At 42.7% G+C, this 144,179-nt stretch overlaps 2 protein-coding genes across 11 annotated transcripts in view; one reads left to right on the top strand and one right to left on the bottom strand.

Annotated features, from left to right (window-relative positions):
* Positions 1–21,720, top strand: part of dnah9 (dynein, axonemal, heavy chain 9) — a 175,913-nt gene extending 154,193 nt beyond the window's left edge. The window contains exons 72-78 of one of the 3 annotated variants that reach the window (XM_086196258.1): positions 1,912–2,019; positions 2,113–2,304; positions 6,585–6,755; positions 12,664–12,846; positions 18,854–19,107; positions 19,201–19,336; positions 21,344–21,720. In XM_086196258.1, coding sequence (XP_086052384.1) covers positions 1,912–2,019; positions 2,113–2,304; positions 6,585–6,755; positions 12,664–12,846; positions 18,854–19,107; positions 19,201–19,336; positions 21,344–21,571 — 1,272 coding nt within the window. In that variant the 3' untranslated portion in view covers positions 21,572–21,720. Of the gene's footprint in view, positions 1–1,827; positions 2,020–2,112; positions 2,305–6,584; positions 6,756–12,663; positions 12,847–18,853; positions 19,108–19,200; positions 19,337–21,343 lie in introns of those variants that run through there. The other 2 variants (XM_086196256.1, XR_015111651.1) reach the window with 2 other exon arrangements.
* A 16,984-nt stretch (positions 21,721–38,704) lies between these two features.
* Positions 38,705–121,817, bottom strand: shisa6b (shisa family member 6b). Of its 8 annotated transcripts, XM_086194952.1 has the most exons (11): positions 121,779–121,817; positions 120,578–121,465; positions 118,974–119,134; positions 105,879–105,980; positions 78,187–78,210; positions 66,204–66,242; positions 51,515–51,577; positions 50,398–50,418; positions 44,305–44,457; positions 40,794–40,897; positions 38,705–40,649 (listed from the first exon to the last, which is right to left on the bottom strand). In XM_086194952.1, exons 2-11 carry the CDS (start codon positions 121,102–121,104, stop codon positions 39,789–39,791), a joined length of 2,055 nt encoding a protein of 684 aa, XP_086051078.1. In that variant the 5' UTR covers positions 121,105–121,465; positions 121,779–121,817; the 3' UTR covers positions 38,705–39,788. The 8 variants fall into 8 exon arrangements, with proteins under 8 accessions (XP_086051078.1, XP_086051083.1, XP_086051079.1 ...); XM_086194957.1 differs by lacking the exon at positions 44,305–44,457; XM_086194953.1 differs by lacking the exon at positions 78,187–78,210.
* Between the last annotated feature and the right edge of the window lie 22,362 nt (positions 121,818–144,179).

Here is a 144,179-nt window from a genome sequence, read left to right as displayed (position 1 = left end):
ATCTGCGAAAATTGTTGTTTTAATAATTGACCTGATACGGTTAAGTATCAGATTGAAACACTGGCAGTCACAGTTTAGATGTTACACCTCTTGATTACAATTTGACTGCTGTCAGGGGATCAACACAAGCAGAACCTCTCTTAGCGAGATCACGTCACATGAGCTTGAAGTTAGGCGTTTGTGGCAGAGACACAGTTGCTTTAACCAATCAGCATCTTTTGAGGAGACCAGGTGTGGTACAGGTCAAGAAGGAATTGTGTTAATTGCATAGTGTTGACACCTCTATGCCATCGCTTCTACCAGATCTGGTCATAAAGAAGGGCACAGAATGCTACTGAAGGCTTTAATCAATAGCAAAAAATGTTTTCACTCTTCTACTGATTGGCTCCTTCCCAACCGTTTCTGTCACCAACATCTCAGATGGTTGTGTGAAACTCATCACCCGTCAGCCCTCAAAGTTTCAAGCTTTATTCATGCTAATATAATAATAGCAAGGCTAATACTGTTGTTATTACACATCTTTAACATTTTGCGTTTGGATTTTTGAAATGTATTTATTTATTTATTTGCAACATGACTTTCATGTTAATCAGTCCGACAATGGTGCGAGTCAATCACGCAACTAAAATGGAGGTGAATGGAACAAATGTTCTACTCACACTAGGCTCGTTATGGCAGTTGAGTTGTTCGTGTGAATCTTTTATTGTTTCGGTAGTGATTGATGGTAAGCCTTCATATTATGGCAACATTCATAAGTAGTTCATGACAACTTATGCAGTAAGTGCTGAATAAACATTACTTAAGCATAATAAAGCTTTTATTAATACTATTAGTGTCCCTAACCCCACCCGACCATCCCCTGTTTTTTTCCCATCCACTAAGCACATTAGTGAATTACCAATCATTGCTCTCAGTTAACTAACCTTTAACTAACCGTGATGAATGTACTCTGATTGTAGTGTTACCAGATGATGTAATGCATGTTAATGCAATTTTGGGTCTGACTTATGAAGGAGAAAGATTACATGCTGGTACAATTCTAGGTGTGGGTTTACTTTGATCTTGAAACTGATTGTTTTTAATCAGTCAAATTGTCATATAATTCCGAGTCACATGTTCTGTGATGCTAATCTGATACCTCTGTCAGTTCACGAGAGTGTTTGTCAGTGTGTGTTTATGCGTCTGCCTCTCTTGATTATCTGACTGCATGTTGTTTCTCTTGAGTCCACGGGTCATGAATAAGGAGGCTAGGCATCTCTTTCAGCTGCATTGAGCAGAGGAGTACAGTGCAGAATATTAACTGCAAAAGGGGGTGTGTGTGTGTGTGTGTGCGTGTATGTGTGTGTGTGTGTGTGTGCACTAGTCAGTCTGCTCTCTACTTGTGTGCAGGCATGTGCATCGTAGCTCCCCAGGGCACTGCAGCAGGGGAAGTGAAAGCCCTCACGGCCGCACTCACCATGACACATGCTGAAATAAAGAGAATTTAGCCCTCTTAGTTCCGTGGGGGTTATTGGCATGCTTATTTAACTGTCTCTCCCCCCTAGAGATTACAATGCCATTTATGTCCTGTTTTTTTATTATTTGCTTGTCTGGAATAATGAGCTCAGAAGACAGATGGAGTTTGGAAGTCCTTGACAAGTTGTGACAATTAAAAGGCGATCTCATCAATGGGCTTATTGCCATCTACTCAAGCCCAACTGCTGGGGACTTGACAAAATAAAACAGATCAGAAGGCTGCCTGCCACAACTTTTTGCACACCAAAATCACCCATTTAGTGCAGCTGTACAGTTCAAGTGTGTCTATTTTTGTTTTGTTTCGTTTTGCAGGACACGCTGGAAATGTGTGCTCGGCAGAATGAGTTTAAGAGTATTCTGTTTGCTCTATGCTACTTTCATGCTGTGGTGGCTGAGAGGAGGAAGTTTGGTCCTCAGGGCTGGAACCGATCATACCCCTTTAACACCGGAGACCTCACCATTTCTGTCAACGTCCTCTACAACTACCTGGAGGCTAATCCTGAGGTGAGTCTTTGTGCAAAGGATTGTAATCCTAATTGGAAATCTAAACACACAGCTGAACACGGCAACCACCTTCCCTACGTCTCCAATTCCCAGGTGCCATACGATGACCTGCGCTACCTGTTCGGTGAGATCATGTATGGGGGTCACATCACAGATGACTGGGACCGGCGTCTATGTGGGACCTACCTGGAGGAGTTCATCAAGCCTGAGATGATGGAAGGAGAGCTCTGTCTAGCACCTGGCTTCCCTCTGCCTGGAAACATGGACTATAACAGCTACCACCAGGTGCGCTCATCAAGGCTGTGACTCATATTGTTCCGTCCTCCGCCAGATTGCCTCCAGTGTTACCTGAAGTCATCCCAGCAACAAACACAATTACAGCAGTGGCTCTCCGGGGGTGCTGTCTCACACAGGTCCCCGGGGATCCAATATGGCCTCCAGCAAATTAATGTTGCTTGAATTGAATTGTTAATCAAAAGTTTCTCAATCGCCATTCCCCATGTATTATGTTCCACAATTCAGTGCTAAATCAATAACAATAACTCGTCCCATATGGGTCCCCAAGACATAACAGATTGTCGTTATCTAAATATTTCTCAGAAGTGGAATCCACTCTGCGGGTGGAGAGAGTTTGCCAGTCTAACTTGGAATGTTTGCAAACTGAACTGAAGAAGTCAGTTTACAGGGAACACTGACGTGAAAGTAAGTGAGCAGGGCTCGATGAGTCATGGGACAAAACAAAAGCTTGCAGAAAGATGCGCGGAGTTATAGACCTGTGCTTTCATCCATACACCAAATGTTCTTATTCCCATTTAGTGTGGGGAAGGTTTTCCCAGCATGCCGTAGGATAACCAGAAGGGACTACCCCAACAGAAAGTTAACAAAGATCATTCACCCAAAGAGACAGAAGTTAAAGCTACATTATTCAATAGCTTTATTTAAATGGGTGAAATGTAAACATCGAGCTCTTGAGCTGTTCCACGCAGGATTTTTTTGAATCATGGTGTCATGCAGTGAACTGAACTACCTCTCCAGTTTTGAGCAGATAAATTGTAATTAAGGATGTGTCATCAATAGAGCGCTGCAGGGATGACATGTTTTTGCAGATCAACCCGGACTGAGAATCCTCAGGAGTCTCGTTTGGCCACCTGTGATCAACTGCTTTTTATTTTCATGTATTTCATAGAGTAGAACAAGAAGTTAAAATGCCATCAGCTCTTGAGAACCACACACCATTTTTCAGGGAATTAAACCAAAACCCACTGACTTGGACACTGGACCCTCAGCAATGCTAACTTATTTTAGAACTCATTCCTGTACACGTCTACGGAGGGCATAAACAATCAGGGGTGTGAATTGTCCAGATTTTCGACCTGAAAATGATGCACTCGTGAATCATGCAAATCCGTTTTTGTTTTTTTGTTGTTTGTTTTGGGGGGGGGGGGGGGGGGTGCACAGCTGTGTGTATTAAGCAAACCAGTGGAAATCGACACGATGTTACAGACATACGAGCAGAACATGATCAATCGGGATATTGTGATACGTATTCAACCCCGAAAAAGATTGATCCATGGGCAGACCTCATAAAAATAAAGACAGAGATGATATCGGAGCTCCTATTTTTGTTTTGACAAGTATAAAACGTTCTAGTCTACCCCTTACATGACCTAGTAAAATCCAAAATAAAGCTAAAAAGATAGAAATATATGTAAAATCTGGGGTTAGCGCATGGTTTGGATGAGATTAAATATTGTCATGCAGCAATGAGATGTAGCCTACATCATCCGACGGGGGGGGGGGGGGGGGGGGTCATGTCATGGTAGGTGCACCGTATGTTTTCCTACTTTTTTGTTCTTTGCCGATCACACCTCTGAACAATTTTAATGAAAGTGTAGAATGACTCGCCCACTGACGACTTCTTAATTAACGCAAGGATAAATAATAATATTTCGTGGTTTTTGGAGAACCAACCTTTTTAGGTTGAAAACCTCTTTATTTGTCATGAGAATGATCAGCAGTGATGTTCAAAATAAGTTCCTGCCTCCTAGCACCAGACCACAGTCAGGTTTAGCAGTTGGGAGCCTGAAAGATTGTTCAGGAGAAGAGGAGCATTTCAACATGGTGAGTTCTACTCCTCAAGAGTAGAGTGGATTGTTACCAACTCTCTCCGTCTCTGTCTCCTCAACAAAGTTAAGTGAATAGAAATCCCCAGTGGGGTTAGAGGAGGAGAAAAGAAATCAATGTCTTGCCAAGCATAGGTTGTATACGAACATTTATGTCATATTTCATACATAATGTAGCTTTTTTATTATTTATAATCATTGGTTCTCTTGCCAGATTGGCTCAGAGCATGAAGAAAGTAGAACAGACGCTGAAGCTATCGCTGGAGATCAGGAGCTGGCACACTCTGTCTGAGAAGGCCAATTAGATAACATGGGCACTGAAAGGAAGTGGGCGTCGCTTCTGAGTGTCCCTGGCGTTATTGTGGCCAGAAACTTGACACACAATGTTGCTCCATGTCTGTTAGACGTGTAAATATTTTTTTTTTGCCAACATGTTGAATAGTGATCATTGGCCTGCTGCGTGATGCTTTACTATAAGCAGATACGTTGAACATTTATGACCAAGTGTTTGATGAATAATTCATAACTCACTGCAGCATGGATACACAGAGGTGAGCAGTCTACGTTATAGTGCGACAGTGCGTTATACTGTTTGAACCTGCTTAAAATTATAATTGCCTCACCTTTACGGTACGTCTCCGGCTTGGTAAAACATTTTATGCCCCTTTCCCACTTGCCTATGTGGCTTTTGATTGGGAAATCAGCTGTGGTGCTGAACAGCGTTGATATGATCACGAAACTCAGGTGGATCCTTCACGGTCAGTTTCCAACCTCTGACCCACATACGCCGAGGGGTCACATGGAAGCTACGAAGCTTGTTGCTTCCTTCCACGACTTTTTGTCATTCCAGCTACTAAATTAACCCATCATGCACTTGACAACAAAAGAGAGGCAACTCCTCACAATAAGAATGGGATTAAGTAGCTTTCAAGGGAGGATTTAAAATCCCGGAGGCATGTGGGAAAGGGGCATTAGAGACCTGTGTGTGTCTCTATTAGACTCGGGGGGATAGGTGTTAAATAGGAGGTGATAGCAAGTCAACGCTGGATAGAAGTGGACAACATCATCTGAGAACTGAAGACTGGTTCGAAGGGCATTACTGTGTCCAGTCATAAATCTGTCATAAGCATTGTGTTTTGGCATCCTTTCATATTTCGAAAGTTTCATGTAAACTTGCAACTTATGGTGGAAGTACATTGGCCAATTTTTTTCATTGATATCAACTGTTACAGATGTGGTGCAAAAGCTATTTTTTTCCCAATTGAGAATTGCTAAAATTGTAATAAAGTGTCCTCAAATGACTTCATTAACGCACCAAAACTTTGAGAATAATGATCGAAATATTCACACGGTGATTTCTTGTCAAAGACGTTTGACATTTGGTGAATTTTTTGTTTGGTCTTTGTAGACCACCGCTGTAACAGCTGCTTGAATTTGACTTTAAAAAGGTGCAGGACCCCAGTAAACCTTGAGGGGTCCTCAGAATGAACATCTGCAATACGTAATTTTCATCCCCTGTGTGTTGTGGCCACCATTAATAACGATGACATGTTGGTTTTGACAGCTCCAGGCGCCGTCAGGTTACTGCTTCACCTCAGTCGACCTCATCTCGCCTGTTGTGAGATGCAATGTATCATTTAACATAAATCCTGACTGACAGGCTGAAATCAGAGCTGAGACAGGTTGTTGTGTCAACTGCCTGAATGCGCTATAAAGACTCAGATAGCATGTATTTATTATTTATCTGTGAGGTCAGCCCCTGCCATGCAACCCTTTGGAGTTATCGTACAGTATGTTTAGGGGAAGGAGAGCAGCGAGAGAGAAACAGAAAAGGCTGGGAGTGACTCAGCAGTTTTGCTCGTCTTTTAACAAGACACAGGCAATCAGCGAAAGTTAGCCAGCTAGTACAAAGGAGATCAAAGAAGCTGACTACAAAGTGGTTCTCTATTAAAGGCCAATATATATTTCCCATCAAAAACTTTCATGTGGGTATTATGATTAGAAGAGATTTTTTTGTTTAATGTAAGTATCACACACACGCAAAAAAAGCCTCCTTCAGTCGAGCTTCCTCTTTCATTAACGTAAAAAAACCTACTGATATTCATTATAGACCAGCAGATGGAAGATGTCCTATTTCCTTCCCCTCGTTATGGTCATTAGCAGTCTGTCAACTGGTCCTGAATGTTTGAATCTCACCCAGAAATATCTCATCATTCTTATGTTTTCATTCCCCTCCTTTGTAAGCAGATAAACCTGAGTGAAAAAAGTACTTCTCTGTCAGGAAGTAGTTGGAGTCTCCTGTCTCATAGCTGTTCAATTAAGTATTCATCTCATTTAGGGTTGGTGATTGAATATAATCCAACTCTTCTGGGGGAACGGTACACGAATAAGGCCATGGGATGCATCAGTCACACACTCTGACATGGATGTATTGTACTCCAGTACATAGATGACACCCTACCGGCTGAATCCCCCTACCTGTATGGTCTTCATCCTAATGCTGAGATCGGCTTCCTCACGCAAAGCTCAGAGAAGCTTTTTCGCACCGTCCTAGAGATGCAGCCCAGGGACGGAGGAGTTGGCGAGGGTGGCGGGACGACACGAGAGGAGAAGGTAATTGATGGAAATGTATAATACTTGGATCTGAATTTTTCTTTTGAATCAGTGATTTGCAACCTGGGCGTTGGAAATCCACACCACCGTGTTTAGATGGTTGCCTGCTCCAACGCTCCTGATTCAAATGACTTGGTGATTATCAGACACTGCTGGATTCTTGTTAGTCTTGCAGGCGGTGAATATCCAAAAGCAGGGTTCAGAAACTGATTTGAATCATTCATACATCCCTTCACTGCCCATCCATACAATGATGCATGGAGTATTTGATTTAGACCTCATTACCAGAAGTATATGGATAACCAAAAGTATGAGGGCACACATATGTGATGCCATATCTCATCCTCAACAGAATACATCAATCAGCTGAGATGATAACATCTGGGAAGACAATGAGGTTTTGGAATTTTTCAAACTTTTTTGCTGTCACTCAGGCACCATTATAGTACCAGACATTCAACCTGAGCACAGCCCTGCTGGATGGGGCAGCCTCTGATCCAGGAGAACCAGTCTGAGTAACAGATCCGTGTGTCTGAGTGACAGATCCGTGTGTCTGAGTGACAGATCCGTGTGTCTGAGTGACAGATCCGTGTGTCTGAGTAACAGATCCAGTTGTCTGAGTAACAGATCCAGTTGTCTGAGTAACAGATCCATGTGTCTGAAGGCTCATCAAAGGTCCAAACACTGCACTGCACTTGATAATAACTCCAGGAGACTGGATTGGACAAGGCACTATAATTTGACATGAGAGTGAAATCACTAAAACCTCTTTGAGGCTCTTCATATGATATTTCTTTTCTTTTAATTCTGACATTTAAAGAAGCAGAAAAAAATCAGGAACCAAAGAATTTGCACATGTATTGATTTGACTAGCTGTTGCAGCTCAACAGTGAAAGCGCACAAAAGTGTATGCTAACACAGTTTATTGGCCACACTATTAATCTCCTTAAAGCTGCTCTTTATAAATGTGAGAACCAGCTAGCCCATAATATTGTACACTCCAAACCAATCCACCATTTTGCCACAGCGGCCATTTTCCTCTGATGTCACACTCAGATTGGGAAGCGAGAATAATGGACAATGTCATTCTGCTGCAATCTAGCAAATTGTTATACGTCAGTTGCTTCCTTGTTGACCATCTGAAAAAATAAGGACTACTTAAACTCTCGCGCATATTTGAAAATAAGACAACATATTATATAATCCATTTGCCACTGTACGTTCAGCCAACAGCTAGCATTTGTGTTCAACTTCCTTGCTTACATTGCAGATTGTTTTGTTGCTCAATAAAATAGAAAAGCAATATGTTAACATATATGGGACATATATTTCTCCTGTAATGTTCTTACAGCTAACCCCCAACACAAAAGAGTGTTACAATCACTGAGTATTTTATGTGGCTTTAACAGGCTAGCAAGACATGCTTGCTTCTGTGTACCAAAAACACGTTAGAGAGGTGACCTATCACACATATGTCATTCACAGAAATATGTATTGCAGTGAGTATGCCACAAAACATTAATTTACTACTTTCCTGTTGTATCATTTTTCCAAATTCCTTTTATTTATACAAGTTGCAGCTTAGAAGACAGTAGACAACATTAGCTTGAATTCTAGCTTCCCACCCTGAGAATAACGCCAAAGAAACATGGCTGCTGTGTGAATATGGTCTTTAGGCTTTTTTAGCAGGAGCCATTTTGAGATGAAACAGAAGGTAAACACAGGTGTTCCTAATCCCGTCAATTAAGGCTCTGTGCTAAACAGAGGAGTGGAGCAGTAGCATTGTTAAAGTCCTTCGTAACACCTGTGTTTACCTTCTATTTTGAGTGAAAAGAGCCCATAGAGAGAGGCAGAGAACCAAAGAGTGGGACAAATTGGCAGACATACTGACGTGATGAGTAATCTTTTCACAGGGTCTTTTCACAAGTGATGATAAGATGCAAACTCAGGTCGACAGAGGGAGCAGCAATAGTGTTCGTTGAGAGACACAACAAAGCCGTTAAGAAGTCGATTTATATTCCGAACCTCGCCTATCGTCTTAGGTTTGGGTTGCGATGTAAAAGATTCCTGATAAAAACAAATGAAAGGAGATTCATCTTTAGAATAGCTGAACCTAGCACTGAGTTAGGAAGAGCACCTCAGAAGTTCCACTGGAATATCTTTCCCTTGACTCACTAACTCTTGAAGTACAACGTGTAGGGTTGCCAACCGCCCCATATTTGACGCGCATGCGCCTCTTTTAGCTAATACAGGACGGTTGGCAAACTGAACAAAGTGGTATTACAGGAAGAGGCGGATTCAAACTTACTAATGGTTCCCTTAAACATGGCCACACATCACTTATGGTTTAGGCACATTCAGACATCAAATTTAGAGTCAATATAAACAAAGCCACTCATATCCTGGAGAATACATGAATCTGTTACCCCGTGCATGCCAGGAGGTATGCTGGGCATTCCAACCCTACTCAGGTGGCTTTTATATTTGAAAAGAGTATGCTGTTACAAAAGACAAGTCATTCTCGTGATTATATTTATGCAAATATTAAAAACACAAGTGCGCTGCAGTAAATGTAGAATGCCCTGTAAATATTCTATGTTCCATTAACAGCAACTCTGTGTTTTCTATACTTTATTTTAAACAGGTTTCTCCCAAATCCCCAATCTTAAATTCAGTTTTATGGGCGGTATTTTTAAAAAGAAAAGAAAATTCTGATTTTTTTTTTTTTTAAATTGCAATTTTTTTATGAACTGAGATTTCCTCCAGAATATAAGATCAGGTTCTGTGGGTTGAAACAATAACACAGCATTGGTGTGTTAGGGCTGAAGCGTCAGCACATCTACGGGGATAAAAGGGTAACATTTAAACTCAAGTTATGATGGAGGTTTGATATTCTGTCCTGCTGTCATATGGAGAGGATATCCTGGGTTAATATGTTTAACAAGACAACTGTCACACTAAACTCTTGGGAAGAGCACAAAATCCCAAATGCGTGATGACAACAGGTGACATTTTCCGTGGCTGCTGCACACCGAGTAAAAAAAAAATTGCAGAGCAACTGTTTGGGGTGTGACATCAGCCGGGGTGTTTTTCCTGGTACGGCATTTTCTGGTTTACTTCTCGCTTCAGCGCTGCTCTGATAGAAAGCTTAATTTGGTTTAAAAGCTCAAGCAAATATTCCGTCAGAGAGAGTGGGCGGCATTTTACACTCCCTAATGGAGCACGAGTCACTTGTTCAATATCATAAATAAGGGCTCCTTGTTTGTCTGGGTGTCGGCTTTGGTAAAAAAAGTCATTTATGCTTGCTGTTGCTCAAAACAAGCAGTCAAGCAGAATCTCTTACAGGATTCTTTCCCTCTTATTGCCACATACAACCAGATTTCTTCTTCAATAACAGCAAGACTTTTGTGGATGATGAAACGTGCTGGCTTCTATTGCATACTTGGGAGAATCTTGAGGGCTGATGTTAAACTCTTCAAGACTCAAAAAAAGCCGGATTGACGGAGTCCCAACTTTACAACCAGGAGGAAACCTTTACTTCAAGGAGCACACCGACTTTTTGGGAAATCCACTTCATTTATGAACATCTAGTGTTTTCATCTTGAACCATTTAGCATTCCAGTGCTTGGTTGCATGTTGTGGTGCCAAATGTTTTTCCCTTTAGTGGGCGTGACTTTTGGAGTGTGACGCAATGGCCTCTCTCATTATGTGTCATGTTCATACTAGAAACCTAGACACAGATGAACTGATATCAAGCACAGGTCTTACTCATTGTTCACAACATAAAAAACTCACAAGTTATGCGACACCTCGCCAACTCACAGTGGAGATGAACTTCTCGGTGTGGCGCTACAACACCCTTGAATGATACTGCGGAATCAATCAGGACCTCAGACAAATAGTTTCATGTTTTGTTGCCAGGACCATCAAACAATCCAGATATTTTGATGTCAGTGAACAGGTTTGACAGGTTATTGCGATCAAACTGTTTTCCCTGTTGCCAGTTGAAGCTAAGCTACTTTGCAAGTATTTTCCTGAATATCATAGTATTCATTCAGATATGATGGATTTGTTTTGGACTTCTTAATATTTTTATAATGTGAATTAAATGCAGCTCATCCAATCCACTCCCTTTGATTCAGATAGGACATTTTGATAACAAGAAGGAAACCAAAGTGCTGTACAACAAATTGAAATAGCAAAAAAAATCACTTCTCACACTGTTAACTACATAAATACACTTCCAAGACAAAAACAGTTACCAAACAGCGATGATTCAAAAAGTAGAAGATAGCGTGACAACTATCATTCTGGATTAAAACTACAGGAAGTGTCAAAATGTGATTGAAGTTTTTGATACTGTCAACAGCCTTGATTTGAACAAAAGATAAAAGTTTGACATTTAAGAAAATACAGCTTTCTTTCCAAGATATAGAACGTATTAGAGAATGTATACCAATCTAATGTCTCTCCATTAGGATCAAAACCAGTGCATACTTAATAAGTGGGGTCCAGTATAATGTTAATGAACGCAACATTAACACGGATCCTGTCGTATAATAGTGCTGGATGCCATGTCATCATGATCATGGCTTCATTATTTCCAGTAATTGTTATTGATGTATCAATTTATGTCAAAACATGCCTGCATGTATTAAAATGACAAATGTCTCAATGTGCTACCTTGATGGATGTTCTTTTATTCCACAAATTGTTGTGATTGGTTTGGTTTTTGCTGTCGTATCAATTTAGCATTGTATCAAGATATTTTTAGAAGCACTTTACTATCATATCATAAGTCATAATTAGCTCAAACCCCGCCCCCTTTCCCCCTTGTTACAACTTCTCTCCGAATCACAGGAAGAGAATTTGGACCACTGACTACAGAGGCAAGGTAGTTTGATTCATAATGCAAACACATTTATCCACAAGAGTTATGATGGCAGACATAGACATGTGTTGTGTTGCATGTCAGTCTAAAGGATTTTCTAAGAGTGGGCACATTTTTTTAGGGAGCTGGAAGGTTAACACGAATGAAAATGAGCAATGCCACCAACACAGATTCATTTTGGCATGCGGTTTGACATGAATTCGGTGTACCCCCCCCCCCCCCCCACCCGCCAGGTTGAAAGTTAGCTGAAACCTGAGAGTTTTCATGAAAATTTTATAAAACCAAAAATATAACTTGAAATATGTTTATATTCAAAAGAGTAAGGGTAATTGAACTGGTATCCTTGCTTTCTTGACCACTGCAGGCGTGTGTGTGTGTGTGTGTGTGTGTGTGTGTGTGTGTGTGTGTGTGTGTGTGTGTGTGTATTATGATGTGTGACCTTTCTGGCTCAGGAGGCTTGATATTCGTGACTCAACAGACGTCAGCCATGTGGAGCCTACCAATGAAGCCCACTTTGTATTCCATGTGCTCAGTCACTGCCAAACCCAGATCAGATATTTGAACCGAAAAATCCATAGATATGATGACCTCATATCCTTTGTTCGGCACATAATCCACTGATTGATCGCTAATGCTGGTTGCCTTGGGAAAATGTTGACACAGACATTAACTTTCATCACTTACCCACAAAAATATGATGTGAGCATTGATTTTCTCGAGGGATTAGACTGTTATTGAAAACAAAGAGCTGCCATTGCAAAATATTTTCATGAATATTTATGGCACTGTTTATTTCAAACTGCAACAGTTTCTCAGGCTGTCAGCATTGGCAGTACAGCGTTTATCTGACACACATGACCTCAATCTTTTGTGAGTCTTTTATTTCATAGAGTACTCCCTTGTACCTTCGATGGAAGTAGTTGAATTTTCCAAAAGAGGAAGGCTATGTAGATTAATCTTTGGAGAGAATAATAATGTTTACTGTCAACTCACTGTCATTGTTGTCCTCATTTGAAGGTGCGTGCAGTGCTGGAGGAGATCCTAGAACAACTCCCGGAGGAGTTCAACATGGCCGAGCTGCTGGAGAAGGCGGAGGAGAGGACTCCCTACCAGGTGGTGGCGCTGCAGGAATGCGAGCGCATGAACCTCCTCACGCAGGAAATCAGACGTTCCCTCCATGAGCTCAGCCTGGGACTCAAGGTCAGGCGGTGCAACGGTGATAATTATGTTCATCACTGGTGAAATACTCACAGTTGTTAGTGCCGTATTTGAACGTGGAGAGTGGTTGCTATCGCACAGAAAAGGTTCTTCAGCTGAATCTTTCCATGCTGGCATTGAAATGTTAAGATAAACAATTGTTAGATGTGGCAACCAAACATCTCTCTTGAGATCAGCAGCTTTTTGCTCATTTTAAAACATCTCATACTCGCACACATGCACTTCAGGCCTGCCCTGGCGATGGTTTTGTGTTTTCCGTCCATACAACCCATTTTATGTCAACATTTTTTCAAATCTGGCACAAAAGTCTACTGGGTTTCTCAGATGAGCTGAAAAGCTTTTGGTTGTGAAAGCTCACATGGTAGCAGTATCTATGGAACACCTTGTGGGAATTTTAAAGATCTTGCATTTAAATCCCCTGGAACACAAGAATGACCTTCAACCTTCATACGTCAAAGGTCAAGCACACATCAGGTGACTGTTTTTCTAGACTCATCGTATCCTGTATGCGGTACAGACTCAAGTTAACTTTTTCTTTTCTTTAAGTAAAGGCGATCACCAAGATCTTAACACTTCCTCCTTGAGTCCAAGTGAACATTCGTACCAGATTTGAGTTCATTCCGTAGAGGAGCTCCTAAGATATCGTGTTTGACAGGTGACAGTGACCTTGACCTTTGACTAGCGTCAACATTTTTAACTCCTTCAGTCTAAATGAAGGTTTGTGCCGTATTTGAAGAAATTTCCTCAAGGTTCTTCTAAGATATTCCCTCTACAGGAATGATTGACATATGGACAAACATGCTTACAGATGGCTGAAAGCAGCTGAAGCCTCTGATCCTCAGCTGTCAATAGTGCAGAGGCTTAAATTTATTTTAAAAAATATTATTATTATTATTGTTATTATTATTATAGCTTATTAACTGGTAAGGTTATAGGGGGTCCACAAGCAGATAGATGGATTATGGACTATGTTCATAGTTGCTTTGTTTAAGTCGAGACTTGAAAGATAGAAACCAGTTCAAGACATAATAACAGTTTAGGAGCAATCAGCTCCTGTTTTATTTAACCAATGCCTGTGGTTCCAGCGTTTTTAATAACTCCTAGCTATAGTCATTTGCATGCACTTGTTTGTACAAATACACACTGACAGAATTAGCTGAAATAGAACCTGCAGGTGACAGGGTGCACACGCAAAGAGGAGAGCAGGTGGGTGTGGAAAGCAGTCTTACTTCCTTTTTTGCTCCCCCAAAATGTTCACTTGACTTTCTGCTCTTTGTATCAGACTTGAGAAAACAAGAGTATGGTTGCTTGAGGCCATTTCTCACATCACCTAGATATCTTTAGAAATCATGTATTTTCCTTATTTCCAGATGTTGTGTTTTTTCCAGACCTGATTGGGCTGACCTAGAAGTGTGTCGCCGTTGTTAGAACATGCATGTGAGAGTGTGTTAACACCAGGGAGTCGCTTAGACAAGAGCTGGAATAACAGAGAGGACACATAGTGTGGAAAAAACATCATTAGAACCATCTGAAGGCAGCACAAGTAGCCAGCTCCAGCAGTTGGCGCTCCATTGAACATAAAAAAACAGTTCATTCATTCAAACACTGGTGACATCACTTGGCGTCTCAGCAGACAGAGACCGTATGGAGAAAGGAGCTTCACCAAAAGAGAGAGGCAGCGGTCCCCCAGATGTGTGTTCCGATGAGTTATCTGAGGAGACTGAGGCAGGATGCTCTGGGTTCTCAACGTTGTTAGTATCGACCATGTTTACTCACGCAGTCAGCTGCTCTGAAGTAGATGTATCAGTACAGGATCATATAGATGTCAATTTGTGGGAATACAACAATGCATGTGTCTTTCTGCTGCCAGCGTTGCCTTGGAAACAATGAGGTGCTCATTTGAATCATTTTTAAATCCTCTGTGTCCATTTTTTTACACCAAATTAAATGCCTTGAGGACGGTCCACACAGTCAGCTCTGTTTAGTGAAATGGAATGTTATTTTTTTATGTTTAATGATTCTCCCCATCGACATTATGCATTTGCACAAGGCCCCAGATGTGTGTGTGTGTGTGTGTGTGTGTGTGTGTGTGTGTGTGTGTGTGTGTGTGTGTGTGTGTGTGTGTCCCCAGCTTTGACTGGGGGATCTGGTGGCATTCCCAGGCTTGGAGATGGATGTAGTCTCTCCTGCGCCTGGGACCCGTCCCTTAGAAAGCCTCTAGGTGGCATCCTGACCAGATTCACAAACCACCTCAACTGACTCTTTTTGACGCAAAGGAGCAGCGGTTCTACTGTGAGTCCCTCACAGATGACCGCACTTCTCACCAAATCCCTAAGGGGGACACCAGCCACCCCTTTTGAAGAAACACATTTCAGGACCATGGGTGACAGTAGAGGCAAAGACTTACCATTAGATGAGAACTGCATTCAGGCTCAGCCCTGTCTTTGTAACAGGGGTGCTTGCCAAACTGGGGCCTCCACTAGAGACGCCCTACATTATTCACATTTTAGGAAAACTGTAGTTATCTTCCACTGGCCCTTGTAATGCATCTCCTTCATAGATAGTTTGACTGAAATGAGTCATTATAACTTTTATTCCCCCCCTCCCCAAAATCTCCGCACTGGCAACAACACCACATAAAAGTAGAAGAAAAAATGCTGGAAACTGAGTTTAACAGTGTCTGAAGTCTGTTTTTGCTCACATCTATTATTTTTACAGCGATGTACCCCATTACTTGAAGCCCTGGCCGTGTTTAATAATGAACATCCAACTTCGCATGGATATTATACATATAACAGAAAGTAAGGAAAGGTCTCCTGTGAGTGAACTGTTCCCTCAAATCAAACACAGAACCCTCAATTATCCGGTGTGCTGGCTCAGTTGCTGATGACACTGACGGTCTGCTGCTTTGGTATTCCTGCAAAACAGAAGCACTTCCTCTGTTATTAGCAGAAAACCCAGGCTAATGATTGACTGAAAGATCTGGCTTACCGAGCAGCAGGAAGGAATGAGACGTCTGCCCTCTGTGTGTCAAGCCTGACTGAGTCATGTGTTAACAACAAAATGAAAAGAGAAAAGGAGGGGGGGGTGTAAAAGCATTTGTCAGGAGTTATGAGGCTTCGATCTCCCAACACTACAAGCCTCAATAAATCGGCTCAGTGATTTAAAAGCCATGTAGATGCACCAGCAAATGGAATCATATTTTGTGGTTCATAGTGGAATAAATAGGAACTATCAGAATGGGAGTCGTGGTGACTTGGTGCAGTTGTTTGGTGCCATGGTGACGTGACAGATCAGGAGGATTTTGGCTGACAGTCGATACTCTGATGCAGACAGATTTACAGACACATACAGTATTTTTCCCGTAAACAATGGTTATGACTGTCACATATGTGTATCTAGCCATCAGCTCCTGCATCTATAGGTGAAGGACACCAGTCTTCATCTGTGCGCTGCCTCTTTTGTCCTCGGGGCCATTTCACAGCATATTTTCGGATCTGCTATGGCATCCTTGGATTCCTGGTTGTGTATGCATCTGTAGTTTCCAAAGGGCTTGTTACCTCGTAACACCTCATGCTGCTTGGATGTGTCACCTCCGATGTTGAGCTCAATAGATGAACAGGATGTGTCACACTGAACCCTGGGTTCCTTCCTGTCATGAAAATTCACAAATCCACAAAATGCAGATTGGATGCAAGACAAATTGTACAACCGATTTTTTACATAAATATGACTTCATTTCCTTTTAGTAAGACAAATACTGAAAAAAAAATCAACAAAATAAGCCCAAACTCAAATACATGCTTGTGGTTTACCGTTAAGACAATTATCACATGCAGCTCCTCTCAGCTTACCTGAGTGTTTCAGGTTTCTCACCTCATTTTGAACTGTTTTACTGTATTTGCTCACTGACGCAACTGTTGTAAATATTGTTTTCTGTTGCAGCAAGCAGGTTTTCAGAGAAAAGAAAACTACCTGCTAGACAAGAGGGAATAAAGTATATTTGGTGGTATCTTTCTGTGTGACGTCCAGAAACATCAAGAGGGGACGAGGGTTAATTGGATACTCTAAGTGACTGTAGGCGTGGCTGTGAGTGTGAATGGTTGTTCGTCTCTCTATGTTGGCCCTGCCATGGACTGGTGACCTGTCCAGGGTGAACCCCGCCTCTCGCCCGTAGCCGCTGGGATAGGCTCCACCCCCCACAACTCTTAACAGGAATAAGCAGTAGAAAATGGATGGATGGATGGATGGATGGAAATTTATTGAGAATTTTTAGAACCAGGTATTTTCCATTGTAAGACTTGTATCAACAAGCTGAATGGTAACACAACTCTTGTTGTTTGCCAACAACTTCAACCTATCATCTGAAGAAGCCATTATTGTATTTCCCCTTCCTGTGAGGGAGGTTCTATCATAGGGAAAGTGGACAGTCACTCTACATACAAGCTTCTCAACTGCAACATTAGCTTACGAGCTAAAGTCTTTCAAACACAGGTCCTAGCTAAGTTTGGACTCTCATACTTGGGAGATCAAACTGACAAGTTGAACCCAAGTATCTGAACTCCCATTAATGTGAAGTAGAAATACGCTGAACGAATAGTCAGACCACCTGTGTCGAGTAAACATTTGTTATGTGAGAGAATAATCTCCTGTCAGAGGTCCACTTAAGCAGCTATTTCAGATCAACAGTGCTGACCACACTGACAGTGAGGCAGTTTCAATAAATACAACTGTTACCTCGACTGTTGTACATTATTACAATAAAACAGGATCTAATATCATCCAGCAGACTTCAGCCTGGGATAATATTCACACAATATCTGTGTTGTTCTGGAGGAGATTTATGAAGTCTGAGGGAACAGATCTGATTCCAGCAGGGTTATCTCAGATCTGGTGGGACGCATCAGATTTATTACATAAAATCTACCTTAAAACATGTGGCTCGAAGTTTCGAAGACAAAGTTGGCACTAAAAGTCTTTTTGAATGATCGTCTTGCGTTTAACTTTTTATGGCTACAATGTAATTCATACTCAAGTTGAGGAAGATTTGTAAATACTGTACAGGGCTAAATGAAGATGGAGGCGACATTGTTACAGCAGCTTTGACATTGGCAGGACTTTTTTGGTGTAAAATGGTCTGGTGACAGCAGTGCTATTGGCTGAGGTCGCCTGTTCGCACACGGACAGACGCAAATGATAAGTGCACTGTAGTTTTATGTGTTTTCCTAGTCTTAACAGTTAAATTTACAACATATTCATACACTGTTAGTGACTTGCTAACACATTGGTACACTAATAGAGAAGACATCAGGTGCAGCTAGAGGGTTCAGGGCTTTTCTCAAGGACACACCTTAACACAGCCTCTGGAATCACACCAGGAACCTTTCCAGACATGTACAACATGAATTGTCGAACGGCAGCACTGTGGTGCACTGGTTAGCACTCTCACTTCACAGCTAGAAGGTTTCAGGTTTGAGCCCGGGGTTTGCCAGCGTGGGTTCTCTCCGGGTACCCGGGCTTCCGCCAAAATTAGATTACTCTGTGACTCTAAATTGACCGTAGGCATGGCTGTGAGTGTAAATGGTGGTCTGTCTCTATGTGTTGGCCCTGCGATGGACTGGTGACCCATCCAGGGTGAACCCCGCCTCTCGCCCGAACACAGCTGGGATAGGCTCCACCCCCAACCCCCCCACCCACGATAAGCGGTACAGAAAATGGATGGATGGAACTGCTGTACCTCCTAGAACACAGATTCACAGAGAACAATGGGCTAAGGATAAGTGCTGCATGTTGGCCATCTCCTCCAACGTGACATCATGCGTGACGCACGTCATGTTGGTGCGCTGATTTTGCAGTTTATCACCAGAACAGAAAAAAAAACAGAACATTTAAAAGAAGTGATTGTGCCGTGTGGTCATGACGTTAACCCTGATTCGAAAAGTGTTTACATCGTAGTACAGATACATGGTTCTCCTTGTCTTTCTTTCAGGGAGAGCTCACCATGACCACTGACATGGAGAACCTTCAGAATGCTGTATTTCTGGATCTGGTGCCAGACAGCTGGACCAAGCGAGCTTACCCATCCATGTCTGGCCTGGCCCTGTGGTTCACTGACTTGCTGGCCAGGATCAAGGAGCTAGAGGCCTGGTCAACAGACTTTGTCTTGCCCTCTGTAGTTTGGCTGGCAGGCTTCTTCAACCCCCAGTCCTTCCTCACAGCCATCATGCAGGCGATGGCTCGCAGGTACTGGACTGTGGGCTTGGTTTGCTCCAAATGTACTGTATGAGGAAATAATCTTGGTGTGGTGCAGTAAGTGAAGTGGTTAATTGATGGCAGGAACGAGTGGCCTCTGGACAGCATGAGTCTGCAGTGTGATGTGACCAAGAAGAATCGTGAAGACTTCAGCTCCCCCCCACGTGAGGGCGCCTACGTCCACGGGCTGTATATGGAGGGCGCACGCTGGGACACACAGGTAAATTGAAAGTTGTTCATTGATTTTGTTGGTCAGGGGTATAAATAAAGTTACTTTGAATCCCTCACACATGAACATAAGGTGAATTAACCTCGAAATGCACCTTTCAACTCACTCATGTAAGGCAACTTCGATATTCCTTCCTTAAGGGATTCCACACATTCCCTTTGTGGCTTAATTTTCTGCTTTGCATCCAGCTCTGCTCTCATGCATCACTCAGCTTCCCAGGACTTCATCTATCTGCATCCATCCAGCTCGTGTACCAGCACAGCGCCCAGCCTTCAAGGAGCATCCCTGTAGACTTGTTAATTGGTGAAAGTGCAGGGTTTGCACTTGAACACTTAGATCTCCCTAGTTGAGTGGTTCTTTTTTTTTCATTAAAGTTGGAGTCACAGGCAGGCAGTCAGATGGGCCGGGCAGCGCCCCCCCCCACACACACACACACACACACACACACACACACACACACACACGCACACGCACACACACTCACACACACACCAAAGCTCCAATCACCACTCTTCTTCTCCTCCTCCCAGCCTCTCCTCACACCCTCCCCTCAGTCCCAAGGCTGGTGGTGTTCTGGTGTCCGGGAGTAGCGGGGTGTGAATAGGAAACACAGCTGTGTGCAGCAGTAAAAGTCAAAGATTTATGATAAACCTGCTCATCTATATTTATGAAGCTCACCTCTTATTCAGAGGGGCTGGAGACATCAAAGACAGCCAGATACTGTATGTGATAAACACCTTGTGCTCAGAATAGATATGCTAGAAACTCAGATGTTGTGTGTTTATGGCAGACTCCACTTCATGATGATGAATGCTCCAGCTTTGTGTCACACTAATATATTGTTATCCTCTCAATATGCTGCTTGATTAGAAAATACTCATAGATATGTTGCCTAATTAACAGTCAAACTAATTCATCATGGATCACAACTGGACCACATGGCCTGAATTAAGTTAGCCATCATTAGCCACATGGACATGAAGTTATTGGTGTTTAAAGTTTTATAGAATTTTCAGATGCAATTAGGGCTTGTCCTCTGAGCTTTCCAAAGTCGTCAGGATTTACATTCATTCCTGAAAGTCACCGTGCACGCATGGAGAAACGTCTGTTTGTCAGGCGCGAAATGTTGGGGGATTAATTAATGAGACAGACCGCTCTGTTTCAGTGTGTTTAGAGAGTGTGTTTTCTAAGGCAGGGCAGCTTGACTTCCACCCAAAGACTTTCACCGCCCGTCAAGGGCAGAACAACACTGTGTTCTCTCAAAGTCCAGACTGAGATTAGTCAAACATTTTCAAAAAGAACTTTCTTAAATGCATGTACAAGTACCGGACGAGGAAGTTTTCACCGAGCCGAGCTCGCACTTATTTGTGACTTCATCAGCTGAGTGAAGTGTTTCTGTCTTTGGTTGACTTCCTCGTCATTAGGACTGGGATGACTTTGACTCAAATCAAAGTGTTTCTGAACACATGGCTGCATAAAGCAGAGATGGATTATACCGATGCACTTGACAGTGTGCAAATGGACCTTTTGTGGACACTTTTGCTATTAGCCATCAATTACCACTAACTTCAAGCTTAATATATGTGGCTGGCTCATAAGGATACTGAAATGACATCCGACTACACCAGTTGGAGGTCGCCAAATGAATGTGGAGTCGGTGTGCACACTTGCTAGGTTTTCTCTGGGCCCCTACCCTATTTGATCATTGATAATATGTATAGCCACGTCATCATTTCACCGCTGGTTGTCGAGGTGGTGTCCAGCAAAGGATGTGGGCTTCATTAACAATTGGCAGACTTTCTTTAGTTTAGGAGAGATGGCATCCATCCCACTTCGGATGGAGCCGCTCTCGTCTCTAGAAATGTGACATCCTTTATTTAATAAAGGACAAATCACTTTTACGAGCAAACATTACTTCCTAAAACCTGTGGAGAGAATGTTTATGGGGAATGGGATCATACAGGAACACTGACCCCTCCCACTTTCTTTCCCTGTCAGAGCGGCTTGATCGTGGACGCCCGCCTGAAAGAGCTCACGCCATCCATGCCAGTCATCTTCATTCGGGCCATCCCTGTGGACAAACAGGAGAACAAGAACATCTACCAGTGTCCTGTCTACAAGACCCGCCAGAGGGGACCCACCTACGTATGGACCTTCAATCTAAAGACCAAAGAGAAGCCCTCAAAGTGGACACTAGCTGGAGTTGCTTTGCTCCTGCAGATCTAGCTCCTTCCTGGAGGCTTTACTGGGAACACGCTGGTCATGGTAGTCATGGTGCCAACAGGGTCAAGGGTTACATCCGTTTGGTCTCGTGTCCACGTAGCTCTGTTGATGATATCGATGTCAGAAATGCAACACCTTTACACAGCAACTTCTCTCGTCTTAGTGAAGGCGCTTCATCTCACCGCTGTTCAGACAGGAAAAAACAACACAATGCAACGTGGACACAGGGCCTTATGAGACAGCTACTGCGCATGTTAGTGCCGAAAAACAAAATGAATAATTTTTTTTCTGTTTTAAAACGATAACTTGATTTCACGACTGATGTCTCATGTTCTTGCCATGAATAAACTTCAATATTTTAAGGAGCAGCCCATCTTGATCCGATGTGATCACCTAACATGTTCACAACAGTAGGTCCCAAAACCTGGATGGAGACACACAAGCTAAACTCAGTAGAACTGTGAACAAGGACAAGCAGGTAGGTTCACCTGAGTTCCTGCTGGTCTTGACCAACGCTGTCTTCTGACTGACGTCTCCATGTTTTATAGTAAATCTGCGTTTCTTGGCAGCTTTGCTGTTGTTTAACTGCTGTTAGCATAAAGCCGCTATTAGCGTGCAGCTAAATATACATGCTGACTCACTGTGGCCATAGAAGCTTCTTCCATAGTGGTTCGTTTTTAGAAAACCAGTCAATATGTATGTCACCAAGGAAGAAGATGTCTTTTTGTTTCGAGTTTCCACGATGCTCTTCAAATAAACGACATTAGAACTGGGTTGTGTGTGACAACCAGCACCCGCAGTTGCTTTCATGTCTTTGCCGTCGTATTTCCTTGGTACAGCTTCGATGTTGTCTTGAACAGAAATACCACTACATTAAACCTGTCTCTTCTATTTCATCTCATCAACCTTCTTCCTGATGTTGCATATATTTGATTAAACTAAAGCCAAACCTTTCCTTCACTAACAGCAGTCAAATTCAGCTATTTGTCAATAACTGAAAGGCAAAATACACTTTTTGGATGAAGTGTTGTTTTCTGTGCTCCTTTAATGTGTGAACCCCAAAGTTTAGTCTCCTCCCTGACTCCAGGACATGGCTCTCACACACTTTGTGTCGCTGACAGATGTGCCGTGGTGGGACTCTGATGTTGGATAGATTATGTCGGTGAATGGCAACAAAATAGAAATGCAAAGCTGAAGATCTTTCTGGTTATTTCTGCTTCAGCACACAAATTAGTACATAAACATTGTTTCTCTTGTTAATTCGTTCTGTACACTCTGGTTCATGTCGCAGCTTTCTCTCTCCCTTCTTGTTTGCTTCTCTTCTCAGCGTGTTTGCACATACCGTACTTTTCCTCTCCAGCTTTCTCTGCTCAGCCTGGCAACTGACAATGGAACACTGTTTTTAACATGAACCAACTTCGATGCACTTCGTCCTTCTACTGTCCTCTTCGGCACCCAGTCAGGTCTGCTGCATGAACACTGTAGACACTCTTAGCTTGGAATTTTGCATTTTTCTGGAGTTTGAAAGAACTAAAGAGACTCAAAAGGAAATTTTTGTTCTGCAAGTTTGTGCGAAATTTCCTGAGTTCTTGAAAATATCCTGCTTTATTCATCATAATACCAATAAATATCCATCCATCCCTCCATTTTCTACCTCTTATCCTGTTGAGGGTCATGGGGGTGGAGCCTATCCCAGCGGCCTTCAGGCGAGAGGCGGGTTCACCCTGGACAGGTCACCAGTCCATGGCAGGGCCAACACATAGAGACAGACAACCATTGGCTCTCACAGCCACACCTACGGTCAATTTAGAGTCTGGATTAACCTGGTCCCTCTTGATGTCTTTGGACTGTGGAGGAAGCTGGAGTACCAGAGAGAACCCACACAGGAACAGGGAGAACATGGAGACTCCTCACAGAAAGACCCCGTGCTGGAGCTGGGACTCGAACCCAGAACCTTCTTGCTGTGAGGCCACAGTGCTGACCACTGCACCACCGTGCTGTCATGATGAATATTTCAGAGTAAATACTTGAAGACATGTTTTGTGTTGAGGCCAGTGCTTAAAAAGTGTCTGCAATGAGAATCCTGGGAAATGTAGGGAACGTCATTCACCATGACTTTATAGTTACGTAGTGTAAAAGAAGCGGTCAGTGCCAATTAATTTTGCATCCTTCCTAAAGGCCAGCAGGGGGAGACACCATGGGTTGCAGGAAGAAATCCAAGCAGAAATCAATTCAAAAACTACCCCACTCTTACTTTTTTGTGTTTATGGTCTCAATCATCAGTTTCTTGTCCTCTTTATTACACGGTGATGATGATTTAGCAAGTTATGGTGCCATTCAGAGTCACACAATACAGCAGGATCTGACTTGGGGCCTGGGTACATTGTGATTAACACTGACTACAGCAGAAGTGGCCCCCTGCTTGTCTAGATAATATCACATCCGGTACGAATGAAACTGCCAACTGAAGGCATTCGAACCCGTCTGTGACTTCTTTAATATAATTTGGATGAAGTTGAACTGAATACCACAATGACCACAATGGCGCCGTTCAGCAGAAGTTACATCGTCTCATTTGGAGAAATCTTAGTTAAAAGAGACATAAAATCACATCTCATCTTTGCATGATGAGATCGTGTAGATTCTTTTTGTTTGGTCGGGTTATTTTCAAGGGTCAAGTCCAGTGACAAAAAAAAATCTTCATCCACAGACAAGAAGTCGTCCGCTTCACGAGTGCATCTGATCTAACCGTTGTATTGGAGATCGCAGCCTCTTTCCTCGACCCTCAGATCCCCGTTTTTCCGTTATGCGCTGATCCAGGAGAACCTCTGACACGACGTGATCGGTAGCGGCCTCATTCTTCCCAAGAAAGGCCAACAGCACAAGTTGGCAGTGTTAAACAAAGCAGCTTCTATTCAGCAAAGAAGGAGAACAGAGCTGGAAAGAACAGACAACTCTCTGAAGATCTAACCAAAGTCAGGGAAAGAGGAGAAAAGGGTGTTTTAAAATAAAGAAAGCTTCTCCCACCCGTCCTCTGCTTCTATTACAAATATATATATTATACTGCTATAGTTTCAAGTTTCCTAAACTGAGCAGCTCCATCAGTGTTTACCACAGTGCTTCCTTGAAGGTAACTGCACATCAGACTGGCACTTTCTTGAAGGGAGACAGTGAGCTGCCGGCTGAGGGTTTGAATGGCCTGTCGCCCTCCCTCGGACCAACACCATGACAGCGAGCTGCCAGACTGGCAGCCGGTTGTAAAAATGATTATAGGGCACCAAAACCCCTGTTTCTGATCTCACAGTGAAATGACTGAAGGACAGGAAACTGCAGAGATCAGAAGTGACTGACCTGCAATCACTTGATCGATGCGATCCCAAACATCTACATAATGATATGGAATAGTTCTGCCACGAATTCATGCTTCATCGTGTCTTTCTGCTAAACTACGAGCAAACTAAGTTTAGAATGTCAGTTTTCTGGAAGGAATTTGGTCCGTCATCATCTGCGACAGACGACTGCCACCAGCTCTCCTCGCGCCGTGTCCTCCTCTGTGAGTCCTCGGCGTGCCCTGTCGTCCGTTACTGCTGTCACCGGGACAGTTTGACTGATCAGCTGGTGTAAACAAAACTGTGTGAATGAATTCAGCATCAAACTTTGTTGCTGGGAGAAAAAAAAGTAGACATGAAATAGAGCAGAACACTTAGCTTGTTTGGAGAGGATGCAGCTTTAGTGGGTTGCTACCAATCTAAATCTGAAGTAGTATTTGTATCAGAAAAATGATTAACGAAGCAAACTAAAACATAAAGGCTCTGCTTTGCCCATTCTGAACCACGGGAGGCGCCACAAGCTTCTGAACACCTAAAGATAACACGGGCTTAGAACTTTAAACCCCACAAGATGACACAAGGGCAGAACTGACAACAAACATCAAAAAAGAAAGTAAGACCGCCAAAGGTTTTCGCTCCACAGGCTCGGTTCTGGGATGTCACAAAAACTGGTGTTTTGGGACCAAGTCACTGCCTAGATTCTGAAAACCTGACAGTCCTTGTTTTTCCAAGCGAGTTATGGGACATGAGCGACATGTGGAATGATAGCAGCAGGTAAAGCAAGTGGATGAGTGGCAATAAAAACACACGGACACTGTTTTCACCAGTGTGACGCAGGAACGTCTCTCGCTTCCTCTCTCTCTCCTTCTCGCTTCCTCTCTCTAGCGAAATTTAATCACGACACCGCTGACGGGGACTTTTACGGATGAAGCTACCTCCTCAGTCTCTAAAAAACGAATGTCTGAGGTAAGAAACAGTGGTGTCAGCGCAAGTTCTGGTATCATGACATCCCCTCATGGTTCTACTTGTGTTCATGCAGAAGTCAGAAGAAGCTAATCATGGCTTCTGGATCTTGATTTATTGATTTTTTTCAATATCTATTATCTGGAAATTTAATACCAGTCGCATTACTACTAATTAAAACAGGGATAATGAGAGACTTTGCGGACCAAAATAATTTGATAGCATGTGGAAGGCCGTGTGAAATTGTGGCCGAGGGCCAGAGTTTGAGAACCCTGTTCTAAATCCTAAAGCTGCTTCTTTTGCTGCAGACGTCTAGGAGCCGTAGCTTTTAGCCGGCGCTCAGTTATGTAGGGTATCTCAAGCATCTGTGTGTGTTTGTGGAGAAATGCTAATGTCTGCTGTCTTTCAGTCACGTTTTTGAGGAGGTGCTAGAACGGTCGGGGAATATCACAGCATAAATTGAAGTGAATTCACACATTTTATCTGGATCCAAATGTACAACACTACCTACACTAAGTACACAATGTCTCATAACACAATCACATCTGAATGAATCATGTGTACAGATTTTTTTTTTAATCTCATCTCAGAAAAGCTCCCTGAACTAAGATGTTTCATCCTTTATTGGATTTTCACTTATATATGCTACATCGTGGTTGATTGCAAATTTGAAATCATTCCCTCGTCTCCCAGTCGTCCTGCTTCTCTTCCAAGTCTTTAGATCAAACACGCTCTCCTCCACTTCCCTCCATCCCTCCTACAGTTGAGTTTGAGAAGAAAAAAAAACTCTCACATATATCCCTGGGCAACATGCGAAGTCGTTCTTTCTTTCTTTTTTCCTTTCTTCCTTTCTTTCTTGTTCAGGTTCCCCGGCGTCTCCTTTATCTGCTTATTGGAGAGCCTTAATAATGCGCTCAGAGACAGAGAGGCGTGAGGAGGAGGAGGAGCAGACCGGGCCAAGCAGGAGGAAGAAGGCAATGATGCAGGGTGATGCAATTTATGTAGGACTCCCAAATTACATCTTCAGGTGCTTTTATGATTAAGGTTCGTGTGTTTGTGTACGGCTGCCCAGTGCAACTGTGGCGTGGCATTGCACCGGCGAAATACTCCATGTGTACTGCCGTTACAACGAAAGCAGAACTCATGTGGTAGTCTTCTAAAGACGAGTGGTAGATTCATTTCTTTTTGTTGATTTCACGCGCACACACACACACACACACACACACACACACACACACGCACGCACACACACACACACACACACACACACACACGCACATACACACACACACACACACACACACACACGCACATACAAAAAGAATCCTGTATCCGTTCACATGACATTTCAGGAAGGCCTTAAGAGAATTTCTTCAAATTTGGCACAAACTTCCACCGGGACAAGAGGATGAACTTTAAAGATGTTGATGGAATGCAGTAACTCAGGACCCTCTCGTGGAAATTTGTTCAGATATTTGAAAAATGTGACTTCAGGAAAATTGAAGTTTCCTCTTTATATTGACGGTTCTTTTGAACCAACTTCAGGCATTAACAAGTCAGATTTCTTGTATCTGCTGAGACCTGCAGAGAGGCCATGCACACATGACCTACATCTGCAGGGATCTGGATCACGTCATCGGATCAATTTGTCTTTGCATTTACAGTACAGTGGTATTAAGGTCTCCCTTTTCCATCTTGACTCAGTCTACGTGATCAGGGCTAATAGAACAGCAGCGGCGGATCTTTGAACATCCTGCTGAGTGATGCAGCCGAGGGGGAAGTAGTATTTGAAGAGCTTGATTTGAGTTGGTGTTAAATAGTTGTTGACTAGAATAGAAGAGAAAATCCTCCCGGAGAGATGGTGATGAAACTGATTGAACATTAGCAACTCATTAGCAGAGCAAGACTCACATCCAATACTGTGTTACCATCTAAGTGAGCTGATTGTTTTGTTAGTATCAGTTGTAGTCATTTTAGACCTGTAGTGTGGGGAAAGAGCCAGCTGTGTATATTAGCCATAAGCTAATGGCAACCGTTGGAAAGAGCAAAGATTCTAGCGCATCGTTCGTAACAGTAGAGCCAGCGTGACCAGCTGACTCATCCAGTTGATCCCATTAGCTCGCGCTCATTCACAGAGGCATCGAGTAGGAAGTGTTAGTTTGTTTTTAGCTTTTGAAATAGAAGTGTTTGTAGACTGCTAGCTATACATCTGGAAGATGTGCATTGTTCTGATTGATGCTCCTGTTTGTTGCTGTCGGTGTCAGGTGGTAGCGGTCAGATGAAATTAGCTTCAAGCTAAATATACATGGCTGGCTCTTCCTGCATTCTTGATTGACAAAGACGCGATGCAGGAGGGATAAAGAGATCTAGAGATTTACTGATGAATGTCTGAAAGGTACAAAAACCTTTCCTGATCCATTATCACTGTCATGTTGTTCCCAGTTAGACCCTGGTCGCTATTATTGGACAGTTCCCCGGCGTGTGATTCTGAACAAAAGAGGACAAAAAGCAAAATGTGTTTTTTGTTTTAATGTATGTTTTGGAAAGTCTATCACCTTGCAAAGTCTTTGGGCCCTCAAGCCGGCGCAAGTGCCATTTTCACACCAAGCGCCCTCGCCCTTTAACCACAACATGAACTTGCACTCGACCTGCACAGGCAGGTGCTTAAGTACGTATGTTAATGAGGACCGGACTGGCGCAACCATGGTGCATTGCTGTTTTGGAAAACCACAAGGTCAAGAAGAGGCTGGTCTGTGGTCAGTGGTGTTATGGGTGAAGTGCTATTAAAGGGCTCATCAATCAGACAAGAAGATGCGCTGCACTGCAATGATGTTCTATTGATCCAAGAAACCATTGAAACACCGGCCCCCCGGCCTGCTTCACCTCCCATGACTTCAGTGGATTCCTGCTGCTCCCTTCTATAAACAGAAGACAAGCTTGGGCGCCTTCACCTGGCGCACCAGGAGGTCCGTTTCTTCAGATGAGAGGCGCCTGCACCTCCCCAGATGAAATGTATGTGCCACTCAAAAATGGCAACCCATCAAGTCCTGGATCAACTTGGCTGTAAAGATAATGACACATGACACACTGATCGATTTGTCTGGCTGAGCGTGATCCATGTAGCCACCTCTGCAGACCAGAAGTGATCCTGGTATGACATAAAACAGCAGATGAGTCACAGATGATGTCACAAATGGCGGTGCTCCGCAGCCCCCGTCCCGTGTCAGTGGGGTTACAACATGCGGTCATTCACATGTCACATTTGTGAGGTGAGGTGCTCTCAGCATGCTGGTGAATACACAATCCTGGTGTTGCGGGGGATGGAGGGCTACCGTTAATCATGTGCTGGTTGCTAGGTTACAGGTCAGTCCAGAGCTGCTCGTGAATGCTATAGGGATATCCTTCCGTGTAGAATATGTAGGCATGCAGAATTCAAATGTGACCATGCGGGAGGCAGTTCCCACCACATGATGTCTGATCCATCATATCATTCTTCACGTTTACAGAAACTTACAACATCCTCATGTGACAGGACGTCTAATCCCTCTGAAGCTTCTTTTTGCTGCAAAGTGGTCACATGTCTTGGTTGTTTTTGTACTACATTACCCCGGACTTGTCAGCCAGTGTGTTCAGCGCCTTCCCAAACTTCACACCACACTTTGTGCTGAGAAACGTGGCATCACGACGATGGTGGCGGCGACGACACCGAGCTAGCAGGCGTGTAAAGAGCTGATAAACAGCACAATGTTGTCTCAGCCTGTAGTTGCATCGAACCCATCCTCCTCTCTGCTCTGACCCGCCACACTCAGTCATGGCAGAATGGCTGGATTAGCCACTCTCAATCCTGGTACAATACGCTCAGCCTCTGGCTCCACGCATCCCGCCGCCGCCAGCAGACCAACTGCGAGAGGAGCGCTTTCTGGCGCTGGGGCTAATTAGCTTTGACAGAGCTGATGAGTTGCTAATTAAATGTTTATCTGAATCTGGCATCTGTCGTTAAACAAATGTCTGTTAGCTGCCGACAATCTGTGGATTATCAGGAATAACTGGGGATGGGTCCTGCAGGCGGGGAGATAAACTGGGGGAGGACGGTGATTCAGGTCCATTGGAAGCAGTCGGGCAGAAACTAGTCACAGCAAAAGCACTTAGCGTTAGCTGCTTACTGTGAGTCATAATGGCAGTGATTATCTCTGGCCACATTCACGCTGGTACTCAATCTGAAAGTTTTATGTCTGATTATTTTTATCTGGGAATTTACATTTTTAATCTATGATCTCATTCAAATTCACTAATCAAAGCCCGACTTTTATTTGATATAAGATAAAGGCTCAGTCCACCCAAATTTAATAAAAAGAAAAGATCCATTTAGGATTTGAGATGTTGGAGATGTCTGCTGCCACCACGACAGAGAAGGTGCTTGTAAAACTTTTCTGAAGCTGAAGAGAATCCACAGAACATGGTGGAGGAAGAAAAACTGCTCGCAGTGAGTTCTGTGGCTCAGATCAGGACCAGACCTGGCAACCTTAGTTCACATGCTTTCACTTCACTTTCCACTTGATCACTGATGAATAATTCACCGTATGATACGTTTACTATAAAAACTGATAACCACAAGTGAAAATGGCACTCAATAATTGAATCAAAATCTAAATAATTGATTTGTGTGTAGTGACATGTTTTCGTTTTCAGTTATTTATAGAAAAGCGTGTCGTTAAACTCTATCTGGAATAAAATGTATGGCGGTTCAATAAACTGAAGCAGCTGACAGCAAACGTAATCCAAGACGGAGGAGAAAATAGACTCGCCTCCATTAAACTCTGCTGCTCTCTTGTCCCGTCAGAACCCCTGTTGTCCAATGTCTTGATTAATTTCTAACAAGGCAAACTGGTATTTTAATTATTGAAGTCGTTTTTGGGAATATTAACTTGCTCTCATTTCATGCAGACGTGCCCTAAACACCACTTAGCTAACATTCACCTAAACGTCTGACTCCAAAATCTGTGTTCTTTCTGTTTCTTTTCTTGTTTGCACATTCTTGCCTGAATAAACTGGTCTGGCAGTAAATGAAGAGCGTCTGAATATGACTTGCTTCACCTAAAAAAAGGATTTTTGCCTTTCAAGTACTCACAAATACTTGTACTGAGCTCACAAGTGTTTTTGTTTTTTTTCTTTTTGGGACTCCTAGGCTACTTCTTTGTGTCTTCAGAATTCAGACAAAGCCAAAACGCGCCTGACAGCTAATTACAGCGAAACTGTCCGAGAGTGTCCGTTTATAGACTTAATCTGGGATAATGCACTTTAAAAAATAACAACAATCTGACTTCACCTTCAATAATCCTTTGATTTGAGCTGAAAACAAACCAACTCTTCCAGTTCAATGCACAAGTGTTGGTTTGTTTTCAGCTCAAATCACATTACTGAGCACACGTCCGGATAAAGAGTAGGAGGATTACATGGAATGAGTCACTTGAGACGACAGTTTGCTGTTGTTAACCATCAGTAGCCATTAGCTGGAAGCTAAATCTATGTAGCTGGCTCTTTCTGCGCTCTGGAGTCGCAGTGAAAAATCCAGCAGGGAGGGGGGGGGGGGGGGGGGGGGAAACAACCTTTGGGAGCTCAAAACCCATTTGTGAATACTTGAAAAGCAGAATATATTTTTTCCGGGGTGGAGTATTGCTTTTTAACCACACTCCAACACACACAGAATTCCCATCAACTTTCAGTGCTTTTCTGTGGCATCTGCATTGACTGGTTTCATCCAGTCATGAGCCGTGTCTCTCATTGGGGGTTGAGTGAGTCTACTGAATAGCAGGGGAAACACCTGGACGTCTGCTGATTGTTCAAGGACCACCTCGTCCACATCTACCTGGCGTGTATGATGAGCGATTGCTTCATGAAGGAGTCCTGATTCTCACTGGCCGTTTTGATTTGTCATTACAGAGTGAACTCTGGTGTCAGGAATAACACAGGTGAAGGCCGCGTTCCATTCAGCTGGCCAGAGTTCTGCTATGGTGTTTGCTGGCTCACGTGACAGTAAAAAGAAAGAGACCTGCGTTTACTCTGCTATCGTGTCTGTTACAGTCTATGTACAGTCAGCGTGACAGGCTGAGATGACATGCAGGGCTCATCACTCCACCTATGGCCCCGCCCCTCAAACAGGGACACCACCTGAGTCATCATGTAATGAACACGATGTTACGATTTCAGGTCACTCTGATGTTAGCGGCACGTAGTTCGACATCATGACTTTGATAGGTGAGTTTAGGAGGCGTATTTGGAAGCTGCTGATATATGGAAGATGAATTTGCGAGCAGAGTTTGGAGGATTCATTTTGACTTTGAAGTCTTTTAGCAATCTATATTTTACAGCATTTATATATATATATATATATATATATTTATATATATATGTATATATATATACATATATATATTATATATATATTATATATATATAATATATATAATATATATATATATATAGGGCTGCACGGTGGTGCAGTGGTCAGCACTGTCGCCTCACAGCAAGAAGGTTCCGGGTTCGAGTCCCGGCTCCATCACAGGGTCTTTCTGGGTGAGTCTTCATGTTCTCCCTGTTCCTGCTGGGTTCTCTCTGGTACTCCAGCTTCCTCCACAGTCCAAAGACATCAAGAGGGGACGAGGCTGATTGATACTCTAAATTGACCGTAGGTATGAATGTGAGTGTGAATGGTTGTCTGTCTCTATGTGTTGGTCCTGTGATGGACTGGCGACCTGTCCAGGGTGAACCCCGCCTCTCGCCCGTTGACGCTGGGATAGGCTCCACCCCCCCCCCGCAACCCTTACTACTGAGGACTAAGCAGAAGATGACGATGGACGATATATATTTATATATGTATATATATTCTTTCAGTCAGACCATCAGCGTCTGGTCGGTCGAATGTATCGCGTGTTTTAAAGTGCACATGTAATCGCAGGGGAACAATGACAACATTCACTTTAACACACACACCTCCACATCACTGACTTGTGAATATTTGGACGTATTGGCGATCTAACAGAGCGATCAAACTCACATTTGTGGAAAGCAATGTGGTGTCATGGTGAGGAGCTCATAGCTGACATGTCTATCAGCAGCAAGACGCTGATCCTCCAGCTTTTAGACTTGAGGGTGTGTGCAATGGAGACGACCTCATTTATTATATCCAGTTATTCACTGCAGTTTGACTCACTCATATAATTGAGGCTCCACATGCAGACATGAATTCAGATTCTGTGCCTCAGTTGTTGAAAGAACAACTCATAACTCGCTTTATTCATACAGAAGTAACACCCTTTCTAAGTGGCATTAAATAGTCACCCAAACTCTTTCAAGCATCAACAATGAATACCTGAGAAAGTTTCGATGGTTATCCTGACCCGTCTGGATTAAGTTCTATAATCTGTTTCACAATGTTCGGCTCTTCTTATGTCACCAATCCAAGAATGAACAACATTCACCTCAGTGAAAATAGGTTCACTGGGGGGCCGGGGGGGTGAGCCCAGTTCTATGATGGATTCTCTGGATCCCCTCAGCGGGTTCACCTCCCCGCCATCCCTGATCTTGCACCAGCACGCTTCATCAAAGTAAGGATTCCCTCCATGTCAGACTTTTCTTTGATTATCTCAACAATCCTTCCTGTCAAACTTGACGTGTGCATCGCTGGTGCCTCATTAATGTTGTCTGGAGGAGTTGTTCGGTTGATATTTTCGGCTGCCAAAAGTCTTTTTTTTTTTTTCACTGTTGGGTCACATTGTGATTGGGTAGATTTGGGATAGGGTCAGACGTCTGAGATGAAAGTCAGAATGACTGAGATGACAGTCAGGGTTCTGAAAAGCTTTAATGCTTCAGGACATCATCACACAACCCATGGCCCCTCACTAGATCAACAACCGTTAATCTGAATAACATCAAACTCTGTGTGTGTGTGTGTGTGTGTGTGTGTGTGTGTGTGTTTGTTGCTGTTGCCCAAGGAAGTGTGGTGCCCAGTTTGAAGTCTGAAGTCAACGGGGTCCGAGGGTCAAGGCGTCATGACATCACATTATGATTGGATGCGTTGATGTTGTGTGCCCATCTTTATTTTTCTGAGATTAGAAGGCTTTGATAAATCACGCAACTCAGGGCCCTGCTCCAAACTTGAAGGAGGCCTTTTTAATATATTTTCTTGTCATGTAGAGGGAAACATCCAGGGTGGATTTTCGCTGATCTACTGATGTGCCCTTGAACGTCACAGGAAAAGTTTCTGTGGATCAAAACACAGATTTCTCTCTGTTTTAGCTCCAGACAAGACAGCGTCTCTGACAGCAGGAGCACGGCTCAAGAACAGAGAGTGCCGACTAAATTTTTAACCAGCAAAAAAGAGCCCTCTGCCCTGGGATCATGTTTGCATTAAAAGCAGAGGAGGCAGGTAATGAAATACATTGTTGAAGAAACAAGAGTGATATGAGATGTGGAAAGACGGGTTGAAAGCTGCTGATTATTTTATGAAAAGCCTTGTTTCAGGCCGTTTCCTCTACTTCTTCCACACGCTTGAGTTGCAGTGCTTGTCCGTGGCTATCGCAGCCATCTTACCTCGTCTTCACGCCTCAGCAGCTCTCCCATCCATAGATTCTCTTTGATTGCAAATTCATATTTTCATTTAAATGCTGATGGCTTAGAGGATCAGAGTAAATTGGAAAAGCAAACTTATTCTGCCTTTTTTTTCTACCTCATGTTTTGGTGCATGAGTTTGGAGGGGTGTAATTGCTGGCGTTGTTGTTTGCTGTGAGAATTGTCATTTGCACCCTCAGATTTCCATGAATTTAAAGAAGGTCTGAAATTGCACTGACCAGCATTAAAGTCAACCATATTAATTCAGATGTCAAATTGAAGAAGTGCCCCGGCCAAAACATGGCGGCCATAGATCATGTTGGAACTGTCAGTTAAAGCTACGGGTCTGGCCGGGACACACACATCCCTCCATCCCCCTGTGTAAAATCAAATCTTTACACTTGGCAGATTGGAGTTGTAATTATACAAACTTTTTTTCTGAGGCAGAGAAGCAGAAATAATCTCATTGGTTGTGTTACACCTCAGTGGGTCGGGACAAAAAGGATGTTTCCACACCGCAAGCTTGTTAACTGGAGGTTACTAAGAAGAAATTGAATTAAAAGTCTGTCTTCGAGATGGTCGCCGCCTCTAGAAAGACGGCTCCTGTTTACATTAAGCAGGAAACACCTCCTTGTTCTATAAAGTCTGAAAGTTTTTTGACATCCTTTGGATCTTAGAGGCACGAAACACGATGTTTTTTGCTGCCCCAAAGACAAATACTCATCTAAGAAAAGAAGTACCGATGCAGCCTACTTACTAAGGTGAATGTAGAGAAGTACAAGCTCTTGAATGTGCTCAAGAGTGGAACATACACAAAGTACTTGGTCTACTCCTTGCCTGCACTCTGTAATTTTATGATTTTTTTATGACTTCATCTCTGGCAAATATTTTTATTGTAATTGTATTTTAAATTGATGATACACATATTCTCATTTCATGATTCTAGTCCAACATGGTTTTCACTTTCTTTTAACGTTTTTAATCTTCTTACTCTGTTGCGAGGCACTTTGAGATGCAATTTTTGAATGAAAGTTGCTCTACGACTAAAGTTCACCGTTATTATTATTTTCTACTACTTCTGCTGGTCTCGTGATTCACGATACTAGACGCCATTCCTCCGTGTCGCTAAGTCGCCTCCCTTCTACTTTTTGATGAGTGGATGTGGCGAGTCTTTTCTTCAACACTTTTAACGCTTGGTGAACGTCGTCGTCTTCTCCTTCCTCCTTTATACTTTTGGTAATTGGCGACCGACGTCTCCATGCATCACCGCCACCTACTGTGTGTTGGAGCGTGAACAAGTTATCTGCCCTCTTAAACAAATTTCTCTTATTACAACTTTGATGTCATTTTTGTCTGCCGTGCACAAAAGTAATAAGCCTGTAACAGTTTCAAACTTTCAGCAATAAAAGTTTTCTGACAAGTAGTCAAGTGAAAAGGTGATAGTACTTGGTAGTAGTAGAGTGTTCATATAGTAGTATTTACCAGCTCTGCCTGCCATCAGGCATCACCACCCACCTTTACCCTGGACTACGTGTCCTCATGTAGACCTGAGTGACCTTTTAGGAGCAACGTTGTAACGTAAACCTGCTTCTTCACTGAGCTGAAGTGTTGTGTGATCACGAGGGCAGATTTATGTCCAGCTGCATGATATCGACAACAACAACAACAACACAGTGAAAACAGGTGACATCAGCACCATGCACTGTTGTGTTCGCGTTCATATTATCCTATTTTGGAGCTGAAGTTGATCGTGTGGCCCCTCTGAGTTCTTGCGCCTCATAGAGTGTTCGTGCCAGGGGCCAATCCAGGGACAATGAACTGATGTGTGTCATTGCATCCTTCTCTAATCAACTGCCTTTACTCTAAAACTGAGATGGAAGCACTCGTGATTCATGGCAATGCTGGTTATCGTATGAATTTGACACAGGCTGAAAAAGACTGTTCTCTTCGTGCGTGCGTGTGTGCGTGTGTGTGTATACGTGTGTGCTATGAGTCAGATGAGCACTGCTGAGTCTCCTTTTGCCTGTCGGCTACGTCAGACAAGCTAATCAGGCTACAGATCAACTGGCTCTTCCTGCTCCACGTCAGCTTCTCCAACAGCTGTACCGAATCTATGGATTCAGCTGCCTTTGAGTCTTGTTAGGAGACCACGTCCAGAAGGTCATTATCTTCCATTATCATCGCGGATAAACTGCTGCTGGATTCTCAACTAGCTGCAAATCCAGTGAGGTTTGAGAGTGGACGCAGGTTAGAGCCACTACAGTGATACTGACGCGGGGAAAGTTTGGAGTTAATATTTGAAGGTGGGAGCTGAATATGAATCTGACTTGCAGAGTCCAGCGTGGGTCCGACTCATTCGTCTCCCTGCAGTTGGACGCTACTGGCTACATTCTTTAGAGTCTCTTTCACTGTATGTTGATGAACGTCTCATGAAAGACGCACATATGAAAGCGTGTGAAGTTACGCATGATTATCCGTGCGCGTCCAACAATAGGAGCCATCAGTGCACAGTAGCCAGCGTGTAGCTCACTTGCCTTAAGAGATATGCTAGCCACAGACGCTAACTCTCAGGGGTTGCACCCCCCTCCTGCACCACGGCCATGAGTTTGAGTCTGTGCTTGTCTACATAAGTTACATCTGTGCAAACCGGGTCAAACTATATGCTGGACATTCCTATCATTTTCGGTGGAAAATGTTGGCTTTTAAGAGAGTTGTTGCACAGGCATTAAAAACCACTCGAGCATGTCCTGATATTACGCTAAAAATGTCCAGTTTTTGACATCAGAAATACGGCTGCAAATGTTCCGACATTTTGTTAAAAAAACACCCGGCTGTGCTGGAAGACACACAGCAAAAATGACAGTGTATTTCTCTTCACAGGTAAAATATGAAGAGCGAGCAGCCTGATGAGAGGGAGCTAGAGCGAGGCCACTCTACCTCAAGACTCTGCTCCCAATTCCAACTGGTAATGGCCTTTTAATGGGCTAATAAAATCAGAAGAAAATGAGATTTAATATTTGGTGTCCAGCAGCAAAGAGAAGCATGACATTCTTTTAAAAGATTGATTAAGACCTTTGGCAGATTAAAGACATCAAAGTTGAAATTTGAATTTTTTTCAAAAAAAGTGGATTTTTTTTTGCGACATCAAAGTCTCCACTGTGTTGAGGGGGCTCGATCAGTGCGCAGCTGTTGCGCTTAAACAAATTGCACTTGTTTTTTTCCTCTTAAATAACTTTTAACCTGCAATTCACCGAACCAGGAAGCATAATAGAACTACACATTTGTATTTCCATAAACTGTCTCAGTTTACAGACCACTCAAACATGCACAGTGTCTCTTAAAAGGCATTGAGAAATACAATACCTGCATCCAGCTATTAGCATTGAATTGGTTGTCGTTAGGGTCTTGTGTACTATTAAGTACCTCATTTATTACCTCCTGTCTCGTTCACGGTGATTTAGTCCACATGGGGTTCCCAGCAGAACACTTGACTTCACATAATCTGCGCCTCCATTGTAAAAAATACAACAAATAATTCTGCTTCAAGATTACATCTCAGACTCATTATTTTGAGTCGCTCGGTACAGGCGCTGTCCCCTGAAATTCATCATCATGAGTCGGGAAACCACAGAGTAAAGTGAGATTCTTCAGGTCGGGCATCTCAGCAGCTTCCTTATTTGACTGGTGAATAATCTGTGTTTATCCCCCCCCCCCCCCCAGCATGGCAATCTGGGAGTATTCTCGTCCAAAAAGGAGAGGATGCTGATGCTGTTGTTCGACTGCTGTTGAGGTAAATATCTTTCAGGTGAGGATGTTGATGATTAAAACTTTCATCAGTGATCATCAACCCAGTTGAAGCCTGCAGTTTCCCCATGAGCCAGCAGTGAAACCGTTACCTCGATCGCCCTCCTGAAGCAATTATAACAAGTTCAATTAGGCAGTGTAATCTATCAGCTGCTAGCAAGACTGATGCGCTGGCCGAGTGTTCTTGTAGAAGCTCAGAGTACTTTGGGATGTGAGTTCGCAGCCACGTAGCGCGGCGCCTGGTCCATACTCAGGTTTGTGCTTTGCATGGCTTCACTATTCTTGCCCACAGACCATCATGGATGACAAGTACAGAACGTCAGGCGCGACACGCCTCATCCGTAATGTGGTGTGTTTTGTTTTTTTTACGTAAACAAAATAACACAGAAATTTCTCCAGGAACAATGTTGAATGTTTAGAAAAATATGGATGGTTTATTTGACCCTACTTGAACAAGCGTTATAATCCGTTTCCATGATGTTCAGCTCCTCTGATGTCAATGGAACACAGTCTACATCCAAGTATGAACAGTGGAATATCAACAACATTCATTCACTTCTCGTCCTACAAAGACACACACAGTATAGTATTTATTGATCCTGTCACATACTTGGTTAAGTGGGTTTCTATTCTGAACTCACAAAACAGTGATCATTTATAGTTGTTTTTTTTTTTAAGAATCTATTGAAAACAGACAGTCTAATATAAAGTCCATCCAGTTCAGACTTGTCCATGATACTGCTTCTAGAATAGCGTATTTACAATCATCTACGGAAGCGAAAAACAAACAAAAACAACAGAAAACAAACAAAAAAACAGAAGGAAAACCTGCCATTTGCTTTAATAACAAAACAAGCTAGCCATCACTATTCAAACTCAAAAACGAAACATAACCTTTTTTATTGATTGTGCTTTGTAACCCACAAAACCACTTCATTTGTAGAAATGGAACATCTGTCAGAGGCACCGGGTAGAAGTGCTAACAACATCCATTTCTCTCATTGAGATTCTCTAGAGCTACAGTTGGAGTAGGACAGGGCTTACAAACGGTTGCTTTTGATCCATTTATTTATATATTTATAAAGTTATAACAGGCTCATCCTAGTTCATCACCTGCGGTGGCGTTGTGTGGCACAACAGGAGGGATTCGGTCCTTGTGTTAAACCATGCAAAGCCCTTGAGATTCGCCAGAAAAGGTCACAGAATAGATTTGTTGGACAAATGGCGCCCAATAAAGGCTTCGAATGACACAATTAGTGTTTTCTCGCTAAAAGACACAGGGAATGAGGCCAGAGCCCGTGGATGAATGGAGACAGTAGAAACAGTAGGCAAGTAAGCTGGCCCAACCCCCGACCCTCTGGATGGAGTGAACAGTGTAGCTCGGTGTCCCGGTCTCTCACAGTAAGCTAGTGGATCTTCTTGGTCCTCAGTCAAAGAAAGTGATATCACACAGTCCTACTCTAACAGAAGGCAAGTGCACCCACCTACCTAGGTCAAGCGCCCCCTGGCACAGTTCATCACACCGTCACCTCTGTCTTGCTGCCTGTGCGGTAGTGCTGTGGCTGTTGCTGCTGCTGCTGGTGGTGCTGGGGGATGTAGTGGAGCTGCTCCACAGTGTGAGTCCGTCTGGCTGCAAATGCCTGCCTCTTAGATACAGTCTGGTTCATTGCTAAAGTGTTGGTGAGCGTGGCTCCTCCCACTCCCGGTGCCCCGGCGCTACCCCCTCCTCCTCCTCCTCCTCCTCCTCCTCCTCCGCCACTGTTGTTAGAGGCACTGGGATGGGAGTGCATTTTGGTCATCTTGTAGCGATCCATAAGAGGCGTGGTAGGTATGAACACGTCTGTGTGTGAGATGGCGCGCGACATTGATTTGTCGCTGCCGTAAAACCCGCCGGAGATGCTGCTGACCATGCCGCGTTTCAGTGACATCATCAGTTTGTCCGGCGAGAGCAGAGGATCTTGGGATAGAAGGCGGTCTTGTGAATAGAGGCGGTCTTGAGAGTAGTGGCGGTCTTTTGAGTAGAGGTGATCCTGCGAGAGTAGTCGGTCCTTGGAATACATGCGGTCCTTGGAGTACAGGCGGTCCTGGGATGTATGCGGGAGGAGACGCTCCTGGGATCGAAGACGTTCGGCCGACAGCAGCTGTTCGTCTGAGAGGATCCGGCCTCCATATGGGGACATGCCATTAGAGGACATGTTGTAGTCCTGCTGTGGGGTCCTCTGCGGGGACAAGACACGATCCTGGGACATGGCTCTCTGGACACGACGGGGCCTCTGCCTTTGCTGCGACTGCTGCTGTGAGGACTGCGACTGGGGCGGGGCCTGGGAGATGGAGGACGGCGGGGCCTGGCTCTGAAGCTGCTGCTGCTGCTCCCGGTGCTGTGCAGCAAAAGATGAATAAGTAGTATTTATTGATGAGAAGAGGAATAAAAGGCTCGGATACGAAGCTTCGGCTCACAGATGCACAAAAAGCAAAGACCTTGTTTCGCCGCGTACTCACTCACTGAGCATCTGTGTACCCACCTGGTCTTGACTCATTTTGAGAACATGTAAAGGAAGTGTGCCTCTTGCTGCCAGGTCGGGCAGGTGACGCTTACGAGTGTAGTAGTCGTCGACTTCTTTATCTGCTGCAGAGGAGACGGGAAAAAGCACAGAGGCAAGAGGTTCAGAGAGTAGAAACACACAGCTGCATGTTCGAATGCAAAGGGAGGATTCGGATCAAGTGGGATCGCATTTGCAGGCATTGGTGAGAAGACTGCGAGCATCTGTGCGCCACCTTTGCAAGCTTGTGGAGAGGAATAGAAAACAGAGGTAGAGAATAGCGGTCAGATTATATTACATGCAAGGCACATAATAGCCAAACGTCCAGATTCTACAGGAACCCGCAGCTGCAGGGGGGTGTGGGGGGGGGGGGGGGCAAACTTCTCAAAGGTCAAGAGAGAGAATAAAACATAGTCATATCGCACAGATTTGGAAGAGAGAACATACTGAATACACATGCCGGAATCATGTTATCACTGTTTCATATCCTTGAGTGGAGGTTTTGATGCGTAATCATGAGGGTCAACAATGAACCATGCATTTAGACCAGGGGTCTCCAACTCTCCCAATACCAGGGGGCTGCTGGCCTTCCAGTTTTGTCACAAGGGGGCGTCCTTCAAGTGCTACAACGAAAGGAGTCCACTTCAAATGTTCAATCGTTGTAGCTTTTGAAAGAGGTATATTTTTGTGTTGGTGAGCAGTAGAACCCGAACAGTTAGCCTAGAACGTCAACTGTGTTGCTTTATTCAGTTTATTTGGATTATTTGTTCTTATTCATCCTTCCAGAATGGAAATCTGCTTGCAGCTTCTCTGAGGATGCAGAGAAGACTGCTGCTGTTGCTGCACTACGCTAACCACTGTTGACGGGTGCCTTGAGCATCTTTAGCTGAAAATAGAGGGGTTGAGAAAGTTAGCGTGTGGCTGCGTTACCGAAATAAACTCTCAGATTTGCTAAATTTTTGTTAAACTGTTATGGCTGCGGATTATGAGTTGTTAGCTTGGAACTACCAACGAGCACCAAGAAATAACAATGAACACCGAAACACAACGTCGGTGTAATTTGATGTGTTGTTTGATGTGGAGGCTCTGGGAAGTTTCTTGCCGAGCCATGTCGGGCCCCCGGGCCAGGAGTTTAGACCCCTGATTTAGACGCTAATCAGAGAGGCAAAGAAGACAGAGTAGAAGTGAAAGTAGCACCGACTTCATGCTGCACAATACAAAACCATGCACAGAGACTTCACACAAACGCTGCCAGACATCTCGACAAAGAAGACGAAATGCAGCATCTATTATTCAAACATGGCAACATTTATAAACTCATTGTTACAAAGGAGCGACTTCTTTATTCTCTCTGAATGTTTCAGCATCACACTGTGTCAGAGGTGATGCCATTTATATGGTGGAAGTACATCCTGCAGAGCCTTATTGAGGATTCCTACATGACTCTGGAGTCAGAGCTTTTCAATAACGGCCGCAGCGCTGCTCATGCCACCTGTCAACATTACACCCAGCCAAACCCCCCCCAGCAGTGAGCCACGGCTGCTCGCTGTAAATCGATTCATTATGAGAGATAATAAAAACAACATGTTCCTTTCTTGAGCATAATAGTCTTCAAGATCGGGGCAGGGCTTGCAAACTCGTCAACCATATTACCATACAGTGAATAAATAATTTGTGATGTATACTGGGCTGGAGCGCGCTAAATGCTATTCTTCAGTTTGATGCCAATTTGCATTAATAAGCACGAGCATTCTTCTCTTTTATTATCCCGACAATGACAAGAAATTTATCTTCCCTCCAGCACAATCCAACATGATCTATCAGTGTGTAGTGTGTAGTTGAGCAACAAAGAGGAACTGGAGAGCCTTTTGGCTGTTTGCTGCAACAAATAATTTGCTTTGGAAGCAGAATGAAAGTTGGGGAGACTGGCGGACACTGCCTACGGATGTTTTTCCATTTTAACACTGTGGCTCTTGTGCTGTGGGGCCACTATCTTTGACTATTGAATTAGTTGGCTTTTACTGTGCATATTATATGAATTCTCACAAGCACCCTTCGAGCTCAGCGTGGGTAATGTCTTTGTCGTTTCGTACAACCGAGGACCGGGGAAACAGCCGTGCATCCTGCAACGCTGTTTTGTTTGAAACGGTGCCTGGCAGCTCCGAGTGTGGAGTGAGACCTGATGGGATGAGTTGTAGATCGCCATCCTTCACTTTGAGTGCGAGCCAGCAGTGAAGTGGGGCAGGCATGATGAAATAACACAAGCCTTAAGGAATATTTGCGTTCCACTTAGAGAATGTCATGAGATGAGACCTCATTACACAGCAGAAATCCAGTGCAGCGCCGCTAAATCAATACCAGGCTGGCCAAGAGAACGCCTGATGTACAGGGGAAAATCATGGCTTCAACCTTTAAATGGAGACAGGGGAAGTGGAGTCGCAGGCGCCGGAGCGATGGAGCCACTGAAGCAAATACATCCCCGTTATTCAGTTATGGTTTTGCTGCCCTTTGTCTTTTTAAAAGTAAACTGATCATCATTCAATCTTGGCATTCAAGTGATAGTTTTTAAGTAGTCGGTAAAACTTATTCTATTTATTTCCAGCATCAGACGATGAATGAACAAGTAACGGAAAAATCACTAAATCTGAGATGGTTCAGTCACAGTCTCAGAACTCCTGTCGGACTTGAGACATGACTGGATTTCACATACAAAATATGATCATCTATGAACCTAAAGGCTGAAAACTAGCACATGGTCTGCTAAACTACTGGACTACAAATTGAATCCAGCTTGCTTCTAGTCCAAGAGCCCTGTCCCTGGCCGACAGATTCCACATTCATACGCACAAAACTGTTGATAGACCAAGACATTAACAGAACTTCAAGTTAGCTGAAGTGAGCTTGTGCTGTCAGCAACGTTTGGACAGGATTTCTATTTCCCTCTGTTTGATACTTATATTTGATCACATTTTAGAAGCTTTGGTTTGTTCTGCAACTCCTTAACCCGTTAAAAATCACAGTACCACGACCAACCCAACACTTCCTGTGTACCTTTCAAATTTAAACCGCATTCTACTTAAATAAAGCCATTGTTCTTGCAATTGTACAAGAGGCCCTGTGAATATGGAGAATATCAATGCTCAGGTTCATATTACTGTTATATGTTGTAGCGGTTATTCAAAGGAAGGATATTTGTTATTCTTCTCTCCAAGTTCACTCCCCTGTTTTCATCACCTTTTCGGAAGACTCACAGTTTCTGGAGATAATTAAGCTGATTTCATGATTTCTGATTCTTATTCATCCACTGAGGTGTTTACTCAGTGGGCAGCTGCAAAAGTCTCCAGAAGCACTCTCAGTCGCGGGGAAATCATATTCCCAGCTCAGGCGCGTCAGAGCCAATCAGTGGGTCCCGTCAGGAAGCCAAACTCTTTTCATCATGCAGGGCGTGGGGGCAGGGAGCCTGCTCCCTTTAGTGCAGTGAACTTGGACCTACTGAGTTTCTTCAGGGACGAGAACCGGTTGAGGTCGGCTTTGACGGCCGCCTCGTAGGAGGGCGGCAGGTGCGACAGGCTCTGGAAGGAGCGAGAGAACGACAGGTCGTAGGGCTCCGTCTGCGAGGTCAGGATGCTGCTTATCCGATTGTTTTCTGGAGACACATACATACATATACAGACACAGAAAAGGGAAGAAAGAAGAAATGGACAGGCTTGCTTCTTGTTCCCTCTCCCCTCCCCACTCAAGGATGAGACCACAGGCAACCACCATAGAAGACCACCCGCTGAGGGCTGACAGTAGAGACAGAGCTGGGGGGGGGCAGCTGGAGTTTCACTCACACAGATATTTCTCAGAGGCAGAAGAACTCTGCAATAATCTTGAAATTAAAAACCCATGACTGCATTTGTGGAAATGGAACCATTTTTCTTCGACCATGGCATAGAGCTGGAACACCACCACCACCACCATTATGATGCTTTGCTTGTTTGCACAGAACCAAACAAAGCCAGTGGAGTAGCGCCCCAGCGTGGGATTTTAGATAGCCTTATGGTGTTCTGCAATCACAGGCGTGACACGAAACACAACAGTGTGTGTGTGTGTGTGTGTGTGTGTGTGTGTGTGTGTGTGTGTGTGTGTGTGTGTGTCTGATCTAAGTTGTTCTAGTCGGCCCTTATATCCACACACCTCGATTTGATGCTGTGACTCTCAGTGGTGGAACTTTCTCTCTCTGTGTTCCATCTCTGCACGTTTTTAAAGACAGGACAGCAGATGTAGTATTCCCACCCTCAACAGGCTGCGAAAAAGGAGCTGTGTCATAATTTGCGGGTGTAAATGACACACACAAGTTTTAGTTCAGCAAGAGTTCAATTTTGCACATCTGATCTTCAGCTTGTCACTTGCTCCAAACACTGGAGGTCCAAAGTTACACCAGTGACACGGCATAAATGAGAGTTGAACTGAGAGACTCAGACAGCTTGGATGTGACGTGACTCTGTCAGGATCGTTTCTGCTTGAAAACGCCAGAAACACCAGCTTGCAGAGAGTTGTGTTTCCACTTCATTGTCAAGCACATTTTAAGTGAACTTTAGAAATGTCGCAAGAAAGGAAAAGCAAATTACAGGCATTTCCATCAAATGATCTGAGTAAACGTGTACTTTCATCAGAAAATTAGATTGATAAGATTGCACCAGAGTTCAAGAAGACACCAGCAGCTGAAACAGACGGTCACATCAATCTACGTCAGTGCTTGTTCTGGAAACGGGGTTTCCAACTCCCGTTTGCTTCTTTTGAAAAAAATTTACAAAAAAAACAAAAACAAAACACCAATTAGCTGTAAAATCTTCAGTGACATTGAAGGAGTTTGTGTTTTATTTGACTGTTTCCGTGGACCTTTTCCAATGCATTACTTCACAATCAAAATGCCCAAATATGTGTACTCAATGTGCAAATATGAATGTGACAAATTGAGAAAAATGTCCAGTCATATTTTTGTACATTGATCATTAGTAACAACGACATGGCAGCATCAAATGAGTTGATAAGACTTAGGTTTAGAACTGGACATTTTATCAACCTGGAGACACTCGACCATCAGAAAACCAAAGCCAAAACTCATTATTCCTCTGTTTTAAGCAAAAAGATAAATTATAAAATGGGGCGGGGTGACAATAGCACTTCTTAAATCAGCCCTTTAAGTTGCACTAGGTTATCCTTTACTGTATTCAGGGAAGTTGTTTCAATCCAGAGTGTGTCTGCCTCTGAGAAACGGCTGCATGTGTAAAACTCCAGCTAGCTGGTGGCAGTGATGGGGGAGTAAAGGCGAGCGTTTGGTGCGGGACTGACTTGACATGTGACAGGCTTTGACGGGAGGAAACAGCGGTCCAAACAAGAAAAATGAGACAAGAGCAAACAACAGATGTGTGCTGGGGAGTGACCCTGGCCGTGACAGTGCCGTGATGTGTTCGGGGACAGGCCAGGGAGCGACGCCTGGACCGGCTGTCTTTGATGTGACCTGATATGATGCCAGGAAGACACACACGGGGGGTGCGGGACGAGTGTGTGTGACTGGACCAAAGCCTGCCTGTTATTCTCATCTTTGGCTTTATCTCCCCTCCTCACAAACGCACAAACATCTGCAGTCTGTCCCATTCACCGTCGTCCACGCTCTGTCAAACGTATCTTTCCTTCCACGCCGCCACCCACTTTCCTCTTTAATTCTTTCTTGTCCGTTCAGTATTCCCCCACTCCCATTTTCTGCCTCGCTCCTGCTCTATCTCACTCTCCCCTGTGAGCTGTGCGTCTGTCACGCAGTGCAGAGCAGCAGGCTTGGGTGCGGCTCCAGACCAGCCTCCAATGAACAGATAAAAATAGGGCTTTAGTAGCTGCTGCAGGATGGAGAGAAGGAAGGGAAGAAGAGGAGAGATGGCGATAAGAGATGCTAAGGAGGGTAAAAGGAGACTGAAATATGACAATGGTGGAAGGAATCTTGAGAGAGGGGGACAGAGGGATGGTGGCAATGTGTGTGTGAGTGTGTGGGGTGGGGGGTGGGGGTCCTGGAAACTGGAGGGGGTGTGAAGGATGTGAGTGGACTGCATCACTGAGGGAAGATTTGACTGGGACTGCTGTTCGCTATCTCCGTAGCAAACTGCTTCATCACTACGGACAGTACGAGCACTCAGACATGACTCAAACAGCCGTCGCTACTTTGGGCTCCTGCTTGGAATCCTGTTATTGTTAACAAATCCCAAAGAAACCCTAAAAATTGAAAAAGATCCTTATAAGTACACAACAGTGTTACACTTGGCTGCATGTCTTAACCTCTTTGTGTCCAGTCATTGTCACACAAAGTGTTGGATGCATCCATGTTGCTCTTTTTCAGACATTAAATATGGAACATTGCAGGCTTTTTCATCTGTTCTGGAACACTTTTACCTGGATAGTAATTTACACAGCTGTTAGGATCAGGAGAAAAAGAGCCAAGCAGCAGTGGTAATTTCTTTGTTGTAGCTGGATTAAATCTGATGTGTTCAGACCAGACGCTAATGCTGAGTACAAGGTACGATCACGGTGTGGATACTTTGCATTATTTTGAGTCATTTACTGCAGTCAGACCACATTTAATGCAAAATTACCCAGACACAGTTCCTGGATATGGATACCGCACCTCCAAAGTAGGTACGTCCTGGCCCCTGACATTTCAATGGTGGTGGATGACAGAAATAAACATCGGTATGTACAGGGAGCTAAAACTGTGCTCATCTCCATTTTCACGATGAATCTTACGAATAAACTTGCATGATTTAATGCAAGATGAAAATCGGTTCTGTGTTTGAACATGATTACAAACTGTTCAACAATCACCAACCACGAGGCTTTGCTAGGGGGAACATAAATTCACCATCTATCTCCATTATACTTTTTAATCTCATCGACAAGATTTGGTGCACGTTTCTTGAATTTGTAACAGAGGAGGTCAGCAAGTCCTTCAGCCTAACTTAAATCATTGGTCTGTTCCAAACCATAAGCATGTTTCTAAAATTAGCAACTCTGCAGTGAGAGATGTTGTGCCTTCCAAAGGTCAAAAATAGTTACGATGGATGTTTGCATTCATATTCTCATGCTTTTTATGAGAAATCTCATCATGGTGGATGCATAAAGATGAACACCGCTTGATAGCTTACAATAAAACAAGCTGAAGTTTGACTTTATTTATGACTTCAAACTTTTACGAATATTTTCTTATGAAATCGTCCTGGAAGAAGAGAGTGTAGCACGTTCTTCAGCAGATTATATCGACTTTCCTCTGGCAGTAACAGTGATGATGTTACTTGATTCAGCACAGCAGCTGAGTGAGAGAACTGCATTCACTGTTGCAAGGTGAAACGGCTGGAAAGCCGTGTTGATCTCACTGGCACTTGTAAGGTTGGTGGCAGGCTTGTCTGTTTTTCTCAGTGAGGCTCCCGAGTTATAGTACTGTCTAAAAGTGGTAGACAACATAAACGTTTTACGCAGCATTTGTCTAGAAAGATTTTGTCTTTCTTTGGAAAATAGTGAAATTCCAGTGACCTGCAATAATAGGCCATCTCAGCAGCCTAATGCATGATTCAACAGCAAACAGATGCTGAAGACAGACTGAGGCGCACAAACATGACAGCAGCTCTGGAGTGATGAGCCAAAAACTGAAATAATTGACTCTTTCAGTTTGGTTTGTTCTCTGGTGGAGGTCTAACAGAGGTGGGCTCTTCATTCTTGAGACCCTCTCTTCTCCACCATTAGGGAGGCGTTTGACCGTTCCGAATGAATTCTGCAGCAATGACAGCGACTACAGCCAGAGTCACAGGGCTAAGTTGAACAAAGGGAAGCGGTGTCCTCCAACAGATGGTTGGAGCAACACCGAACCCTGATCTTGGGATCATCCAGTCAGTCTGGATCACATGAAGAACTAACGCAGAGCCTGAATCCACAGAAGAACTGATGCTTGGAGCTGAAACACGTGTGCAGGGTACCAAGGAGAGCTGCCTGCTGCTTTAAAGGCAAAGGATGCCACACCAAATATTGATTTGATGGAGTTTTTCTCTTGTTTACTGCATTTTCAATGGGAAAAGTGATGAATAAAAACCTTCAGGCCATTCTTTTTTGGAAAGCTTCCTTATTTTACAGGATCTTTTGAGTCTGAAACATTTGCACAGCGCTGTAAGATGAGACAGCAACATACCCTGCTTCTGTATCAAATATGCATTAATACGCTGCTTAAAATAGTCCTCGACACATGCAGTCACACAAGGCTGACTAAATGAGCTTCTGAAATTGATCTTTATATTTAATTCGAAAGGCGTCCTCTGTCTGGACCTGACTGAACTTGAATCAGGTGGACACAGGCGGCTCGTGGATCGTTTGCTCTAGTCTGAACTGGTGGAGATTTTTTTTCTCTTTGGTTCAGTTTGTTTTCATCAAGATTAAAAATCCAAATGAACCAATAATGCATCATCACAAACCACATGAGAAGATTCACTCCTTCTATTGGTCAGATGTGTCTGGGGTGGGAGCCAGACAGTAGGCGCAAGGTCACCTCACACCTGCACATATCTGTCCCATCCATGTTCACGTGATGTTTCAGGAGATCCAATCTCCAAATGTCCACTGGGACTGGAGGATACACTGAAATGATTTTAGTGCTCTAAGGTCACAGTCACCTGACATAAATGCAATACGTCCAGATTTTCCACAAATGAAAACTGGGACTCATCCCTGAACTTAAAGATGTTAGTGGCCAAAGGTCAAGGCCGCGTCAGATGAAGACAATATCTCGAGAAGGACTTGAGGGAGTTTTTTCAAATATGCTACAGACCTCCACTGGAACACATGGACGACCTGAAAAAGACTATGACAGGTGGTCAAAGTCACTCTGCCAGTGATGCAGGATTTCTAGTTTGCACATCTCTTCTTTTTCTTCTATTCACTCTGCTCTTGCTCACATGACATCTGTCGGAGTTTCAGCCCTAAGAAACGGCCCCAAGACAGAAAACACACCAGAGCTTGTCTCAGCCTGGCAGGGGGGAATCAGATCATGGGGGTGTTTTGACGAACGCTGTGAAGAGGCACGTTTCATGATTCTGAGGCTCTGGGTCACACTTGGTGGCCTCTTGCATGCATGTAAGATGATGGCTGTATTAAAACCTCTGAAAGACAAACACTGCCAGCTGGAATTATTTATTTTACGAACAATTCCACCACGGAGTTGATGTTAAAAGATTTATACCCTCAGTCCCACCAGCGGGATGGAGTCTTTTCATGGGATTTGATAACAATAATAAAAATCCAGAAAATACCAGGCTTATTCTGAACCACATTGGGGTGTGTACTGCTGACTACATTATTCATATGGGTGTCTGGCTAACTGTACATCCTGCCCCCCATACTAGAATCTCCCAGATAGAATTAGTAGCAAGTGCTGTTTGAATCAGGTCTGGAACCACATCAGCTGTAAGAAGAAGACGGGGAAGGTGCGTGTGTTTGTATGTGTACACAGATGTGTGTTGGAATGTTATGAAGGTGTGTTGACATAAATTAAATGCATCTATGTAGAACTTACCACGTCTCAATGATCGGTGAGCTACCAGAACCAAACGAAACACAAATATTTCAGAAACATGTTGATGGTGAGAAAACAGCCTCCTCTCAGAAATAATCAGCTTTCACCTCCTGGGGCACATGATCGGCTCCTAAGTACCGTTCTGTTTCTTTCCATCACACACACACACTCACACACACACATACACACACACACACACACACACATACACACACCACTGGGGCTTTGTGGCCTTTATCTAGAAAATACAGTATGCTGAAATCCATCCAGATGACCTCTGATCAAAGTCTCAGCATTATTGTTGTAATGGATTTTTCATGTTTTTAATACATCTCCAAGGCATTTCTCCATAGGACAGATCCGAGTGTATGTGTGTGTGTGTGTGTGTGTGTGTGTCTATGTGTGTGTAAAATGGACCCCATGGTCAAATATGTCCATAAAGAAGAGACTTTTATGGCTGCAGCTTTGCAGCACAGCTGCGCACATAAGCTTTTTTCTTATTCTGCGATTAAAACAAACAGAATGTAAATCAAACATCAGAGCGACTTAATAAATACAGAAGTCTGTTCTGCTCAGCTCGTCTCTTTTTCTTTTATCGAGTTGTCTTTGTCCTCCACCTTGCATCCTTATGCAACTGCTACTCTCCATCTGCCAGCGTGCGACCGCGGGCAGCCTGCTCTCTCACAAGAACTGTCTGAACAAACAACTGAATGGCATCTGTAATAAAAACCTGCAGCAGTGCATGAGGTTACTCTGATAACTTTTGTTCTCAGATAACAGCAGGGAATGTTGCAGGTTTCACAACCGGAGGACAGGATGACCTCGCCGGAACATTAAGTTGAGTCTCAGCCAATTGTGTTCTCTTTAAAAATGACATGGACAGTGACTGCACCCCTGGTACTGCTCCAAGAAAACTATTCATGACCATGGGATGTGAAGCCTCTACAATTCAATCCTCAACAATAAACGCCTCATTTTCAGTTACAGAGGGATTCACGGTGGGGTGAATTGAAAGGAGGACCGTGTCGAGGGGTTTTTCACACTTCGGTGTCAAGCACCAGCTGCAGGCTTCATCTCAAACACTTGAATATTCCCCTCGCCAGCTAGTATGTCTTACCATTTTTAGGTGTGCGTGTGGGGCTACCTAGAGCCACATGGTTATAGTTGTGCTGATGGGTACCTGCAATGACAAAAGCAATGAAAGATCTGTTCAGTGTCCATGAAAATACTCTGTATCAGACCAAATACAGAGTGTCAGGGTGACAATTAAAGCAATTTTTCACCAGAAAGCCATCAAATTGCAAAGTTTGGAGATATTATCTTCTAATTCCCCAATATAAACTTGTGTAGAAACAAGTGAACATTTAAATTGACATTTATGGTGTAAGCAAGTCAGGAGGCCTCATTATCATTCTTCATTTGCTGGAAAATGTATTCAGTGGGTGAAATATTCCTTTAATTCTCTCAAATGATGGATATGGACATAAATAAGGATGAGAAGGACTGTGGGATGAGTGGATCAGTAGGTGGAGTCCGCTGCGACCTCAACGTTACCCCGCAAATCCCGTTTACATCAAACAGAATCCAGAAGACAGGACTGGAAACGTTATAAAATACAGGGCTGGCATACAATATTCAACATTTCCTGTCCCGGAACACGCAGGCTCTTAAGATCTTTGTTTCAGTTGGGAGTAAAAAACACAGAGACTCTGAATCTTTGCATCCGGATGAATTGAGATTAGGAAAAAAAGATGCAAATCAAACAAACAATACAATCAGGAGTGAAATACATAAACACATTTGAGAAAACTTCAGCAGAAGATAAAATTTACAGGCAAATACAGTGAGATCCTTGAAGCATGTAGAACAACCAAGGCTGTATGGAGGCAGAGCGACTCAAGGCCGTCTTTTATAAGCACATTAAGTCCACTGTAAATATGCACGTCACCCTGGTAATAGTGGTTTGAAAAAATCCGGTTGTTTTCTGATTCCTTGTAAATCGCAAAGTTATGCTCACTTTTCATTTTGTGATTGTTTTTGTGAAGGCATTTGATGGTGAAGGAGGTATATTACAGTACAAAGGCCCTTAGAGGGATTGACTATTATTTTGAGCTGTATCAGGTCACTTCATAACAGCATCTTATTTATCCTCCAACTCGGTGGCAGCATGGAGATGTAAATATTTTTGTACAGTAAAGGAGTGCATAATCACCCTGTTGAGTCTGTTTGTACACTCGGCATCCACGAGTGTTTTTAAAAGCTTTGGTCCAGTGAATCGTTATTTTTATTCCCTTTTAAAAAATAATGACACCATTCAGTTGATTCCATTTTATCGCGTTACCTTCCACGTTGCATATTTTACTTTACATTTTGATCATATGTCATATCTTATTATCTTATAAATTTGATTTTGGTTGTTGTTCTTCTTATTGTTTTCAAGAACACTGAGTTTGCACTTATTGTATGATATTTTCAATATAATGAAAACAGAAAGAAACTTGACTTGTTTGTGTCATATATATATATATATATATATGACGGAATGAAACTGCTTCATTTACTTGAGTTTTTCATCAGTTCACCTGTTTTCTTATGTCACAGTGCTTTGAGCTTTTTCTGACACCATAAATTTCACTTAGAAATTTACACACACACACACACATTAGTGGTGTGTGTGCAGTGGCTGGCCCCTTTCCTCCGGCTCTCTGTATGCATGATGACAGGCTCATCAGTAGGAACAGGCTGCTGTGTTGTCATCGGGGAAGCAGAGCCATTTTAATTTCAACTCAGAGAGTAAACAACAGTTGGACTAAATCATCTCTGTGTCCTACTGAGCAGTGGTGTTTGTGCTCGCCTCTCAGTGCTGCAGGCTCGGCTGGTCACTGCAGTGTGTGGAGGTGCTTTAGATGAAAGATGGGACCTTTATTGAGCCCATTGTACTGAGAAAGGTGATGAATGACAGCTATTCTCAGCTCTGTGTGTGTGTGTGTGTGTGTGTGTGTGTGTGTGTGTGCGTGTGTGCGTGTGCGTGTGTGTGTGTGTGTGTGTCAGTGCATGCAAGCGTGGGTTTGTATGTTTGAGTGTGAGGAGGAGCAGATAGATGGAGACCCTGTTGTAGAGTGTTGCAGTAGCGACACGTTCATTTGCTGTCTGCTGCTGTGCCTGTTTAAAAATGCATTAGAGCCAACTGCTGAAACATCCATTTACATCTGTCACTTGTGTGACAGAGGAGAGGGAGGCCCGACGCTCTCACATCACAGGTTTCAATATTTGCTCAGGGTATGGAGATAAATGGACGTGTCTTCTTTGTGTTCCGTCACACACGTGCTGCACAGTGACTCAGAACTAGAGGGGATTATTTGGGGGACGTATGGGACTGTGAATACATAAGCAGCATCATAATATAGATATGTCTGTTTAGTATCTGCAGCGTAGCAAGAGTGCTTTAACTCACAACCAGGATGCAGAGGCTTCTGTATGCGCCCCGCAACAAAGACGACGTACCACTGAAAGTGTTGCCTATATTTCCAAGATACAGAAACAACCACTGAAATGAATGAAATGTATATGAATTTGAACCCCGCCCAGACAGATGAACAAGCAGATGGCTCGTACATGTAACTTTGTGAATTAACAGACCCAGATTATGGTGAAGAAGTTTGCAGGATACGTTCATTGTCGGAGTAAGCAACAACCTGATGGATGTGGAGTTTTCTGATCTCTGTCACATTATTGAGCGTTTCTTCTCTTTCTTTTGTTCTTTGTTAAAAAAATGTAAAGTCTCTTAAGGTGTTATAATTTTGTCTGCGTATTTATTTGGTCTGTAGATATACGGACATTGGAGGCCTGTAAATCTCGAGGCATTCCTCTGGAAAAAAAAACCTCACAAATAACTCGTTCAAAATGTGTGTTTGTGAAGGGATTACAGCAGCTTGCAGGTAGAAACAACCTCACACTCAACAATGCCCTGCATGGGTTCTCCAGCGACACACACTCCAAGTGTGAAGTAGAATGGATGAATGGTTGTGGAGAAGCATACAAACACACAACAACACACTCCTTCAAGGCTTCATTTATGCTTGCGTGGCTCAGAAGGGAGAGTGGCTGCTTCGTAATGGGAGGGTTACTGGAAGGTGGAAGTGCCCTTGTGGAAGACACTGAACCCCTCACTACTCTTGATGAGCAGGTGGGCACCTTGCATGGCAGCCTTCACCCTCAGCGTCAGCTCCATGTTCGCTACATAACACCAAGTAAATGAAACCCATTCATATTCCGATTTGGAGATTTTGACTTACTACAATCAGTCCTCTGTGACAAGACTGCCAATATTAATAAATGAGCTTCTTCTTCAGGTGTTGTCAGACATGTTGTGTATCACTCCACAGCAGTCCGGAAAACACACCTTATCGGCCGCACACTTCTGGCAAAACATAGCCATCCAGAGTGTTTCAAACAGAAGAGCAAATAGTTCAACTTGAAAGTGATGCCTCACCCAAAAAGTGATTTTTGCCTCTCAAGTACTCACAAGTAGGTGTCTGGGATTAACAGAGATGTTCCTCCCTCCTGTATTACTTCTGTGTGGCTCCAGAATACAGAACAAGCCATGTATGTTAATGGTGACTGACACACACACACACGCACACACACACACACACACACACGCGCACACACACACACACACACACACACACACACACACACACACACTCACTCACTCATCAAGAGCAGTTAGGGGTTCGGTATCTTGCTCTGGGACATTTCCAAACATAGAAAGGGGAAGGAAGAATCCTACAGATACTAGCAACCTCTCAATCTCAAAGCCGCATTACATAACACCAGTTATCAACCACAGTGAAACAGCTGACAGAGACAAATCACGAACTGAGCAGCTACTAAAAGATAAGATGAGATAAGATAAGATAAGATGAGATAAGATAAGATGAGATAAGATAAGATAAGATGAGATGAGATAAGATAAGATAAGATGAGATAAGATAAGAAGATGAAACCTTAATGTCCATTGACCCATTTGTGACATTTTCGGCTTTGTGTTTGTACAAAAAAATAGACTGTAATAAAAGTTATGTGCATTAAGAGGACAAACTAACTAACTAATACTAGACGTGTGAGTTAACTGTTAACTAGGTTAAAGGTAGCAATCATTCCAAACAGACAAGGCAGAGCACCCGTTGTTTGTTAGGTCTTCTGTTATTCATACATCAGTCACACATGTAAACTTATTAGTCCACACAACCAGAAAATACAAGGAAAACTATTGAATGAAGCAGTGGATCCTCACATTCCACTGTGTAAAGACACATTTTGTTAAGAGGAAAAAACTGACCAGACTGTGAAGTCTTCCAGATTTCATCATTAGTTGGAATAACTTCAAAAGTGCAGATGAAGAACCAAGACATGGACCAATACCATGCAACACTCTTGATTAAGAAGTTTCCGTCTCGATCCAGTGATCGAGACAGTCAAAGCTCAGTCCTGCGCTATCAGAGACGAGCCGAGCTGAACGGTCTGCTGATGCGATGCATAAGACTGCAGCTCATTAAAAGCCAGGGCAGCCATGTTCAGCAGTCTCTCTGTAATCTGGGGACTAATTAACCATATTCAAGAAAAAGCCCCAGCCTGACCCCTGACCTTTGAGAGCCACGAAGCTGCTTAACAGCCCAGCACATCGTCATCCTCTTCCTGCTGACATGGCAAAATCAGCTCCAGCCTCTATGTCAACTGACCTGTTACCTTGAGGCAGCCCCACAGAACTGTTAATCAGTGAGGGGGGGGACGGGTTACAGTGGAGACAATGGAGTGTCCATTAGTCATTACCGCCATCTCCTTATATGGTCATATTCAAATGTTCTGCTGTCTAATCATACAGTGGGCTGATTATTCATGATTGACATGCTCTCCAGATTGTTGGGTTAAACAGGGTCCAGATCTAAATTGCTAAATGGATGTTTTTCTGTTGCTATGTTGATGACGCAGCTGTGAGTTTGTCAGATGGTGTCAGTCAGATTTAGTGGCAACCGTACACCTTCATGACAACAAAGGTGGTGGTGGTGGTGGTGGTGGGGGGGGGGGTTGGCTTCCTCTGGATGTGCTTGCCCGGTGATTACTCATATCAAATTCCCCTCAGTTTAGAACCGCCTCCCTCCATAATGAGTTTGCATAATAGCATCCAGATGGCACACAAGTGAGTCACTGATCTGACATTTGGTGTGGTATTTTCTTTCACATCACATCCGTACACAGCATGCAGGGGAGGCAAGAGGGGGGTGACCACCGAACACCTTTGACCTCGTGCCAAGGTTAACTAAGCATGCACAGAATCAATCACCGCCACATGTCTGGAGGTAGAACCAGAATAACATTGATTTCAAGAGATTTGTATTCTGTCAAATAAATAAAACGGCCACGTCACGATGAGCAGGGAGCTCGTTGTCATGTGAGACTTGAGGAAGCCTTGGGGAAACAGCCGTCTCTGCAGATGCTGCCATCCCAGCATATTGATGATTATGTACCTACTGATTTATGTCCAAAGCTAATGTTTACTGACAGTACAAGAAGAAACGTGCTGGAGGTCATTCAGGGGAAACACTTCAGCCACTACCAGTGTTCCTTCATTACATTATTACTGTAGCTTTTACTCTGGAAATAAAAGGACAGTTGTTGATTTATTTCTTTTCTCACGATCAACTCTGTAAAGATGAAACTACTGCTTAATTCCTGTGACTGCTCCTGTGCTTTGGCGATGTAAAACATCTTCTTACACCAGTAAAGCACTAGGAAGGGCAGATATGCTTTCACATTAGCACCAGCGTTAGGAAGGCTGCTCAGTTCCTCAAAATTTATTCTGAATCACAATATGGCCAAAATTTGCAATATTTATAAAGGCTAATACCTTTTAAAATTAATTATTATGGTGCAAATCAGTCAAGACTAATAGCAATTAGATGTTGTTTCAAATTCATCATGCAGTTCTCGTTGAAGGTGTCATTTTTCAAACAATGTTCTTTTAAAAACCAGCAGGATACGTACAAACAGACCACATATATACTTCTGCCTGCAGGAGCTTACAGCATGGCAAGTTGCATGCTGATATACATTCACAGGAGGAGGGGGGAGGAGTGGGAGTTTTGTGAGAAAGAGGAGAGGGGAGACTCGCAAGGTGACATGTAGTCTGTTATATGGATGAAAACTGCAGGGAATGTGGGTGGATCCAGTCTGGCTCGGGTCAAGGTTCCATACACTGGTGCAGCTGCATGAGCGATTGAGTTTGTTTTTTGTGGCGTGAGTTTGTAGTTTTTGGTAAAGTGTTTTGGTCTATGTTTGATGAGGACCGACTGAATCAGCTTTGGTTTGTTTTGTTGCTGATGACATGAGCTGATTATGTCATCAGCTGCAGGTTCGTACATCGACTCTCAGAGGGCAATCACACCAAGCCCGGTTGCCTTGTAATATGCCGAAGCTTCACGTCTTCCCCAGAGCTGTATGAGCGTATTGGTTGGCATCCTGCAGATTTGATTTTCTATGATATGTGTCACACTTTAGTGAGGGAGCTGACAAGTTAGCGTGCCAAACTGTAGGATCACTACTTGGTTTAGCGTGTCGTTAGTGGGTGAGTGGTGTATGAGACAAGCAGCAAATACACCATCATTTTCATTGTTCTGCAGCATTGCATCTGCTGGATTTCACTTGTTTGCTGTATGTTTAGCTGGGCACATCTGACTGTGTGTGTGTGTGTGTGTGTGTGTGTGTGTGTGTGTGTGTGTGTGTGTGTGTGTGTGTGTGTGTGTGTGTGTGTGTGTGCGCGTGTGTGTGGTTGTGCAAATGTGCAAGTGCAAGTGTACCATACTGAAGCCCACGGCTTCCAATCCTACCAGGGCTATGGAGGCACTTACACTAGTCAGCTGAAGCAGACTTTGCAGGACAACAGACTTGGGAACGGTACGGTTCACTTCCTGTGAGTAGGCGCTGAGTGAGCAGACAGTGTGCGCTCTCTCTCTGCACACCAGCCAAGTCACTGTCTGCACAGAATACTGTTCCGAAAACCTTGATTCTGAGTAGACAGTCTGCTGATGTTCTGTGCTCTCCTGGCCTGTCTCTGTGTTCCCAGTATCATATTGATACACAGGAGTTTCTCATGCATGGCAACCAGGTCGCCAACCTCTAGGGTCCCTGTCACGGGGCTTGTTGTACAGGTCAAAAACTGGCCACATCTCCGAAGACCTCACTGAAGTTCACCTCACTGCTTACATCATATGTAGGGAGGGTAGCCCAGTCTTGAACCAGGGTCCACAGGGTACAAACCAGAGAGAGCCAGGTAGCCAGGTTCACTAGTGCAATAGACACTAAGACACAAAGACATTCAATCCTTTTTAATGTTTTTAAAACCCGCCAGGTATCTTGGAAGAAGCTTTAGACCATCTTGAGGGTTGAGAAGCACATCAAGGGTTCAAACGGAATCAGCAGCACACAGTTTGAGACAGGCTTTCTTCTGAGGTATTTATGTTTATCGAGAGTGACGGACATATTTTTTCTGAAGAAGTGAAAAGGGCTTTAGAGAGAACTTCTCCTCCCTCCACACTCCTGGCAATACTGTGCTTGTCAGATGGTCGATTTTTGACATCTACATAAATTGGCTGACTCAGCTCAAAAACCACAGTCTGAAAAATGCAGAGGACTTTTCAGACAGGGCACTCTGGTTTTAGCATACTGACCCACTTACAGTAAGACTGCTGGATTTCCCTATAAAGCTGCTAAATTATTAGACATGATTGTAACATATTTATACCCGCAGGTTTAACTGAAACAAATGAAATCCTTCAGGAACATGCAGGAAATCCCTCCACTGTGTTGAAAAGGCAGACTGTGAGCAGATACAAATGTTTGAGAGGCACAGACGGATGTCCAAACACTGACAAGACAGGCACAAGTTAATGGAAGCTTTAAAGGCTTGGTATCTCTCCGCAGCACATGAGAGAGGGGGCAGGGGTGGGGTGGGGGAGTCAGCAAAGGGCTCGGGAAAGAAATACACAGGGCAAAGAATACACTGAGACAGAGATAAGAGAAGAGGGAAAGTGTGAAAAGGGAGGATGGGGAGGCAAACTTGGATAAAAAAATGAGAAGCAGCAACACGGGCCAGAGACCACAGAGCAGCAGCCCTCCAGCCCCCGACCCCACCCCGCCCACCCCAGATCTATTAGAGAGACATCCTCAGCTCTCTGCTCCACTCTCCTCACGACATCCCTCTCTAAAACCAGCAGCCCTGCCATCCCATTAGCCCTGCCAAGTGGAGCTATTGCAGTTCTGAAAGGCCCAGAGGAGGAGGAGGGAGTAGAGGGGGCATGTGTGTGTGTGTGTGTGTGTGTGTGTGTGTGTGTGTGTGTCTGTGTGTGTGTGTGTGTGTGTGTGTGTGTGTGTGTGACAGGTATGAATGTGGTTGTCTGTGTCCCACTGGCTCTGTTGACAGCCTGTTGACACCAACACTTCCCTGGCCTCTTCTCACAGCGAAGGAGGAGAAAAGGCAACCCACCATGGGCTTGACATTTAATAACTGACAAAGAGTGTTCACATTGAATCGCTAAATGTTAACTGCCATAATGGCCTCACTTCCCCTGGTTAGTAGGGGATAAAGCTTTAGTCCCTCTTCTGCTTGAGAAGAAGCTCCCACCTCCTGATTGATTTCACCAGCAGGCCAGGGGGCTTAAATCTGACCACAGTGCAAAACCAGTGATAATGCTTCTAATACTTGTAAGTTATATTTATAGCCCTCCTAACTCTGCTAATTTCCATCGCTCATTCCTAAACCGAGAACAGGAAATTACACTGACAAAAGGCTTTTAATCTCCATCTTGAAGTCTCATTTTCTGGCCTGCTTTTGTTACTGTCACTCATTGATATGCTTCCACATCTAAATAGCATAGGGAAAGAAATTAAACAAAACAAAATGCAACATTTCAAGAGGCAAATTAAACCAGCTTAGCCTGCAGCTATCCAGTTAGACCCATTTAATGTTGGACCGACAATAAGCTGTGGAATCAAAATCTCAAAAAGAAAATTCCAAATCATAAAGGCATATCAGCATTGTTAATATTTCAGTCTTTACCTTTCCTGTTTCGGCTATTTTCTATCTTTTCCATGGAGGTAATGAGATCATGGCCATGTCTGTCAGCGTGATAACTAAGAACTATGAGGTTTCCCCAATCTTGATGCAACCAAGGAAGAACGTAGAAAAGACAAAAAACTTCCTCTTTCCCTCACGTCAGAATTCCAGTGTAACTGGTTTCCACCGGTTTCCACCGATCATGATAGAAACAAGTCTAATTAGGTTCAAGGAGACAAAGAAGATTCTGGGAAACAAAAGTTTTGGGTCCAATTCCATTTTTCCACAGGATCCAACTAGACATGTCAGGAGTGGCTGCTCTGAGTGCCTCATATTAACATGCGCGGGTTTTTATTGAAGTCGGTTATCAGACAATGGCAATTAGCTGCAACGTCAGCTCCTGTGCAATCGCAAGCCTGAAATGACTTGAGAGCATTTCCAAATCCTCTCCCTGAACTAAACACACCGACTTGCTCCTCCGTAATCACAGCAAGCGCTGAAATGTACTGAGTTTAAAGCCACCGCTGGTAGAATATTTTTCACTATGATTGGAGGAGGAAAATGAGAGAAAATTGAAGAAGAAAATTGGTGCTGTCTAGACATGTCTTCCAACTAGATTATTTTTGCTTTGAGACCAAAGTGTCAGTGTGACACTGTAGGCCATCATTTTCAGTGGAGAGAACATCAGCTGTGTGAGCCGTACTCTGATATCCTGCCAGGTTTGGTATCCATTTCACCTAAATTAGAGTGTGAATCTTAATACGCTGACATTCACAACATGTCCTGTGGGTAGTGACGGGAGACAAAAGCGATAATAGCAATGGTTTTATTGTAGAAAAGAATGTGAGAAACGTTCAAATATTGGGAATTTCTAAGGTTAAGGGTACAAAATGCCCCAGTTATGGAGTAAAATAAACTTCAACACATAAACTATTATGTGTTTCAGCCAGGCACATCATTGCTGTTCAGGAACACAAAAAATAAGATGAAGTTTTTATACTAAAACAAGTAATTCAACCCTGTGGTCAGTTATTGCACCGAATGAGCGAAAATGGCAGCATGTGCACTCGCAAGACTCAAGCTGAGCTGTAACACCTCCCAGCTTCTGATAGAACATCCACAGGTGAAGTCTAAACCTCCACCACAACCGTGACGAGTCTTCTGAGAAACAATGTTTTCCCAACAGCTCAACACACATCACTTTATCTAAGAATTAAGAGAAATGTGCTTTTGCTGATGCCAATTAATTTCTTTTCAGTGTTTTTTTTTTCAAGAAATTCCAGTGCTATTTGCATCAAAAATATTCTGAAGTGTACAACACTAATAAATGTCTGTGTTATGAAAATGGCAGGGGATGAATGACTTCCATGACGGCAAGAAAAAATGTGGAAGACAGCTTAAAAAATACTGAAACAACAACAAACAAAAAAAAGATCCCCATGGCAATTTTTGGGCTACTTTTACACCTTAAAATATAATTAGAGTCTTGACACAAACGTGCAGTTATTCAGATTACCTAAGTATGCAGAACACACATCCATATATTTCATATCTTGACATTAACCTGAGCATGCACAGAAACCATTTTCTATCCATAGGTTCCACAAATGTCTTATGATTATCAAACAGTGACCTGCTAGCGAACTGCCGAGGGAGATAACGTGGCTGATTAGCTAGCTAACATTAGCAAGCACGCACTAACATTCACTGAGTAGACGTCTTGTGCAGGGAAATGGAAGTGTATCTGAGTAAAAAGCAAAACACCAGAGAGCCAGCAGGTTATTTAACTCGTGTATAGTGCTAAAGAAATAGGATTAGATAAAGTGTTTGTGTTAAATCGAGATTAACACATATTTAAGAACTGGCAGTGGCAATATAATGTGGTATTTTTGCAAAATCTCATGTCGGCTCCTGCCTCCTTTCGATGCTGTGGTCCTGTCAGGGTTTATTAGAGTTAAACTAATATCATGATTTGGTCAAACTTGCGGACGAATCCCACATCTCCCACTTAAAGATACAGAGGTATCACAAATCACATACTGTACTGTACATGAAGAGAAGTGGCTTAGTCACCATACATCCTTGGTTTGACTGGTTTAAGGGCAGCGAACATGATGTGGGATGTGTGAAGAGTTGCTGTCATTTTGGTGACACTACACTGCATGGATGTAAAGTTATTAAATATTTCAAGACTATATAGTTGGATCCCACCAAATCCTACAAAAAGCTGCTTTTATTGACCAAGCGTTGTAGTGGTGATTAGAGATTTTATTTTACTCTTCAAGGATCTTCGTGGTGTTGCTCTTTGTAGACAGTCCCTGCTGGCATATGGAGACGTTATCTCTCTGAAGGTCACATCAGTAAAAATGTGGTTGTATCTCCTTTCCACAGCTTGGTAGCACAGAAGTTCTGCTCTATGTTTTGCTATGATTTATTGAACTAGGAATTTCTTTGTATGAAAATATTTCCTCGTTTCCTTATCTTGCTATCTCCTGAAGTCAAATTCCTGAAATGTTTCAGTGTTGGAAACACTCGTGTGTGCATAATACCCTCATGTTCGTGTTCCTGTCACTGTCTCTTTGAACGCGACGCTCTCTCCTCTCTGCGGTGCGATGAGCTCCTCGGTGTCTTGCTCCTAGCTTTTCCTGTTGTGTCATTAAATAATGTTTATCCTTTGATGTGTGCGGGTCGGACGGCCGTTTAGCAGAGTATTTATATGATGCTTGCTAAACGCCCGTGCTTATCAGTTTATCCCCATCTCATGTCTGCTAATGAAAAAAGCAATAAACACAGGTTTCGCAGTTGGCTGAATAAATGGCTGCATTGAAATACTCAGATATCATTATGCAATCGTAGTTAACTGCATTCCTTATTGGGAATCAAAAGAGGTACAGAACGCACAGATCCTGTATTTCTTCCTAGCTCAGTACAATCCCAGTCCAGACAGTTTCCATCCGCATTTCCAGTAAACATCAGTCCTTATCTCATAACTCACAATCACCCCCAAGACACCAGAGGCCAAGCGGTTACTTGACATATCACTGAATCTCCAGCTTGACTCATGTGCCATGAGAGTCTCACTGGGGACGGGGGAGGCCAGGAGGTTGAGATGGACCTCATATCCAGTTCATTTTGAAATGTGATATACAGTGAACCCACAGTGGACGATTGTGACCCTGTGTATTACAAGGCAATAAGAGTTCCATTTTATTGAAGTAGTGCTTCATGATGCTCCTACACCCGTTTTCACTCTGTTCTTTCACTATAAAAAGGAGGAGGCTCACTTGATGTAAAGGTAATGGACTTTCCTGAAAATCAAACAGTGTGTCATTTTCATCCCATGTCCTATCCCACGATTAATGTTGTTGTGTGTGTGTGTTTGTGTGTGTGTGTGTATATATATATACATATATACATATATATATATACATATATATATATATATAAAAAAGCAATTTCTCTCAACAGTTGATCGACATACCAACTGATCCATTTGCAGGCTGGTGAAAAGCAGGCTTCCTTTTGAGAGGAGGCGAAGGGCGAGGAAGAGGTAGAGGAAGAAGAGGAGGGTCCGTATATCGTAAGCAAGGATAAGCACAGATTTATCTGATGTCTTCTTAAAATAAAAGAAGTAACATCATCAAAACTGCCTTTATCCGTGCCTTTATAGACCAGCCCTCCTCTCCACTGAGACGGACAGAGTCGAAGACCACGCACACCAAAGAGGTTAGGACATTCATTTCAGTAAAGTGGACGACACAGAAATTACGTCAGTGAAACAGTTCAAAACACACATTTCAAAGGTACAAGGATTAAAACAGAGGAGTGAAATGGGACCAGCTGGGGTTTAAGGCACAACACAATGAAGAAAAATACAATGTGGGCCAGCTGTAACAAACATCAAGAGGAAGTATTTTCTTATTTACATACATACTGTCCTGGTTTAGTTTGATTTTTCATTAATTAGGCCCCAACTGTAGTCACTTTTGAATCGAAAAAAAATGTAATGCAAATGAAATCTCCTCTTTACAATGTTTTCATGAAAGCGAGCCCACATGAACACCACTGATTTAAAGAGGATCCTATAGGGGTGTAACAGTACACACATGCATCCTGAACGCGTTGGTGCAGAACATTTGGTTTGAAGCAAAATTTTCTTTGATTCGGTGCAGCCTGTGAATTATGAATTTACAATGAAATACTTCTAATTAGCTGTGTCTTAGCACGTGAGCAATACAATGTAAGGCAGTGAGGCTTTGTTAGCTGTTAAGTAGAAACCCTGGACAAGAACCTCAGGAACACTATGTGCCAGCCGTCAGAACTCCATACTACTGCTGCAATGCAGGTACTAAGTGAGACAGTACTACTTTTCATGTTCAAGTGTAATTTTTTTGTTCACGGTTTAATGTGTTTGGTTTAACTCCAGAATGGCTGTTCTGAAATTAGCATTTCCAGAGATACTGTATATCCAGCTTGTGATCAGTGGGTGAGGTGTATATATTTTTGGTAGTAATGATATAATTGCTCACATGATCATAGCGTGGTGTAGTGAAGAAATCCTCGGTGTCGTAAAATACTACAAAATTGTAGTATTTGGTTGAAAAAAAAAAGAATAGGAGTCAAAATTTCGGTGACCTCACAGAACTCCCCAACATAGACACTAGAGGAGATCGAATTCTCGAGTTACCTGTTTTGAACACAGAGTAAAGAGTATGAATTTTTGTACGGAGCCAGGAAACCTTTTTTCCCTACTCTGAGACTTCATGCTAAACTAGGCTTGACACGTGCTGCTCTACATCCGTGAGTGAAGCACGGACTTGAGAGTAGTATTGATCTTCCCATCCCACTCGCTAAAAGAAATTGAATAATTGCATTTCTTCCAATATCAAACCTCAGAGCCGTTTGTTTCTCTAAATCTGCACTTTCGAGATTAATGAGGGCCATTCCTTTTTAACCTCATAAAGATGAACAAAAGCAGAGATTTGTTCCTGTCCTTCAGTGGAATTTTTAGGTATCTGAATATTACTTGTCTGAAAATGGTACATTTTAATTTAAACATCTTTACCGTCTCCTCCTTCCTTGTTGATCAAAGTGAAGCAGCATATACTTCAGGTGGAGCAGGACAAAAGCAATGCATTTTCTATTTTACGCTTTTGAGTACATTTCAGAGCCTTCTTTACTTTTACTTTTTACTTGAGTAAATAGGTTGAATCAATACTTCTACCTCTCGTTTTTTTTTTACACGACACATACTTTTACTCGAGTAATTAATGTAATGCCACCTCTTAACAAACATATGTGGAGGGGCAAGTGGTGACATCCACCAGAAGGTGCTAAGCTTCTGTCTAACCTAAGCATGTTCGACATTTACAATGCCATGTTCTTTGACCTGGAAGTGCCATTCAGTTTGTAGTGATCTGTTTGGGACTGTAGGATGTATGTACTGTTACAACCCTAAAAGTAGAACACATGTAGCCTACTCATCACACAGACAGGAGAGCTTAATGTCAGGGGAAAAATACAGAGGTTAGGTATCTAGATAAGGGTCAACGCACTACATACGATTACACTCCAGGTATAAGCTGCCTCCAAACACTGATCAGGTTCACATTGTCACCATTAGCCATCAACAGGAACTACACAAGTGATTAGAGGCAACTTTGACCCTTTAACAAAGAACAGCCATCCCTACCATGGTGACTCTGGGAGCGGACCGGCCAATGTTTTTCTCCTATAAAACACAACCAAGTGGTTATTTATTACAATGTCCTGCTGGTGAGGAAGCATAAATATAACAGACAGTCACATTGAACAAGCAGCAGTTACTGTAATTTGTCTGAAAAGCATAAATGTGGATACATTGGATCTTTTCTTTTGTGAAAATAGACATTTGTTGTACATTAACATGAGACAGAATATCAGAATTTTTTTTTTTTTTTTATATACACATGACAACATTGATGCGTGAACACAAAGTGTAGAGGGCCGCTGGAAATAAGAACAATTTTAGTTCTCGGATATCGATTGTGTTACATTTCATCTTCCCATCAACTACTGGCTGATGCCACCTGACACCATGACACAAGGCATCAAGTCACCTTTCTTTCTCTCTCTCTCAGACGGATGCACACACACACACACACACACACGCGCGCATACACCTTCAAGCTTAGAGAAGACAGAAAGGGGCTGAAATTTTAAGACAAAGACAAGAGGTGGGGTAGACTGAGAGGAGATGACGATAATGAGATGAAGGGAGGAGGTGTTAAAAACGCTGTTGTTCCCGACACTGCAGGGCTCCGGCCGCGCTGCACTTTGATCCATCACTATCGATTTACCAACACCTTCACATCGCCGCTGCCTCCCACACAGAAGGGGAAGCTGTGGCTCTGAATGATATGCGCACTGGTGTTGACCTTAATCCCACTGACCAAATGAACCTTCATAGTTTGGAGTTTATTAATGACACGGGGTTGGAGCGTTGAGAGTCGACGGAGGTGCTGATGAGCACGGATATCATATGAGCTATTTGAGGGAGCTGGTAACAGCAGGAGGTTCACATGAAATTCCCAATGAGGGAAATAGTCAAACAGCATTAAAAGTACTACAGTACACACGAAATAAGCACTAGCAAACTGAGGGACTGTGGACCCGAATTGTGCTGCACTGTTTTCCTCTCTGTATTCTTGGCTCAGAATAGTTCTTCTAAAGCATCAAGACAACCAAGAACCTAATAATAATACTATCAAAATAGGTTCGAGCACACAAGCGATGTAAGCTAACATCTCCATTTTAATATTTAATATTCCTGCCCATTTGAGTCGGGGACATGCCCGATCTCGTTAGATCTATAAAATGTCACCACTTGTCGAAACCAGGCCTATGTCTACTGCAGGGCCCCCCTAATCTCCTTAGATCTTGAAAAGATGATCTTTCTTCTTGACATTGGGTTAGGCCCATTAAATGCAGATGCTAAAGGGGCAATCCCTGTCTTGTTAGATCTCAGAAACCCCACAGCCTGCTGGAATCAGGCGTGGGCCCACTCGACCTCATCAGATCGCGGCAGGCTTGACACCAGCCTTCAAAGCCACAGCCACATATCCTCTCAGAATGAATCAAAATGGCTCTGATGCAGCTTCTATTTCCCTTTGTTTGCATTCCTTTCATTCATTCTTTTGCACACATACACACACATATATGTTATATTTGCAAAATATCAAATTACAGTTTTAGTTTAAAAAAAATAGAAATGTGCATTTATTTGTTCCTTAAAAAGAAAATAAAAGGAGCTCAACAGTGAACATGAAGATATTCGTCGTGCCAATGAATGAATGCTAGAGTGTGGCTGAACACAAGCAGCCCTCCCCACTCATTCTAGAACATCATAGCACACAAATCTTTAAAGCATGTGTACAAATCAATAATCCAAAATGACAGCCATATGAAATTTGCAACAATAAAAAGAAATAGAGATCCATCTTACAAAAGAAATGAAAATGTATAAAGGTGACCCAGTATGATACAACCAACATAATCCTTTACTTTTTTCCTGTTACAGGGACAAAAACATGCAGATTCAATAAAATACATGGAAATTTATGCCACTCTGGGTTTGCTGCCGCAGCCTGAGATATACTTTAACTCTGTGTTTGCATTCACGCGATGGCTGCCTTGTGTACCCTGTTTCTGTTTGAGAGTGGTTTGTGCTCATAATCAGAAATTAGTGCTCTGATACCAACAGAGGACATTTGGTCATAGTTGCACAGGCACGTCGGCTATGAGCTGCCTTGGTAGGGTGTCTCTCTGCCACGGTGACAGATGTGCCTGTAGGAGGAGCTTGAGATCAGTACTCTTCATGAATGCTGTTACATCTGAACAAAATACTGAAGTGACGGTGAGGAAAAGGTGTAAGTATTTCATATCCGTGTATTTTAACATCTGGATATTAATTGTCAGTACTCATTACCTGCAACGTAACCACGTGCTGTCCAACGATAGTCATGGTAACAGCCACTGTTCACCTAGTGATGTCACTGACCCACCCCTTCAAAGGCACAACCCTAACATGAAGTTACTCAAATTTCTTGACCATATATACACACTTATCCTCCTCAACAGCAAATGTCGGAACAAAGCAATTATCAACAGCAATAACTGAACAACATTGACATTCCCATGAATCTTTGCACCGGCGTAACAACTCAAGCCCCGCCCACTGCGCACTCTGCCGAACGAGAGCTCAGCGGAGCCTCGTCAGCTGATCGCATTAGAAGACGTTCTAATCAAACGAGCCTTGAAGTCATTTTCTTTTGCGTGGACCACATATGCTGCAGGTCTTTGCTTCCTGCCGCTGCCTCCAGCACTGCTCCCAGCCGACCCCCAGCAACCCACAACACTATTGTACTGGACCAACGGTGCAATAGAATTTCACTAGGGGGGCATTTCATCGAAAACTGTATGCAGCTGCTATTAGTTTGCATACACACTTCTTCACACAGATGGATGTACAACGTGTTTGGGAGATAATTCTCAAAAATATGTTTATTCGCGTCAGTTATGTCGCTTTATTAACCTTTTTTGTTCATGCGTGAAGCATTTTTTAAAAACTTGCTTCGTAAAAGTACCATACAATAAAATGTCGACTTTTTTAAATGTAAGTGACCTTAAAATCTGTGAGCGATCCAAGCTGAGCAGTAAGTTGGGCAGGATTCTGGGGCAGCTTCCAGCAGCTTGTATTTTAAATAAATCATGAGGTTGTAGCTTCCTCATAGGAAGCCTTGATTCACAGCGCATCAAAGGGCTAAACGCAATCAAGATGATTCTTTATTCCAGCTTTGCTATGTGTCATGCAAGCTTAAATGTGAAATTAAATTCCAATTTGACTAAATGATTTCGTTTAAACATCGGCAGCAAAGAGATTTCATAATTGCGTATTGATCAGCGGCTCTCAATCACCCCTCCTCTATTTATTATGCTCATTTTGAGTTCATGAAGCAGGTCTTCTCTCATTGCACCTCCGGGGAACAGGACAGAGCACTGACGTGAACCTTGGTGACCTTGAGAGTGATTCAGTCAATAATCAATCAATAGGCTTGATATATTAATCAAACATGTAATTCAAGGTTGACGTATTGATAGCTGTGGAGTGCTTCGGGTGAGGATGAAGGAATGGTGGCAAGAGTGAGCTCAGCTTCGTTGGGTGTACATTCATCTTCCCGTGAGCCTGCCACATGAGCTGGGAGACGACGACTGATCCATTTTCTGACTTCCGTAGATATTTTTACTGACTTGAATATTCCAGCTTGGTTATTTCAAATCAAAATGTGACAAGAAACCTAGATGCTGGAGCATTAGTTACACCACCCCTGACTCATGCAGCGTTTTAGTCAACTTGTTATGTTGAAGAATGCTTCGGGAAGATTTACCTTCGGTGCTGCACAAGCAAACAATCCTATTATTTCACACCGACGCCATGTAAAGCTGTCAGTTATGTTGATGCACAATGTTCTGGTGATGCAGAGAAAGTGGGGATAAATCTAAAGGTTTGACAGGGGGGGATCAACAAGTTCAGTCTGTAGTTTAGCAGTAAACAGTTCTGTTTGTGCTCTTTAATTGGACTTTTTAACCATCAAGTGCAGCTACAGCGGCTTATAGTCAGCGTGTTGGCTGTGCAGGCAGAAATCCCAGCTGTCTGGTGCAGCACCACTAGTCATTACATTGAGGAGGAGACCTCCCGCCCAGTGCTGCTGCCAGCATGCCCACCATCAGAGCTTAACAACGTTTGTTCAGATTTTCTGCCCAACATCACTTATTCTACTGAGGCATTTCCTGCCACCCGACTGGCCTGGACATATCAGCAGGAGTTTTCAAATGTATCATGATACTGTAGCCTAGTCTCATCAAAACTACGAATAACAGGCTGACTTCTTCAAACAATACCTCACCTAAAAAGAGTTCTTTTGCCTTTCGAGTACTCATAAATAGGTGTCCTGAGACACAAAGATGTTTTGTCCCTCCTGCATCATTTCCTAGTGACTCCAGAGCACACAATGATCTAGCCAAGCGTATTTAGCTTGAAGCTAATCACAACTGACGGCTAACAACAGCTTAACTGCCCAAAAATGTCCATTTGCAAACGCTCAAGTGCATTGTTTGGTCTAAAAGATGCCTTCTTTATCAAGACCCAAGCACACTGATATATAAATGGCCAGTTTTGGGCTCCCCCACAGTAGTGCCGAGCGATAGCAGCTGGTGCATTCAGTTGAACAAACTCACCCATTCCACACTCACACAAGGACTGAACTAGAGTTTGTTTTTTTTTGCTAGATTATTCAGCAAAGTGCTACATGTAGAAGAGGTTGATTTAGCTGGATGATTTTTTTCATGTTACTTTATGTCATTAAGTCTCCACAGACTACGGACCCGGACAAAGAGAAACAAACCTGGTCTGTGTTTCTTTTCAGTGTTTTGAGCAACAAAATTAGGGGTTAGTTAGACGAAAGGGCATTTCAGGTGATTCGTTAGTTTTCATTTCAATCTAAAACATGATTTTTTTCCTAAGACCAACCAACTACCTTGCACGCCTAAACCAACCAGACCTTAATAACAGCACTGTTAAAACTATCAAGTATTGGAATTTCTGCTACAAAGAAAAGGGAAACTGCATTTTTCTTGTGTTTGGCTCTGCTGTGAACTGCAGCGAAAACCTTTCAGAATCACAAAGTGAAAGACAGACACGATAACAAAAAGGTCAAAACTGCTGTGTTCTAGCATCACTCACTAGCATTTCTCTTATAGTGCGCTGAAAACCAAATCTAGTTCAACATCATCATCTGGTGAGACGGCAGCCAAACAATCAAGTTTGACTTCTTAACTAAATACTTGAAACTTACTTTATTATACTGTTTGGTGGGAGATAAGATTGTTTGTTTTTGGCTATCACGCTGGGAACAATTGAACTAAGCACCACCCAGCAATGCAGAAAGTCTCCAATGACTGAAAGTACATGTACTTTTGCTTAAAATGTATTTACCAGTTGTGAGTTAATGGACAGTAAAGTAAATTTCAGTGCAAAATGAGAGATCTGACTCCAAGAGTTGCTGCCATGCTGTGACGTATGTAGCAATAATGCTAAAGGGCTTTTTTTCTCACAGCAAGAAGGTTCCAGGTTCGAGTCCTGGCTCGGGCACGGGATCTTTCTGTATGAGTCTCCATGTTCTCCCTGTGTCTGTGTGGGTTCTCTCTGGTACTCCAGCTTCCTGCCTGTAACTTTAGTTACCGGGCTCCTTTACTGTGGAACCAGCATCTCTCCATGGGTCAGAGAGGCAGACACTTTAACTACGTTTAAGTCCAGGCTTAAGACCTTCCTCTATGACAGAGCCTTCAGTTAGGACTGGTTCAGGTAGCTCTGAACCATTGATAGCTATGCTGCTACAGGCTTAGACTGCTGGGGGACACATCAGGTTACATGGAGCACTTCCCTCCTCTCCTCTCCTCTCCCCTCCTCTCCTCTCTCCCCCTCTCTCCTCCTCTCCTCCCCGCACATTTTTGGAACTGTCATTACCATTACTTGTTGCACTTTGTAGTTTGGCCTTGGTGTCTCTCAGTCTCTCTGTGTTTCCACAGATCCACCAGAGCCCCAACCGCCGCCTGCATCGCCCCCCCCCCTCTTATTCCCTACTGTTACACCAGCCCACGCTCCCCTCCCATGAACCAGTCTACCATCCAGTCCCCCATCAAGCTGGCTTGCTCTCCCTGCCTCCCCTTCCAGAAGCTTCCTTCTTCAGCTGTTATTAACATTTCCGTGTTTCCCACATTTTGTATTGTAAACTCTTTTCTTGTCTGTAACAACATCTCCTGCACATCTGTCCGTCCTGGTGAGGGATCCCTCCTCTGTTGCTCACCCTGAGGTTTCTCAGATTTTTCCCTGTTCAAAGGGTTTTCTATGGAGTTTTTCCTCAGTCGATGTGAGGGTCTAAGGACAGAGGATGTTGTTATGATGCCATGTGAAGCCCTTTGAGACAAACTGGTGGTGAAAACAGGCTCTACAAATAAAATTGCCTTGCCTTGCCTTGCCTTGCCTCCCACAGTCCAAAGACATCAATTGGGGATGAGGCTGATTGATACTCTAAATTGGCTTGTAGGTATGAATGTGAGTGTGAATGGTTGTCTGTCTCTATGTGTTGGCCCTTACGCCCGAAAGCTGCTGGGATAGGCTGAGCTTATTTAAACTTACTGGGTTTTTTTAAGGCACTAATTTTCATATAGTATATTTTCTGACTTCTTTTAGCACAGAACTGGCTCTGCTCCCCAGAGAATGTGTTTCACTTATTTGGTCATCTTGAATTTGTTCCCTGTGAATTGGACTAAATCGGAAACACAACTTTATCAATTGCAATTTGAATCAGGAAGTCAAACGGATTAAAGGTGTGAAAGTGAGCCAAACTGAGTGTGTATGGCTGTCGTGGCAGTCATCTCCACTGCAGGTTTTTGTCTCAGTGACTTGGTGACTGCAGAAACTCCTTACCAACCATGTTAACAGTGTTACAAGCTCAGAGCAAAACCAGCTACACAAGCTATAAAAATTACCAACAAGGTATCTAAACGCACCGCACCCCAGAACCCCCCGACGGGTGCAGGAGTCGAGATGGCAGGCGACAGAAGGTATCGCGCAGTTGCCTTTGTGGTGCGTTACCCAGATGGAGGGTGCGAGATCAAATGAATTCCATCACCTCTTAACTTTCTGTCTGAATCATCACAATCATCAAAACCACAGCTAAAGTGTTGTCTTTGAATTTTGTGTCTGGAGATGTCAGGGTTCTACAATCAGAGCTTCAGCAGTGCAGCAGCTGGAAGCTGTGACTGCAGATGAATATGTGGAGCTTATAGGGCAGGTTGCAGTTGATATTTCCTTCTCATCCTGTTGACAATAAATCAGAGAAAATATGTCAATGAGAATAACTTTATTGGGAATTTAGCTGTATTAGATGGTAAATGGACCCAATTTATCTTGTGTTTTTCCACCTTTACAGCTTTATAATGTTGCCCTATTTGTACACTCAAAATAGACACTGCCTTGCAAAGTGCCAACCTGCTCATCAGAATCCTTCTAGAGAACACTTTAACGTGGTCTCAGGGGGAGGGGGGATCAAACCAGCAACCTTACAATTGCAAAGCAAACTGGCAGTCAGCTGGTCTCGTCTGTGGGTCTCCCTCATGCGGCAAAAAGGAGAGGATGGAATCTATCTTCTTGCCTGCTACTGGGGACGGTGCTAAATAGGTGCATTTCCCCTAATGTTGGTTTGTTCCATTAAGCATGTAGCCTTTTCGTTAGTGAGATGCAAATACCAGTTTTACTGGGCCAATGTACTGAGAGGAACTGAGTTGTTCCAAGCCAGCACACGTGTATGCAAAGGGCTTATAACAGAAAGAGTTCTACTGCTGTGCCTCTGCAAAAAAAAAAAAGTCAAAGCTACCACAAGGGAGTCTTGTCCTAAAAAAGACTGTAACTCTGAATAATACCCACACAGTTCAGCTGAGTGGCTACGGAAGAGAAGACAACTGAGAGGGGATGATTACAGAGACCAGAAACCTTAATGTGATAAGATATAAAAATGTCTAGCCTTGCCTTGTCTTGTAATTACAATAAATATCTCAAAGTGTTGATTTACAAAATGTGCATTTCTTCCTCACCTGCCACCCTGCTTGTTGATTTCCTTCAATCAACACCTCACTGAGCGAAGCCGCGCTCGGTTGCGTGCTCCTCTAATCACATTGCATTAGCATATTAACAAACCAATTGGCACGAAGGAGAGAATCTTTCTGTACCTGTGGCAAAACACTGGGTGCAATATTATGTAGCGTGATTTGTTTCACATCCCCAACACTCACTCACTCACTCACATACACACACACACACACACACACACACACACACCACGGCTCCCCTGCTGGGTTTATTGGATTGCTATCAGTCCCTGAGAAAGCTGCTTACATAACCACGCTGCCAGCATCAGCCCACGTCAGCCTCCATATTAGATGATAGCATCTTAAATGGCTTTTTGACAATGTTGCATCTCACTTGCAGTTTGTGAAGACAAGGCTGCTTATGAGTGTGTGTGTGTGTGTGTGTGTGTGTGTGTGTGTGTGCGTGCATGTATGGGTTAGGGAGAGAGAGAGAGAGAGAGAGAGAGAGCGAGACGGCTGTTTTTCCTGTGAAAATAAGATGGTGTGTAATGAAGACAAATAAATGTGGATGACGTTGGAATTGTTTCATGGAGGGATACTGACGCCCTTCAAGCCAAATTCAGGAGCAAAATCTGTATTGAATCATTTGTGCAACGGCTTAAGCTATTGTTGAAGATGTATTCTCAGCCGCTTGGAAGTAACTATGTTAAATATTTATGCGTAACAAGTTCAGGGGTTGGGATTGTAAAGCATGAAAGCCGATCGTGACGCGATTAACAAAAGCAGAGTAAAAAGTTGCCAGAGTTTTTTTTTCTCCTTTTTTACGGAAAAAAAGTGCTTTCTTCATTAACTCTTCATCGCATATAGCAATCCCCCAAGCTCATATAGAACGGGGTGAGCAAGGGGAAGATTATGAGAGGGAGAGTGAGAGCAAAGATTCGATAAAGAAGGGGAGAGTCTTATTTCAGCGCTTCACACACTGCTGCATGATCAAAGTAGAAAATGCTGTTTTAATTCCAAGAATCATATCTCATCTCCTGTGCACAAGCTCATTATAGAGAATGATGCTGCGGGACAGAGGGGAAGAGAAGAAGAAGAAGAAGAAGAAGAAGAAGAAGAAGAAGAAGAAGAGGAGGAGTGGGACGGGTGGAAGAAGCCCCAAATTCTACTGGACTGCTCCTTGTACTCATTTCATTCCACACACAGAGACGCAGCTAACCTCTCATGACCTGTTATGGATGTTGTCAACAGGGAATACTGACCTCTGCCTCCAGTTATTCAGCACGAGCAGGGGACAAACTTGACATTTGGAGCATTGGCAACAGTGGAAAGTAACTTTTAGTCAAGGACTATACCTACAGTAAGTAAACTGTAGCAGTATTGATACTTGACTTTATGTTTTAGGGGACTTTCCACTTTGACTTTCTACTTTGACTTCCTTTGAAGTGGAAGATGTTGCACAGAAAACTTTAATAGGATGATGATACTTGACAGCCTGCTGACATAATCAGAGCATCACAACTGGAACACATATGATGAAACATGACTTTTACAGGCCATTGGTTCAAGGACTCCCAACCAACGTATTACTTGGAATGTGTACTTTTACTTATGACAGGGCATGTTAAATATTTCTCTCATGTAGAATTTTAAAAGAACTTTACTTGAGCAGGAGTAGCCCACATGCTACCTAGGTATCTCTATTTTTACTAAAGGGAACATGGCAGGTGTTTTTGTTTTTTTTGAAAATATGTTCCTTGAATACTATTTTTAGAGCGACAAGAAGATAGATACCCTCTCTGTGCGTTAAGGTGCTCAAGACCCCCACCGGATGGCTGACTGCTAGGTAGCTTTGCAGCTGTAGGGCAGGTGAGAAAGACATCTCAAAACCTGCGAAATACACGTTTCTGCACAACGATGTTTGTCTGCATTAACAGAACAAGGGTTGCACTTAGCATTTGCTGTGCAAGACTGTTGACTTTCTCTTCTGCCCCATTGCAAGTGTTTGTTGCAGATAAGCAAAGCCGCAGTCAGCCGTGTGGTGGGAGTCTGAAGCCCCGTATGCACCAGAGAGGAGGGAAGGGTATCTATCAGCTTGTCTGGCTCTAAAAATTATGGACAACGAGTGTATTTCCTGAAAAGCTACAGCTTTTCTACTTAATGTAACATGTTCACAGCCATAATCAACATTTTTAACAATGTGTGATAGTGTGTAAGGTGAGAATTATCAGTGACTCCGCTGCTCCCCTCAGCTTCAAAGTGTCGTTCTCATCCCAGGTTGTCACAGTTAGAGAGTGGATGCAACTGTCCATCCCAATCATGGTGCCAGCATTTCAGTTAGAAACGGACCAAAGTACTTTGACTTGGCTTTAAATTCCACAATCTAACTATTTCATTCTGGTACTTTCTAATACACAAACATTTACATCTTCAACATTTGAAGTGCAGATACATTTTTGCTTATCTGCAGCAGTTTGTGTCCATTACAAACAGCATGTAGTGGCCATCCATCCTCTTTCATGCTACTGATGTTATAAGAACGGACATTTACATCCCAAAAGTTTTAATTGAATTTAAAGAAATATCATCCTGTTTGCTTCATCTTGCTGATTGATATTTGTTTAATTTGATTGTAGAAACAGTGATCGATGGGTGACTGCTGGGTGAACTAGATGGACTTTTAAAATGAGAGAGAGAGAGGGAGAGAGCGTGCGTGCGTGCGCATACTATTATCAGTGCTCAGGATTTGTACAACCTTTCAAGGGTACAATTCAAGAACATTTCAAGCACTTTCAAGGTATTCGAAACAAAACCCTCCGGCCCCTGAGATGGTGAGGGGGAATCTGTGAATGTGACACACAGGCAGTCAACGCTTCTGGCGGGTCCCTTCTGAGTACGCTGTGTTTTTATATATCACTTCCTGTTGTGCTCATTTATTTAGCTGCAATATATAATGATGGTTGGTAAATGTGGGTTTCAAAACGTGGCATAAGTCCCAAATTCATCGATTTCCGACTTGACAGACAAAACGATCAAAGGCTTGCAACTCAGCTTTGACTCTTCAGGGCTCAACCCAGGTCTCTCCAGTTTATGTGCTTCTGTGTGATCCGGACACAGACATACAGACCTCTGTTGCTTCAGAAAAACTGCAACCTTTTTTTTCCTTCTAAATGTTTGCATACAGTATTTTAATCATTGGTAGCTGAGTACGAACCCATTCAATGGTTCTGAATTGAACACGAACTGCTTCAATTTTAATAAAAACTTGAGAAGTGGCCATGCTGTAAAATGTGTGTTTGGAGGTAAATAAACAAACTTAATTAGAAATAGTGTGATAAAAGCCACTTGAATGCCCCCAGACCACAGCTTGAGGAGGTGATGTCTACCTGATATAGAAGAACCCAGTAAAAACCAATTCCCCTACAGCAGATGAATGGCCACAGAATGACACCTGATGTCAGGCAACGAGCGTCAAGGCGTGACCGTCCTGAAAACAGCCCTCCCAGTCCTGCCAGCGCTCGTATTTTCCCTGTGAGCGAGCAACAGACACAGACGCCTGCACACAGTGTTCGCATCCGTCCATACATTACCGCTGCAGCTCCTCATTCAGCAATACAATCAGGCTCAGCAGGGGCTCTGGTCGGCACTCATTACAGCCCGTTAATTCTAAACTCATTAACAATGGAGACATAACAATGGTGTGCACAAAAGCCGAATGTGTGGGTGGACTGCCTTGACAGAAAAAAAAAAGAAATACTGGGTTTTCAATCAACTGTCAGTCATTTGCAAAGATAAAAGCTTCTTTAAGTCTGTATAGGACAGGAGCCCACTGTTGCAATTTAATTACCATTTTGCAGGAGTTTTACAAAGGAAACATAAGTATGCAGTGTCATGACTATGGAGGATTGGCTTCATGAATGGAAATGTGTTGCGACAAAAGACAGAGAGGAGAGTTGAATTAAAGCTCTGACATATTCATTGAAACTTACTGTTATTCCGTCTCCTCTGGCCTCCTGGTTGAATGAGGAATAAAAAGACAAAAAGATGAATATTAACCAGTCCTTTCTGCACTGGGGAAAATGGTGGTGACCTTTCATGCCCTCTGGGGTTTCTACACAGATTCGCTCCCCTTTTGTTTCGTTTTCGGTGATTTTTCAGTTAATATACTAGTAAGTTTTAAAATCGATTCCCCCCTAACATTAAAATTTTAAAATCTCTCAAAGGCAGGTCATTTTCTTGGATGTGACTGACAGGAGATCCTGCTTTAATAGCGACGCTGTCACACAGCCTGCAGCACAAAAGCCAACAGCACTTGACAAGGTGGGCACAATTTGCTGCAGATATCAGTGAGACAGATTTGAATATTGACTGAGGCCATTTAATCCAACGCTGTGCCCATTGATATGTCAGTCATCCTGCTCGTAAAGTATATCAGTCTCATGAGCAGCACAGTGGCCCAAGGACGCCGCTATTTTCTGTCATGTTTTAATTGCTGTTGGCACTGTGACTCATGGTAATGAGTTAATGAAGTCATTGAGATTTAGTGAGCAGCCAGAGGCAACAGATATCCAGCTGAGAATAGCGCACTAGTCAGTATGGCTTTATTAACATTTTGGAAAAGCGCCATTGGTCACGTCGGCTGCACTGATCACAGCAATCGTGATTCATATTGAGGCCTGCCAGATCAGACGGGAGGGAGTGAGGTGGGCTGATGGGGCACCATATGTAGACATTTAAATATTTCATGACAACTGAACTGCACTGGAATCTACCTTTTTTAGTTCAAAAAATTACATTTTAGCAAATAAACATATAGTTAAATACACAATTCGTATAGCCTTGCATAACTTTACACATACATATATTATATGTGTGGATCATCTTACATCTTATCAGTGTTTTAGTTCCAGGTAATGCAGTAACAGAACAGAATCTTGACTCATGAGTGCTAAGGAGGATACCAGATCAAATTCCTTATCAATCAGCACTTCCTATTTACACCCACTTAGATAGTTTTGAACAGAGTTTGACCAGTAGAATGGTGAAGAGGAACAGCCACTATGTGCACCATGCAGGCTGTCTGTGTTGAATGAATGGGACAAGGATGGTACTGAAAACACAAGTGGAAACATCAGAGAATAACATCTTCTCAACTCATCAGAGGCCTTTTTTTGACCTGCCAAGAATTGCATCCCCTTATTTTTTTTAGTACACAACACATAAACATGGATGAGATTGCTCAACAGGTACTGAACGGTACAGTGGGTGCTTGTAATTCCCCTACACCTATTCTAAATATTATGAGTGCACAAAATAACTTGTCATTGACTGGACTGGAATTCTGATATAAGCCTCAAATGTCAGTTAAATCAGCTGGTGTGATAACATTGGCTGCCAAAAGGCGTAGCACCGCAACGCAGTTATACCAACGCAACAGCTCATATCCATGTCGAAAGTTACTATCAGCCAAAATCTGAGCCGGTTTGCTTGAACCCTGTCTTTGGACTGCTGCGTTACCTTGGTAGCATCACCAATGCCCGTGTGATGATCCCGTAGATTAGCATTGCTAATGTTGTAATCTATGGCTTTACTGTTTACACGTGGTTCTGCTGGCCACTTCGTTTTGCAGTGTTTTCTTGCAAGCAAGTTTCATTTATGTAGACCTAACCTTAGGTTTTAATAGGCAGTCCATGTTTGCACACATTATTAAGTTTGTTTCACAGAAAGATGACATAGTGAAGCAGCTAGAGAGAGATACCGCAGCAGCAGATGGGACTGATAGAGAGAGAGCAAGCACGCTGAGTTTGTTTGTACTGGATGCGGCCATCTGATGCAGCGCTCCGGGTAGCTGTCGCTGAATTTCAAGACCCGAGAGACAGTCGTAAATACAGAAACATTGTTTTGCACATGTGGGCCACAGGACAAGGGATAAAAATGCTGCGCTTAAGGAGGGACAGGTAAGGTAAGAGGTGGCAACCACATGTCACGTAATCTTACGCACTGTCCCTTTACTGTAAAAAATTGATGCATCCTGTTTCTTGAAGGTAATCTAGTGATGAGTTTTAACAGTCTGCGGACATAACACACTGTGCTATTTAAATCAAAATAATTCCTACATATCCAAAACAAAATGAGCATGAAAAAGTTCTTTGAGGCTGTGGGAATCCTTGTTTAGTTTTAATTACAGTGCATTTAATTCAGTGAGCAGCATAATTTGAAAAATTAACTTCAGTCTAACCTTGGATACTGTGACTCACCCAACCACAATGAAAAAAGAGGCTTTATGGAAATTTCCTGTATTATTTCAGATTTTATCTCAAGTAATTGGTTAAAGCATCTGTCAAGCGATCAATATTTTACATAAGTGATTGAGGTAAGGTGAGTCTCAGGCAGAGGCCGGGGAGATATCTGACGGAGCCGTCCTCTGATCTAATTAAGTAATAACCCTCAAAGAGAGAAAACCAGGACGAACCGAGGGGGAAAATCTATAGAACTCATTTCCAGAGATGTCCCAGCAATTTGTTTCAAAATGACAAATACTGCATTCATTAGGTGTAAAAACACATTAATCACCTTTGGAATTTTGTACAGTGTGAAAGACCCTGTTTGATGTTTTTGGTCATTTTGTATCACTAAACTGGAACATTAGCAATAATTGAAGAAAAGCCCTCTGTACTTTTCCACTGCACACCTTTAATGTTGCCATCTATCTACTTTAGTTCTGATAAGGATCCTAATATGTTCTGAACCTGCTGAGACTAACAACACGCTGCATAATCGAGAGGCAAGTTAGAGAAGAGGGCAGGAGGAGGCCAGCCTGCAGACTTCAAGGTGGATGACAGGAAACATCACCTAGCTTGTGACATTACACCTGCACAGACACACAAACAACTGAAACTATTTCAGATTATTAAAGAATACTAAAGGATAGCGGCTGCTCATGATGTGAATGGAGCGGTTTGCCAAGCGCCCCTGCTCATGGCTTTTGTTTTTGCATATCACAAATTGATGGTGTGCAATCGAGGCATTTCTTTCTTCTTCCAACATCACACTGCTGACATCATGCGGGGAAACAAATTGAAAGATGAATGAAGTGGAAAATGACTCTCAGTCTATTGTAACTCAGTATAAACTAGTGAAGCACTGTAATTATGCACTGGGGACCAAGCATGAAATGTTTACCCAGGGAATTCCATTCATACATGCACACCACATACATGTCTGTAGATGAAATATAATAGGTCTTTATGGATGTGTTTAATTATTATATTCTGCAGTTCCACAGCCAACGTTCTCCCCCTGCCTTTGACAAAGCGCCATATTTCATGTTGGCATGCGTTTCAGTCAAATGAAAGCGAGTGAGGGTGATAGATCGAGGGTCTGTAGAGATGATGCATTTCCCCTGTGATTGCTTTCATAGCCATTACTCACAGCATGGGGTGATTAGTAGGCCGGCGGCTGACACCTTTGCTTGCGCCCGTGTGACGGAGCTATCTCATAGGAGGGTCCGGTTAGCTCTGCCACAACACTGTTCTTTGATTGCCAGGTTTAATCAATGACCAAAATAATGGATTATGTGCAATCCTATCAATCAGCCTGCCAGTGGAGGGAGTTATGAAGGACAGACAGCAGCTGCACTATTTATGACAGAGACTCGACGAGTTTTAGCAGAATCACTCAAATTCTGTCTCCTAGATGTCATTGTGTTGAGTGTCAGAGGTATTTTGGGAGGAATATGTCTGTGCCAACCTTGACTAGCCTCTGCATGCAACGAGATAGAAAGTGACAGTGACAAGTGATAAGTTTGACCCTTTAACTAGAGCGACTATATGCTCAGAGCCCTCAAAGAAGGACCTTTAATGGTACCTCACAATGTTTATTCATAGAAACTGTCACCAAGTTGGAGGAACAGGCACCTTTACTGAGATGTCACAGAACTTATCTATATCTATTATCAAATCCTTTTCTCTTCACATTGGTGGGAACAATACAAGAAGGGTACATAATAACACTGAGATCACAATTAGTAATTCAGAGTTAACAAATGTGTCTAATTATCTATTCATCTTGTTCATGTTACATTTACAGGCTACAGTAGAAATGGATGGAAAACCTCAGGGGTGGGGGGGTGAGGGCTGTCATGGTTAGGTGAAGTTTTCCTTGAAGATGTTCCCCATTTTACAATAAGGGTCACAAAGAGCTTTAATAAATGGTAAAATATGCATAAATAATGCTTATTCAACACTCTTATACAACAAAACATTCACTAACTATAATTAATGTGCCTTTACATTAAACTGTCACCATTTAATGGTCTATTCCTCCTTGACCCTTCTGTTTTTAGTTGTTTTTTTTACATGCACCCTGACCTCTAACCTCCATTTGCACCACATCAAATAATGTAGCAGCTCAGGCGACCAACAAAGACAATTATTCAGGCAGGTTATGCAATGGAGTCAGAAGATGGTGCTATAGGCAATGTTTACTCATGGCTGAAGCTTTAATGAAGAGTAGAAGAAGAGCTGAACGCAATCATTCGGAGCTTGTTTGAAAGACGGAGTTTGAGTTCCTGTTTTGAGCATTTACTCTCCCACCTCAAGCAAGTGGATTTATTTGGTTGATTGATTTGCAAAATTGGGTGAATTTTGTCATTACCGTCAACCTTTTTGATGTAATACTTCCAAATATGCATTCAAATATGTTGATGGAATCATGCTTAATTTCGCTTTGGCGTGAAAGCTAACAGCTTTGCACACTCAGATATATAGCAACTCACTGATAATCATCATCAGAGATGATTGATCAGCAGTCCAGATGCATGGTGAATGTTTATGTTTTCATCAGAAAATACAGTGCCTGTTGCAAGTATTAACATGCAGCTTCCTGGTACTTTTTTTTTCTTATGTTTTTTTTTACGTAACCTCCTTGTATTCTGAGCTGCTGCCATTTTATGGGCCTGACGCCTAAAGAAAGCTGAGCACAAGAATATCGCTGGAACTCACTGCACTCACTTTTATATGCAGTCTATATCGTGCCACCATTAAAGTCTTATCACCCCTTTTTAAAGGGTGATTTAATAGAAAAGGGCACCAATGAGGCCAATTTGATAAAAATCACCCACTAAACTGCAGTGTGCAAATTAGCACAACAAAACAATCATTCAAATGTGGAAGTAAAGCGGCCTATTCTCACTCTACAGCTCTCATTTGCATCTGATCCAGTCAAACTGCAGAGTCAGTTCAAATAGAACAAATTAGACTACATTAGTGATGCCCTATTAAATGATTAGGGGAGTAACTGCAAAGAACACTTACATAAGGAAAAAAAACAAACATTGGATCTTTAACCATGCAAGCCTATCAAAAGATTCATTTCTCTCACGGGAATGGAGAAATTACATTTTCGCAATTAATGTTCTAAAAATAAAGGCCAACATGGCAGCCCAGGGTCATCGCGTGGTCCGGGATCGTTAGCCAGCTTGAAATAGGCCATGCCCTTGGTCGGTCCCTGTGCTCCCGCGGCTACACCACCCCCTCCCCATGAAGTCTTTCACATGACCCTAATTATGCATTAATCACTATCAAATTCCATGCTGTGTCACAACAATACACACTGTGGATTTTAAGCTTTTCGGGCCATTAATTGAAGGCAAGGTAGTATATCGTGAGGACAGTCCAGCCATAAAGCCACCAAGGTCTCCATTAACCACACACACACACACACACACACACACACACACACACACACACAGTTATAGCTAAAAGGCTAATGAGTGAGCTAGAAGGCTTGAAGTCATCCTCTAGAAACTCCATTTTATTCTACATAGTTCCTGAGGGCCACTGTGGAAACTGCATGGCTGAATTCTCCTGGTTTCATTTAATATCTTCATGCTACCCAGATTTGCAGCCACATAAAACACCATGGTCATGGGAAATGTAGTATAGAACAATGACATGTCTGATGGCGTTTGGTTCAAAATCTAGTCTTGCTGTACTCCAGAGGACAGAGCTGGAGCAAATGTTTACTCACTCTCCTTAATATTCTTTGAACAGCTGATTCTGGGTGTTGAAAGGACCTAATACTAATTACCGGAGATTAGTAATTAATACAGAGGGCAATTAATAATGTAAAAGTCAGTTTTTGCACGGCCAGTGAGGATCATTCCCTCACCACCCTCTCACACAAAAGCAGAGCGTCTCAATTCTTCTCTTCTCTGGATTGCAAAATGACGCTATGGGGTGAGATTAGCCGCCATGTGACTCTTCCTCACCAAGTGTATGAAGATAGGCATGAATTTTATTACCTTTCCCTGGATGGACTGCAAAAGAATTCTTGGCTGTTTAGACTGAACCTGATGTAATATTGATGGCAGTGGTCTAGCGGGCACTGACAATAGCTCGAGCAGACAGATCAATGCTACAGCCAATGAATAAAGGCTGTGTATTGGAGGTAGCACAACTGCACTGGAGGCAGATCCACTTTGTGTGGTTTAGATAAACGTCAGGCTACAACCTTAGTAGACCGCATATAATAGCCAGAGCAGCCTTTACATGATTGAGAATGTGTCTTCACAGTCATCCCTGTTGTTTATGGGGGCAACTGTGTTTTCAGTGTCACAGCATCTCACATCAGTCATGTGGCCGCTGCTCCCATGCATGGTTTACCCACAATCAGCAGACAAGTACAGTTAAAGAAAGTAGCAAGCAAACACTGGCTGGGGTAGCAGAGTGTTGCGCTGGATACAGGAGCAGCTCCTACACTAACACCTCGAGTGCTGCGCTGTCAGCCGTTGCGCTTCAGTGGCCACTGTCGCAGAAAACAAACAAACCCTCCCTGCACCTCTGGGTTTTATCAACTGTAAACTGTGAAAAATTACAGGAAAAAGCACCGTAAATGTATGGCGAGACATAGGGAATGCAGATGCAGGTGTACCGCACGAAATGATTACATGAAGTGATACTTCATCTACCACATCTTTATCCAGCCACATGCAACACAATCCACAAACACTAAGAGCTGAGTTTAAAAGAAACGATAAGACTTCTGATGTCAAGCATGACCAGGTGCCACGGTTGTGATGGTCCACACTTGTTCACCCTCGCGCCGAAACCACAGGTGTTATAGTGTGTTTTTAGCTCAAATTAAGGCGTTTTGTGCATTAGTGAGTGGACTCCTGGATTAGGAGGATGCGGATGAGACCAGAAGAGGAATTTGTGAGTCGGGAAATGGACAATTTCGGGCAGTTTTGCTGTTGTTTTGTTGCTGTCAGTTTGATGCGTGCGATGTTGGTGCATCAGTGTGACATGAGGAAAAACAGGAGCACAACTCTTCATCAGGTGATGAGATCAGACTGTCAGCAAGAGCTGCCCCTCGACAGTCACAGAGAGAGGGTTGTTGCACTGTGTAAACTGTGAAGTGAGAGTTCAGTCGTGTGAAAACCATCTGCATTTGTCCACATAGATGTGGGAAAAAGTGATGTGGTCAGATGAGTCACGCATATGTGGCAACAAACCCCTACAGTGAGGGGATCCGCCGGCTGTGTTGTGTTGTCAGAAGCATTTATCAGGCGGGTTTGGGTCCTCTTGTTCCCTTGGAGCAGTGCACCCCAAGAATGTTCCCGTTTTACAGACGAGTACCTCCTGAACACTGCATTCCAACATTTTTGGAAGAAAAAAAACAACTACAAAAAACAGAAACGGTGTAAAACAACAATCATCAGTGATTGATTTATCTAACATCATGCAATACTACTATGTCAGTAGCTACATTCACATGGGTTGCAATAATTCCACTAGCAATATTTAGATTAAAGTGTTTACATGAGTTTCTTTTACAGCATTACTGACATTTTACTATCCTTCTATCCATTTATCTCTCATTCAATTTATAATTCATTTACCCTTTTTCATAAAAGCCCTCTAGGGATGGGTGTTGCAAATTAGCATTTGCTCCAAACACTGTGATACTTGCATCGAACGGCTGTTTTCAGCACATCTATATATACTGTATCCATCCCTATCAAAGTAAAAAAATACAAAATAAGATTAAATGAACATTCCTGCCCACAATGCCGAATTCCATAATGACTAAAGATGGCCGCTTAAGTTATAGCCATACATTCCATTTTGTTTTTCATGCTGATAATTCAGACATACAGTGTTTAAACCTGAGTTTGTAACACTCACTGGAAGCTGGCCCATGGGCCAGAAAGCAGTTTGACTGCCAAATGATTCAAAATGTTGCAAAAATTCTTACAGGACTCTGCACGGTGTTCAAATATCTACAACACACGTCAACCATGCAGTGACATTTGGGAATATCCCCGTGCCTCAGTTTCATTATTGTTCACTCCAACTTTGACCTTATCATTCAGGTTAAGGTAACTACAAAATGCTGTTTATATGGCAGTGTCTTAGTCTGAGTTTTGTCTAAATCAGGATAAATTTGGTTTTGCAGTTAAATGCAGTATTTGTAGTGACAGTGAACTGGCTTTTGTTTTGTTTTTAACTGAACTTCAAATCATTGGACCATTGCCACTCTCAGTGGCAGAGGAGTCAAAAGGTGAAACCGTATGTTTCTTTGCTTCTTGAAGAAATCTGTGAATCAGTTCAGTCAAAGATCGCAAAATTCATACAATACGGTTGGCCCTGTATTATAGTTGTGCCCAGATTTAACAGTAAATATAAGTCATCATTGATCATTTTTAAATTAATACACAATAAAGATCAAGACAGAGAAGTTCTGCTCTCATTTTCTCTCTTGGTGATGTTTGAATTCCGTCCCAATCGTAGTGCATCCTAACTGTACACCTGCTCAGTTATTTTGCTCTTTCCCCGTGTGCCACTGTTGACTCGATCCATTTCCGAGGGCTATCACCGACTGTTTATGTGCCAGGGAGAGAGCTTCAGTTGTTTAGGGTAGCCCTACAATCATGGTTAGGTGCTGTCATGGTGATTTACATTTGCTTTAATTCCATTTAAAAGAAACAATGATATACTATTAAATGAGTGCATATAACATTGTTGTTACACGTCACTGACTCCCCCCCAGCATGTTTCCATTACTCACCCTGAGCAACTTCGTCTCAAGTCTTCAAAAAATATCAAAAACTGTCACTTCAGATCCACTTTATAAAATCTGTCTCCTGTTGTTCTATATTTTATAGCTTCATCCACACACTGGCTGTGGCATTTTATTGCAAATCAATATCTTCAGAGGCATCCTTAACTGCCGTCAGCATTCCTGGGGGGTGTCCTGCATTTGTCCACAAAACAACACAGACCAGCCAATAACTTCAGAGCAACAAAGTCCACATCGACACTCTGGATGTGCAGTTTTACGTCAGTGTCGGTGTCTCAATTCTGCAATATGCGCCAGAGCAGAAAGCTCTCACTCTTTCGTGTCCTCAGGGATGTCTGGCCCCCTCTACCACTGCTCTCCCGTCATTCCAGGCATGCTAACTGGGAGTCTTCTCTCTCCGCTGCGTCCTCCCCTGGCTTCTGTCACCAACCGCTGTCCATCTCAGCTGAGGCCCTATCTCCCAGAGGCTCCTGCTAGCTCTGCAGTGCTGCTCAGTGCCAAATGTGAGGTAATTAAGACGCAGAAACTGCTCCACTCAGCTGGGAAGAGGAATGAAAAGCTCATATCTGTCAGAAGCGGCAGCATGTGGCCAATTTTGCCTGATTTGAAAGTGCTTCAAGAGTGAGCCAATTACTATGTGCATATACTAACGACATGTGATTACTTGTGAAAGTTTTGGGAAAAGAAAAGTTTGTTTGCATTTTGATAATGCCCCCCCCAAGCATTGAAGTACCTGTGGTTTGATATTAGCTTTCATTAAATCTGAGATATCAGTCAGTAATATTGCCAAGCTCTGATAAGGGGTTTCACTCAGATATCAAAAACTGCAATTTAATCTCTTCCTGACTCAGACAGCCGTACTAGGTGGGTGGGTTCCTTCTGACTTCCCCTGTACTAGTTAAACACCTAATTAGTGGTCCTTAGTACTTCATCTGCCAAACTTTGATGAGGCTCTTACTGAATCTCAAGATGGAAACACTGCATGTGCAATAATGCATTTGCATCTGAAATGACAGCGTGCAGGAGTTTTCTCCTCTCTCGCCGATGGGTACTTCCTCCTACACACTGTCCTGTCGACACAAATTTTATGGTGAGTTGAAGCCTCTATTGCCAAGATTTCAATTAACCATACACTGTTTAATTACAGTTAATTTGTTCATTTTCAATATGAGAGTACAGGACATAAAGGAAGTGTTACTCAAAGGACACAGGCATCATATTCACAATAACTGTTGTGTTGTTTGAAAGAAATTATGTTTTAGTCATTCTCAACATGTACAATAAGTCATGAGTATGACTGTAAGTGAGGGACTGTTTAAAAGAACAAGCAAACCCCGAGTGACAGATTAAATCAAGTGGTTCTTGTAATTATGGAAAATTACTTCAATGAAAAGCAACAAAGATCTGTACAAGGAGGATGAATTTCTAGATTTCTTAACGGACTCATGTTCAACTCTCGGGAGGAGAAAGCTGTTTTGAAGGTGTGGATGCTGATGCAGTGGATACAGCAGATCCCCCTCCTTACGCTCGCGAACAGGGAGTGATACCGTGAGCAGTGGCTTCACCTTTATCTCAAAACAGTGCAGATTTGAACCTGTTCCTATCTGATAAAATAACAACATAGTTTCACTCCAAGTGTTTCACAAACTTCTAGTTCCATTAAACTAAGTAAAGATCATTTTTGAGAAAAGTGTATTTGATGACTTTTTTTGTTGTTGGATTAATTCCTCCACTGCCCCACAGCTATAAAATAAGCTAACTAGCAGTCAGCCATGTGGTGGGGTTCTGGAAGAGTCTCTATTTGCTTGTTTGACTGTAAAAATCATGGAGTCCTTCAATAAAGTTCCTATATAAAACTTGCTTTTATGTTGTGAACTGGTAGTTGAAACTTGTTACTGTGTCAGCTTATCGTGCAGTTAAATTTTATATGTATATAAATGAACACATCATATCCAACTGAAATTCTAAGTCAATATTATTTCATGTTAGCGTAGGAGCAATGTAACATCATGCATAGAACTGTTCCGGCTGATTCATAATGAAGCAGTAGGAGTGAGTCCCCCTCCTGTGTTTTCACACCTGTATCATATTCCCTCCAGGCCTTCCTCAGCAGGGGGTTAACAGGCTGGATGAAAATATATATATATATATATATATATATATATATATATATATACATATGAGAATACCTTCCTCCATCCCACCCCCTAATGGCCCCTGGGGAAAATTCATTATTTATCACAAACGAAGGGGTCTTTCAATTATAATACATCAGCTGTTGCACATACTGTATTTGCCCCACAGTCTGGGTTTGTAGATTGAATACCTGCAGCCTCTATCAGCAATAATTTCAGTGAAGAGTTCACGGAACCTGCACGCGCAACAATGTGGGGACAATTTGCAGTGAGGGGAAGGAACACTGTGGTGTCATGCTTGGTGGGGGGAATGGAGTCAGTGACAGGAAAGAGATGTAGACATGGCTGAGTGTTCTTGCTTTCTGCACCGGCTCATAGAGTAGCTTTACCAGCCCAGCAGAGCTCCTCTCAGCACGACCCAGCCTTTCACATCTAGTGTGATTTTTTTTCAAATTGGAACCTAGTGGCAAGCTTGACAAGGTGTTGATCCCTTGTTCCTCCAGCTTGTGTGTTGCGTGATCAACAGTGTGAAATAGATGCCCAGGAAAACACCACCTGCTTTATGGAGATGTACTCAGCACATTGTTAAATGTATTGCTGAGAAAATAAAAAAGATACATTTAAAGGTTTGTGGGCCTGGTTCAGTGAATTACTTAATCGCTTTGCTAATTCACTGAACAACACGCAAAAGTTGCCTCATTATAGTTTATCATCTGTTAATGCAGAATTAGCAAACGCTTAGGTGCTTTGTAAACATCTGCCCACTGTAAATTGATAATGATTACTGATTACCTCACCAACAGGAGACATTTATCAGCCTCTAGTCCATAACATTGTCTTGAGTAAAGACTTTTTTCTTTCCTTTTCACACCCAGAATGTTCTTCTTTAAGGTGGGATATCATTCTCTAACAATGCTCTTCATCTGCTCACGGTCTAGCCAGCAATTGCCTTATTATTTTCTGATTTTAGATCACATACGCACAAGCATCCATACCTCCACCCTTACACAAAGTTTAGTGAAATTCTGTCTCGTAATCTTCCTGGTAACCAAACAGACAGCACCAACCGTGACACCCCCATGACTCCAGTATGGAAAAAAAGTTTAATCAGATGTTTTTCATTTGTAATGGTAATATAACATTCTTATTAGGTTAAGGGTCAGATTTACCAGCCGGTGTTAATTGTGTGAGGTCAGAATTCACACTCAGCAATGATCATACATTCATACATTCATACATTCATACATTCATACAGTCAGCCGTACACAGGTGGCAGTTTGATGCATGAACGTTCTCTCGATGAACCTTGTCAATGTTGGCAAAAAAAGAGGGCAAGAGAGACATTTTCTCTACCTCAGAATTGGAGGTGCAGTAAGTTCTAATAATATTCCAAACACACAAACACTCTCTCTTCTGACAGCCGGGCCAGTGGCAAAATTAAAAAAAAAAGAAGCTTTTGTTTCAACATTAAATACAGTCAGAATGAGCAGTAAATTGCCCTTCGTAAAAACCCGAAAATCATATAAAGTGATAAGTTAGCATCGTTGAATGTCTGGTTCGCTTGTCTCCAACTGCAGACAGACATCGACTGTGGTTAACTCAAGTCAAAGATAGTTAAGAGTCCTGCTCTGCTGCATGAAATACGCCTGTCAGTGCCATAGTTGAGTCTACAAAATGGCATTAGCTTGTCAAGGACATTAAATATCATCGCAGCAAAACGGCGATGTGCAGATTTTTGTTGTGGTGACGTTGAAGTCGCGTGGCCATGCCTTAGACTCTTCATAGCACAACATTTGCTGTGCTCATCAAAGTGATATTCATTCGTGAGGATTATTTTGCCTAATTCAACTTCTGAGTCTCAAAAGTTTGTTAACTACGCAGCTTCTTTTTGAAAGTCATACCAAAGCCAGTGCAAAACTCCCATTGGTTTCATCCAGGGAACTGATGGAAATGGCCTACATGTTTACATCATCCTTATTGCTCTTTATCCCACAATTAATTCATGATTAATGATTTTCTTTTTCATCCCGCAAATGTAGTCCTCAAAAAAACACATGTAATGACATCATTTGCAGAAAAGACACGCGTCCACACCTTTCCAAGGCGAACTCTGATTGTGTCTCAAGGGAGGGTTTACTTAAACGTCTGTAACGGTTCACAAATCTGGCTTTAAAGCAAAATAACTTAACTGCAGCGTTCTGGGGAGGTTTTGGGGACAATTTAAGGCAACAGTTTAGAATGCTAATGTAGCATTTTATAACAATAACAGTTAATGCTTGGTTACTTATAAGACTCTTTTGTAATTAAGCAGTAACGAACTAGCTCTTATAACAAGGGAGCTAACTGTACATCCCCTAAGTGTAACTTCACCCCATCTCGAAACCCCAGCCTTCCCCAATTTTTGCTGTTATCTAACAGTCAACTCAGCTAAGCATTAATGAACTGTTTTCAATCGCCGCCTACTTTTACAAATGTTCATTTATGATTTAACAACATCACCGGAACATCGTCAGAATGTTGCAGTTCTTTTGTTTTGTCTCGGTCATTTTAATGGTTCAATGTTCACAACAGCACTTTTTTTTTGGATCAAAACCTTTTCTTTAAGACATATAACAACTCGTAGGTAATGTTAGCCACTGTTGTGGGATGCAAAACACCATCTCTGCTCCACCAGACTCACAACAACTCTTACCATTAGACCACAACTATTAAAAAGCAAAACAAAAAGAAGAGCAACTAAAAAGCAAATTCACACCTAACTGGAACATGTGCTTCCTCACGCCTTTTCAATTTTTATTCTGCTGGAAGTAGATGAGGAGATGGATCCCAACCCATAGCTGATACATTTTAATTTGAGCCCTCCCATGCATCATTATTTGCACAATGCGACTGGCAGTCATTGCTTGTGTGCTCTGAATGGCAAGTCTACATTCAAATTCTGCATAGAATACAAAATTCCCACCACCCAACACAACAAAAGGCAATCATTCCGTTTGTTTTCCCACACAATGGCCTCTGGATAATAGTAGTATGGGGAGGGGGTGGATGGAGGAAAACGCGACCAAGTTATCTGCCTTTCCCAGTCTTCGTCTCTGCCTCTTGGTTATGAATAATAGATTACAGATGAGAGCGGGAGTTTGCCTTGCAGGGAGGTGTGTTTTAAAGCTGCTTGAGGTCAACGCAGCAGAGCCAAGATCAGTCTTTTACCAGGCCTATCCAACGCACTTGGAGTGGTATCCTCAGAGTGCCCTCAGCAGGACTATTTATATCAGGTGATATATCACTCAAAGCAACAAGGACATGGCTGTTCAATATACAGCCGCTCTGCTCAGTATGATAAACAGCCCCGGCCAGCTATTTTTGGTGCTTCTCTTGCCAAGTATTTGGTAACACCAGGCTGTGGAAGGCAAACACATTTTGTCTATCCTGTTTGGGGCTTCGTGTTTGTCATGTTGACATGTCGGAGGGTGGGACGTCTTGAACCTAACAACCTTGTAATTTAACAGTACAGTCAGGACTCAGGTTTAAATGAAATTACCATCCTTTTAGCAGTGGATTAACAGCTCTCAGATCTGCTGTCATTTAGGGCTTGGCAATGAATCAAAATTTAATTGCAATATGGAATGCTGCAATTTTCACTTTACAGAAAGACGCGGCAGTTGTTAAAAGCTACTGGACTCGTGTTTCAGTTGTGTTTCCATGACATTGAAAGTACAGGAGTGCAACTTTGAAAATATCATTCTTGTAAATTGGAAAGGAAATTTCAGATGTAATAGTTTTAACTCAATTTGTCCGTTGAGTTAGGAATAATAAAACACATCATTAGTCTACCCAGCTTGTAACTTTGAATACAGTTTGTTGAGTATTGCAATACACATTGTATTACATGATATCCTCATATATTTTGATAATATTGTCCTGTGATAGCTATCACATCATGAGGTCTTTTTCAAAAACGAGCCTAGATCATATCATACTTGCAATACCAGTCAAATAATTACAAGCAAAAGCAATTAGATGTTTTTGCGTGCTGGTGCAGCCCTTTATCATTTCGAATTTGATAGATTTTATTAATCACCGAAAGGGAAATTGCATGAGTGATGGTGCTCCTGAGTAGTAAAACATTTGTTCGACTAAACCTTTGATTCTGTTGCTTACTCTGAGAAGCAGCAATAAAAGTGGTGGGGAAGTATGGAGGCGCCTGGGATTCAAAGTCTAGGACCAGGCCCAAAAGACAATCCAGCTGCTCAGCCAACCTCCTTTCATCTACTAACGTGTTGGTGAGGAAGGCAAAACGGTCCAAAGGGATGGAAATTTAGAGCAAAGTGCACAAGTTCATTTTAATTTCGAGCCGGCCATGGCATTTTAAATAATCTTATCAGTTTTGGATGGACCTGCTGAGGGGTTGTAGGGTGAAGTGTGCTGAGAAATGTAGATTTAAATGTTCTTTTCATCAGAGAATTGCTCCTCGGGTGGGGACAGAGTTGATTTCCAGACTCTTGTCTGTTTGTTCTGCAGTTTAAAGAATGATACACTCTTATAACGAAATGAACTTCTTCAAATTAACTGGGAAGAAAAGTCTTGTTAAACAACCGGAGGAGCTTTTGATTTATTACACAGTTTCATTAAACATATAAAAACTCCTGTGCTTGCTAAATAAACTCAAGCAGCAGTAGCAATCCACAGATGTGATGCTTCAGCACGCGGCAGATTCCAGATTCCGTCAGGCACGCAGCCTCCACTCCACTTTATTAGTGTACAGGACCCCGTTGATCAAAGATGATGAATAACGAATCTAAAGGAGGGAAATTAGCATGAAAAAGTCCTTGCATTCCAACTGATGCATAAAATATCTGCACTTACTTTAATGAGCGGCGATAAAAGTTGCCATGCTGTGCGGCGGGCAGCATCTTGATTGATGCTGCACATTAAGAGTACACCAGTGAGGCCAGAGCAAACGTCACAGCAGCCTTGTCAGATGATTGTCCCCAGCTACATGCCTGCAGGGACTTCCTCTTCTTCTCCCTTCTTTACCTGCCAAACTCCAAATCCTCTTTCTTCCCGCGCTTGCCCACTTCTGCTTGAGCAACATTTCTTGCATATTCCCATCTCTCATCTCCTTCCAAGATAAAAGTCATCCCTCTCTTCCCTCCAGCGTACCTCCAGACAAATAGCTCCACTTGTTTCAAAGTGGCCACAACAGAAGGACAATGATAAGAGAGCTGTCTCCAAACTGTCATTTCCTCTGTCTGCCCACGCTTCTCACATCACTGTAATTGACTATCTGGAAGTGCTATTGTTCCTCAGGATACTCGAGTCTTGTCAGAGTTGCGGGGGGACTTGTCATTCACTGACCTCATCATATTTTTGCTGTTGTTTTTCAGAAAATGCCACAAGGTGTTTGTAGCATGTGTTACTTTTGCAAAACCATCATTAAGCCTCTGTCATAGGACAGTGAGGACTCCGAGGGAGATGTGCGCATGTAGGTGGGGAGAGACAGCAATTAAATGTCTCAGAGGGTCGCCGTTCTTTCCTCTCTCCTCGCTGCACAAAGTGAATGATAAAACAGGAATCTCTCACATGTACTGTATCACACATCTAATTGACCGGTAAGGACGACTGCTGCCTCCTTCTGAACCCTAACCATCATCCTGGTTTGCCTCCATCCTGGGCTCGGCAGACAGGGCGCGGGATAGAGATGGCCAGCCCTTCCTCTCTGTTGTGTGTAAGAGAAATCTGTCTTTCCGCTAATGAGTGCCACGGCCCCAGTCCTGTCCGCTCCAGGACCTTATTAACACTTCCTTATTGGTTATTCCACAGAGTGCTTAGCCAGCAGGTCAGCCGTGAGACCTCCCCCAAACCTGACCATCAATTTGTATGAGCAGGTACACTGCAGGAGCGGAGCGGTCTGTCAATCAAAAACAGCAGCTGAGCCTGGCTGGATAGAACCGCTCTCTCCTTGAAGTGGCGTCAGCTTTTTAAAAGTGTTGGAAAAGGAAGTCTAATCCTTGTTGCTGACCCCAAAGTGTCACGTTAAAGGACAGTTTCAAAACAAAGCGACAGCCATCAATAAGTTACATGAAACTCAATGTAGCTTTTACTGATGATTTAACAAATTAAAACCTAAAAACGCCCCCCCCCCAAAAAAAACCCTCCAAAAACCTCCCAGAAAAATCTGTTTTGAAATGACCTGCTAAAACCTGAGGGCTTAGTCCACCTCCTCTAAAACATCTAATCCTTTGTAGTAGATACAAACAAAACAAACCCCCCAAAAAGTGTAGACATTTGGCAGTGCTTTGTTGTTAAATAGCTTCTAAATGGATAATAATCATATATTAATTTTGCTTTGAGCTGATTGTACCTATAAAGAACAAGAAGAAGTTGTTATGTCGAGTTTGTAACTTCCTGTGAAATGATTATGAAATGATTATAATAATCATATATTAATTTTGCTTTGAGCTGATTGTACCTATAAAGAACAAGAAGAAGTTGTTATGTCGAGTTTGTAACTTCCTGTGAAATGATTATGAATTTTGATGATTCATGTGCACTCGGGGGTGTATTCTGATCTATTTTAAGCAAGTAAATCAGTTAAATCTTGATCTTAAATAACAGAGAAAGTTCAGAAATGTGTCTGTGCTGCCTCAGTCTGCTGCAGAGTCTTCTGGCTGGCTGCCAGGACTTCGACCATTTTTTTAATGCAATTCCATTGTTGGTCTCATTTGCATTTCCTGCATTTATTCAAAAGCTGATGAAGTTTAAAAAAAACAAACAATTGCATCGCATTAAATTCAAGTAAATGACATCGGCTCTTGTGCATCACTTGTAACTGTGCAGTACTACTGTAATATATACAAATGTTTTTCACATATTAATGACTTTTTTACTGCATGTACCTGGAAATATTCAGTCAATCATGTAGAGTCTGTGACGTGTTGACAGTGTAAGCTTTTTGACAAAATTTACATTCAGCACCTTAAAAACGGATGGTAAATTAGACACTGCAGCACACTTGATGCACACTTGGTGATGATAACACCTGGAATCCACTCACCTACTGTGCTGTGTATCCTCCTTTTATAATTTACATGAAGTTTCCCCATTTAAAGTCACGTGCGTGGATGAAAACCCGTCACACACAATCCAGCCAGGTGGTGGAAAAGTACCCTCCCTCCCTTTAATCCTTCAGAACTCTCCATGGTCACCACATGAATCAGCTTCTGTCTAGACTTCTTCCTTGTGTACCTTTAACAACACCAACGGTTTTAGCGGGTGGATGTTTTCATCTTCTGCCTCATCAGCCCGGAGCGTTGATTACACGGGCTGGAAATGATGATACTGCCTGTGGGCTTGTTGTTCCCCTGCATCTGATTCATTGAGAGGAACAGGAGATGACTGTATCACAATCAGAGGGAAGCACTGAAACGCTGGGAGGAGTTTTTATGCTTCTTCACTAAAGGTAAACAAAAGAACAAATAAGAGGCAAGCAACTGTTAGCAGATACCAGCAGAACCGAAACGGTGGAGCTTTGCTTCGTTGGATCCGTTCTTTCCCCTTCAGTGTCCCTTTGGTTTCCCCACTTTGGTTGAACAGGTCTTTTTCCTACATCAGTTAGTGATGTTTGCACACTGATTTTTTTATTTTAAGGTCACGATGGGATTCGAACTTCAATTTTTTGTTCTTTGATAGACAGATGTCTGCCACTGCTGGGCTATCACAACATCTTGAAAACTGTGATTTACAACATTTAATCGTCATTAAAAACATGGTCTTGATGTTATCATGAAACCTCCATATATGTTTACAAAATAATAGTAAAATTTAGATAATTTATATCAAATTATAAATATTACTGGATATGATGTAAAGCCTGCAGCATTTCAGTTATCAAAGAAGATGACTAAGGTGTAAAAAGTGCTCAGATGTATTTATCTTCAGATTTTATCCTAATAGAATATCAGATGTGATGTGTGTGTGTATGTGTGAGTGTGTGTGTGTGTGTGTGTGTGTGTGTGTGAGTGTGTGTGTGTGTGTGTGTGTGTTTGTGTTTTTAGTCACACTACAGACTGCTTTGGAGCATCAGAAACTGGCTGTCGTTTAAGCACAGTTGCTGTATGAGTTCTGCTTCGGTCTGAAATAAAACTACTTTGGATCACAAGTGAAACCCTCGCCCACACGAATGTGTACAATTATGGCACACTGATGGTATGTGAATGCTAAAATTCCTCCAACCCTAAGCCAAGCGCTGGTGTTGTCTTTACCAGCTGTTCACAGTAAAGCGGTTAGCTGGTTAGTCCTGAAGCTAGTGCCGCCTGCAGCCAGGTGTACACTATGAATATCGTACACAGCACGTTCTGTTGCTCCGGCGACACTAGTGATGCAACTATTCACAGATGAAGACGAGCTGTCACGCTCATATACGCGCTTTATTTCATTGACCGCACCTCTATGTGTGAGGGCAGCAGGAGTTTTAAGTAGGTGTTGACTGTTGTTCTAGAATCAAGAAAACGTGACAATTCCCTGGAAGTGGAACCACGAGGTGGAGACTGGAATGCTAACAACATCATATCCATCAACTCTTTCTGTTTCTAAAGACAAAAGACGTGTGCCAGAGCGAGCTCCTCCACAAGGCAGAATTAAAAATTGGTCTTAGCACGGTAACGGAGTATGGCACATGCTAATTCAAGGATGGAGGCTTTGTCTGAAGTAATCACTTCTCCGGATGCCGCGGCTTGGCTGTGTTTCATATCTACAAGGCTGACATATAGCAAAATAATTAAAATGGATGCATTCAACCAATAACAGCTGGTGAGCTGAATTTTTAATTCACATTTGCATGCTGGCTGTCAATCCACTCTCATGTCTGAGGTAGAAAAATTCATATCAGTCGAGGCGGTCTAGTCTCATCAATGACTCTCAATCCATCCACCTGCACTCAGAGCTTCTCTTCTTCTAAACAGTGTAGAGAAATATGTGCTACAATGTGACAGTGATTTACAGTGCAGAGTTTCGCTCTGTGACAGTGAGTGAAGAGAAAAGTACAGCGCAGTTCTTCTGTGACAAGAACAATTAATTTAAGCCTGCTATTGGGCTTCAGTCTGCATAGGCTCCCAGCAACGATGTGATGTAGCGTTGCATCAGCCCTGCCAACAAATAAGGGAGGCTGGCTCTTATCTGTCCTCTTCTTTTAGAGAACCTTGATACAATTACTGGTGACTCTGGAGACGCAAACTGAACTGTGCTGTTTTTACACCCGAAGCAGTGGAGCAGCAGTCGGGACTCAGTGACATTTAGGGTTGTTTTTTTTTTTTTTTTGTCTGGGCTCGATGTATTTATCTTGCTTTTTATATTTTTTGGTTGTTTTTATGCTCTGTGTGCCTCTCCTGTTACCCCGTAGCAATGTCCTGCTTGTTATTCGACTAGAACAGGAAATGGTTGCGCTTTAAAGAGACTGCCATGGGAATTAAGTGCTGGAAGTACGGCAGCTGAACCATCTGAGAAGGGTTGCACATTGAAACTGTTTGGAAAAGTGCAAACTCTTTCAAAACTACCCGTCAGATGATTATATGATCCATCTGTCTGTCTGTCACCTCCTTAAGTGCTAACTTCAACTTCAAAAGGTGTTTTACCCCAGGTTGTGCATAAGGGCTGAAAGATGAGATACACACACCTGAATATCCAAAATATCATCCATCCCTCCATCCATTTTCTACCACTTATCCTGTTCATGGTCGTGGGGGGGGGGGGGGGGGGTGGAGCCTATCCCAGCAGCCTTCAGGTGAGGGTTCCCCCTGGACAGGTCATCAGTCCATGGCAGGGCCAACACATAGAGACAGACAACCATTGGCTCTCCCAGCCACGCCTACGGTCAATTTAGAGTCTGGATTAACCTGGTCCCTCTTGATGTCTTTGGACTGTGGAGGAAGCTGGAGTACCAGAGAGAACCCAGCAGGAACAGGGAGAACATGGAGACTCCACAGAAAGACCCCGTGCTGGAGCTGGGGTTTGAACCCTTGCTGGGGGGGGCGACAGTGCTGACCACTGCACCACCGTGCAGGACCTATTTACTGAATTACAATATCAATTTAAAACTATTTTAGTTATCCTAGTTTAGTTAGTAATGGTAGCAAGAACAGAGCTATAAAAAAACAGCTGGGTGGCAGCATGCAGCGGTGGGTAAGGCTTGAGTGTTATGATTTATTATTCTGATTTTAGTTGTATTATTAATCGAGATTATCAGCAGTTTGCTACTCGTGCAGTAGTCAGAGCCCTTGATGATGCAGCTTCCAGCAAGTGTCAGAATATTACAGCAACAGGACACGACAGTTTCAGGTCTCATTCCAGAAGAAAGCTTAGTGCTCTCTCAATCTTGAGGCTTTAGCTTGTAAACAGAACTAGTCCAAAATCCACTCATGGAAACATCTTCATGGAAATATCCATCCATTTTCTATACCTCTTATCTGTTCAGGGTCGGGGGCCCTGGAGCCTATCCCAGCTGACATTGGGTGAGAGGCGGGGTTCACCCAGGACGGGTCACCAGTCTGTCACAGGGCCATCAGGAGCAATTAGGGGTTCAGAGTCTTGCTCAAGGATATTTTGACATGGTCACCAGGGGAAGTGGGGATCGAACCAGCGACCATACAGTTGCTAAATGGCCACTCTACCTCTGAGCCATACGGCCCCTCGTTAGATGTTTATTTTACTTTAATGCCTATAATTTTTGCTGATCACTCTGGTGATGGTAATGCACAGCAGGCTTTACATGCTGGTCGCTGCTGATCGGGTTACACCTCTAACGCACCTACGGCTGTGTGCTTTGGCTGATTTTGGATTATCATTAGATTTACAGCCCTGAACTGAAACCAGTTTAAAGGAACATTGTTATTATGACCTGCTCTGGTCCACTTAATGTTTGTTGTGACTCACGAGAGGTAAAAACTTGAACTCTGTTGTACTGCTGGTTGTATGGCTGCTTCACCGGCTCATGCTTAGTGCGCTTAATGAAGGCTAAATGCTCAACCTAGAAACCACAGCAATATGTGGCTCTCTGTTTTCAGCTCCACCCTGTTCCAATTTTTACCTCTGCCAAGGAGGTAATGTGATTATGACCATTTGTGTGTCTTTTAACAGGATTACCCAAAAAATATGATTGCGGCGGGTTTCATTGGTTTTGGGTAAGTCTCCAAGTGTCTGTCTGTCAGCAAGCTCCTCAGATCCAGTCCCTTACCCAGTCAGCTCGCTGCCATCCTCCTGATTCCTTGTTGTCTCGCTTGTTGTCTGTTGTACTTCACCTGCCTTGTTTTTCTCTATGAATCCTGCTTGTAAATACTCTCATCCTAAATTCTCCTTCAGAGTCCCGAACCCACCCTCCACCCGCAGCCCCCCCTCCTTGGAACTATCAGTGAGTTTGACCAAAACTTTAAGTACACTGCCTCCTGTTTTGGGACACGGGGACAACAGAATAACCAAATGAATATGTGAGGCGCAGCGCCGATCTGGACAGATGGCTGAGGAGACAGCGCCATGTGAATCCTCAATTTGATTCAGTCGTCTTAAAAGATCACGGGCCACTTTGGGAAACACAAGCCTGGTGTGGGATAGAAAAGGATAGAAAACGTACTTGACAAACAAAAGTGACCCTTTATTGTCTCGCCATTAATTCCTCTCAAAACTCTGGAAAAAAAAGCTAAAGAATGAACTCCAAAAATCCCTAAACCAAATCACACTCGACACCATTCAGTAGCAGATGGCTTTGGAAGGAGTCATGCAACACAATTTCTTCCACAAATAACTCGGCTCTGCTGGTGGTTTGGTTGTTGGGGCGAAGAAATGTCACAGCCCTCTTCATCTGAGGCGAAGCTGACTTGAATGGTAAACTAGCGTGAAGTGGATAAGAAAGAAACACCATGGAGTATGTGAGCGGAGAGAAAGTCTGTTTGCCTTTTGTGTCTCTTCTGTGTCGCTCTGCTCTTGTTCAATGTTGAACTAACAGCTCATAAATCTCAACGACAGCGGAGATGGCTGAGTCTAGCGTGATATCCTGTTGGTCATATTTATAAATCACATGAATTCTTCCAAATATATAAGTCTGAACAATACACGTCCATATGAGAGTTTTACATACTGCGAGATAATAAAGATGTTACAGGCCTCAGGATGTACCAGGAGAACAAGCGTCAGTCTGTATTGACGCATCAACCGAATAGCAGAGTGCGATGCATAAACACAGACGTGTATTTTTTTCCACAGTTTTCTCTCTGTATCATACCACTCCTACACCTTAAATACACTTGCGCCTTCCACAATGTGTAACATCAGTACTGCATCAGTACCGCATGCATGGTTCTGGTGTTTCTGTTGTTATAAATGTCTGAAATTTCCATGAAAATATAGCAATCTGTTGCATGACTAATCTGACCAGTGTCTCTACCTGCATGCAGTGATTGACCAGCGCAACACTGACGTTCCAGGAAGGGCCCAGTGCATTTCTGACCTTGTGCTGTAGGTGAGTGTGAGCTTGTTGCAGGTCACCAATCAAAGCCTGGTCGTTGTGTACACTGGTGCCTCCACTGAGGATGGTCGGTTTGTCTGTCAGCAGGAATATGCAAAAACTACATGACTGATTTTCACCAAACTCTGTGGAGAGGTGCATTATGGGTCTTGGAGGAACTCATTGGTTTTGAGGGTAGATTAGTGGCAAGTGGCAACAAGAAATGGCTTTTCTTTACGCTTTTGTGTTCTTCTCCTTGTAGGTTGAACCAGTTCCATCTCAAATGTGGTCAGAAACACTTTAAGAACTTGGTGATGAGTTACTGTGAAGACTTTGACTTTTCATTTATCTGTGTTACCACGGTGAGGCATTACCATGGTGAGGCGTTACCCTGTTCATCACCATAAAATATGAACTTAAATGTCACTACAAGGACAGATATTTTTTCAAACTTCCCATATTTGGAAATCCTGGCCTGAGGCATCCACAAGTAAGACTGAAGTCATAGTGCCAGGTAGTGGTTCCAGGAAGTAAGACTAACGTAACAACATCATTCGGTCTACATCAAATTGATCGTAGCAACAGCGGCACAATAGTAAGAATGTATTCTTTAGGACCACCTAGTGGATACAGGAAGTGATATTTGCACCACAGTGCCCATATTAGTCCTTGGTGCAAAATCCATACACTACATCCACAACATCACTCCAGCGTGTGCAGGGGTACGAGGATGTGGTGTTCACTGCTCACAGATTCAATTAAGACCTTGGCAAAAAAGTACAAGGGGCTGGAAATTGGCCTTGGTGGAGCTTTCTAGTCGAATATATCTTGTTGTGTTATGGGCATGCAAGTAGTCCTGGGACCTGATTCACAAAACTTTCTTCCAAAGCAATTTAAGAGGACAACACATTTCCTCTTAAAAAAAAAAAAAAATCCTTCATATTTCCCCTCAGAATACAGGTTGCATGAAGGTAAATATGACTTTTCTTTCTCGTATCTGCTAAATTAAGCTTCTTGCAGATTAACTGTTGAATATAGCATACAGGCAGTCTTTCTTTTTTTTATGGCGACAGAAGATACGTATGTACCATCCCCCAGTCATAACACTTAAGGTTAAAAGCATCTAGAGAAACCATCCATGATCGGACTCTCACATTTCAACAGTAACCAGAGCCCATCACATGACATTGTACCAGTGAATTAATGTTCCAGGACAGACCACAACACAAGATCCTAATTGATTAACATGGCCATTGCTACCGTTTAATTTCCACACCACCATGTGATGTGATCATCTTTCAGTTGGTTTAAGGACTGTATGACAGACAAAGTAGCTGTCTCCCTGGGTGAGCAGCTGGGTCACACTCACCCAGGTCAACATGCAGCTCTTGAACTAGATGGAGGTTTCTAATTCTGCCGTTCCTCGTTGCAATAATATCCTCTGTCGAAATAGTAGCACAAGGCAAAAGAGGCCCAGCAATGGCTACACAATTTCTTTTGCTCAATCTAGGAAACAACTGAAGTAGAATTGCAGAGAAAAAGCTGTTGAGGAGGCAAATTCCAACCTACTCTTGGACCGTGAGGTTGGATGTTAGTTTCCGTCAGCAGCACTCGCGGCTGATCTGTTGTGTTGAGCACAGGCTTGTTTAGTGCACCAGAACACAGATGTGAAGCATCCAGCTGCTCTGATGCTCAGCAACTCCCCCTGACCTCACCTGTCCTCCCCATGGGCTGCACAGCAATACACACGCGCACACACACACTGGCATATAATTACCAACCAAACACACTCTCTGCCTGTATAATTTAACACCATAACAGACGCCATACTTACCCAAGCCAGAGGACTACAGCCTCACTGCTTAAACTTGTTCTGTCAAAGTGGCAAAAACATGAACACACACACATACACACACAAAAAAAAACCCAAGCGGGATGCAGGAAAGAATACAACATCTGTTTTCATCTGATTCAAGTGGAAATTTCCACTCAGTGACCAGCGTACACCTATTTGCTGTCCTTCCCCCCCCCCCAGTTTTGCTACTCTCAGCCAGAGCAAACCAAGCTGTGCAAACCTCTTCAAAAAATAATGAAGCCTGGTATGAATTTAATTCAAGCGAACTGTTTATTTAGTGTTACTCTGACTCCATCTCATCAGCCCACAGGTCCAGCGCTCTGGGATTAAATCCATCCACCGATTTTGGATAAATTAAGCGATGGACCAAGTGATGGATCAGGTCATTTACTGACAATTTGTAAATCATTAAAGCGAGAAGATAAATGACTGTGGTGTCAAAAATATTTAATACAAGTTGGGGAAATTTATACCCTACAATCAGTCAAGGAGAGATGTGATATATTTCTGCAGCAGAGGCCATTGTGATTTTGTGGCTATGAAGAGTGCTTGTAAGAGAGTGGGGGAGGCTTGGTTAAACTGTTGTTTTCTCTCTATTGCCTGAAGTGTAAAACGCTACAGATAATACCAAGCAGCAACAATATCCAGTGTTCCATTGATTTTAGGATTCAATCGGCAGAATACCTGCCTCTAGGTACGAGACCGCCGAATGAAGACATCTGAGTTAAAGAGCCGAGGCTTGCTTTACATGCTTTTTTTTAGAGGAATTTTTAACATCAGCAGACCTTTCCAAGGTCTTTCATTTGTTTTTACATCGAAGGAGTCAAACACAGCGCAGATGCTAAATGCTAAAGCATACCCCATGCTGCTGTTGTGATAAATATATAGCCGCAGACGCTGGAGTGCTGCTTTTGTGATATTTGCACAGAGGGGAAAATGGGTTTACAACAATAAGGAGCTTTTTTTTCTCCCCTCATTACTTGTTTCTGCTGAGGGGTTTGGGGGCTAAAGAAATATCAGATTATTTTTTTAAATATATTTCTTCCACGCTGACTGCATATGAATACCATTGTGAAATGAACCCCCTCTGGGCATGAAAACAGAGGCAGCAAAAAGCAAGGAGAAAAACAGCTAATTTCATGTAAACATAAATACCACAGTTCCTCATTAGAAATCAGAACTCTATGTCCCCTGCAGTTTCAGTGCATCTGGAAACAAAACCGTGATCCTTTGCCTACAGAGCAGCACATAAACCAGAGCTGGTATTTATTAAAGCAACAACAGGTCATCAGGCTCTAATTATGATGATGAACAGGATATGAGCAAATTTTCATAGTAGACGTGTGTGTGTGGGTGTGAGGGTGTGGGTGTGGGTGTGGGTGTGGGTGTGGAGCAGTGCTGGGAGCAAATGATAGCATGTAGGTTTTAACTAAAGCAGTCTACCACAATCAAACATTACAAGCAGTCTCACTCTGACACAACCAATTTCAATTAAACCTTAGAAAAGAGTATCAGGTGAAGGAGCTTGCCTTGCAACCCCCATGGAGTGACACATACACACACACACACACACACACACACACGCACATGCACACACGCTTGCAGGGTTTGATTTGTAGAGCCAAAATGGATGGGAATAAATCACAAGCACTTGGCCAACATGGCTGCATACTAATCAGTGTATTACCCATGGGAAAACCCTGGCCCTGCTCTAATGGCTGCCTTTGGATGTGTGTTGTGAGTGTATATGTGTGTGTGTGTGTGTGTGTGTGTGTGTGTGTGTGTGTGTGTGTGTATGTGTGTGTGTGTATGTGCGTTGTTGCTGTGTGTACAGCATTCAGAGTCACCTTCTTCACCCCATCAGTGGTGTGGAGTGTGTGTGTTTGCTTGTGTTTCATTGCAAAACCCAGAAGCAGGAGTTCATGTGAATTGCTCATGAGGGAAATTGGATCTGGAGATATTTCACCTTCATCGTTGTCTTGTTGTTGATTGCTGCTTGTTGCAGGAACACAATTACATGGCTCGCTTTAACATTCAGCATGCAGGTGTGTTAGTAGATAAGAAGAGATTGTACAATTTCCATCTGTAGAAAAAAAGATGAAAAGAAAAGAGCTACTTTACCTTTCTGATGGCCGCGACCCAACGTCACAAAACCAGAGGAGATGAAGTTGTGAAGGTCAGCACCACCGCTGCTCCGAACACTCTCCTTTCCATAGTGAAGACCTGTCCACACACACACACACACACACACACACACACGCACAGACATTTTCACATCAAGATTGGTTTACTCATCATTTGCTTTTCCATAATTAGTCAACTCATTAGTTGCTCCGTCTGTTAATTAGTCCACTGGCTTCTACAATGTGGGTTTTGAAAATTCAGTTTATTTGGCTGAACAAACAGCAACTTGAGGATGTGGCCCTAAGCACGGAGAATCTCAATGACTCTTTCTCTACTCGTAAAAAAAAAAAAAAAAAACCTGAACCAGTGTTCCTCAAAGTAGGGTCCCCCATGGGTCCTTGAGGGTCTTCCTCAACAATTTCAACACATGACATTTGGCTTTTTAATCTACAGTTGCAACCATTGACATTATTTTGTGATGAATTCATCTACATTATTTTCAAATAGATGTTGTAAAATGGGTAAGTGAATGAATAGGTACACATTGGAGGTTGAAAACGTCCTCTTTGAATCTCTGGCAGACTAGACGCAGCCAAGTATTATGGCCCTACACTAAATCCAGACATGGGTTCAGGGGGTGAGGGTGTCCGTAATTGCATTCATTTTTTGAATTTGTAATCTTTTTTTCTTTAACTTATCAGTTAATTTGCCAACTCTATCGAGAAAACTTTGTTCCAAATTTTCTGATAAGATTTTTACTAATTTGCAACTAACAAAGTATCAAAACTAAATTGCTTGTTTATTAATGCCCTCCTTTTTTATTTTTATTTTGTTTTACAAAAATGATTGGAATAACAAAACCTTCACTTGACAACATGGAAAGAGGAAAAGAGGTTTTAGTGTGTGATATTGTTGCAGGTCAGATCAGTGAAGCTGGATCTGATTTCTTGACCTTATCCACTTGTGAAAAATATCTAAATGCAATATCCATCCATCCATCCCTTGTCTATCAATTATCCTGTTAAGGGTCAAGGGGGGGGGGATGGAGCCTATCCCAGCAGCCTTCCCCCTGGACAGGTCGCCAGTCCATGGCAGGGCCAACACAGAGAGACAGACAACCATTGGCTCTCCCAGCCACACCTACGGTCAATTTAGAGTCTGGATTAACCTGGTCCCTCTTGATGTCTTTGGAGCTCGGGGTCTTTCTGGGTGAGTCTCCATGTTCTCCCTGTTCCTGCTGGGTTCTCTCTGGTACTCCAGCTTCCTCCACAGTCCAATCGGGGCTTGAACACGGAACCTTCTTGCTGTGAGGCAACAGTGCTGACCACTGCACCACCGTGCCACTCGCACTTCATTATATGGACTCCATTTTTAAAAAGTCAGTGATAGTGGACAGCACTGGGAGACTAGAAAAGCCTGTGGGAGACACCAAGGGCTGTAATGAACTGAAAATGTTGTGTAACAGTGCAGCTGAACTTTTTTGCACGTAACAGGAGTCCTGCTCATGCGAGGGGAATTGCTGCTTTACATTCAGCGCACTTTGGGGGAAATGTGGGGTCTATTGTGAACGAGCCATAGGAAACAGAAGTCTTTTGCGTGTTTTCCCAAAAATCGACAAGTGATGCTTTCAACGATTCTCCAGCAGTGATTGTTTTGAATTTTTGCAAGACGGTAAAGGAACAAAGACGGGAGGCCACAGTTGGAGGTGTTGGATGGAGAAAGCTGCAGGCCTCAACTCCCTCAGCTCCTCTGTGACCTGCTGTGGAAACACACTTCTGCATGAAACCACACAGTTGTTGCAATTACTTTGAATGGCATCATCATAAAAACATCAGTTTGCTGCACTGAACAGTTAACAGGTACGGCAGCATGACACTGTGGTATTAAACAGCACTGAGTGTAACAGTTCTAACACAGTACTTGGGAAGTTATTATTCACTAATATTCTATCTGCATAAACTGCATAAATGTTTCTGCTGCCATGACCGCACAGTTTTTTTAGACTCAACGTAGCTGACTTAACTATGCTAGAATACTGCTGGAATGCAGATGTCATGGCAGATACGCTGGAAGCAGTCATTTGACAAGGGAGTGAATGCTGAGAAAACCTGTTCTCAGAGCAGACAAAGGACAGATGATGTTAGCAGGTGTTCAGGGATTTTTAGGCCAGCAGAAAAGGAGCTTCTTCGTGACGAAAGAGCACCTAAATCAAAGGGAGCACTTAGACCAGTTCTGTCCATGGTGCTTGATGTCACGAGGGTGGAGCTGAAATTTGAAGCTGCTATACTTGTTGCGTTTGTTCTGCCCAGAGCATGAAGAGAGGCTGTTCTATTGAGTTTCTGTTATTGCCTTATCTTGAACGTGGTCGGTGTGGCTCCTCCAGTTGATTACCATGACGATTGACTTCCACAACTGTTGCTACACTCATCATAATGCATCACCAGACTCTGTGCTTATCCCCCCTTCCCTTCTACTGTAATTTTCTCAGTCTTGTTAAACTTTAGGCACCTCTTAACTGGTGCTGGAGGTCAGGTTCACCTGAACAGACACAGCCAAAAATATCAAGATGAGCTCAGCAACCATCAGGTATATTTAAGATCTGGGACTCTGTTACTGTTCCCATCGCTGAGTGAAATGTGATGAATTAAAGGTGTTCATGTTTATTTCTCACCTAGACAGTGAATAACACCATGATAGCACCAAACACATAGATTGTGCAAAGCTGTTTGTAAGGCCAGTACCAGGAGAACACTTCATTTGGCACACTAAGATACCTTGGTGATATAGATAAAAGCTTTTGGGCATTTCATTTCATATCATTTTTCTGGACTCTTGGGTTGGTCTGTCAGGCTGGACAGGTTAAATGTGTTTCTCCAAAGCCTGTCCATGTTGTTAGAGTGTTGTTCTAAAATGCTGAAGTGGCCATTCAAGTGGTCATCAGCAAATGTTTAGGCGAAACAAGAAGGCTCAAGAAGACATCTGGCTATGGGGAAGGCTATCTGGGCTCTGGTTGAGTCCTCTAATGGAAAGCTCTCCCATGGTGCCATTTCCCTCAGGAACTGAGGAAAGGGTGGAAATGTGATCAACACCAGTAAATAGTGCAGTGATCTTCAGGATAAAAAAAGAACAATATGTTTCAGCCACCTACATGTGATGCACTTTGAACTCAATCACGCTTCTCCCCATGCTGCATTCAGGGCTCTAGACAGACTAGCTTGTATCTGCTGCTCTTATTTCCTCTGTTCCATCATAGCTGTTATTCTGTGTGTGTACGCGCATGCACACATGCATGCACGTACACACACCCCCCACACACACACACACACACTATTGTTGTCTGCCTTTCTTTGTCACCTTTGTCATTGGTAGGCTACTCATGACCCACTGCGACAACCCTTGAATGTGAAAGAGCCTTCAAAAGCAAAGCCCGTGTTCCCCTGCACTCGTTCCCAGCTTATTAAGGGGAGGCAGCGTGGAGAGCCTGCAGGGTGGAAGGCTACGCACTATGAATTTATCGTCCTTGATGCAAAGAAAATCTTGACTTTCACTTCGGCTGTGCCATGAGAATGAACATGTGGCGGATCAAGTGGGTGCTGAGGTTCATATGGTAATAATCAGAATGTCAGTGGACACCTATACCACTGAATTACCTCTGGGAGCCGAGGAATAGGAGTAATAATGTAATCATATGAGGCAAGCTGGGAGAGCTGGTGTGTGGCTGTCATCGGGGAGGTTATCCACCTCCAAGGTCGATTAGGCTTGAACACAGCCAGGCACAGCTAATTTACATAGATTACTGATTTTATAGCATTATCACATGCCAATCTGCCGGAGTCGATGCGCCATCTTGATCCAGACGAAGCTTCATGTCCTCTTCCTCAGCTTTCTCACTCTGAGCCTCAAAGAATATGGACGCTGCAGCTTTTTAAATACCTGCTTGGCCTTTTATTTAATCCCTACCCCTCTTCCCATGAATCTAAGTGCTGCACATGCACACTCAGGCAGCCAGAGGTCCAGCTGTATCATAATGAGATTCAGGGTGGGAGACACTTGGTGAGGTGGAGGTCCCTCTGAGACTCTTAACACAGGTGCACTCAGGCGGAGGCTTCTATCAGACATGTTGATACAGTCAGCACAGACATGTTGGTTTTAACATGTGAAAGTTGATTAACTGGCCAATGGGGAGCCAGTGATGTCACAGTGGAGACGTTATAGCTATGCACACTAAGAGTTAATTAGAGGGAGACTGCAGGCAAATTACGTGTGTGTGTGAGGTGATTTGAGACAGAGAGGTCACTGAATATGATTAGAAAAGTGCCTATTGGCGAATAATTCAACTAATTACCTCCTATAACAGCCTGTCTGTTGGTTTGTTTAATTGTGAGCAGGGCCAATTTTCATGACACCAGGTGAGGGGTGGAGCATCATGGGCCAAGCAGGAGCATATTCCATCCTGAGGCAGCTCTGGACATTTATCTCTCAGGAACTATTAGATGAACATTGGTGAAAGTCTGCATGGCTCAGAGGTAGAGTTTAGCAGCCGAAGGGTCGCTGGTTTGATCCTTACTTCCCCTGGTGACCATGTGGAAGTACCCTTGAGCAAGATACCGAGCCCCTAATTGCTCTTGATGGCCCTGCAACAGACTGGTGACCTGTCCAGGGTGAACCCCGCCTCTCTCCCAAAGTCAGCTGGGATAGGCTTTGCACCTGCAACCCATCCATCCATCCATTTTCTTCCGCCTATCCTGTTAAGGGTTATAGGGGGCTGGAGCCTATCCCAGGGGCTTTTAAGCGAGAGGCAGGGTTCATCCTGGACAGGTCACCAGTCCATAGCAGGGAAACATCAATTTAGAGTATCCAGTTAACCTAGTCCCCATTTGCATGTCTTTGGACTGTGGGAGATCCCGCACCCAAGCCAGGACTCGAACCCGGAACCTTCTTGCTGTGAGGTGACAGTGCTGACCACTGCACCACAGTGCCGCCCTTCACCTGCAACCCTTAATGGATAAGTGATATAGTAAATGGATGGATGGATGTATCCATACATTTAAGGACTTGTTCTTGTTATGTTGTTTTGTCCTATTTTGAGATATAAACATTAGAAATTATTCCTTTGTTTGGTGACGCAGAGGGAAATCATATATTTTGTGGCCCCAAAATGTAACTTGTTCAAAAGTATTAAATAAATGAATTAAGGGAATAATATCTTTTAGCCTAAAATTATATTTTTAATATATATTTTCTCTCTAAACTGCCAAAAAGAAAAAAATAATACTATTTTTGGACATTCAAGGCTCCTGTAAAACTTTTCATTTATACATCATAATCTCTCCAGATAACAACATAACAGACGGTTGGCAGTTGGCCCTGTGATGGACTGTCGACCCTGGACGGGTCACCAGTCCATGGCAGGGCCAACACAGAGAGACAGACAACCATTGGCTCTCCCAGCCACGCCTACTGTCAATGTAAAGTATCCAATTAACCTGGTCCCCTCTTGGTGTCTTTGGACTGTGGGAGGAAGCCAGAGTACCAAGAGAGAACCCAGCAGGAACAGGGACAACATGGAGACTCCACACAGAAAGACCCTGTGCTCCAGCCGGGGCTCCAAACCGGGACGTGCTTGCTGTGAGGCAACAGTGCTGACCACTGCACCACCGCGTATAAGTAACATGGTCTCTCCCCTGCTAGTCAAAGACCAATGTTTGGTCAGCTCCCCCTGACGTTGAGGGCTCCCCCTCTGCATTGCATGGTTGTGTCTCTAATCTTTTCATCCATATCAAACAGCAACACAGGACTCTGTCCTACAATTTTGTATTCTGTCTGGTCCACTTTGCTTACTTATCTAATATTCTTTGTATAGTTAGGGTTAGGGTCAGGGAATAGGGGTGAGACCGTGTTGCCTGGATAGCTAATCCCTTTCGTCAAAATCCAAAAATGAGGTATTTGCATTCAAATCGAATGGATTGCCCTCTACGCTGTCAAGCGATGCAGTGGTCCCTTAATGTTGGCTGTACTGTATACGTCAAGGGGAATTGACCAAACCGGTCTTTGGCAAATAGGGGCAAGACCGCACTGCTATAAGAAATCTAATTTTTTGGCAAATTAATTTCAGTCGCTAGTAAGTAACATGAGTTTTGCAGCTCAAAACATTTAACATAATAAAAATGTAAAACGTAGTTTCCAAAGTATTAAACCTCTTTCCCTTTGGAAGTAGGTAGACCATGTTACATTCAGACAGAGCCTCATTAGTTAGATGGCCTGTTGTAGTGTAGCTGTTCTCTAGTTAATTCCGTTGTTCCTACAAAATGGGATGTAGTACAACTTGTATGATAACCGACGCAATTGTGAGACAAGGAGTGGAAAAGAGCAATGAGACATAAGAAATTTGAAGCCACATTTCAGGCAAAAATAACTGTTATTTTTAGTGTGCACCTTGGGTGTAAGAGTGTTTTGCTCACTTGTTGCTTGGGTGCCTCTAAAAAGAAACTACAATCACCACTGCTCTGAATGGTCTTCCGAGACAAATCTGTGTTTTGTTCTTTCATTTAAAAAATGGATGCTTGGGTAAATCATAGAGGGCACATAGAACACATACACAGCTATGTGCTTTAAAATATCTAAAGGTCATGTCAAAGCTGCTAAATAACTGCAAATGTTAAGCTATCATCACGACCTCTAATTGTCCAGAGCAGCTGACCTTTCAGCTCAGGAGGTTGCTCATCTCCAGCTGAATTAACCGACTGCACCAATCCCTCAAAAAACGGAACAAAACCCTTACACATTTGCTAAAGAATGTGCAGCCTCTGTGGGTGCATGTACTCAAACATCGTCAGCCCTCTTTTTTCTGCTCATTCTGAAAAAGCACTATAACTCATAATCCAATTTGCTTATTCTCTTGTTGCAGAGCCGTTACAGTATATGGGAATGATTGGTTTTCGTTGTGTCTGCTGAGCAAAATGAGAAGGAGGGAACAGTTGCTCTCTGCGGTACATGAAAACTATATTTTATCATTCTGCACATTAAGAAAATGTCAAAGAGGAAACCAAGCAATGGTTTTCAAAACAGAAAAAAGGTACATCTTTCTGCCGGTAGTGTGCAGTAAATAAATCACCTTCATCTGAAGAGAGCTGTTGGCCAAACCGTATTACTCAGAGAAGTGATTATTGTTTACTTTAACCGGAGGCGAGCTGCTGTAAAGGTATCTGCTCCTCCTTTCCAAGGTCTAGTCCTTGTTGTGGCTGCGGGGCGCACTGTGTTTACACCCCGAACTAAAAGAGGATGGAGCCCCGCAACATTGCAGAGGAGTGGATGTGAATGAAAAACAGCAGCGCTTGTGTTGGTATCATATTATGCTGTCTGTACTGTTTTTGCTTTAGGCCCTTTAAAAAAAAAAAAAAAAGACGAATATATTGCTCTAAATGCAGGGGTGTTTTGCAGTGCACCAAGGGTACTGTGTCATCACACAAGGACTGCGATGTGAAAATAAATGAGGATAGGATTGGGCCTAAGCAATGTTCTGAGGATGCCAAAAAAAAAAAAAACACTTGAAAGAAGATCTCGTAACCCTTTTGGACCAAACGTGTTTCAGAGCCGGTGCTTAATTTTGAACCAGTTCTATATGTTTCAACAGCAGAAGAACTGGCCATAAAAACTGGTTCCAGAGCAGCACCAACTCTTTGATCCAAGATCTAAGCATCTCTTTTGCAGGTGTAGAATCTTGAACCCCCACAGCGTTTAAAAAGAATCAAAACACATTGCAAATGTTCAAACTTCACCAAGGATATTTATCAAATTTCAAGTCATCTTATCTCGTTCTGTGTAATATGTCAGAATCACTGTAAACAATCATCTGCCTCTAAATATATTTCAAGTACCCACAAATAAGTGTTTTCAGCTCACTAAGACTTTTTCCCCTCCTGTATCATTTGTTTTTGGGTCTCCAGAATGCCGAAAGAGCCAGCCATGCATGTATATTTAGCTTACCGATAGCAACTGATGGCTAACAACAGTAAAACTCCCCAGCATAATGGACATTTTTGGTCAGTTTTCCTGTTGTTAGCAGTCAGTCACCATTAGCTTCTGGCTAAATACATGGCTGGCTCTTTCTGCATTCCGGAGTCACAAAAGAAGAAATGCAGGAGAGAGAAAAAACATCTTTGTGAGCTCAAGACTCCTAATTGAGAATATTTGAAAGAGGAACCCTTTTTTTTGTGAAGCATCACCTTCACAAGCAGAGGAAGATAAAGGGCCTCGGCTATCTGCATCTCAACAACTATAAAATGCAACTCATCAAGACATCATTTTGTTCAGGACATTTTAGAATTTTTTATTTTCACCATATCGACTAAACTAAATACTGCTCTAATAGTTAATATTTCTGAATAAAATATATTTTATTTTAGTGCTAAGCAATATAGAAAAATCTATATTTTTTACCCAAAAACCTCAAAATCTATATTTTGGCACTGACGTAGTGATGACGATTGGTTAGTTTACAAAATAGTAACAATAAAATTTTGATTAATAATCACTAATGCGGATATAATAGCTAAGTGGGTGGAGGTGTAGAAGAGCTTGAACTGGTGAGACCAGAAACGTACATTAGGTTTCTGTTGGGCAGCTTTTGAAACCACAGAAATTCAGTCTGTTGTCAAGATATTGGTATTGTAGCAGTGTATTTTTTTCCAGCCCTGTTATACTGTTGACAAGCCCCTTTTCTGTATTATATTAAAAGTAATGAGATGATTTGACGTGAATGTAGAAAAATATATTTGGCAATATTTGACTTATCGCGGTGCATATTTAGGGTCCGATCTCAGTGAACCTAATTGGCGTGTACAGGAGTCACCATGGAAACCTGTTTTGGATGCCAAAAGAGTCTGTAGTAACACCTGAAATGCGGTGATGTGGTCCACCATCATCGATAGTAATAATGATCTTCTTTCATGTATCCATGAACTGCATTGTATGTATATGTGTATGTAAGGCACACGATCATCAAGCCGGAGTGACAGCAGTGTTGCTAGGAAACCAGAGGCGTGTACACTTATTTCTCAGCTTGATTCTAAGACCAGTGGAAACACAACCTGGTTCTTATACAACTCCGATCCAACTCTGAACCGGCAAAGCACCAGTCAAGAACCCCTACTAGGTTAAAGGTTGTGGAACAAGGGTGATTGCAAGTTAAGAGGGAAATAAATGTTATTCCCCTGCTTGACATAAGTTAATATCCTTTTGGACCACTTCCTCTAATAGGTGTCCCCCTGATTGGAACACATCTAAAAAAGCCTCTGGATGTGAAGTGTCAACTCCAGTTGAGGATCCATAAGAAGGCTGCATCCTCTCTGCCAAATTCCCATTTAGGTGCACATGAATATGCATTTTCCATGAGAGTGAGTGGGCTCCCCTCCTCAGCACCGCCGAGCCTGTTAGGGCATCGAGTGGTGCTCCCAATTTATATGCATGTATTAGCAACGCTTTTGCCCGGGCTGTCACTGCCTTTCATGTCCATTCCCATCAGGACTGCTGTGGTCCCTGATGGAGGGGGGGCTTGGCTGGCGTAGCCGAAGCTGAGCCGCCCTGCGCGCTCTGCTGTGATTGTGTGCAAGCAGGCAAAATAGTTTCAGCCAAGCAGAGCGACAGATAGACAGATAAAGTGATGCCCGACCTTTGTTGAGAAAAAATGCATGCAAGGTCATACTGAAGGCAGGCTGCCACGTGCAGCTGCGCATCAGCCGTGTAGCCTGCATGGCTGGCCACTGACCGTTAAATAGATGGATGCAGCAACTTAGAGGCTGAGTCAATGAACGCAGACTGCGGTCACCACAAACACCAAGCAGTGAGAAAATACACAAGTACATACCAGATAAATGAGAATTGACATTCAAGACTAAACACAAATATGCACCGTGGTTCACATGTGTGTCATAGCCAGAGGAAGCCAATAATGTCATAGTTTTACACATAATAATACCCGCTGCGTATCCACACCCTGAACATGCTGGCCCCAAATCCTCCTAAATATTTATGATTCGACACATTTTTATATCTGATGACATGTTTCTCATTAATAAAGTGCAAAGTGACAAAGTGCTGAGACAGAGTGAAATAAATGAAAGCATTTAACACCTGATAAAGTGGGAAACGATCCCAGCATGTTAATATCAAAGTGATGACTAAAAGATAGGATCCACTAATCGACCTCAGAGTTTCAGCAGAGAAGATCACTCAAACACCACTAAAACATTTGCTTCATCCATCCATCCATCCATTCTCTTCCATTCATCTTGTTAAGGGTTGTGAGGGGTGGAGCCTATCCCAGCAGCCTTCAGGTGAGAGGCGGGGTTCAACCTGGACAGGTCACCAGTCCATCACAGGGCCAACACATAGAGACAGACAACCATTGGCTCTCCCAGCCACGCCTACGGTCAATTTAGAGTCTGGATTAACCTGGTCCCTCTTGATGTCTTTGGACTGTGGAGGAAGCTGGAGTACCAGAGAGAACCCAGCAGGAACAGGGAGAACATGGAGACTCACACAGAAAGACCCCGTGCTCCAGCCGGGGCTCGAACCCGGAACCTTCTTGCCGTGAGGCAACAGTGCTGACCACTGCACCACCGCCTATTTGCTTCAAAAACGTAGATATTTCTTTTTTACTGTGTAGGATTGTAGGACTGAATATTGCATTCGTGGAGGGTGAAACAGGGTGGAAGGAAGGAAAAGGAAAGAATGACATGTACAGTTAACATATTAATATATTAATATATTTTTCGTGGGTAATGGCTTGAGATATTGTACATGCCAAGACTGCAGTGGGTGTTAGGCTCATCTGTGTGGTGGCCAGATGTTGCAGTCAAAACAAGAGAGCAGCAACTGAAGCTTAACATGAAGTATTTAAAACGACCGACTTAGCTTTGAGGAAGTTCATATTTTAAATGATCTGATGGGTTTCTGAATGGTTTATTTAGAGCAGCTTGGAAGAGTTTGTCCTCCAGTCTTCCTCTCTGGTTTCTGGCGCAGTTTGAATGTTTGTATTGTGCCATTCTGAAAATCTCAACGTTTCTGAACCATAAATACGTCTGACGAGAACAAAAGCAGTTTTGTGGTATCATCCATACTCAGAGGTGGTAAAAGTACTCAATACAATTAATAAAACCGGCACCGAAGAATGTGTGAAAAAGAAGACTTCCTCTTCACTTTACATTTACATCTTTACTTGTACTTAAGTAAAAAGACTGAATTTGTACTTTTATACATTAGCACTCCTTATTACACGACTACTTTGCTCTGCCTGTTGGGGTGGTGGGTGGGTCCAACATTCCTCGGCATCTCCGTCTAACTGTTTGTGTCATTGTTGGACAACTTTAGCATGAGCCACATTTTGCCAAATTCCCCACTGTGGGATGACTAAAGGGTTATCTTATCTTATCTTATTTCTTAAAAATAAACATTTTTTTTTTACATATTATATTGACAACATCTAACCAAACCTTGACTGCAGTATCAACACATCATAAAACATCAATATTTTCGGGATTGTCATTTCAAAAGGCTTTGTTTATGATTATTTTTTTTAAATAGAGTTTAATTTATTTTAACGGGTGTTATATTATCCGTTTTTTTTCCCAGCAAAAGCAGATTTTCTTTGGTAGTTGTACACCTCGCTCACTACTTCATCATTGATCAAACTAAAAATACGCCGAACCACATTTTTTTCAGGTCCTGATTGTGGCGCAGGTTTCTGATGCACATCTGCCGTACACTAATGCCGATTACGCTCTCACGTCATTGCTGCCATGATGTTGAAGGTGGATGTACTAATAAATTGCACCAAAAGGGGGCTTAAGTGCGCTGACTGTTTTTTCCAGCCCATGCATTGGAATGGACTCTGGACACACATCAATCATTGCCATATCTGATCTGTGTATTAAGTCACCTGATTTGGGATTTACACCACCAACAGCACACAATTCCGATATTCCCAATCCCCTGTGTCGTTTAAACTGCCGCTTCTTTTTATTTCAGTGCTTTTCCACAGGGAATACGCCATGTTTGTCCATCCATCCATCATCCCACCGTGTCCTGTACAGGTGTGCACGTGTGCATGTGTGCACTCGAGCATTTGTGCGTGCATGTGTGTGTGCATGTGTGAGTGTGTGTGATCATTTGAATTCCAGTGTAGAATAATGCAATCAATAAACTGAAAAAAACACGTTGTATACCACTGTTTAAATACCAGTAACTTTAAATTCATAATTTCCAGGTCCCTCTAAGATTGATTAAACATTTACATGTCAGTTTAAGATGATGGATGGGAATGCGCTTTATACATATTTCACATTCGTAATATGCCATCATTACAGCGTTATCAGTCCATATGATTTTTTACACCCTAAAAAAATGTTTTTTTTGTGATTTGGATTTACAGATGTAATACATTTGTAAGTCTTTCCAACATGAAGTCGACACATACACTCATTCTGTTGCTTGAACAGCTGCATAATCCACTCATCCTGTAAAATGAGTCGATTTATTTCTTGCATTCTCTTTTCATCTCACCTGCCTTTGCCTCTCCATATGAGAACTTCCCGCTGATGCCGACTCACTTCTGCACACTTTCACCTGTATTTCTAATTCATGTCTCCTGTCTGTTTTATGAATCGTGGGGTTAAATCACGCTGTGCTCGCTGGGTGTGAGCTCCTGATTCACCAACTGAGGGACTACGAGGCCATCACTTCCACCCTGTCAGAGACTGCAGGGCCCCCGTTACCTCGCCAACCTATAATTATCTCCTATAGCAGGCCCCTCTTTTTCTCTGCCGTTCTCTCCCTCGCACTCTCTTGCTCAAATCCGATGATTACTGGATGTTAACATTAGAGATTACACTGCTGAAAGGTTGAACACTGTGGGTGCTCTTTGGAGGAGAATGCAGAGTTTAGCACAGGCATGAAGATTGTGCAAATAGTGAGAGGATTGGTGTATAGAAATCTGTCTTTAAGCTATTATTTGACCAACAGCCATGACACATAGACTAAAGAATGCTCGTGAAGAGCTTTGAGTGTTTGAGTGGGGGGAAGGAGAGCTCTTACCATGGTTGGATTTGGAGCTCTGAACAGGGGTGTAGTGGTTCTTGGATGAGGTTCTGACAGGTGTGTTGTCTTTGGGGGAGCCGTTCATCGCTGCAAAGTTCTCACAGTCATATTGAGAAATGGGAATGGGCCCCTGCTGCCTCAGGATGTCGGCGAGGGCCCTGAAAATCAAAAGTCAACAGCAAATGTTAATGCTTTCACCCCCAACATCTGCTGAAGCATCTCTCAGTGCAGCTGAGTTAAAAAGGCAGCAATAACGGGTCTGTTTTCTGCATACCGAATAGCCGCTAATTGTTAAGACAGTGTTGTGCTATTATGGGTAATTCAGGGCTTCTCTGTTTCATTTTTTTTACCGTCTGGGAACATGATGAATGTTCATTTGAAAGAGAAACAACATTGGATGTGTGAGTCTCTCGTCTAATTAGGTTGGATTTGAATGTTTTTCAGACCGCACCAGGTGCATATGGAAGGATGAAACCCTCGAGGGGGGGAGAGTGGGAGAGCGGGAGAAGCAATCGGGATGAAAGAAAGTTCAAAAAGTGTTTGTTTGGCTTTTCTGCCGTCGCTCTTGAAGAGGAAATCAAATTACTTTTGCGCTGCTGCAGCAGCTCAAAGCTTTTGTACAACAAATGTATCACCGCAGCAACCTTTGCTTTTGAATTAATATTTCCGCTCCCCTTGTCTTCCTGTTCCTTATTCGATGCGCAGCGATGCGAGCATGTCACACGACCTTGATACAGCCCCAACATTAACACTATCCATTATTCACAGTCTTAAGATCGCTCAAGTGTTGAATAATGCATACAAAACTATGCAATCTTGAGGAAATAATGTGCGTGTCAGCGTTTATTCCCTGATGGGGGTGCAGACTACCGTCCACCATGTATGATAACCCTCATATGGTGAAGCCCCAGGAGGAAGCAGGAGCCAGCTGAGGGGATAAAACGCAATCATTCGCCATGGTATACCCTCTCTGCTGAGCATTCTCATCAATGTCCCACCTGAACACACCAGACAGATGTGTGCTGATGTGCAGTGGGTGAAGGATCGGAGGGGAGGTGTTGAGGGAAGATGTTTGACAGCTGGTTGTCTTGGTTTTCTTCACCAGGTGAGACAAATACCCTCCTCGCTATCCTTCTACATGCAGGTGAGATGCGATGGTCATCTCAATTTAACTGAAAAGCCAGTGAAAGCAACGTTAAACATGGAGGCTGGGCATCAGCCCTTCTCACTCCCACATGTAACAGATGTACACACTCCTCGTGTGTGACGCTCCTCTTTTGACTCCTCCGTAATTATTTCTGGCTTTCATTCCCACACTACACTTCTTTGGGAGGGAACATCTGCTGCAACTCAGATAGAAGCCGATGTGAAAGGTGCTCATCAGTTAGCTTTAGATAATAATCTCTTTATTAATCAAATACATTGCGGGGCTCATGCTTGGTTAATTAGGTCTATTTATATTTACAGATGATGGGGCATTGCAAGCAACATGACTGTAGGCCTGACCTTTGACCTTTGACTGCAAAGGTCCATTTATCGTCACTGTCGTTGTTTCAGTTCCCTCGACTGTGGAACATTCTAGGTGGAAGGGCAGGACTTACCTGTGGATGTTCATTTCCTGAGGCGGCTCTGTGGCTTTGTCGTAAGCAACTTTGACCGACACTCCCAGCACTATGATGAAGGCTATGATCCCACAGGTGATGTAGACCGCCGTGTTGGTCTGATCCATGCTCGGATCGTACGTTTCACCTGTCGGGACGGGGGACGGGGGCGCCGTCTGCACCCACACCGGGGTTTGGTAGTTCTTGCAGGCTTTCTGATCCAGCCGGTCTTTTTTGTACTCGCAGCAGAAGCGCAGGTAGCACGTCCCGCAGCAGTACCGGTGGTCCGTGTTATTGCACTCGAACATTTTGTCATACTGGCCGCTCACGTCGTAGTAGCCCAGGCAGGTGTCGTGGTTGCTGACTGGCGCGGGCTGCGGGGTCTTCTGCTGGACCACCACTGGCGCCGCAGTGGCTTTGACAATCTTCTTGTTCACCGGCTTGGGTTTCTTCCCGCCTGTGGCTGCGCTCAGCACGCTCAGTGGGTCCAGGTAAATGAGCAGCAGCAAAAGGTGCCTTATCCCCATGATGCACTTCGAGTATTGTGATTTTTTTTGGTGAAGACACTTTAACTCTGGCTGCAAAGGTTCAGTCTTGTGTAAGTTTCGCCGTCGAGTCTTCCCTCGCTCGCTCCTGCACCGCCGTCATGCTGAATACAACTCTGGCTGTTAAGGGCATCTCTCGCCTCTGATTAGGATGCATGGAGCGAACTAAAGCCCACTGCAAGCCACCGTTGAGCGGTGGAAGGAGAGCGGCATATCCTGAGCGGGGGAGCCCGGGCTCTGAGCGCTCTCCGCCGGCGGAGCGGCGTGGAGGAGCCGCGGTGCGTCGCTGTCCAAGGTGCTGATTCCTGGAGACCCAGTCAGCTCTGTGCGAGGCGAAGTTGCGCTGGAGGAACAAATAAACCGAGATAGCTCATTAGCTATTTTCTTCACGTCAGAGCAACGTCATCATTAATTAACAATCCTCTACACAGTGTTGAAGAACTTGGCAGATTTTTGATCCCAATTGTTTTAAGTCACTGGCGCAGTTTGACACCCACACAGCACAATATGTTCCACATAAATGTTCTCCTCATGTTAAGCACCAGAACGCTAGAACCCAACCAAATACATTCATTTCAACAGAATTAAAGTAACTCTCCATTGTTCCTGACAAACAGAAAAGGGTGCAAGGGTTGCGTGGAAGCCATGCAGCCTACCTCTGTGAGGATACCCGCCGGGGAGTCGCTCTCTGTCTGGGTCTGTGAAAGTAAGGGGACTATCAGAGCTCGGAACCAGATCCCCCCACCCCCCACAACTCTCTCTCTCTCTCTCTCTCTCTCTCCCTCTACTTCTCTCTTCCTTCTCAGCTTTCTCCCTCCCTCTGTCTCTTACATCACTCCAGCGCTGGCGTCAGAACTCAGTCAAGTATCGGTAAATTGCACACACACACACACACACACACACACACACACACACACACACACATACACACACACCCCTGGTTATTTGCATTAACACTTCCACATTAAATGACTGCTCAGACCTCTGTTCTGTCCGCTAATTCGCAGCCTGTCTCGACCTCTTGTGAGCTGGCTGTTATCATATTCCAGCTACATGCCTGTAATGAATCCATAACTGGCTGCGCTCCCTCAGTTAGTGCATTCATTAACACATATAAAGTCATGCTGGTGTGTAGCCAAGCTATTGCACCTTGGGTGTTATGTAGACCTGATAAATAACTAATGTAGTGTATTTACTGAAATTAACCAAAGCTCCTGTACACTCTCGGTTATGTGCGTTTTATTCATGTAATGTCCGCCCACTCTGACTCAGTTAAAGTCATGCACTGATGTATAGGTGTTTCTCTAATTGACACACTTCAACCCGCACACATCTAGTTGGTGCATTATGTATTATGGTGTTAGAGAGCTTTCGGATTGGCAATCAACACTTAACGATCACAAAAACAGAGGGTGTCTTGACATCAGCATCATCATCAGCAGCATCCTCATCCTCATCATCATCATCATCAGCAGCAGCAGCAGCAGCAGCAAGCCAAGAGGTGAAGAAGCTGCAGAGTGAGAGCAGGACTTCACATCCCAGATATCCAGCTTGTTTGGGAACAGACAGGACATGAATACAGCTGGTTGTTCCTGGCAGGTTGGGAGGCTGTAAGGACGTGGGCCCGACGAGCAAAGATAAGGGACCCCGGAGAGATATGGCTGCACTTTGGACTTTGTTTAACGTGTCAATGGAAAGACAGCAGAGTTGAGATTGCACTGCTCTCCAGTCTTATACAAATATTGACAAGCTCTTTACATATTTCTGAATTTTTTCCACATTCAAGTAAAATCTGTATTGCAGAGGTTTTTAAACTTTTCATATTCTGAACCCTAAACTGGACTCAGTAAGCCAAAGACGTGCAGTTGACATCATTTTGCTCATCATTACATCACCTTTTACAGTTAAACAGAACGAATATGAACATATACATACAAATATAAATACAATGCATCAAACATGTGAGTCTATTTTTCATTTTTGTTTCAAATAATAAGGAATTTTTAATTTTTTATCCCACATATTTTGATACGTAAGTATGTTTGAAGAAAACATTTTTAATATGTTAGATTTCTTTCAAAAATATTGACCATGATATTAGGTGAAAATGTTCCGAAAAAAATAAATGAAAAGGAAAAAAAATTGACTGCATTGAGTCACTTTCTCCTATTTGAAATATTTTTTGGTTAATAGGGACCCTGAAGTTTAATATTTGGATGAGGATGCTTTGATTCTGTCAAATTTCATAGTTGAAAGGAAGAAATCTGATGAAGAATCACTGATCTAACTGGATGCTGCGTTCACGTTTCCAACTAAAATACTACTTTTGTTTTACATTCCAGCAATTCTTTGAAGTGTTTCCCTCTAAAGTTTCACATTAAAGTCTTTTTTGTTGTTGTTGATGCAAAAGCTTTAATAATTCAGTGATTGTGTGTTCCTTATTTTTTCCTCCACTACAGTTCTGTCAAAAATACACAAAAAATGTAAATTAGGATGAAATCTGTTTTAAAAAAAAAAGAGTTGGGATTTGTTTTGGCATTGAACACAGACAGTTGTATTCTCAGCAGAGCGTTTTCAGAGGATGGTCAATATCATCATTACAGAGATGCAGGAAGTGTTCAACCACAAAACTGACAATAGGGTTCTCTATATTTCTTCAGGCCTTTCTAATTCATTTTTAATAGTAAAGATCGATCAAATGACTATTTAGAATGTGAAACAGGTCATTAAGTAGCGACCGACGGAGAATTATTGTCCTGCTTTGCAGTTCCCCTCAGCTCACAGTGTTTTCTCCTTTTTATAGCTCATTAGCTCTTATCAACCTTGTTTCCAGCAGCAGCAGGTAGGTGTTTTTAGCTAATAAGCTCTGATAAACTCACTGTACACTCGGTGCTGTTCTCCAGTCTAGCTGGTAAACACAGTGGAGCATTTAGCTGTTGGAGAATCAAATACTTCTCTCCGGAGAAGAGCAGAGAACATGTTTGCCATCATGGTGATAATATGTTGTTGGAGCTTGTTAAAACTGAAATGTAACAGGAAGATATACAAGGATGCTTCTGTCACTGGCCAGGACTCCGTTTACAGTCCTAGCCATCAAACGCGGGAGCCTGAAGTGTTTTAGTTTGGCAGTATTGAGCTCAAATCAAAGTGTTCGTGGAGTACTGAGCATATGTCTGGATAAAGAAAACTTGGATACTGGATGATGTCTTTGAAGGGTTGAAAATGCAACTATTAATCAACAGGCATCTGCAGGTTCAAGCTTGAGGCGTGGCTTTTAAAGACTCAAGAACATGAAATACTTCCATCGTCCATCATCATCTTCCGCTTATTACTTACTAGTAAGGGTCGCGGGGGGGTGGAGCCTATCCCAGCATCTACGGGCGAGAGGTGGGGTTCACCCTGGACAGGTCACCAGTCCATCACAGGGCCAACACATAGAGACAGACAACCATTCACACTCACATTCATACCTACAGTCAATTTAGAGTATCAATCAGCCTCGTCCCCTCTTGATGTCTTTGGACTGTGGAGGAAGCTGGAGTACCAGAGAGAACCCACACAGGAACAGGGAGAACATGGAGACTCACACAGAAAGATCCCGTGCTGCAGCCGGGACTGGAACCTGGAACCTTCTTGCTGTGAGGCCACAGTGCTGACCACTGCACCACCGTGCAGCCCACATGAAATACTTGATAAACAAATTATACTCTATTTAATATTTTGTATATAACGGCAACAAATAAAACAAAAAAGGTAGAAATGAGCCAGCTTGTAAGTGCAAATGAATCAGTCTTCACTAGCATCAGTTATTATGTGGAAAGTTAATTGCCTGTCATCACTCAGCCACTAACAGCAGAGTCCCCAAACCTTATGTTTGTCAGAAAGCCCACGTGAGATCCACTATTGTGCTGGATGACAGCGACGGCCATGAACACTGAAGGGAAGATTTTAAAAAATCTGTTCCACAGGCACCATCTTGTTGTCAGATGTACTTACAAATGCACTAAATATGTATCAAACTACTTCTGAAAATACTGCAGTTATTAAGAACTGCATTATCCAGACATTTGAACAAATTACAGATATTTTTTAAGCAAGTTATTAAAGATTTATGTTTTCACTAAGTGTATGAACGCTGAAATCCATAGGAGGGATTAGAGGCCAGACAGATTTGAGACTGTGCAGCAAGGATGGGGGCGCTGATTCGGTGCTCTGTCTTTTGGTTGCTGCACTAGCGCCTCCTCTGGCTGGTTGGGGCCCCTGCTTGGACTGAGGGGAACGTAGGGGAATGACAATGACCAGGACAGCATGGACAGGTCAATTGGCAATATGCAATATCAGAGAAAAAACAGGGAAGAGGCAAGGAAAGACAGAACTGACACAGATTAACACAGATTCATGTTTGTTGCCTTTAAGGGATCTGTAGATAACATGGAAGTGAATTCATGAATAAAAACACCTTAACTTACAAACACCCACACCCTGACAGCCATTCAAACTTCCCCAGATCAGCCTCCATCAGCAGCAGTTGTCAGGAGCAGCCACCAGGGCCAGATCAGGTATGGAGGTCACATACCTGACTGCGTTCTTGCAGTCGTATGACATTGTTTATAAAACAGACAAACCTCAGAGCCAAGGAAGACTTCCTTATTGGCTCTGAAGATTTTCCTTACTGTGGCACTTTGGATGCTGTCATCCTGTCGCTAACGCTCGCCGTATCCCCTGCAGAGGAAATACTATAGGAAGCTGGAATGCCAACTCTCATTAGAAAAGGGATTTTAAAAGCGCTCTGACAGGAACAGTAGGGGTAAAAATGCTTTGCATAAGCATCTTTTTTTCAACTACCACCAGTTGTGTGAGTGGCAGCAGGTTATGGTACCAACAGATCCTAATTCAAAGTCTAAGCTATCAAACGTAGAGTATGTCCTGAATGGCTGGCAGGAGTGACTGATTTATCCTCCAGGAGATTAAATTGAAACTCTTTCTGATCAAAAGTGCTTTCGTTTTTTCAAATTCATCCATTCAGTATTACACACTGAGTGACTTGCAGAGGAGGAAAAGAGAGCGTGATGATATTTGTGTCTGAATCTCAAACCAACAACACTGCTGATTGGGAGGCTGAGAAGCAGTTGCTTAGTAACCACGTTTTACGATGGCTTCCATACTTGTTGTAATGAAAAATTTAGACTCCTCACTACAGAACTATTCTCTGGGACTTCAGCATGAGATATGGATGTGCTTTGAGACCCATGTTCGAGGGCTGCAGACTAAGCATCAAATAAACATACACACACACACACACACACACATACCGGAGAGAAAAAAAAAAGACAGTAGGAACACAAACCTTACTGCCTCTCAGTGATTCATATTACTGTATCTCCAAATACAAGGAGGGACTAAAAAGTGAGTGCATAAACCGTCTAAACGAATGGACGGACTGGAACGTTTTAGCCTGACTCGACTACATCAGTGTGATGCAACTGGGATGATGTTCCATTAATGTTTCAGTTTGGTTCCAGCCATCAACACGAGCGAGGACGCATCCTGCATAATGCTGCATTTGCACTCATTATGGCACCCTTTTTGTTTACACGTGGCATTATTGGTGGGATTATCGGGATTTTGGGTGCATTATTTTAAGCATGGAGCAATTTTCTGTTCTCTCTGAGGTAACACTTTACAATGATCTCCCACAACACCAGCCCCTATATATACAGTGGTAAACAAACTCTCAAAATATATATATATATATATATATATATATATATATATATATATATATATATATATATATATATATATATATATATTCTGCGGTTCATTGATTTCCCAATTTTGTCCATCCAGAAATCCAGAAAACTTCTGCCTACAACTAAAATTTTCTGCCTTTATCTGGTGATAACAAGTTGTCATTTTGAGATCATAAAATAACAAAGCTTGATCTATTGTTATTATCAGAGCATTTGTTAATTTTATAATAAGAAAATAATTCATATATTACAATGACATAATAGAACAAATAAGTCATTATGAAGACATGTCTGCAGGTAATATTCTGGTTATAAAGACTTATTAACGTGTTATAGGGATGCATTGATCCTATAACCATATTGACTCAGACTGCCAGATCAGACGTTAGTGAAATGCATCTGATTGGATCATTGTCTGGTATCTGAGTTCAGAGGGTGGCGTGAGCTCAGCGGAAACGCTCAACTGTTTTACAGTAGTCCTTACATAACATACACATACAGTTCTTGCGCGCTCATTTTTATCTGAATAAGAATATCAATGCAGTAAATGTGTAATAATGAGATCAAAAAATGTCAGCGTGTCTGCATGTATATGTGCTCAAATAATTACTGTACAACCTTTCCTCCTAGATTTGTCACGTAATTAATTTTGAGTGAAATACAACAGAATTTGAAAGGTTTTTTTTTTTTTTGCAAGCAAATGATTATTTGGGAAGTCAAAAAATGCCATAATCACACCTGCAACAAACCCTGTGGTGAGAGTTTGTACTTACTATATCAACTCCTCCCTAATAAAGTCGTGATGTAGGGAGTCCCACGAGTAGCTGATTGGGGGAGTGTTCCCTCTGGTTCATTGTGTCCTCCGGAGGGTTGTTGAATGTGGAGAAGAGTGTGTTGTGTTGCTCCTGCTACCTGAACCTCAATCCAGTGAGGTGAAGAGTCAAACCACTGGAGGTCAGCAAAAACAAGACTTTCAGGGGCTGTGAAGCGGCTCTCAGGTAAGAAATAAGGTGCTGGTCTCAGTCAAATATTGAAAAAGTCAGCAGTGACTTCAGGCACGTGGCAGTACGTTAACATTTATTACTCTAAGAAAACCACCCTCTCCTCGGTGTTACAGCTCAATTTTTACCCTTGCTGACCAATTCTACAAGCTCCAAATGAGGAGGTGGAGGAGAGATTAACATACATGAAGGCTTTATTTCATGTCAGTGACCTGGGTTAACTGGTACAGTTTAATGAGTGGGGTTTTTTTTCCTCTGAAATACCATCATCATATAAATGTTAATTACACTACGTAACGACTACGTAATAATGACCTCATCTTTATGTAGATCAGCTCCATAAGCATTGCGTGCACTGTGTATATATTTCTGCCATCTGTCCAAAATTTCCATTGAAGAAATGTCCACTGCCAAAACAGAAAAAGAATCCCCCCCCCCCCATCACTGCTTCAGTGTGTTTCGAACCAACATGGCCATACTCACCATCTTGGACTACGTGCGATGCGTACCACATTGGTAGCAGCACCCGTTGCAGTTGTTTTATGTTCATTTTCAATGTGAGCAGAGGAAACGTTAGGATTAAAATAGTTCTGTGCATATTGCAAAAATGTTTTCACGTTTGGAGGAGTTGGAAAAGTTGGTGTAGCAATAAAACGTGAACCATACTGCTTACCTCAATGAACCATCTTCGGATGTTTGCGTAACAGAATTGGGTGGAAACATGGCCTAAATTTGCAGGCGAGGCACGTCACAGAGAGGTCCCGGTATTTTAGGTGAAGCCCCTGAGACACAAAACAAACTGTTCAGCAGTAATGAAGATGAGGCAGCAACTTCTATGCTTGCAATCAATAACTCTTCATTGGTGACGTCGTGGTGATGGTGGAGGTGCAAAAATCGGAATCACATTTGACTTAACATTGGAATTCACTACTGCATCCCAACTGTACTTTTTTGTGGTATTTTAATTTTGGGTTTTCTTTAAAAAAAATGAATAAAAAAAGGTGATTAATGTACAAACAACAACTTAGCAAACAACTATTTTTTTATCTGAAGCTGCTGGTGACGTAGAGGGTTCAAATGTATCGGCATCTGCTCTAAACCCGGCTGCACTCTCAGGTATCAAAAATGGTCTCCGAGGTACAGAGTTCAGGAATCAACTCTCTCAAGAGACGCCCAAGACGGGGAAGAGGTTGAGTGATAGAAGGCGAGCTAAAGCGAGAGTGAACATCATTCACTGGATGGAGAGAGATGACTGTCAGCTTTATTTCTAACAAAACCTACCTGTGTATCAGTACAAGGGGTTGATTTACTGCCTTCCTCAACACTGCAATCAGGTTTTTGTCATTCTTACTTGTGTTTATTGCGGTTATGAACTTTCATTCATATTGATACACAAGGTACCACAAACAACATGTCAAACCAGCTGACATTTCTCAACAACTAGTAAAGAACCTCCATTATGGACCCTTTTGTTCCCTGCTCTGCCCTCCAAACTGACACCTGCTGCTGCAGTAGTTATACAAAGCAATACTCAATGTTCATATCAAATTATTGGCAGTTTCACTTAACCTCCTCAGTCAATGTACTTTGTCCTTCTCTTTGAATGCAAAGTGGTATTGATGGATGTGTGCTGCGCCTCTGAGGAAAATGATCAAGGGACTCTTTGCAACGGCAGCAAAAAATACAACCATTTGGAAACACGAGGGAGGACACATCTACTTGTACGTGGACACGTTGGATTCATTGAGGTGAGGCTGTTTGATGAACAGATGCAGCAACCTCAACATTCCAGGTCCACCCTGGAGTGAGATCCCCCCGATGACGTTGAGAAAGCGGGACTGTTTTAGTTTCCCTTCACACTTGACCTGCACTTTTGCAAAGATCCTACTAACCACAAGAGCAAGGACACTTTAGAAATCAGACATCTATTTTCATTATCTCTCACTGTATGACTACATTATCTGAGCATGACAGTAGCGTTAACCACATCACATTGTAAAAGTGATTGCATGCTTTGATTTGCCAGAGGAACTGCCAGTCATCTTCATATGGAGGGCAAAGACCATCCATCCATCTTATTTGTTAAGGGGGGGGGGGGGCTGGAGCCAAGCCCAGAGGTGGGGTTCACCCTGGACCATCACAGGTCCATCAGGAGCAATCAGGGGCTCAGTATCTTGCTCAAGGATACTTGGACATGGTCACCAGGGGAAGTGAGGATCGAACCAGCGAGCCTTCAGTTGCTAGATGGCCACGCCGCCCCAAGGGCAAAGACCCTCACAGTTAAATCAATATGGTAAAGTAGAGCTTCAAAACCTGAGACAAAAGGTCCTTTGACTGACAACAAAAACAAGCTCAACCCATCGAACACCTAACTATCTCACCGTCAAGCGGTGTTTCATGTCATTCTGTTTGTACAGCTTATTTTGCCAGTTGGTCTATGCAGTGTGACGCAGAAGCGAATGATCAATCTTAAATAGACGTGCTGTCCATGTATGCAGTGTAGCACCCCCTCCTCCTATTTCACTGGCCATATAATTTGTCTTTTTTCTTCCATTTAGTCAAGATTTCCAGCCAGTTCCTGTTTCCAGACTTTATTCCTCAGGTAGAACCTTTCAGTCTGTTCCTGGGTCTTTGTCTTTTGTTAGTCTCTCACCTGCATTTTGATCCCTGAATTATAATCTGTGAGCTACTTTAGGATTAAGTGCAGGTAGGTGAATAGCCAAAAGTTTTTAACTCAATTACAAGTATTGTTACTTTAAAATGCATGAAGATAGAAGATAGAATAGAGAATATTAAGTGAAAGTTACTCTGTTCTGAGTTACTTTGAATTTCTTTGTAAATAATCAGAGGAAGACAGATGTAATCACACTGACAAGAACAACATAGAAAATAGCAGTGTGCAAGTTAAGATCAGACCAGACAATATCCTTTCAATTAAAACAATAATGAATTAAATCTGTACAAAATTTTAAAAAATAAAATCAAGGCAACACAGTCCGTAAAAACGATTGAAACTTGCTCGGTTTAGTAGTTGCAAAACATTATCTTCATTTAATATGAGGCTGCTGGTCCAGCTCCTCAGAATCAGACACAATTGTTTCATCCATTGTCATTGCACACAGTGTGTGTGTGTGTGTGTGTGTGTGTGTGTGTGTGTGTGTGTGTGTGTGTGTGTGTCACACACAGGGAGTTTGTGTGTTGCCGTGTGATTAAGTGGCTACGTTAGATGGAAACAGAGCCATGTGACCAAAAATTTGACTGAAGAAGACTCTGTTAAAATTAAACAGATAATGTTTGATTGACATATTTACCAAATAGATGGTAACATAAATTTACTCAACTACAAGAGTTATGTTGCATTTCTCTTACAAGGATAATTTATCCAAAAAGTTACTCAAGTAATTGTAATGGAGTAAATGTAACTGTTACCAGCCCCATCTGGTTGAGTGCTAATACCGACAACATTATCGTACCCTGGGACACGCCCACTCCCCCACATTGGGTGGTCGGGGCCCATAAATCTGTAAATACACTGAGAAATCCATTCATTCCCGATGACCTGTCACTGTGTGTTAACCAAGTCTCTCCCTGTATTCATTCTGTCCAGTATTTGTCTCGAGTACGTTGAAATAATCAAACTTGCCCCGGGTGTGAAATAAAGCAAGTTAACAGGCTAGGAGTGGGTTTAAAACAGGCTTTTGCTTTCTCTGCAGCACCCTGTGATGGCGATTTCACCATGAGAGCGGACAATGGAATGGAATGGTGTAGATTTGCCTGTGTGACCTGCGTGACCGGGTCACCAACTCCGCATGTGTCCACACATATTCATTAGGGGCTGATTGTATGTGATGTAACCTGCAGCATGTCAAACCATAGAGAAGCTGTCCTGGTGCTGCTGTTTAAACTCTTCATTCATATTTACCATCAGATTTGACTACATTGGATCATCAGGCCTGTGAAGGGTTTTTTCTGATCTCTCTTATGATCTTTTGTCACCAGCTGACTGGCTGGATGTTGGAGCAGATAGAAAACAACAGTCAGTAATGATTTGCGGGGTCCACAGCTGTCTGTGTGCCTTTGCGCCTGTTTCAGAGTATTATCCAGGTCTGGGTGGCAGAGGAGGATCATTGCAGCTGATGTTCGCTGTAGAAACTAGGAAACTGAAAGTCAGACAAACAATTGTCTGCTTAAAGCTATGGTGCAACATATTTTCATGTAATGGGCAAGCTGGGTGAATGCAGTGAACTCAGCTACAAGTCACTCTCCAATAAATGAAGCTTAACCACACTGAACCTACCTCCCAGAGACGTCTGGCAAGCTAAGCTACAGAAAATTCCTAGCTTACCGAAGCTTCAAAGCTAAGTCTAAGACATTATCAAAGCTTTTTTCAAAAAAATAAAAAAGAAGTCATTGATCTAACTTCTTTCCAAGTCGGTGCTCTCTCACAGATCACTATAAGTGGCAGTCAAACAGCCCAAACTTGTTCAGATCATTTGTAACAAAACCACACAAAAAGCTATTATGCAACAATTGTAACTTTTAAGCCATTTGGGTTTTTTTTAGATACATTTCCAGCATAAACTGTAAGGTAACACAAACTAGTTGTAAAAGAATAAACACCGACTGTACTTCAAGCTGTAACAACCTAAACATTTGTTGTGCGTGTGTGAAAAAAGAGAGTGTGTAAAAGATGAAATCAAGTATGCGCCTCTGCCTCTCAGAGCCTCCATCTCACTTGAGGATGAGGTGGTCGGGCGGGACCCAAATATCTCTCCAAGAGGTGTTTGTTCACACAAAGGGCTTCTCCCTCCAGCAGCTACGATGTCACAGTCATAGACGGAGGTGCTTCTGTATAACTGGTGCTTCAGCTGCACAGGTCTGTTTAGAACATGACCTGTTATTTCAGACAGCAGCAGCAAGCACTAGCGCTCACAATTTTAGGCCTCTTAACTGGTTAAGCTTCACTGCTGGTAAAAATGCAGCTTGAGTCGATGCTACGGTGCTTCTCGATCAATAAAAGAACTTCACTGCTGAAAAGCTAAAACAGCGATTTTACCACCACGCGACTGAGGCTACAGATGAATGTTTCCTACATTCCAATCCATATCAAGCGAGTTCACACAATGTTCAGTAAGTTAGTTGCTGCCAGTTAATCTCTCTGCATTTGACATTGTACAGTATGGACATTGTGTATGTGGTGACATACAGGACCATGAGGGATACTGCACATGGATCCAGCCTGCACACCTGAGAGCAGGCTACTTATGACTGCCGACCTGATTCGAATGTGGATGAATAATTAATCGTGCTGTTCTTCAAGAAATCTTAAGCAAATCAAATCATGATAGTGAAATGAATAATTTTGCAGAGGTCATGTGCTGCTCAAAACCAACCCTGTTGGAGCTGGAACTGCTCATGATATTCCTCACATAGCTTTAAAATAAATGTGGGCCCGTAAGCACGTCTTGTCGAATAATGGGACTTAGTTTGTCTTTTGTTTCTTTAGCACCATCACTTCTTCCCTTGGTTATTGGAATGACCTACACAAAAAAAACATCATCACCACATCTGATGTAAATGGATTTAAAATGGCCCCTTTTGCCACTCTTACAATGGGTTTTGTTTTTTGGTTTTTGCTGCCAAACTTTTTTCTGCCACTCAGGATAACTTATTTTCACCCCACTTAATGCCATGTGCATAAAATCTATATTGCCTTAACCTTAAAAAAGCAGGTTTTAATTGTTGGCTTGAAACCAGAGGCATCCCCATACCATATGTCCTTAGCCAACCTTACAATATTAATAATTCAATCAATCAGATCTAGAGGACAATCTGCTGTACACACATCTTCCTGTCTGTGTGGTGGATGCTGTTTTGAGACCTTTTCTGTCACCAGAGGAGAAGACCTAAAGGTAGGGAAGCTGCTTCCTTTGTAAAGAGGAGAGACCTGTTGCTTCCTGTAGCTAGCGATGCAGTGAATTCATTGGAAACGAGCCAGTCGCCACCGCTTCCTGCATGGGACCAGCACACATGCTGGTGCACTGCACAGATGCTCCGTTGCTCAGCTGCTTTCTGCATAGCACCTCCGGCTCAGACCTTGGCAATTTAGTGGCATTTCGCTGTCCATAGCCCGTCTTTTCTCACTCACCTTATCCCAGGATTGTTTTACATTTATATTATTATTTAATAAATAAAGATGAAGCAATATTTTAGGAGGCATCAGTGTGTCTGTCAGCCTCCTCCAGTCCCCGGGGTAAACAGGTTTATTTAGAGGCTCACTACTCCTGGAAAAATATGCTTATAACCCAACTTTAATACACAAATCAAACAACTGAAAATATGGATGACAAGTCCTGTTCTTAACAGTGCAATTAAAACATCTCTGGCTGAACCATGTGCTCTGCTGTTCCAGTACTCTTCAGAGACTAATATTACTGAACCATAACAGAAAACACAGGAACATATGATATCCAGCGATACACACAATGGACCCAACGACATACTTATTTGTGCAACAACCTCTCCATGTGTCAGCTCTCTGAGCAGGCATCAGGCCAAATGCTTGGTTTCACATAGTCTGGTTCTCCTATTTTATTACCTTATTGAGTCTTCAGTGTAACTTTGTCAACACAGTCCAGGGTTTCAAGACTTGTAATGAAGTGAGACTGAAGGCACTACAAAATCTGTTTAAAAGTTTCTGCACTTCTATTTGTGAAGTGCAACTTCACAGTGACCAGTTAAGCAGAATAAAGGCTTTTAACAGATTTTTTGAGTGCCTTGGATCTTTTTTCCCCCTCTGTAATTTTAAGCTCGCAATTACAGCTAGCCATGCAGAATAAAGGCTTCAAACACATTTTTAGAGTGCCTTGGAATTTCTCTCTCTTTTTTTTTTTATTCACATGACCATCGCAAAAAAGCAATGAACTCCACAATCATTTAATGTCAGAGAGCACTTTAAGCTTCTTATTATCTCAGTCAAGGCAGTTATCGTCTGTTGTTTGTCTGATTGTCAAAATTACATGAAAACTACCTGGCTGATTTTCAGAAAAACTTAATGGGAGGTGAAATATTACAGATATTAAAAGATATCTTAGGGCAGATTTCTTTAACATATGATAGTAGGGTATTCAGCCACTGCCTTTAGAATCCTGAATGAGAAACAGAGATGCAGGCTGAGGAATGGCAGCTTTTCAGTGGACAAGACTTTGCTGCTACAGCGCTGACAAAGCAAATGAAGGCGGCCCCATCTGAGCAGGCCACCATTGTTCTTGACTCCTCGTGCTCTCTCTCCAGGGGCCAAGCCTTTATACATGCCATGTTCTTCTGCCATTACCATGACCCAATTTCTTTTGAAAACTGTGTTTCCCAAATTGCAGAGAGAGCGAGGCTGGTGCATGAGCTTTTAAGAAACTGCCCTCCTGAGTTTAACTATGTGTGCTGCTGAGTCGTCGTGCTCCATAAAGTGCTTTGTCAAGAATTTCTGATAATGTTCGGGGGGGGGGTTTTTGCCCACAGGGATTCAAGTTTGAGGCCTTGAGATGGTGGTGCTGGGCCCAGAATTAAAACACAGACAGCTTGTCTAATCTACCAAGAAAGAGAGCACTCCCCAAACAGAACAAGACGAAGAGGTGTTTATGTCAAATAGAACTGCTTTAGCCACATGTGCTGTCAATAACAGTGAATAACACACACATTCCCTTATCTGCACAGTGTGTTAGTGCCAAATGAAACCAAGTGAGTGCACTACATCATGTTCCTCACAACTTAATCATTTTAACCCTGTCGATAGTTCTTTTAGCTGTTTGCCAGCTGCGTCCTCAGGATGAATAGGGTGTTCAGTTTGGAGTAATGGCACTTGCCAGCAGGCTGTCATCACTTCCCCTAACTGTCTTGTTAGTCTAAAGTCCTGTCCCTGTTTCTGTCCCTGGCACCGGCGCTGGCGTACGGAAATACCTCACTAATTTACAGCCAGACTTATAACTGAATGAGTCTGTTTGATGTTCAGTGTTGGCTTTTGATCAGGCCATATATTCAGAGAGCTCCATGGTGGAGGTTATGAATGATTCCTACTGTAGTGCCGCTTTGTAGAATATAATGATTGGGTGTTGATGCTGTAGTGTAAGTGTCTAGTGAGTGTACACTCGTATAGGAATAGGAGGGTTTCTTTCAAAGTGTAATCACTTAAAGATGATGGTAATCTGCTCGGTTTGTCATCAGGGAATTTTGGGATCTTTCCACACAGGACTACATGTGAGTGAAATCTGTTTCACTCTCCGAGAACAAATGGTTGGTGGTAGCTTGCTTCTTTTTTCTGAACTCGAGTGATGCTTTCATGAGGACGTCACGTTTATCCATGAGCGCAAGAATGAGGTTGTTGTTTTTTTAGCCAATAAGGGATAGGTTCCCTAGATTAAAAGCCATGGTATGCACAGATACACCAGTGGGCATGCCAAAAAAATGTCATTCAAAATTCCTCCATCAAAAAAAAAAAAACAGTGTCTACTCTTACTTGACCTGCTTCTGAACCTGATCCATCTCACTCCACGAGCCTACAGGCACACAGTTCTGGCCAATCAGAGGCAGAGTTAAGCTAACTCTTCTTGAGATGTGCACCCAGTAAATCCAGTTCTTCCTGGGATAGAAAAATAAGGCCCTGTTGCACCCAGCAATGCCTAACTTTCTAAAATGGGGACAAATGGTTGAAGCAGTTTTGCCCAACACCCACGGGAGCTGCAGAAATTGCCAGTGGATGCAACACAACAGCTACTCAGTTGAAGGCTTCTGTTCTAGAGCTTCTGCTACTGTGTCTGACAGAGCTCGCATCAATGTTAGCGGTACAAGCCGAGCTGCTGGTGCTAATTCCACATGTGGAGGAAGAATGGTCACATTACGCCTCAAAAACACCAACCATTTCAATTAAATCTTATGGTGTTCATTTGGGTTGATTTTGTAATATTGCCCATATGATGGAAATTATATGAATATTGCATTTACTAGACTGAGGAATGTATTCATGTTGTTAGCTGAACTATCATATTTTTTGGTTTACGCTTTGGTTGTCTTTAGCATGTTTGCTTCATTTCATTCCCAGCTTTACATGCATGATTACTTGTATTTATTTTTATTGCTTGCAAAGTGTGAGTAAACCCCTGGAAGTCTCCCATATGATAGAAAAGTAAATGCCATCGGGTCCATAACATCATCTGGAGATGCACATATTTCACAGACATCTCCGGGATCTGCATTTAAAGACGGTCGCGTCAGTGTCCGTATCCGTAGGCAGTTCATGTGATGAAACTGATGTAAAGAGCGATTCAGCGTGAACAGTGCTGGATAAGACGTGAGTTTCACAGGAATCGGACTAACTGCCACTTCCAGCTTACAGAGTACTGTGACATAATTCCAAAAACTAATTATGATAATGCAGAAGCCACATCGTATTGCAGATGTATAAAAGCAAGCCTGCTCATGTCTTTTGACAAGATGGCAAACAAATTGGAGTTTAGATTTCATAAGCAACGCTAACTTTGCCAGGTTGTAACTATTAATTGATCTTTTGGGGATTCCATCTATACGAGTTTCACAAGCTACAGGATTTAGAGTTCGGCCCAATTGCTGCTCTTCTTCTATCACAATTGGAAACACCCCCAGAGACTTGTCACTTGGGCTTGTACAATCTCTTTGGCTGTGGCACGGAGGACAGTTGTGGTGTACCTGTGTTTTTTTTTTGCTTCAGTCTGTTTTCAGACTCATTGCTGACCTTACAATGGGAGAATTTGTGTCATCGATGACAAAATATCACAGAGGTTTGCGACTCAAGTGACTAGGTTTTATTGCCCATTGCCTTTATGTATATTGTGGATTGTGGAGGTCGACCATTTGCCAGATGTTGTGCTGAGATTGGAGGCATCGAGAGCCATTTGAAGTCATTTGACCTGTGAGTGAACACTTGGGTGGAAAAAATGAAGGGAAAAAAAGTAGGGTGTGTGCAGATTTTTTTGGCCAGTGGGACAAACTTGACTGGTGAACATTACAGTGGAAACCATTTTGAAGAAGCTCTGCCAAAGAACGATCACAACTTAACCAATTGAAAGTAACTCCTCGTGAGGTTTCTATATGCTTTGTGGGTAGATGGACCTAGATTCACAAGATGACTCTTCTTCTCCTCTACTGACCGCTGGTACTGGTACTGGTATCGGTACTGGTACACCCAAGCATAACACTGTATATAACCTCACCTTCTAATGAAAACACAAGCTGCGTAGCCTAGTTTATTCACCTGATCAACCAGTTAATTGCAACAAGCCCGACTCACCCTTTTTTCCTTTGCTTAAATATTTTAACAGAAAGTTACATTTACAACTGAAAACCACCTTTCCAAAAAAAAATTTAAATCTTTGGCAGCTACTTTGACGCATCAGCGTGTGAAGCACATTTAAATGGATAATTTATTGAGATGGTGCATTAAATGCAAAACCTTCCTCAGCATCTTGTTGCGTCTTGTTTTTTTGTCAGTAACTAATGGTTTACAGCTGGTGTTTGTGATCAGATGAATGCAGCCTATATCTTCAGGTACTCCCTCCACCCTTATTACATGGGTAATCTTTTTGAGACTGCTTCCACTTCTCAGAGGTGCACATTTTAAAATCCAACAGACTGAAGCTTTGAAACTACGTATCATACATTGTTTTATACAGAAACCTGAGCGTGCAGCGTTTTAAAAATCATCTTAAGGCACAAAAAGGGCACCACATCTTGTCAACTCACCTCCATCTCAGCTGTGGGGAAGTTAAATGTTCCTTCTTATACTCCTGAGGAGACACCTAAACTAGAGTTAAACCAGTCATATGCAATTATATCAGCATTGTGGGGTCTCACATGCCTCCTTACATCTCGGCACAGTGCCTTCCTCAGCTCCCTGCTCAGGTCTGCATTCGCCAATTACTTGTGCAGCCATCATTTGCCACAATGTACACACAGGGAAGTCACCTAGGAAAGTGGTGCGCTACCGAAGCTACGGGAAATGCAGTGAGCCCCCGCAAATCATGTCAATGCTTCCCAGAGGACGACTTTTCCAGATGCCTCTGTTTTCCTCTTCACTGATGCATTACAGCATGTGTGGGTGTGTGTGTGTGTGTGTGTGTGTGTCTGTGTGTGTGTATGTATGTGTGCACATATCATAGCTTCAGTATGAATTTGTAAAAGTGGGTCACAGCTGCCAATAGAGGACCATTTTCTCAAAGCAAAGGCTTTTCCTTGAGTAGAGAGGAGAAATGGAATTAGCTGCCCTCATTTGGCCTGTTCTTAAACCATATGTTCTCTCCTATAAGAGCAACATGGAGGCAATACGAGGGCCTACATTCCCCCTCTGTTACCCTTTGATATCTGTTCTGTCTCTCAAATCTGAGGAAAGCCTGTTTCTTATGCTGGTCTTATCTTTGTTGTTGAGGAAAATCCATTTTGGAGTCTTGCATTTTCAATTTCAGTGAGGATTGTTGGGCTGAGAACATTTCTTCTATATTCCTCTCTGTGCAGTTTGCTTTCAAACATACCCCAGCTAAAAAATACAATGTTCATTTCGGAAGAAGGACTAACAGTTATAATCAAATACAAGTAACAAGCACTTTGAGTGCAATAAGTGAATTCTACCTTTCAAGTATTCACACATTGGTGTGTGGAGCTCAGAAATATATGTCCCCCTCTTTCATTACTTCTTTGTAACTCTAGAACGCAGAACGAGCCAGCCATGCATATTCAAATTGAAGCTACTGGTGCCTGATGCCTACCAACAGGACGACTGTCCAAAAACATCAGTTCACAACAAGGATTTTAATATGCTTTTCTTTTTTTACTAAATGTAAAGCATCTTGAGTTGTCTTGTTGCTGTAACATACCAAATAAATAGTTTAGTTTGTCTTACAAACTCTCAAGCATATATATATATATATATATATATATATATATATATATATATATATATATATATATATAATCAAAGTTTTGGGGAATTATTGTACATACAGCTCAATAAAAAAAGACAGATTATACTGGATGATGCATTCGAGAGTTTCTACACAAACATTTTTGGGGAGTTTTTCTTTTATTGTTGCTGCCGTAGCTTTTAGCTGTCAGTCACTATTAGCTTCCAGCTAAACATACATGGCTGGCTCTCTGCAATCTGGAGTCACAAAGAAGGGACGCAGGAGGGAAACAACATCTTCCCCAGCCAAGGACACATATTTGTGAGAGTTGAAATGGCTAAAAGCAGGTTTTGGGCTAAGTATTTTATTAAATACCATTTTTCCACAATCTGAAGCTTTTCTTCCTTTTAATCACCTATTTAAAAGCACTGAAAAATGCAATTTTTCCCATCCGTTCACTCCCCCTGTCTTCTTACCCATCTTACCATTTATTTTACATTATTAAACAGCCTCAGTATGATGTAGACACTATGAGTGTCAGTGGGGGAGTGTCCATGCAATCGAGCCTGCACCTCACACATAATTTATCAGCCATGACACATTCCTATCAGTCCAGCGAGTGGCGGTCAACATTAGTTTAGTATTAGTTTTCCAGCTCATTACCCATAGTTCCCTTGCTTCCTCTGTCTCTCCTGAGACATGTTTTCATGTTCATCTCAAGCCACTGAAAAATCCATCACATGAATTTAGCAGCATTGTGGACAAAGAGAAAATAAACTGTAGCTAATGCTGGAAGCAAAATGCCCCAATGTGTTATGGTTTGTAGAATACTAATGAGCACTCCAGGCTCTCAGTTTCTGCATCATCCATATGTCCAGGGCCATGTTCACATGATAAATCTGCTTCAGCTACAGTATTTCCCATCAATGGCTTCTGTCTCTCTACTGTGGGGATTGAAATCTGCCTGAGGCCTGCCTGAAAACACAGCTATTACAAAAAGACATCAGGACTCAATCCTCACTCGTCTTTCGAGTGTTTTCATCATTAAATGATGTCACTCATTATCATGTTTTTGAAGCCCATCAAACTTTTTTTTTTCCTGACAATATAGAGAACATATCAGCAAAAAAAAAAAAAAAAAAAAAACAACTTGTAAATTACTCTGGCATGAAGTGGCAGTAAAAGGGGAAAATGCTCAGAATATGATGGTGTCTCCTGTCTGCGCATATAAGCAGTCAGAGTGCTGCTCATTCGTCCATGGCCGTGTGCTAAACCCTTTTCATTTGCTACTGTCCACCAGAGATGTTTCACATCTATGAAACCCATTCCCTATACACACAGACCTTAGGGACAGTATAGGTATTACAGTATAATGTGTTCAATTCTACGAATGAGAAAATTACAGGTGAGTCACTGTACACTTGATAGTGACACGAAATTATGCTGGCTCTCTGAGATGGTTGTGACAATGAACAGAACCATATTTACATTTATCAATTACCCCACTAGGACATGTCCAAATAACTACTGTGAAAAGGAAAGTGAACTTCAATTTACTGATTACGATGGTGTCAAATAGGAAGGTGACGATGAAGGAAGATAATGTCAGACCCTGATTCTGTTTAAAGGAAGTTTGTTGGACGCAGCCAATTCAATGATTTATTTTACACAATTACATAATGTTCCAGAGTTTCTGCCTACTTTCATGAAGGGAATCAACAGCAAGCTGATTTTCGACCACACACAATGAAGCGAGACTTTGAACTGCGGCTCACATTAGCTTTGTCGCTAATGTAGCATTGTGAAGAGGCGATCTTGTTGTGCACTTATCAAGATGCAGCACAAGGTCGCCTTGTATTAATGGCAGGAAAACACACGTAAACATGAACATTCAGTGGCTCCATTCCATTAACTGTCCTGGTAAACCATGGAAGTGAGTGAGCACGTACTGTATAATACATTCAATGGAGCTATCTATATCAGTTTAACATGAGCTTTCAGGAAAGCAGATGTGTCCAGATATCTGCTGTGAAAAAGCATCATGAACTTCAATATGTTGGGTCTGGTAGCATGACCAAGCCTGTGTTGGCTGCTTAAATGGATATTTTACCCCCAAATTGTATTTTTCCTCTCAAGTACTCGCAAATAGGTGTCTAAAGCTCACAAAGGCATTTTTCCCCTCCTGCACGCAGAGAGCTAGCCATATATATTTAGCTTAAAGCTAATGTGGCGAACGACGAACATTCGCAAAACCACAAAAATGTCCGATTACAAACGGTCAAGCACATCATCCATTTGCTAACAAACCACAAACAGTTTTGAGGTTTGTACTATTCACTGTAGTGCTGAGTGCAACCATCTGGCACTTTCAGGTGACCAAACCTGAGTGTGTAATTGGACATTTTTTGACAGTTTGCGTAGTTCCGTAGCTGTAGATTGCAATTACCTTTATTCTAAATATTTACGGGGCTGGCTTGTTCTGCATTCTGGAGTCACAAAGAAGTGATGCGGGAAAGAAAAAAAAACAGTTCATGTGCTGAAGACACCTATTTGTGTTTACTTGAAAGGCAAAATACTCTTTTTGGGTGAAGTATTGCTTTAAAACAAGGCCCAGTGGGAAAAACTGCAAGTCACCGTGGAGTCACAAGCTGTGTAATTTAGGCAGATGATAGAAGCCACGACCGAGAAAAAATAAAATGAACAACTTACTACTTAGAGAAAGAGCTCCCGAGATTTTTTTTTAAAGTGATTACACACATCATGGAATACAATGGCGGACAGAATACATTACATCATGTGTTCTGCCTCTTAACCTGGGGGGAAAATAAGAAAATAGAGAGACATTACACTACTGTTCCACATTTAGTATGATGGGATCCGGTCAACCTAAATAGGTCAAAAAAACACCACTGCTAGTGAACATTGTCTGCCCTTGGCTTGTAGGCTATAGCTTTCAGTACAAGTTTGTTTACATCATGTCTCTGTGCCCCTGCTGGCTCAGCTGTCAATCAAAAACTGCCTGGATGGCCCACTCAGAAGCTTGAAGGTTAAAGCACCATTAGAGGTATCTATAAAGAACGTGTATTATTCTGTTCATTGTAAAAAAGGAAATGTAGCACCAATATTTTTATAAGTAGCTGTAAAAATTCAGATTTCATCCGTATTTAAAAATGGCTTTGGATTTAATGTTAGGAATGATAATTGGGGCACTGAGACAAAGAAAAGGCAGACAGCAGAGAGACAGACAGGGAGCGAGGCTGAGAGATCAAAGGTTGTACCCATGAGTGATGCTGTTAAACAACCTCTTCTGCCTGGATGGACATGCTCACATCAAACCATAGACTGTACAGAAGATGTGACCATCGCTTCTGGGTGAGAAGTGGAGCCAATGTAGAAGTGCCCTTAACCTGATCTTTTTCAAATGCCTCGGCTTAAAATAATTAATTTGTTCATCTCAGAGGACATTTTTCAAATGATTTTATTTCCACAATTGTTTTAAGTCCTCATCAATACAACATAATGTTCATTTAGTAAATTGTGGTCCCAGGGTGTTATGAACGAGGTCCTGTTACGACTGCTGAGAGAATAGTTGGAAGTAATGTTCAATCATGGTGAAATGAACTGTTCTACAAAATGTAACATGGTGATGCTACACCTGCGTCATACGTTATGATCTAAGGGGAACATAGAAATGTTGCTTGTTAAAGATCGTCTCAGATAAATCTTTTTAAAGTTCCTTACTTAGAAAAGTAATGTTTCTGATGGGCTTTCCAACACAATATAATATAGCTACCGTGTAAATCATAAATATACTTGGATATTTAAAAAAAAAAATACAACGTGTTAAACTTCTTCTCAGCATTAGCGATGTAATGTCTCCCATACAAACACACTCTTTTCCACTTTTGGTTTGTTGGGATCCGGTCACCCTCCCAGCTCCACAGACTCAACCTTCCGATGCAGTCTAATTCCTGATATGGATATTATCCCACCATACCAAAGAAAACTATTGATGCTATTAATTCATATTTTCATGTGTTTTGCAATTAAAATGCAATGTTTTTCACAAGCCATAACTTCATTTCCCTGGTAAAACCTGCAGCTGTGACTAATACCTTGAACACTCATTAATATCCCATAAGCTCCTTATGCAATGAAAACTTTACTCACAACTCCAGTAAATAGGATGTACTTTTGATACCACTTGGCAATGAGAGATATTTTATGGTTCACTTGGCTTTGCTTAGCTTGTGGCCATTCCTTGTCTATGAAGTGCCGATTTCGACAGTTGAGACCTTGGGGGGAAGGTCAGCAGCCACCTCAGAAGATGGCTGGGACTACCAAGGAGCCTGAGTAGCATTTTACTCTATGGACACCACAAC

The sequence above is a fragment of the Aulostomus chinensis genome, chromosome 23 (genome assembly GCF_037954235.1).
Source record: "Aulostomus chinensis isolate RoL2024-O1b breed Wild chromosome 23, RoL_Achi_v1.0, whole genome shotgun sequence".
Taxonomy (NCBI): Eukaryota; Metazoa; Chordata; class Actinopteri; order Syngnathiformes; family Aulostomidae; genus Aulostomus; species Aulostomus chinensis.
Note: the sequence above shows the minus strand (reverse complement) of the source record. Positions and strands in the feature narration are given on the sequence as shown.

Excerpts from the sequence above, each read along its gene's own strand:
- shisa6b (XM_086194952.1), bottom strand. The coding sequence starts at position 121,104 with ATGGGGATAAGGCACCTTTTGCTGCTGCTCATTTACCTGGACCCACTG. Across the intron at positions 44,458-50,397 it reads TCACCGATCATTGAGACGTG|AAAACAATCGGATAAGCAGC; the intron begins GTAAGTTCTACA and ends ATGTGTCTCCAG. Across the intron at positions 40,898-44,304 it reads CTCGTCCCTGAAGAAACTCA|CAGATAAAGAAGTCGACGAC; the intron begins GTAGGTCCAAGT and ends TCTCCTCTGCAG.